This window comes from Carcharhinus amblyrhynchos, chromosome 14 (genome assembly GCF_965287045.1).
Source record: "Carcharhinus amblyrhynchos chromosome 14, sCarAmb.v2.hapA, whole genome shotgun sequence".
NCBI classification, from domain to species: domain Eukaryota; kingdom Metazoa; phylum Chordata; class Chondrichthyes; order Carcharhiniformes; family Carcharhinidae; genus Carcharhinus; species Carcharhinus amblyrhynchos.
The window spans coordinates 37,086,930-37,213,872 of NC_137337.1; the positions used below are offsets into that span (position 1 = coordinate 37,086,930).

General features: G+C 41.7%; 2 protein-coding genes across 5 annotated transcripts; one reads left to right on the forward strand and one right to left on the reverse strand.

Moving 5' to 3' along the window:
• The first annotated feature begins 236 nt into the window (after positions 1-236).
• Positions 237-28,161, forward strand: styx (serine/threonine/tyrosine interacting protein). 4 transcript variants are annotated; one of them, XM_080202703.1, is made up of 12 exons: positions 237-278; positions 4,742-4,774; positions 6,179-6,232; positions 9,023-9,120; positions 9,982-10,042; positions 13,153-13,189; positions 13,280-13,319; positions 13,408-13,458; positions 17,421-17,493; positions 19,887-19,968; positions 23,945-24,077; positions 27,561-28,161. In XM_080202703.1, exons 2-11 carry the CDS (start codon positions 4,748-4,750, stop codon positions 24,031-24,033), a joined length of 612 nt encoding a protein of 203 aa, XP_080058829.1. In that variant the 5' UTR covers positions 237-278; positions 4,742-4,747; the 3' UTR covers positions 24,034-24,077; positions 27,561-28,161. The 4 variants fall into 4 exon arrangements, with proteins under 4 accessions (XP_080058829.1, XP_080058827.1, XP_080058828.1 ...); XM_080202701.1 differs by lacking the exon at positions 237-278 and adding an exon at positions 343-433; XM_080202704.1 differs by lacking the exon at positions 237-278 and adding an exon at positions 959-1,008.
• Positions 28,162-32,078: 3,917 nt separating this feature from the next.
• Positions 32,079-52,843, reverse strand: gnpnat1 (glucosamine-phosphate N-acetyltransferase 1). Its single transcript, XM_080202705.1, has 6 exons — positions 52,744-52,843; positions 42,835-43,014; positions 40,918-40,980; positions 37,656-37,783; positions 36,221-36,282; positions 32,079-34,349 (listed from the first exon to the last, which is right to left on the reverse strand). Exons 2-6 carry the CDS (start codon positions 42,986-42,988, stop codon positions 34,202-34,204), a joined length of 555 nt encoding a protein of 184 aa, XP_080058831.1. The 5' UTR covers positions 42,989-43,014; positions 52,744-52,843; the 3' UTR covers positions 32,079-34,201.
• Between the last annotated feature and the right edge of the window lie 74,100 nt (positions 52,844-126,943).

Consider the following 126,943-nt stretch of genomic DNA (forward strand, 5'->3'; position numbering starts at 1 on the left):
GTTACATTCTGGGATCAAAGGAGGAGCCAGCAGTTTGGATATGGGGGCGGGGGGAATTTTAGGGAGTCAGTGGGTTTACATTCTGGTGTCAATGGGAGGGTTTTAAGGTATTACTTTCTGTGGGGACAGGGGGAGTGTTGGGGAGCCAGAGGGGTCAAAGGGGGAGCTCTCGGTATTTGGAGCTAGTTGTTTGGATGTGGGGCGCTGTGCGTGCAGCGTGATGACGTGCTGTTGATGTTGGTCCCCAGCAGCATGGCGGCGCGTGAGCTTCAGCACACGTAACAGAAAGAGCGAGAATTTCCTGAGGGGCTTTGGGGGGGGTGGGAGGGAGGGCCGGGGGGTTTAACGACCATTACCGTCCCGGAGAGGCCGCGACATGGATGGAGTGCACCTGGAATTCCCGGCCTTACCGTCTTCCAGAGAAGACGCGGGGGTGGGTACAACGGCGTGAAAGCGGCGCCGAATTCGGCCTAAAGTTGTGAACAAAGCCGGCGCAGGTTGTGCGGGGCGCGGGGTGGAGGAGCTGCCGCCTCAGCCCCGGGGAAGGGGGCTGACTGGATCGACCACCCGCCCCCCCCCCTCCGGTGTGCTGAATGTACCCTGGCGCAGCCCCAGGCCCGGGTGACTGGGATGTCACCGGGCATTTACCGCTGTGGTGTCAGGAATCACCGGCAAGTTTGGTGCAACCACGGGGCTATCAGGGCAATTTGTGGCATCTATTTAAATATAAATATATATTTCTACATATTTGTATCCCGGTTGCTGTTAGCAGGAAATTGAGAAGTCAGCAACACGTGGGACTGAGGCATGGTACAAAATCAATCCCAATAAAATTAGTTATTCGTCTTTTTTTTGGATAAAATCTCACATAGCCGAACTTGGGCCATTAAACAAAAAGAGAAGTTTGGTGATTGCGTAAGCTGTGATCATTCTTCCTGGTCCAGACATGGCCAAGGCCTTTGGCGGTTGGGGCTCGGCTGGAGACTGAGCGAGGGAAACGAGTTATAAGTATGTAAATACTCCTTAATACGCGTTTGGTTGTCTCTTTCTTTGTGTTAGATTGTTCCGAGAATACGGCCCAAACAAATACTGTCCTTGTACAGTACTGTACTGTGAGAATCCTAATTCGAAACTTTGACTCTAGTTCCTATTTGGACCTTTTAAATTGGCTTGGAGCAAAGAAAGGATGTATTGAATTGATTTAATATTGTCGCATGTACTGGTATACAGTGAAAAATATTGTTTCTTGCGCGCTATGCAGACAAAACGTACAGTTTCTCGAGTACGGAGGGAAAGGATAAAGTGCCGAATATAGTGTTGCAGTTACCGATTGGGTGAAGAGAAAGATCAGCTTAATGTGTGATAGGACCATTCAGAAGTCTGATGACAGCAGCAAAGCAGCTGTTCTTGAGTCAGTCGCTTCATGTTTTCAGACTTTTTTATCTCACTCCCTTTCACCTTCTTCCTTTGGGAAAATGTCTGGGGTGCGTGGAGTCCTTGATTATGCTTTTCCAAGGCAGTGGAAAGTGTAGATCAAGTCAGAGGATTGGAGGCTGGTTTGCATGATGTACTTGCAGTAATGAATTTTGACCAGTTCTTACCTGGAAGATTTGTGAGAAAAATAAGCTCATGGGATCCAAGGTAAAGTCACATTTTGGATCCAATGTTGGCTTCGCAGGTAGCAAAGGTTAAGTGCCAACGTACAGGTAGTTTTGTGACTGGAAGGCAGTTTTCAGCAGGGTTCCATAGGGATCAGTGCTTCTCAGGGCATATCTCAATCATTTAGCTTTAATTGTAAGAGGTGTTACAAGTTTGCAGATGGTAGAAAACTGGCTGTGTGGTTGATAGCGAGGTCTGAAGCTGTATACTGCTGGAAGATATCAATGGAATGAATAAGTGGGCAGAAACATGACAAATGCAGTTCAATCCAGGGAATGTAAGGTGATCCTTTTGAGGAACGCAAACCAAGCAAGGGAATAAATGGTTAAATGGCACTTAGAAGATTGGAGGAATCTTGAAGTGCATGTCAACAAATCCCTGAAGGTAGCAGGACAGATTGTTAAGGTGATTAAAAAGGCTTACGTGTTTTTTTTTTTAAACGTGTTCATGGGATGCAGTTGTTGCTGGTGAGACCAGCATTTGTTGTCCATTGCTAATTTCCCTGGAGAAGGTGGTGGTGAACCATCTTCTTGAACTGATACAGTCCATGTGCTTGCTGTTGGTACACCTGCAATGCTGTGAGAAAGGGAATTCCAGGAATTTGGCCCAGTGACAGTAAAGGAACAATAATGTAGTTCCAAGCCAGGTGATAATTTGGATTGGAGAACTTGCAGATAATGGTGCTCATAAGCAGCTATTGCCCTTGTCCTTCTAGGTGGTAGATGTTGGGGGTTTTGGAAGCGCTGTTGAAGGCAGCTTGATGATTTGCTGCACGCAATTGGAGATAGTTTGGATTTTTGCCACTAATCAAGCAGGCTGCTTTCTCCTGGATGGTTTTGGGCTTCTTAAATATTATTGGAGCTGCACACACCCAGACAAGTGGAGAGTGTTCCATCAACCAGATCACCAACGACCTTTTCTGGTCCCTCCATGCTGATGCTATAGTTAAAAAAGCTGACCAATGCCTCTACTTTCTCAGGAAGCTAAGGACATTTGGCATGTCTGCTACAACTCTTTCCAGCTTCTGCAGATGCACCATAGAGAGGCATCCTTTCTAGTTGTATCACAGCTATGACTCCTGCTCTGTTTGAGACAGCAAGAAGTATAAAGGGCGTAAACGAAGCGCAGTTCTTCATGCAAACCAGCCTCCCATCTTTTGACTCTGTGTCTATACTTCTCACTGCCTCAGAAAAGCAACCAGCATAATCAAGGAATCCAGACACCCGGATATACTCTATTCTACCTTTTCCGCCGGGAAAAAGATACAAAAGTCTGAGGTCACGTACCACCTGATTGAAGAACAGCTTCTTCCTGCTGCCATTGGAACCTTATATTAACTTTATCTTTCTCTACACCCTAGCTATTGCTGTAGCACTACATTCTGCGCCCTCTCCTTTCCTTCTGTATGTACGATATGCTGTGTCTGTATAGTGTGCAAGAAGCAATACATTTTACTGTATACATGTACATGTGACAGTAATATACATCTGACTCCAGACTTGGATCATGTGGATAGGCTTTGGGGAATTGGGAGGTTAGTTATCTGTCCACATAATTCCTAGCCTTTGACCTGCTTTCGTGGCCACAGTACTCATTTGTCGGTGCAGTTATATTTTTGGTCAGTGGTCATCCCCAGGAAGATAGTGGTGGATTCAGTGATGCTGTTGGATATTAGTGGTGATGGTTAGATTTTCTCATTGGTAATATTATTGCCTGGCATTTGTGCAGTGTGACTATTGCCATTTAAAAATCAACTTCTTACTGCATGTTGTCAGACATATTGAGTATTGTTGAAGCTGCACTTTGATGGGCCTTGATGGAATGGGCAAGAAAGACTTATTTTCCTTACAGCGAGCTTGGTAATCCAGAATATAGATTTTACATAATGGCTTGGAAGAGAGGGGAGTTGCAGAGAAACTTTATTGCCTGGAAGGATTAGGCCAGAAAGCTTTTCTTGCACACACACACATGGGCTAAATGGCCTACTGTGCTGTAAATGTTTTCAGTTTCTGTGTATAAAATAATAAATGACAAAGGATGAGGTGGACCCAGTATGTACAAACAAGGAGCAGGAGTAGGCCATTCAACCCCTTGAGCCTGCTCCGTTATTTAATAAGATCATGACTGATCTGATAGTAGAAACATAAATTTAAATTTAGAAATACTCAGGTCAGACAGCATTTGTGAAGAATGAATTGTTCTCAAACTCCTCAGTTCTATTTAATAATGCTTGCCATTTTCTGATTGCAATATTTAAGCAGTTGCAAATACTCCAATGACTCCTGTAAAAATGAGTTAGAATGGAAATAAAAGAATGCCATTGTATATGGACCAAGTGCTGGAAAATGAGATTAGAATCCCATTAGGTGCTGATGGCTGGCACTAACACAATGGACCAAAGGGTCTCTTTCTGTGCTGTAAAATTCTGACTTATGTACAGAGGAATAACTTGAAGTAGACATCTCCTCTTGTTGGCCAACTGATCTTCTTACATTAGAATCTTAAAAGTAATTGTTTTGGTTCATCTTGAGTGAAATTAATAATTAATTGTTCCATTCTAATTATTATGTTGATGCTGAAATAAACTGTTATGCAATTTACTTGAAATTTATTATTTACCATAAGTTTGGAATAGTAGACATACCTAGCTACATTGTCACTGCAGAATACACTTGAGAAACTTTGTTTAAAAATAAAAATATCAATTTTCCCCAACTATAACCATAACCACTTCAAAGTGAATCAGCTGTTTAACTTGGTATAATTGGGATCCTTGTAGCCTGTTTATCTAGAATTATTTTTCAAAGCTATGTGACCATAAAATCAGATTAATCATGGAAAATGTTTTAAATATTTTAACTGGCAAAAAATAATTAAGTTCACACTGAATATTTCTAGGTGAATTTCATAATTTGTTTTGTATAACCATTATTTCAAATTTGGATTTTGGAAATAAGTGTTAAAATTTGATCAGATGGTAAAGCATTTTAAGCTTGGTTTCAAGTTAGTCAGAGAAACGATTGCCATTTGTTAGCAATTGTTCATGCTGTAGTGTCTTAGACCGTTTTGTTTTATCTTTTAGGATTGGATGTATCCAATGAGGCGAGCAATGCAGGTAACCTTCAATGATATATTTGTCTATTTGAAAGTCAGGATCTGCTCTTTTATTTTTGAATCAATTTGATTCTTGCAAAAAGGGAAAGAAAACTGATGTATGTATAGGAAGTGTCAGAATCTGTTAACATATTGCTGCTTGGGACAGTATTCAGCACTTTTCCCTGTCTCAATGATTCATTTGTAATTGGAGCCTGACAAAATCACTTAAGTTATGGTTATCTTTCTCCTGCATGTGTTATGCATTTGCAGTAGATGATTAAGTTTAGTATATTATAAGACTAATTGTACTTGAACGTTTTTATTCCTCTCTCCTTTTATCTCTTTTCTGTGTATTTAGCAAATCTACCAATCTCTTTATGCGCCTCTCATTTTCCCCCATATGACATCTATCTAAATACTCTCCCAGCTTCCTCAACAGAGGTTTTGCTAAAGTAAAGTTATAAATTAGTTAATTGGAGATAGATTAGATCATGTGTGCATGCTGCTGTTCTTCAATTACTTCATTTTCTGCTCCTTTTCGCATTTTCCCCTTGTTTAATGCTTCTGTTTTAGCTCTGCTTCAACACTCTTTACCTCTCCCACTATTAATGCAACTATCATATTCTTGTTTGGAGAGCGACTGTAGTGCAGGCAGTGTCAGACCTACCAAAAAGAACCCTCCGAATTGGGGGATTCAGACCAGTAAAATATGAAGCAACCAGTTTGGGTTGGCCCCGTTCGGTTTATGTGGAACAGAAATGCTAACATAGATCAATTGGGCCGAATGACATTTTTCTATGCAGTGTGCTTTGTAACAGTACTTTTTCGAGAGTGCTCCTGGGAATTGTAGTCTTCGCTGTTGGGGTTAGAATGCAGATGACCAGACAGGCTTCTGCTGAAATTTGGAGTGGTAGGGAATAGGAAGTGAAGAATATTGTGTGTCAAATTTTATTTTTAAAGTTTTATAATTACAAGTCATGATGGCTCTATCTCTCTGAAGCTTTCTTGCTTGAATATGACAAGGTAGATAGATTATGTAGCAACCTTTTGGTATATTTTAATTGTACTGAAATGCAATTGAATGGTAAAGTTTTCGTGTAATTTGGATGAATAATGAAAGAGGATGATAAGCATTTAGAAAGGAGCAAAATGTTCCTTTAAACACATTGTCAATGAACAAGAAATATATCAACGTGGCATTTAACAGACTGGCGACAGGGGTAATGTTTTATTTTAAAATATTTCAATTGCAGATCAAAAGAAAATTCCTTAAAATGAAATTTAAGAGCTAGATTTTACATTACCTTTCAGAACTGTGGTAACATTTCAGTAACTTCATTCTGGAATCTATTTATCGATCTACTCCATCAATGAGTGCCGTATACTTTATTTAACTCCACTGCTAATTATCTTTCCTTCATAGGAGATACTACCTGGTTTATATTTGGGTCCCTATTCTGCCGCTATGAAAAGTAAGGTATGAACTTTATGAAACAAAATCTCAACATTGTCTTGCTGAAATGAAATAATACCCATTTTAGTTTTATAAAAAATGGTAATATTTTACTGTTGCCTTCCTGGAAGCATAAGAAATTTCCTCAACACCCCTGCATTGGTCAAGTTGAATGCCTGAGCTTGCATAGGTAGTTTAATGGTATCAACAGTTACCAACTTTATTTTTAAACCAGGGTGTCTTTACTCCTATTATAATGTACTGAGCTAGTCAAGAATTACAAGATTTTACAAAGTATAGTTCACTTTCTTTGGAAATCAGAACAATCCCAAGACACTGATTATTGAGCATATTTATAGAATGGAAGAATGAGCTGAAGTACAGTGAGGTTCAAATCAATTGTACAAACTGATAAATTGTTTGGAGTGATGGTGGGGTGGTTGTGAGAGGTGGGAGATGTCTTGTTGCCGTCTATGTCTTTAAATATACGCTATTAGGGATTGTTAGTTCTCTGCTGGTTTCTTGTGTATAGCTTAAATGTTTATTCCTGTTATAAATGAAATTTCCTCTGCTGAAGATACGATTAAGGAATGTGGCACCCTTTTGTACTGAGCTTTTTTTTAGAAAAACCTTAATTCTCTAAAGCTGGCCTGTGCAGGACTTCAGTGCTGTTCTTATAAAGCAAAGCTGATTTAGCACATATAACTACATCTTTAATAGAAAGCAATGATCATTTAATGATTAGTTTAATATTTACTTTTTACCTTTTTTGCACAGAGGTAGAAGCTGGTCAGTGATCATTCCATAACTGACTAAATAGTCAAAAGAAAACCCTGTTGCAGCCATGACAGTTCCCTATTGATCCAAGTCTTGGTCTCCCACTCCATAAAAACATACTTTACGATCCATGTAAAGAACAATAACTTTATATATATTTGAATTTTCGAGATCACTTCCCAAGTTTAAGACATAGTAGTAAACTAAAAGCGCTAAATACTATTGTTATAGGCAATCTGTACTCTAAACTGCAGAAAATAAATGCCCATTTAATTTTTTATGTGACCAATATTCTCCTGCTACATTTTATATTGCACTGCACGTTCTCCAGGAACAAAATTATTTTCTGTTCCTGGTGGCTAACTTTCTTTTCCTTTCCCAGCTGGTAACTTCTAGGAATGGAACTAATATTCACTGTGAAGGTTATATTGGAGATCCATTTCCTCTAGCCCCAAAGACACCCAATCTGTTTTCACTCCTCACAAACTTGGCTTTCTCAATCTGAGCATTCTGCTTGGTGAACAATAGAGTCATCGTTCTCTCTGCTTGTAGATGTAGGGCTGGCTGCCTCTCATGTTCTGCCTCTCAGGTGGCTGCTGTTTAAATGTGTTTGAGAGTGTCAGAGATATCTTGGAAAACCTGCAATCCTATATTACGGTAACTTTCTATTGATTTTGCCATTGAGATGAGCTTTGAGAACAGTAATGTGAGTCACTTGGGCATTGTATTGAGGAAGAAATGCAAATTAGTTGTCTTCTTGAGCCTCCCACTCCATTCTATTTTAAAGTTAAACAGTTTACATTATAAATGTAAATTAAGCCTGACATTCCTAACACTTCCCTGTCAGACTTGGAGATTAGCAGCTATCCACAGTCAGCACAAGTGCTCTTCCTGTAGTCTACTATTGTGTGAAAATCTTGCAGCTTCTTCTTGCTGAACAACCAGGCCATGCAGGCTTGTTGTCAGGCAGAATTCAAAGCAAGACACATTCCCCCATTTGATTTTAAATTAAAGGAAGTCCCAAAACATAACTAATGTATAAACTTTGTATGTATATGCCTGACAGTGTCTAACTATTTAAACCTTGGCCTTGTTCTTCAACTCAAGAAAAACATGCTACTTTAATCTCACTGGAATTCACTTAACAAGTCTCAGCATTGGCACTGTGGTAAAATTAGTGGTGTCCATATAAGCATCAGTATTATTTATTGAACTTATTTATCTTGACGGTTTGAAACAAATTGGTGTGTGACTTGAGGTTATCTAAAACTCTGCGTACAATTTTAACTTTCAAGATGTTGTGTTGCCCATTATCTGTGTGCTTGCTGACCTACATTGCTTCCTCATCTCAATTTTAAAATTCTCATCCTTGTTTTAAAATTCCTCCATTGCCTTGCACCTCTCTACATCTAATTTTCTTGTCAAATCTCGCTGCCTTTTCTTAAGATATTACTTAAAACTTACCTCTTAAGCTTTTAGTCACCTGTTCTGATATCTCCCTATGTGAATCAATGTCAAATTTTGTTTCATAATTCCTCTGTGAAGTGCCTTAAGATGTTCTGCTACATTAAAGGTAGCATATCAATGTAAATTGTTGTTGTGATTACTTAGTGTAATGCTTATGACAAGGTTTTCAAATCTTAATACCTGACATGCTGACTAAAATCTTCTTAGTCTTTAGGGGAATCTTGCCGTTTAGGTATGAGCTTTTGAAGCTAGCCACATCAGTGAAAGATGGTTAATTGGTTTGTTTGTATGGCCTTGCAAACACTACTAAATAGTGAATTTTGAAAAGATCATTGTTTTAAGACACCTGCATTTGATTGAAAATTGTTTTTAAAAACCTATCAAAAGTTTAAGTAAAAATGTGCTGCTGTGAATACTATTTCAGTACATGTAGCCATATGATCTTATTGGCAAAGCACAATCAAGATTATAATCTGCATTTTAAAAAAAAATCCTTCACAATGTTTGCAATTTGTTTTGTAAGGGGTTGCAGACCAAAAGATCTAAAAAGTAAACATTTTTCCTTGGTAGCTTCCTATTCTTGAAGAAAATGGGATAACTCACATAATATGTGTACGGCAAGATATCGAGGCAAACTTCATCAAGGCAAATTTCCAAGAGAAATTTAGGTAAATTTTATTTGAGTTATGCTTGTTGGAAAATAGTCACACACAAATCATGTTTTTCTATTATTTTTGATGTTTGGATTTTTTAATATCAAACCAAATTCTATTCCACCAATGACCATGAGAGACAACTTCAGCTGAAAGTATGAAGTGACCTCATAAAATCTCTACAGTGCAGAAGGAGGCAATTCAGCCCATCAAGCTTGCACCAATGACACCCCCACCAAAGCCCTATCCTCCTAAATCCATGTATTTATCCTGCTGGTCCCCCTGACACTAGGGGCAATTCAGCTTGGTCAATTAACCTAACCCGCACATCTTTGGAGCGTGGGAGAGAACTGGAGCACCCAGAGGAAAGCCACGCAGACACGGGGAGAATGTCTCTGTGGAAGTTGCACAATGACTGAGGCTGGAATCAAATCCAGGACACTGGAGGCTGCAGTGCTAACTACTCTGCCATCCATTGGTAATAACTTTTCCTACTTTTCATTCTTCTCTTCACATAAATAGGAATGCATGATGCTTATTCAGACAGTGAGTCAGGTCAGAAGCAAAAGCTGCTGTACTGATTCTAAGGGTGCTACAGTACAAATAGTTGTCCTCCAAAGGTAATTTTAACCTGTTTTTCAATGAGCATCTTTTTTTCTAATCTCAGTTGAATCATTTGTAAGAAGGAAGAAAAGTTGGTCATGTCACTTACATCACATTGGTAATTCTTGAAATGCAAGCTAAGAAAATGTCTAGACTAGTTTGTCCTCCGTTCCCAATTGAGAACAGTGTGCACTCCTAGATTTACAGTGGTGAACACTACACTAAAAAGGCCCAGATGTCCTGTAATTGAAGTTTTTGTTGTTCTGCTTACAGGTATTTAGTTTTGGATATTGCTGATAATCCAGTGGAGAATATAATACGATATTTCCCTGTGGTAGGTAATCTCTGTTCACAAATGTTGAAAGACCACATGTTTCTGATTTCCGTAATACATTACATTTTAAATTCCAAGTTTTTGGAATACATTTTCTCAGACATCAACCCTAACTTAAACTAACAGTAAATCTTTAAAAAAGTAGCAATGCAATTGTTATAAGTATTAAATACCTTTTGGTATAGTTTCATCATTGTTTTGTGACTGCTTCTTCTTTTGACACTTTAAGAAACTGACTATTTAGGCTTTAAACTAGCAATAACCAAATGAAATAATAGTTCCAGTTGTGCATTCCAGTAAAATAAGATTGAGTCAAAGTTACCATTTCTTGTATCATAGATCTAAAAATATCACCAAATATTAAAATGCTAAATCTATACAATATCCTAAAAGTGCTAGCTTGGTCTTATAGTTTGCTTAAGTGCACCCTGCTTCCCAATTGTTTGTCTCCTAATACTAAATGATACAGATCAGAAAATTCCAGGTACAATTTTTGGTTTGTGCTGAGTTAGCTAATCCTAGCTGCAATAGCTGAACAATTTCACCTCTCAGTGAATAAGGAAAAATTGGTTTGTATTTCCTTTCCTGATGATTGGCCAGAGATCTTCTGTTCCTTACCATGAGTATTGGCATTGGATGAGAGCATTTTTGATACCTTCCTACTGTTTTCAGACTGCTTTTCCTCGCTGCCTAGAGCTTGCACAGTAGACAGTGGGGTGAATAGCTAAAGCTGTCTAAAGTTGTCACTTCAGCAAGGGTCTTCCTAGTCTTCAAGGTGTCTGGGTGTCCAATCATGATTAATAGATAAATTACCATAGCAGGTAGAAGAGTCAGCAAACACCTTGTAGCAGATTAAAATCAGAGAATGGTTACAGCATTCAGTCTGCTAGCCCATGCCAGCCTTTTGCAAGGGCAATTTAACTGGTAACACCCCTTTACCTTTCCCCATAGCCTTGCAAGTATACCCCTTTGTGTGAAAGTTGTGATTGAATCTGTCTCCACCACCCTTTCAGGCAGTCTATTCCAGATCAAAACTGCTTGCTGAAGAAAAAACGGTTTTCCTCATTTCATCTTTGACTACTCTGCAAATCATTTGAAATCTGACACCTTTAGTTCTTTTTGCAGTCTCTCTCTCCTCTAGACTTGTGATTTTGAACATTTCTGTATGTCTGTCAAATCTCCCCTTAGCCTTCTTGAAGGGGAACAACACCAACCTCTCCAATCTGACCACATAACTGAAGTCCATCATCCTTGGAGCCTTTCTTATAATTTCTTATGCACTCCCTCTAAAGGTTTCACATCCTTCCTAAAGTGGTGTCTAGAATTTGATACAGTATCTCAGATGGGTGTATAACACTTTGCTTTCTGCTTTTGCCTCTATTTCTAAAGTTCAAGGTCCCACATGGCTTTATAATTGCTTTCTCTTCTCAACTGCCATGCTACCTTCAAGGATTCATGCACATGTACTCACAGGTGCCTCTGTTCCTGTACCCATTTAAAATTGTACGTTTTTAATATTGCCTTTCCTTGTCCCTTCTACCAAAATCTGTCACTTTGCACTTGAATAAATTTCATCTACCGTTTGTCCACCCATTCCACTAATGTCTCATGTTTTCTTAAAGTCTTATCACTATTTTCTTCTCAGTTCTTTGTATTTCCAGGTTTTGTCATTTGCAAATTTAAAACTTGTTCTTGATACACATTCATATTCAAAAGAAGCAGTGGCAGGATGTGAGCTTATGATTGCAGTTTTAGCAACTTGTGCATTTCTAATTGCTGATTATTGCATAGTATTTGCTCTGAAGGGAAGTATGTAAAATAGCAAAATAAGTTTGCCTATTAAAGTCCTATTTGCACATGATTTAATAAGTTGCTAAAGTGCATTAATTATCAGCAGGCTTTTTTTGCACATCTGATATCCGTTAAAAAAAGAAACAACATCAAGTAGTTTATAACAGTGTCCAAAAGAAAACTTAATTTGATCCTAAACTGGAATTGATCCAGTATTTATTTGCCAGATATATTCATTTGCACGTGCTTTGATTTATATTTATATTAACAGGTCTATAATTTCCTGTATTTTCTCTTTCATCTTTCATAAGGGTGGGTTGTTTCAGAGTTACTGGAGTTTTTGGAACTGCAGTGTAGCAAGAGGAGAGTGGGATTAGACAAGGTGCTGCATGTGTCAAAAAAAACTATTTGCAGTATTAATATTTTGTGAATTAGCACATTAAAACAAGGGGAGAAAATTAATTATCTTACATTTCGGACTAACAGGCCCTTTTAAAGAGGGACATACAGCCTTATCCCTCTGGTTCCCTTTTTAACAGGACTTTGCGGTTAGGTGACTTTAGGTGTCCAGTGGAATAATTGGGGCACCATTCCATCATCAGGACTCCCAAATGCATTTTAACTCTGACCTGGGCAGGGAAGCTGCCACAGCTTCCCCACCTGTTAAAGCGGATTGCTAGCTGTCGGGAGGATGGAGAGGCCTCCAAGATAAGTGGAAATTATTAATTCTATCTCTCCCAAGACACACTTACCACCACTTACCTACTTGCCGGCAAGCCTGCCTTTGTGCTGATTGGCCGAACTTCCACTTCTGTTCATCAGGCTTTGCACATATTTCAAGTGAGTAACTGAAGAGACTTGCCTATCCTGATATCCAGGGTATTAACATATTCTGGGCCTCAAACCAAGGCCTATAAGTGTGTTTTGCACTTTGCCTGCTCCCTGTTGGTCTGAAATCCAGTAGGTGTTAGAACCATAGTGTTTGCTATTTGAAATAGCTGAATGCAGAATTACTCTTCTGAGGAAGAGATTGAGTATTTGCAACACTTTTTCATTGCCAATTTTCTCCCCCTAGTTGACATGGACCAGGGGCTCAAATGTGAAACCTATTGGTCTGCATGGATCAGTGCCACACTGTGTGGTACATTATCTCTGCTTTTATTTTATGCTTTTACCTGTTTAGACACTAATATAAGCATGTTGTTAATTACAGAGCAGTGAAATTTTAATCTTCATTAGTGATTGCTAAAAAGTAACAGTAGTGGTGCAAGGATTATGTGAGAAAATAAATACAATAATTATTTTTGTAATTTCTTCAGACTAAAGAGTTCATCGATGGATGCTTGGAAAATGGAGGTAAAGATTCGATTTAGATTAGCTTTCTTTTCATAATGTTTTACAGAAACATAGCCATGGTGATGTATCCTGGCTGCTTTGCTTTTTCAGGAAAGGTTCTTTTGCACGGAAATGCAGGTATTTCTCGAAGGTAATTTTATGATTTACTTTGGAGTTATAATCTGTTTTCCTTTCCCTTTTCAGAGAAAATGTAATAACATTTTTTATTCCTTCTCCAGTGCAGCCTTGGTGATAGCGTATATTATGGAAACATTTGGTGTTAAGTATAGGTAAGTAATGAAAATAAATAGGAAAATTTAAGATATTGATTGGACTATATTAAGTCCAATTCAAGATTATGTTTAAGTTATATTAAAAATGTAGATGGTAAAAAATATTGAGAAGTTCAATGTAAAAAATACTTCAAATTAATTTGGAAGAATAGGACAAGTGGATTTTTTTCTTTCATGGAATTTGAACATCACTACCATGGCTAACATTTGGGATTGAGGACTTGGTGATGAGCTTCGTTCGTAACATGCTGCAGTTTATCTAGTGTAGGTACACTTACAGTGCCAGTAGGACGGGAGTTCCAGGAGTTTGACCCAGCTAGTTCAAACTAGTAAATGGCTATTTTTAAGGCTGAAATCAGTAAGTCTTCACTCGCCCAGTAGTCAATACATTGTTGTAATATGTGATTGAGAGATGGTTGTATTTCAGGACTTTCTTTTTTAGAGTAAAGTGGAAAGATGAAGGGGGTCATGCAATTTTTTTCTGAATTCTGCTGACAGCAAGTCTTGGTGACATGGTTGTCAAATATCAAAGAGGGCTCAGGTTGCTTTATTAGGAACACAGTGAAAAATGATCATACCCGTAAGCATTGATCATGGCAATTGATATCCAGTTGTAAATGGTTATATGTTAAACTATCTATTCATTTTCTAAGGTAGAGTTAGGGTCTAAGGGATGGCTAATCAGCATTTCGACTGGATAAGAGGCCCATGTGATTCAAGTTGCTGTGGAACTTTGAAAGCGGAAGAGTGCATAGGAAGCCATTGCAGGATCAGATTACAAGGTTCTCCTAAACATATTCCTAAATCTCAGAACGGTCTGCAAGAATCCAAGTGGAATCATGCAAGTGGAAATCATCCTCAGATTGGAGAGACTGAGTTTGTGTAGAATTTTTTAAAAACTGGAAGGTTTGACTAACTTTGGATAGAGAGAGGAATCTCCAGGATAACCCTCATTTCTAATCCACAAACTAGCTTTTATCAGGTTGGAAAAGGGAAGCAAACCTTGGGAGTTAAGAAACATTTTAGACTTATGTCCGTGAAAATAGTTTGTCTGCTTAAAGGGCAGAGTAAAGCATCACCAAGAAGGGGGATTTCCAATTGTTTAAATCTTCAATTGATCTTTTCTGTAGTTTAGTATGTTAGTTGACTGCTGAAATAGTGTTTAATCAAAATGTTGCTCTTGGTTTGTGTTGCAGTAAAAATCTTAAACTTAAATCTTGTCATGCAATTCCTTTAAATTGGTCACAGGGAATTCAAATTTACTCTTAAAAGTTATCGGTTTCAATGGGGTCATTATTTGGTTTGGAATTCTGGAAACAATAGTGGAGGTGGAAACCCTTTTTGGTAATTTTAAGAACACATTGCATTCAACAATGGGGGACTTTAGGGCCTTTCTGCTTGGTGAACTAATATGGGTCAAATGACGGAACTCACCCTTGAGATGTAACCGTTGTCACTTGGTTAGGGTATGAAGATTGTGGTTTCCTAATAAGTAAAATATTTTGATTAATTATATTTGATGACAGAAGCTACTCTGTTTGCTCGACTGGCTGGTCTCCTTCATGCTTGTTGCATTCACTGGGATAATATATAAGTAGTGTAAAAGAACCATAGATATTCACAGTACAGGAACAAGCTATCAACCATTGTATCTGCTAGCTTTTTTGTTTGAGCCGTTGAAGAACACTCTTTTTTTCCCCCCATTGTTTTGTATCTTCCACTCTTCAGAATGTGTGTGATGATTCTTTAAAAGGTATGATGGATTCTGCCTCAACCATTCCTTATGCTAAAGTGCTCCAATAATCCTATGAATCTTCTGTTTAAATAGATTTCTCCTAACTCAATTTCTTGCTGACAGTTTTAAACATCACAATGCCACAACAAAGTAGGATTGCCTATTTATCCTATAAAAGTACTTAGTTTAAAAACAAAGTTTTATTAAATCTCCTCTTAACCTCTCTGTCTCAGTATCTTGAGAGTTTCCTCACAGTTAAAGTTTGCCATGCCTGATATTATCTTGGTGGAATTGGCTTTAGTGCCTGAGTCTGTAGACTGACAAATGCTTTGTACGTATTTATCATTACATCTTTAATCTTGCATCCTATACTGTTATAAAGCACAAAATTCTGTAAGCTGTTTTTATGCCTTATTGACTCATGCCTGCACTTGCAGAGTATTATGAATCTAACTCCTAAATATAGCCCTTCATTCACAGCCTTATTTTTCTATTTCCTAGATTTTCTCTCAATGTATTATATTACCTTGTTGTCATATTAATTACATCTGTCATTTGTTTGCAAATTTTGAAGCTTTTTTTATAGTTCTTGCTGTCTGCCAACTGTCATGCCTGCTTTTATGCCATTGACGAATTTTAATGTTTTATTCCGTATAAATGAGACTAACTCATCTATATAAAGCAGGTAGAAAGGTAGATCCCCAGAACTCCCGTTGGAGTGAAGAATCATTTTTACCATTTTCATGGAGTCACAGAATGGTTACAGCACAGGAAGAGGTTATTCAGCCCATCATGCTGGGAGTTCACCTAATGCCACTTCCAGCCCCCTCCCCATGGCCCTTCAGATAAAGTTTATTTATTAGTCATTAGTAGGCATTAATTCACACTGCAATAGTAACTGCGAAAATCCCATAGTTTCCATACTCCGGCACCTTTTTGGGTACACTGAGGGAGAATTTAGCACGGCCAGTTTACGTAACCTGCATGTCTTTGGTCTGTGGGAGGAAACTGGAGCACCAAATGGAAAACCATGCAGACACGGAGAATGTGCAAACTCCACACAGACAGTGAGTTAAGCCGGGAATCAAACCTGGATCAGCAGTGCTAACCATTGTGCCACCCTCCATGTTCTTCCTTTTCAGAAATCCAGTTTCCCCTTGAATGTCTAACTTGAATCTGCCTCCACTATACTCTCAGCCAGTTCATTCAGGTCCCAACCACTCAGCATGAAAATGCTTGATAGGCAAAATGGCCTCTTTCTGCACTGTATGGATTCTTCTATGTCACCATTGCTTCTTTTAGCTATTACCTTAAATCTGTGCCCTCTTGTTTTCAATCATTTGACCAACAGGAACAGTTTTTCCCTACTTAATATGTCCAGACTCTCATGATTTTGAATACCTCTTTCATATCTCCTCTCAACTTATTCTTCAAGGAAAACAGTCCCAACCCCTCCAGTCTGTCCACATAACTGAAGTTCCTCAACTCTGAAACCACTCATGAAGCTTTTCTGTACCCTCACATCCTTCCTAATGTGTGGTACTTAGGACTGGACACAATACTCCAGCTGAGAGTGTTCTCTACAAATTCAATATAACTTCCTTGCTTTTGTACTCTATTTGTACTTTATATGTTCCTATCTCTGAGCCTGTCCTGTCAATTTCAAAGACTTATGCACATTTGCATCCAAGTCCATTTGCGCTTGTATTCCTTTCAGAATTGTTTGAGCAACTGACCTAACTCTCTCCAGTCAGCCAACTATCTATCTATCTCTGCTGCTAGGTTTCCTGTTATGTTGTATGTCTGAATTTTTCTAATAAGCCCGTGGTGACTCACGTATTTTAATGTTTTCTGATGATCCACGTGTGCCGTATCTGTTGGATTCTCATTTCTATTCATTGGGTCACTTCTTTAGAAATCTATTAACTTTATTAAATGCAACTTTGATTAGGAAGGGGATTTGAGTGAGCAAGTCCTCACCTTCTGAACTGTATACTAGTGGCAGTTGTCAGGCATTGTATTTCTCCTTGGTGAATCACATATCCACTTCCTAACAATCAGTTACAAAATCATCAGTACCAAAGAGCAGTTCACCTGGGTAATCTTTATCTGAGGAATGGTTTGAAAAGGAAGCAGGATAAAGGGGAAATAACATAATGGTGTTTTGATGAAATAAAATACATTTTGAAAGATGTTCATGGTTTACATTTTTCCTTTTTGTTAGGGATGCTTTTACATATGTTCAAGAAAGGAGATTTTGTATTAATCCAAATGCTGGATTTGTTCACCAGTTGCAGGTAATTTGCTCTTACCACAAAATTAGTAATTTATTTTAATGTAACATTTATATAGTACTTTAGTTACTTTGACAAATGTTTTGTAGTGGATGTGTTTAGATAGAATGGTGATCAATTATTTTAATGTAATTTGGGCTTTATTTCCTTTGAAAAGATATCCACCTTGCAAACTATAAAACATGACCTTAACTAAAAGAGAGCAGAGCTATTCCAGTGTAATAAATAACCAGAAGATGTAACTAAAGACTTTATTAGTCTCAGTTCAATATTTTGTTTGTGTTCCTTATCAGACTGTGAGAACTTGTTGCCACATGAAACATTCCCTTAAGAACGTAGAAATAGGAGCAGGGGCAAGAGGGAATGATACAGCATCTCGAGCCTGCTCCGACATTGAATCTTCTGCCTTAGTTCCACTTTCTTGCCACTCCCCATAATTTCTTGCATCTTTGAGTGATTTGGCTTTAAATATATTCAGTGATGGGGCATCCACAACCCTTTGGGCTAGAGAATTCCAACAATTCACAGCCCTTTCAGTGAAGAAATTTCTCCTAATCTTCAGTCCTAAATGATTAACCCCTTACCTTGAGACTGTACCTCTTCCCCGCCTGTGTCCTGGATTCCCCAGCAAGTAGAAACAGCTTCTTAATATCTATTGAACACCTTGTGTGTTTGAAATTACCTCTCATACTTCTGAACTTCAAAGAGTATAGGACCAGTTTACTCAGTTTATCATCATAGGACAGCCCGGTCATCCCAGGAACCAACCTATTATCCTTCACACTACCATCACTTAGGCAGGCATATCATTCCTTAGATATGGAGGTCAAAAGCACAGTTCTCTGGGTGAGAACTCTCCAATGCCCTGTACAAATATAGCAAGACTTATGTATTCTGCTCTAATTCCCTTTCAAAGTCCATTTTCATTCCTAATTGCTTGCTGTATCTGCATGCTAACTTTGTGTTTCTTGTCTCTCAAAATCAGCACTTACCAATTTCATGCCTTTTAAACAGTATTTTGTTTTACCATGCAACTACCAAAGTGAATAATTCCTCACTTCCTCACATTATAATCCACTCCTTTGCAGCCCCTTTGTCCACCTCGGGGATTACATTTCCATACAGCTTTGCATCGTCAGCAAACTTGGTCTTCGCCTAAACCAAGGACTGATCCTTGTGGCACTCCAGTAGTCACAGCCTGGCGACGAAGATGCCTCATTTATCTCTACTCTTTGCTTGTTTGTTAACCAATCCGCTATCTGTGCTAATGTCTTGCCCACAACCATGCTAATATCTTGCATATTAACATTTTGTGTCACAACTTATCAAATACCTCTTTGGAAATCTAAGTATGCTACATTTGCTGGTTCCCATTTGACTATCATCCTGGCTACATCAAAAAAAACTCTAAAGTTGTCAAACACAATTTCCCCTCTTAAATTAAGTTGGCTTTATCTAATCATACCTCTTTTTATGCTATTACCACTTAAATATTCAAGACTTCGAATTGTTGTTAATATAACCATAAAATGGCTCTCGCCTATTTTGGGGAAATTTCAAGAAACAGTGAGTGAGTTTTACTGGTCTCACTGAGGCAATCTTAAAAGTGGGAGCAAAACAAAAGTGGAAAAGAAGGGCGTTGGGTTGGTAGACAATGTTTCCTCCTCTGGCAAGATCAGCAAGAGGCAAGATGAAACTGGCGAGGGTTATCTGCCAGACGACAAAGGATAGCCAACCTGAACAATTGATTGCCTGTTTGTGAACGGACCCCCGACATTGCAACTGAAACCCAGCAAGTGGCTGGAGAAATAAACAGGGGAAGGACTAAGAAGGCAGGTAAACTAGAATGAGATGCTCCAGTGTTAAATAAAGATAAATTAGAAAAAGGAAAATTGGATCAAAAGAAAAGAGCGACAGAAAGGAAAAGAACAAATAGTAGAATTTTACGTTTAAAAAATCTCCCTACCATTCTTCCTAACCTGATGGAAGGAGATGCCATACTTCTGATTTTGTTCATTTTGATTAATAAAGGTTGATTGGCAGTCATTAATTACCACTTTGTTAAATAGTATTTGCACTGTTGTAAGAGTTAATTTTCTGTAACAAGTTTAATAGACAACGTACAGGTGCAGCAACTTCACAGGAGTCGAGGATGATAAGGGCAGAAAACTATTTTTGTGAAACTAATGGCAAAGCAACATGCGGTAATTGACAATTGATGGGGCGTCTCTTCTTTATCTGTTACTGGCTGATTTGCATATTAACATTTTGTATTGGTCACCCCCTTTATTTTTCTGCAATTTCTAGACGTATGTGAGTGAAGTTTTAAGTTGCTCTAGCTAAATGCTTTATTTGAAAATCTTTTTAAAAAATGACACATACTGTTCTACAAACAGGAGTATGAAGCCATTTATTTAGCAAAATTGACAATAAAGATGATGTCACCACTTCAGCTGGGCAGATCAGTTTCTACACAAGGTTAGTAATTGCTGAAAATAGTTATGTTCATTAAGATTTATTTTAAGCTAAGTTAATGCTACTGTTGGATATTAAGTTTGACTCTTAAAGCATTCTGGAATGTTTTTCAAACCTCATGATACAAAGCTTAAACCTTTTGAGGCAGTGTAGTTATTGATTAAGGAATGAAACTACGAGGAGTACAGGTGTTAAAGTGTAATTGGAGAAATAACATTATGTTCTGAAACTTGAGTAAATAAATATTCACATTTGATATAAAGAACCAGTATTACAGTATGGTAGTTTGAATCAGGGACAAGCCATGGCAGTATTTTCCACAATAGTTCTTCTTCAGTATTTTCCATGTACCACAGAGCAAAATGCAGGCTCAGAATGGTGAAATTGGAGAGAATTTAGTTGTCTTAATACGTTGTCAGAATATTGTTCATGGTCTTTCCTTCCTGTGTCTATTAAAGCATCAAAAACTTCCTCCAGCAATCAGCTCTCAACATGTTCCTGAGTGCTAAGGACAGGATGGTTTATTGTACTTGGGAACAAATGTTCCTCTGTATAAGCGCTGATTCCCAGAGTATTACAACATGTTAAAGCATGATTTTAAATGTGTCATTTTGGCAGTGAAATTATTAATTGTAAAGTATTCTCATGTTGAATAGTATGAATTCCATCTTGCTTTTCTTTGAGAAAGCTATGCTAACCCATTCTTCTTTGAAAGAAGAATTTTATCTAAATAATCTGTTTAAAGTTTGGTTTTCAGTACAGTTTTTCATTTTAATAGCCAAAGTCTCCTTTCTTTAGTGAATACTAAATTCAGGAATAAGGTAGGTGAACTTGGAGCGTGGATTGGTACTTGGGACTTTGTGGCCATTACGAAGACATGGTTAGAGCAGGGACAGGAATGGTTGTTGGCAGTTCCAGGGTGTAGATGTTTCAGTAAGAGTAGGGAAGGCGGTAAAAGAGGTGGAGGAGTAACATTGTTAATCAAGGATAGTTTAACGGCTGCTGAAAGGCATTTTGAGGCAATCTGCCTACTGAGGTAATGTGGGCTGAAGTTAGAAATAGGAAAGGATTGGTCACATTGTTAGGAGTTTTCTATAGGCCCCCAAATAGTAATAGAGATATGGAGGAGGAAATGGCAAAGCAGATTATGGATAGGTGTGGAGGTCACAAGATAGTTATCATGGATGACTTTAATTTCCCAAATATTGATTGGAAGCTTTATAGGTCAAATAGTTCAGATGGGACTTTTTTTTGTACAGTCTGTGCAGGAAGGTTTCCTGACACAATATATGGATAAGCCAACGAGGTGGGGCCACATTGGACTTGGTACTGGGTAATGAACCAGGCCAAGTGTTAGATTTGTTTGTGGGAGAGCACTTTGGAGATAGTGGCCACAATTCGGTGTCCTTCATTATTGCAGTGGAGAAGCAGGGCAAGGTATATAATTGGGGCAGGGTAATTATGATGCAATTAGGCAAGAATTAGGGAGCATAAGATGGGAACAGAAACTGTCAGGTATGGGCACAAATGAAAAGTGAAGCGCTTTCAAGGAACAAATACTACGTGTCCTTGACAGGTATGTCCTTGGCAGGCAGGGAGGAAATGGCCGAGTGAGGGAACCTTTGTTCACAATGGAGATTGAATGTCTTGTCAAGAGGAAAAAGGAAGCATATGTAAGGATGAAAAAATAAGATTCAGGTGGGTCGCTTGAGGGTTACATGATAGCTAGGAATGAGTTTAAAAAAAGGGCTTGGGAGAGCTAGGAGGGAGCATGAGAAGTCCTTCGCGGGTCAGATAAAGGAAAACCCCAAGGCTTTTTACTCTTATGTGAGAAATAAAAGAATGACCAGGGCGAGATTAGGGCCAGTCAAGGATATTGGTGGGAACTTGTGCATGGAGTGAGAAGAGATAGGTGAGGTGTTGAATGAATACTTCTCTTCAGTGTTCATTAAGGAGAGGGGCCATGTTTTTGAGGATGTGTGTGAGATACAGGCTGATAGGATGGAGGAGGTAGATGTTCTGAGGGAAGATGTATTAGCAATTTTGAAAAACCTGAGGGTCGATAAGTCCCCTGGGCCAGATGGGATGCATCCTAGGATACTTTGGGAGGCAAGGGATGAGATTGCGGAGCCTTTAGCTTTGACCTTTGGGTCGTCATTGTCCATGGGGATTGTGCCAGAAGACTGGAGAGTGGAGAATGTTGTTCCTCTCTTCAAGAAAGGAAATAGGAATGACCCTGGTAATTATAGGCCAGTTAGTCTTACTTCGGTGGTTGGTAAGTTAATGGAAAGGGTCCTGAGAGATAGAATTTATGACCGTTTGGAAATCTGCAGCTTAATCCAAGATAGTCAGTGGTAAGTCCTGCCTCACAAATTTGATTGAATCCTTTGAGGAGGTAACTAAGTGTGTTGATGAAGGTAGAGCAGTTGATGTCGTATACATGGATTTTAGTAAGGCGTTTGATAAGATTCCCCATGGTAAGCTCATGAAGAAAGTAAGGAGGTGTGGGATAGAAGGAAATTTGGCCAATTGGATAAGTAACTGGCTGTCTCATAGAATACAGAGGAGGATGGTGGTGGAGGGAAAATTTTCAGACTGGAGGCCAGTTACCAGTGGTGTACCACAGGGATCAGTGATGGGTCCTCTGCTATTTGTGATTTTTATCAATGACTTGGAAGAGGGGGCCGAAGGTTGGGTTAGTAAATTTGCTGATGACACCAAGATTGGAGTAGTGGATGAGGTGGAGGGCTCTTGTAGGCTGCAAAGAGACATTGATAGGATGCAGAGCTGGGCAAAAAAGTGGCAGGTGGAGTTTAACCCTGATAAGTGCGAGATGATTCATTTTGGTGGGACAAACTTGAATGCGGATTACAGGGTCAATGACAGGGTTCTGAGAAATGTGGAGGAACAAAGAGATCTTGGGGTTCATATCCACAGATCTCTGAAGGTTACCACTCAAATGGATAGAGCCATGAAAAGTGTGTTAGCGTTTATTAACCGGGGGCTTGAGTTTAAGAGCCATGGGGGTTATGCTGCAATTATACCGGACCTTGGTGAGACCACATTTGGAATATTGTGTGCAGTTCTGGTCACCTCACTATAAGAAGGATGTGGAAGCATTGGAGAGAGTGCAGAGCAAATTTACCAGGATGCTGTCTGGTTTGGAGAGTAGATCTTATGAGGAAAGGTTGAGGGAGCTGGGGCTTTTCTCTTTAGAGTGGAGGGGGTTGATAGAGTGGACGTTCATAGACTATTTCCTCAAGTGGATATAGCTGTTACTAGGGGGCATAACTATTAAAGTTCATGGTGGGAGATATAGGAGGGATGTCCGAGGTGGATTCTTTACTCAGGGTGGTTGGGGTGTGGAATGCACTGCCTGCTGTGATAGTGGAGTCAGACACTTTAGGAACTTTCGAGCAGTTATTGGATAGGTACGTGGAGGACACCAGAATGATAGGGAGTGGGATAGCTTAATCTTGGGTTTGGACATAGCTCGGCACAACATCGAGGGCCAAGGGGCCTGTACTGTGCTATTACGTTCTAATACTTTTATTTCCAGGAAACCTTCAGAGATTAAAACACATATAATGCAACATAGAAATTGTTAACTATTTGGAGTCCATCATGGAAACTGCATCTGCTAAGCTTGGTTTTCGAAATGAAGCAACAATATTGTTCATTTACAGCAACTGCAGTACTCCATGTTTCCTTTTGGTCTCTTGGTGAAAGTCTTGTTTAATTTCCTCCTGGAAATATGGCATTCCATATCTAACCTTTGAGCCAAATCTTCCATAAGATTGTATCATTGAAAACTACTTTCCTGATAGCTCTGACTCTGTTGGAAGTGTCCACGTATCTCAGTTGCTGTTAGCGGTGCGATCACTGAGCTGTTTTTAGAACTGTTCTCAGATTCTGTTTTATGGATAGTAATAGATATATAATCTGTGTGTAAATGCAACACAATCTTTTCCTTTTTTAGTTGTTCTCAGGATTTGGGCGACATTGGAAAGGCCTCATTTATCACCCATCCCTAGTTGCCCTGAGAAGGTGATGGGCCTTCTCCTTTAACTGCTGCAGCCCTTCTGGTGATGGTGTTCCCACAATGGTGTTAGGTAGGGAATTTCCTAGTTCTCAGTAGCTGTTTTTTGCAGACCACGCATATCTGACATGGATATCTCAGCATAAAAGATCAGTGAAATGTTTGTTTGAATGTGTTCTGGATTTACAAGGTTTGAGGGTAGCAAACATCAGTAGCTGTACTGACATTGCTTGTCTTAGTGTCATACTAGATAGTATCTGCAAGACTGTTACTGGCAGTAATCTGTCCTTAGATTCATGCAATAATGCTTGGTTGATCAGCCGAATATTTAGTTGGTGCTTCTAATGGCTGCAAGCATTTTGTTTAGCCTCAATTGCCTCGAATTTCTGTGGGGATTCTTCCTGTTGCCCACTATGAAACCAGTGGAAACTCTGGAGAAGTGGCTTAAATAATGGATAATTCCAAGAACTCTGTAGATGTTCTAGCTTAGTAATATTTTCCCCTTCTTTAAGATGCTGAGTCAGACATCTGTGGTACGTGGACGATGCTCTAACGAAGTAGATCTATTTACTTGTAGGATAGTCTTTCTTGGAATGCTTATATTCTTCATCCTGTCAAGATCCCATCCAATCAGCACCCCTGAAAATTTGATTCTCTGTGATTCTAAGTAATTGCTGTTTCCATGGTGGGCATGGGGAGGGGTTATGAGATAGGAAAAAGATCATATTTGCAAATCTGGAGATCTTTGACACAAAAACTTGGTTAAAACATTCTCTTCTTTGTCGCCAGTCTGGGCACTTTGTATATGATGACCCTATTAGCTGGAAAATGTTTTGATATTCTGTGTCCGTACAGTAAATTAATGTTCATGCAATAATGCTTGGTTGATGATCTTGTATAGTGTTTTCCAAGTGAGTACACTTTCTGTGAAGCAATTAGTAATCTGGTAAATGCCCGAGTTTTAAACAGTTCTCATGCTTTCATTCAATGTTGTTGATTTTGTCAAAACTAAAGCTTATGGGGATTTCAGTGGGGATTTTACTTTGGGATACAGCACTTCTTTTTGCCTTTAGTGCCTATCAGCATAATGTGTCAATGTGCAAAATATTCCTGAGTGTCTCTTGCATGACGTTGAACTTTTTGCAGAGGTGAGACACAGGCCAGATGCAATACGTACATGAACAAATTGCAGTGTTAGAAGTCAGTTAACACCAAAATGGATTTTGTTTTTAAGACATGCCATTTTGGCTCAGCTGTCCTGTCAGTGCATCAAATGATGATGGCCTCATTGTTGGCCAGCATGCAATACAAAAATTTATCCTTAAAATATGACACTAAAATGGGCAACCATCCTTGAAGGAAATCTTCATTTGTGTTCTGGGTAGTAATAACTCCTTTTTACTCATTGATGGATTGTGGACTTCTTTGGTAAGGACAATCCCTGATTTTCATTGAAGAGGTTCTGAAGAGCCAGCACCCTGAACTGCTGCAGTCTGTGTGGAGAAGCTACTGCCATAGTGCAGTTAGGTAGGGACTTCCAGTTTTTTGATGCCGTGATGATGCAGGAAGAGTGGTTTAATTCCATGTCACCTTGGTGTGTGACTCGGAAGGGACCTTGAAGATGGTGCTCTTTTTATTTGTGTGTTATCCTTGTTCTTCCAGAGGGTAGAAGTTGCTGGTTTGAGAGTTACTGTCAAAAGTCTTAACTTTGTACAGTGCATCTTGTAAATGTTGCACATGCAGCCTCGTTACACTAGCAGTAGAGCAAACCATAGAAGGGTTATGGCATAGAAAGAGGCTATTTAGTCCATCATTACTGGCTAAAAGAAAACACTAGCCAGCCATTCTGATCCTGCTTTGCAGGTTACAGCACTTCAAGTGTCGATCAAGGTACTTTTTAAAAATTATTTCAGGGAGTGAGTGAATGTTTAAGATGATGGAGGTGCCATCCAATTGATTGGTATTGGCCTGGATGGTATCTACCTTGTTGTTGGAGCTGGATTCCTCCAGATAAGTGAAGAGTATTCCATCATGCTTCTGGCTTGTCTTGTGAGTGGTGGATTTTCAAGACATTTATGTTGTTGTAAAGCTTGCCTACCTGGACTCTTACCTACGACGGTGCAGAGGGACCTCGGGGTCCTTGTGCATGAGTCGCAAAAACCCAGCTTGCAGGTGCAGCAGGTGGTCAGGAAGGCGAATGGGATGCTGGCCTTCATAGCGAAGGGGATTGAATATAAAAGTAGGGAGGTCTTGCTGCAGCTGTATAGGGCATTGGTGAGGCCGCAACTGGAGTACTGTGTGCATTTTTGGGCGCTGCACCTGTGCAAAGATATTTTGGCCTTGGAGGGAGTGCAGAGGAGGTTTACTAGGCTGATACCGGAGTTGAGGGGGTTGACCTATGAGGAGAGGCTGAATAAACTGGGCTTGTACTCGTTAGAGTTTAGAAGAATGAGAGGAGATCTCATTGAGACGTATAAGATGATGAATGGGATGGATAGGATAGAGGTGGAAAGACTCTTCCTGCTCAAAAAAGACAATAGGACTAGGGGGCACAGCCTCAAGATAAAAGGGGGGCGGTTTAGAACGGAGTTGAGGAGGAACTTCTTCACTCAAAGGGTGGTGAATCTCTGGAATTCTCTGCCCGTTGAAGTGGTGGAGGCTGCCTTGCTAAATATTTTTAAGACGCGGGTTGATGGGTTTTTGATAGGAGAGGGGATTAAGGGTTATGGGGAGAGGGCAGGAATGTGGAACTGAGCAGCGACAGATCAGCCATGATCTTATTGAATGGCGGGGCAGGCTCGAAGGGCTGGATGGCCTACTCCTGCTCCTATTTCTTATGTTCTTATGACTCTACGGATGTAAATAGCTGAGAATTTGATTGCTTCTATTGCCGTGTCAGATCATGGCGATCATACAAGCTGAGGACTTATCCGTAATGAATGGTGCTATTTGGGAGCTGAGAAAATATCACTTTTCCTGAACGGTGTTAACTGTGGTGAATTCCAAGAGGCAACCACTTGAACGTGTGGAGGATTTGCCTTTCACCTTCTGACCATCCTACCAGAATGTAGGGCAACCTCTTTGATTAGACCCCTCATCACAATGGAATGCCTTTAGAAAATGTACAGATGGGTTTGAAGAGTTTTCCCTTTCCTTGTTGAACCTCTTCAATGTAACCATTCCACAACACATGGACCCTATTGGTTGCAAATAGCTGGAAATGTTGGATGCCGTCTCCATATTCTGTGCAATGTTAAGGATTGTATATGGTTCACCTTGACATGATTTAAAAAAAATAGACAGAAATCTAAAATAAAAACTAAGTGCTGGAAATACTGAACAAGTCAGGTAACATCTGGTGAAGGAAGAAAATACCCAGAAGTCTGCCAAAATAATCTAGAAATGTTAATTCTGTTGCTTTCCAGGGATGCTGCCTAGTTGAGTATTTCCAGCATTTTCTGTTATATTGTATATTTAATGCAGAATTACTTCTTTTATGATCTGCATTTATTATTACCCTTCAAAAGTTTAGTAATCACATTTTGTTTCATTTTAGGAACCTTGAAAAGAATGCTGGAAGACGACGAGGATATTTCAAATATGCAGGTGGCTGCAGCCCATGATGGGTAACCTGTACCCCATTACTTATAATGGACTTGATTACTGTACTGTATTAAACAAAGTGAATAAAAGGATGAGAAGTTATTGGATATTTAAGATTATGAATACTAAAAACTTAGATGGCAAAGTTTACTTTCTTTCCATTTCTTAACTCTGTCTTGCTACTTCCAAGGAAGTGAACAGAGAACTTGCCCTTTCATATGAGAGCAACCTGGAGCACTAGAATCTCTCATGAAAATATTATACTGAATTAACTCTGACCAGGAACAGCACAACACATTTTTGACGGATTTTCAAGTCTTCATATGCTAATTATTTTACATTTTTACCAATTGCAGTTTTGACAGTTAATAAGTATGCATGTGCTAAGACATTGATGCACTTTTGATACTTGAATTTTGATTGTATGTGAGTTTGATAGGGGAAATAATGCACTGTGTGCTTGATGTCAGACCCATACATGCAATTTGTTACAAAGTGTTAATCTTTGAGTGTAATTTATTAAAACTTTCAATAAAAAAAGTTTTTCTGATTAATTGAGAACTCCTTGCTGTATATATAAAGTTTATTTATTAGTGTCACAAGGAGGCTTACATTAACAATGCAGTGAAGTTACTGTGAACATCCCCTAGACTTAGGTGCCTGTTCTGGTATGCTAAGGGAGAATTTAGCATAGCCAACACACCTAACCAGTGTGTCTTTTGGACTGTGGGAGGAAACCCATGCAGGTATGGGGAGAACATGCAGACTCTGCACCAACAGAGACCCAAGCCAGGAATCAAGCCTGGGTCCCTGGTGCTGTGAAGCAAAGGTGCTAACCACTGTGCCACCAGGCTGCCTATAGTACCTCATTTTATACATCTGTTAAATGCAGATTGTAGATCAGCAGGATGTGTTCAAATCACTTCACAACATATTCTTGGCTAATAACTTCAGTAATAAGAATTATGAAAATTTAATCACATTCCAAGGGCAAATATGCATTTTGCACGTATTTTCTTACCATTATGTAAAACATTCTTGGTTGGAGGCAAATCGTTGATTCCTCAATCTGATCTGGCTGCAGCTTCTGCCAGTGTCATCTTGGAATTAAATAATGTGCTGCAACTACTCTGATCAGTATATGAAATTCCTTATTCAACCATTAGGAAGTATACAAAAATGGGCATAATAAGTAATTTAATCTTGCCAAATATGTTAATTGCTAGAATCCAATATTAAGTAGGTTGCAGTAGAATACTTAAATCATTATTTAATCAGGCAGCATCAACAAGGATTGGGGAAATTGTATTTATTAGAATTGTTTAAGGAAGTAACTAACAAGCAGGATAAAGGGAGACCTGTAATTTTTATTTGGATTCCCAAAAGGCATTTGGGAAGATGCCACATCAAAAATTACCATAACAATAACAATATTACATGCTGCAGAGCAGGCAACAAAACATCCACAAAGCTCTGCTTTGCAACCCCCTGCACCAGTTTAAAACTAGTGTTAAAGAGGGGAGTTTCAATGGAAAATTCTGCATGTAGCTGCTCCTTCAATCACAGGTCATTTCTCTCCCAAGGCTGCCTAGTGAGGCTATTAACAGCAAATGAGAGACGAATAGTCCCTGATTGGAGGAGCAGCAAACACTGCCATTGGTAAGTGAGCTGAGTTGCTGGGCAGAGGGAGACAGCTGCATGACAGCATTGGAACCCAGGGAATGCAGTTTTGCTGGGCCCAGGAAGGAATGCTGTGGAGAGTTACATGGGAGTGAGATTCTGATATGTGAGGGATGGAGGATGTGTGTTTGGAGGTGATTGTAAGAGACCAAGTCGGTGAGTGTGAGTCTACACCCAGTCTCTGGTTTTTCACATTTTCTGCACCACATGTTAATACCCACCCACATACACTGGCCCTCTATTGGTCAGTAAGGTTAGATCATTGGGATCCAGGAAGAACTAGCCAATTGGTTACAAAATTGGCTTGCTGCTAATTGACAGAGGGTGGTAATATAGGCCTGTGACCAGCAATGTACCACAGGGCTCAGTGCTGGGTCCACTGTTGTTTGGCATTTATATAAACAATTTGGATGACATAGGAGGCATGGTTAGTTAGTTTATGGATGACTACCAAATTGATGGAACAGCGGACAGTGAAGGTTATTGGAGACTACAACAGGATCTTGATCAACTGGGCTGGCAGGTCAAGATATGGTAAATGGATTCTGAATTATAAGGAGGGGCTGGGACTTTTTTGCCTGGAGTGTAGGAGACTAAGCGGTAAAGTTTTATAAATACACAAGGGGTATAAATAAATAGCCAAGATCTCTTCCCCAGGGTAGCAGAGCCCAAAACTGGAGGGCATCAATTTAAGGTGAGAAGGGAAAGATTTGAAAAGGGACCTGAGGGGCAAATTTTTTACATATATAAAAAAAGCTGCCAGAGGTGGTGATAGTGGGTACCAATACACATTTAAAATACATTTGGACAGGTACATAGATGGGAAAAGTTTAGAGGAATATAGGCCAAATTCAACTTGTTCAGATTAGGAAACTTGGTCAGCGTGGACAAGTTGGGCCAAAGGGCCTGTTCCATGTTGTACATCTATTATTTACCTTTTAATTTAATTAATATTATAGCAGCTCTATCCTTAATTGTTTCTTTCCATAACCCCACATTTTAAAATAATTATTCTTGTGCCAAACCATCTCTTTCTTTAATTTGCTCACGAGACCCCTTCAGTAGGAAAAATATACAAATTTGGGCCCCCGAGCCTGCTGTGGGGGATAGCATATTAGCTATGATAAGGGAACTGTTTAGCTTACAGGAAGCAGTGAGTACACTTAAATGCTTTTTTGTGTTTGCAGGCTGTAACAAGTAAGGGCCTAGCATCGATCCCAGTGACATTAACTATTTCCAATCTGCAGCGAAAGGAAGTTGTTGAGATGAGGGATATGCAAAGAGCTATACCCAGGTTGAGTGGACACAAAAAAAAATGGCATATGGAGTAAAATGTTAAGTTGTCTACTTTGGTAGTAAGAACAGAAAAGCAGAATTAACATTTATTTTCCAATCCTCTTGCAATAGAAGCACAGAAATTCTACTGTAGCTGCATCATGCCTTGGTGAGACCACATTTGAGAGTGTGAATTTTGGTCTCTTTATTTGAAGAAAATTGCATTAGAAACAGCTTCATTGCTGGGATGAGGGGCTAATCAAATGAAGAAAGGTTGAACAGTTTGGTCCTACACCTATTGGAATTTGGAAGAATAAGGGGTGACATTTTTGAAAAAAAAATCTGGGTGAACTTAATAACAGATATGAAGGCGATGTTTCCACTTGTGGGAGACAAGAAATAGGGTACACAGTTTAAGAGGGCTATATTGTAAGCAGTGAGGAGAAATACCCTCTCAAAAGGGCCATTAGTCTGTGGGTCTGTACTTGTTGGGAGTTTAGAAGGATGAGGGGGATCTTATAGAGACGTACAAGCTAATGAAAGGGATGGATAGGGTAGAGAGATTCTTCCTGCTTAGAAAGGATAGCAGGACTAGAGGGCACAGCCTCAAGATCAGTGGGGGGGGGGGGAGGGGGCAGTTTAGAACAGAGTTGAGGAGGAACTCCTTCACTCAAAAGGGCGGTGAATCTCTGGAATTCTCTGCCCGTTGAAGTGGTGGAGGCTACCTCGCTAAATATATTTAAGTCACAGGTGGATAGGTTTTTGACAGACAAGGGAATTAAGGGTTATGGGGAGAAAGCGGGAAAATGGAACTGATCCACTTCAGATCAGCCATGATCTTATTGAATGGCGGGGCAGGCTCAAAAGGGCTAGATGGCCTACTCCTGCTCCTATTTCTTATGTTCTTAATTCTCTTCCCCAGAAAGCAATGGAAGCTGGGTCATTGAATTTATCCAAGGCTGAAATAAACAGATTACAGATTTTCGATTGACAAGAGAGTTGAGGGTTATGATGGGTTTGGGGGAAGGGTGGGATGCAGGCAACAAAGAGGAGTTAAGACCACAAAAGAACTGAAAGATCTAATCCTGCTCCTAAGTCCTACACAAGTGTAGAATTTTAGGAGAAAGATAACTATGGCTAGCCCATGGTATAATACATCTGTGGAGATATGCCAATTGAGTTGCTTTCAAGCCGACTGGCTGAAGGATTAATGAATACTTGCAAAAAGCTATAAGATTCAGTTAACTTTTGTTGTTCACTGAACAACAGTAGCCATTGGATTAGCCGTGTTAAAAATGTTGCCTTACAATTAATCTAAAATGCATTTATCTAGCACAATGTAATTAGCTATCAACGATTTAATTATTTTGCTGTCTTTTCCATCGAATTACAAATCAAGGCAAGTAAATATTAGAACTATTTGCTTATTTGGAGGGTAAAATGATGACATGGAATAGAATGGTCTTCAATATTGTCACTCATGAGCCATGTTGTAAATGTATTCAAAACTACACAATTTGAGATTGATATTTTATTTGCCCTTTGCACAAAAATGGTATCCTTATAAATAAATACATAAATGCATTAACTCTATTCTAAATAACATTAATGAAAAAATAATTTCCAGACCAAAAACTGTACGTAAAAGCAGCCATAATTCCAAAAAAGCATAACATGCTTTCTTGTATGGTTCACGTAGTTTCTTTTTAAAAAGCATATATTACAAATGTAATCGTTGGGCCCAAAGATGGATGATATGTGAAGTTTGAGAGAAAGTAGTCAGTACCGTAAACTGAAAGTGACATTTAATGTTGAACTTAAATGTAGACCTTTGCCATCTTGGTCCCATAAATAATAGTGCCCAAACTGATAAAATCAGTCGTTGCAATCCTTTACAGCATTTCTCAACACCCAAATAATAGATAAAACATGTCCACATCAATAGTAAACCCAAGTTTCTACAAATATTAGCTCTGATGCAGTAGTATAAAACTAAAGCTTAGTATCTTAGACAAAACTCTTAAAAATTAACATAGGGTGAAAATATACAATCTTTTGTAAAGCAAATCCCTTCAGATTATTAAATGTTACCATAGCTGCACCCTTTCGCACTAGAATTTACCTTTACCCATAGGAAATAGTGCTTTCTTTGACAAGTTAAAAACTATATACAATATATAGCCAAACCGCCTGTTCCAATTTTTACTTCAGTACTTTCATACAACTTTCATATATTTTGTCCTTGTAACAATAAGCAATGGTGATTACTGTTCACTTCCCCAAACCATTTTTAATTTGTACAATATACATATATATTAGAAAAAACTACTGACTAGTCAAATCCCAATGGGGATACTATATTTAAATTTATGAAGCCATCTCAAATAATAATTTTACCAAGTCACAGATTAATTGTAATATTTAGACAAAAAATTGTGGCAAACAAAACAGGTCCCATTGTGTATAGCAGAGAGGTGTGTTGTTACTCCCATAAATTGGCTAAAAAAGTAAATTCATATCATTGGGGAGAAATTTGTTTTTATGTTAATTATGTTAATTGTTTTAATGTTAATTATGTAGACTAAAATCTGTAGGGTAACAGGAATTAACACCTAGTTGCAAGCTTCTTTTGCATACAGAGCTAGCTAGCAGTTTAGTTTCATTTACACATATTTAAAGAAAAATAAGATATTCAGTAAATTAGATAAATGTGTACTTTGAAACAATCAAATTTAACTTGCAAGATGAATTAAACAATCTGATTATGTTGGCAAAGTCACATTTGGTCTAATTACACGTTAGCAAACTTACCTCAGACCAGCAGCAGAGAGCACCGGTGTTACCTTATGGGCTGTTTGAGGCTGTGAATAAGTATTCCTGTTCTTGCCAGAAAGGTCCATGAAGGCATGGTTTCACACAGGCACAAAACTTTGCAATAACTTTTTAAATAAAAAAAATGCAATTGGGAACACTCTCACAAAAGCATTTTAGTATTGCCACTTCAACTTGGAAAGTGCCCATAAGGTTCATGAACCATCAACCCAAGATTCTGATACTTGTACTTTGGACTGATCAGGTCTCTGGTAATTCCTGCAAAATTTATATTCATGTAAATGAAATTGCTTCCAAGTAATACAAAAGTGATAGTATAACTGCATCCTTATTTCATTGTGGCAGGCAGAGCATCATCACAGGCACGATTACCAGTTCAGTTCTTTCTTAAAATGTCAGAAATAAATGCATAGAAATGTTCTGCTCCAAGTTCGAGATAAACCTAGGACAAAGATTTTGGAGCCAGGCAAGCAAAAATCCTCCGCTAAAATTATCTTCATCTCCCGTTTCTAAATAAAACAATATTCCTTCGTAGATGTAGTGCTTTAAATTGCCCTCAAGCTAAAGTTTAATAAATTTCAAGTGAACTATGCTGTACTTTTCCCATCACCCACAAGATGGCTCAGTGAGAATAAAACACATTCTTAAATTTCAACTAGATCCCATTATCACTACAAAGGCAGGAGAAATTGCCATTCATACCAGAATATACTATATGCAATCTTACAGTAATAGGTCAGAATAGCAGTTTACAACCAAATCTCCAACATCGTTCCAGAAACAAATAAGCAACTAATTCACCAAATTTCAGTCAAAATATCTGCACTGCATGTACAGTTCTTCTGTAGTTTTAAATCCAAATTTTTGATAGAAGGCTTCATTCTTTGGTAGGCACTCTAATGTAATTTTGTAACAGTTGAGTTTCTTGCTGAGAAGTGTGAGAACTGAAACTAACCTGTCAATAGGACAAAACAGCGATAGTTTAGTAATATGGCTTATTTTCACTTGTGTATATACTGTAGTATTTTTTACACTGCGTCCCTTCGGACAACATGAAGGTAGATCAACGTGGAACAATCACAATATTACGCAAAATTCAATATAATACAAATTTAGGATTAACTAAACAATGAAAAGTTACTTTTGCTGTTAAAGCATAATAAAATCATATACAAAAGGGACAATGAGAGAGAAATATTAGTCTCTGGAGAAAAAGGTATCATAAGGTTGGACAAGTGAAGCACAATAGGACTGTGCTACTTAATGAAAGCAAGAAAATTGTGATCAGTCACCCTAACTATTCAAGACCCATTAACTGTTTGATGTTGAAGTGTAGCCATTCTCCCTCATGTTCTTTTTAGGATGCAGTTCCAGAAGCACAAACAATTCTCCAGTACCTCATAGAAGTGCCTTCTTGGCAAAAAGTAATCAAGAGGCTCTACAACCACAATTGGTAATTATCTTAGTTAAGTTCAAACTCATTCTCATCAGTTGGCAGGATAGCAATTAGGTGCAACCACTCTGGTGGATTCTTCCGCTAGCCTAAACAGTGTACGCACATCACCTCAACCAAGAGTAGAAAGGAGGAAGGAAATCTATTCACAAGTTGTGCATTTGGTTCACTAGGCCCCAGCTTTATACTAAACAAATGAAACCTTTTAAATAATGGCCATAGAATCTGATCAGCAGTCCAGCTAAACAGTTAATGTTTGATGCTCTTACAAAGGAGAGGGGCTGGGGAGGACAGATTTTATTCTCCTTGAACAGGCAGTTCCTACCTCCAGTTTAACCAGATTGCAGGAGGGTGAATGGGCTCTAGAGCAGTGGGGCAATAATTTGATTACATTATATGCATGTCAAACAACTAACAGCTGCACATCATGTTTCATTTTTCCAGAGCTCAGGAAACTTGGCAATTAGGGATTGGCAACAAATGCTGGCCTTGCCAACCATGTTCACATCCCACCAACGAATAAAAATGATGAATGGTGGTGATGAAAACCAAGATGAGCAGGTTGTTGCTTTACTACCACAGTTTGTGGGTCAGAAGGAGGAGCCTTCAACCTTCAACCCTCAACCCTCCCCACAACCTGGTTAAACTGGAGGTGAGAACTGCCTACCTCTATTTCCAAAGAGCAATCAGAAAAACTGACTCAAGGGTTTCCACAATTAGGGAGAATAAGGGTATATTTTTGGTTTTGGTTGCAACTGCATGGTTAAATTATGTGCTATCTTCTAGTGCGGCACCAAGGGACATAACAATGAGTAGAAATGCTTTGGGGAAAGGAAGAGCAGCAACTAGAAATCATGGCTCATTTAAGAACCAATGCCACAAGAAAGAGTATAACAGTGGCCTGTAAAGACCAGTTTCAGTCATTATATTCTAGATTGAAGACCAAAACTATGAGGTTGGTATCTCACTATTACTCATGGTGTTACATACCGGTCTGGCTCAGGAAGAAAGGATTACGCTCATCAATATGTGGCTTAGGCACAAAAAGTAGAAGGGAGGCTTTCACGTTCAGGGGCGAGGAATGCTGTAGAGGCATTCTCTTGAATTGGACTCAGGCCAAAGCCTTTGTGGAAAAAGGACAAGCACTGGGAAGGATGTAAACTAAAGTCAGCGGTGGTGCAAATGCAAAAGCAAAAGTAAAATGATGGATATAGAAAAGATACAGAAGCTTAAAAAAATTAGGGTACTGAAGGCTGTTTGTGAACAAAGTGTTAGAAGGAATCCTGAAAGTGGAGATAATTAACCCCAGATAGACTCATCCAAGATCACTTGCAATATCAAAATACATAAGATTTCAAAACACTCAAACTTACAGTTTTCCAAGTTGTTTTCCTCTGCATTCATCACTTACGACAACCTCTTCTATTCTCCCTCGCTAAATTTGAAAGAAATCTAGATCTTAATGTAATATTTTAATGGTTAAATGTAGACAAATAAGTTATTAGTCACAAGTAAGCTGACTGTAAAAATCCTCTAGTCACCACACTCCGGTGCCTGTTCAGGTACACCAAGGGAGAATTTATCATGGCCAATACACCTAACCAGCACATCTCTTGGACCGTGGAAGGAAACCGGAGCACCCAGAGGAAATCCACGTAGACACGGGAAAACGTGCAGACTCTGCATCCGCAGCGATCCAAGCTGGGAATGGAACCCAGGTCTCTGGTGCTGTGAGGCAGCAGTGCAAACCACTGTGCCACCATTAGACAATGGAATCATTCTGAACACTGATTAAAATTTTTCTCTAAGCACAAACGCGTTCCCATTACCAAATTTATAATAAGTAAACAGAACAGGTTAAATACAATTGCTTTATCAATAGCAACAATTCCACAACTGAATGGTGTCCTTTGTTGTTGAAAATATGATTTTTCAACCTTCAACTGACTGGGAATTTTTCAGTTTGAACTGAGACAGAGCAAATTGCCAGTCCACATTCCAAGGTGAAGGCAAGAACAAATAAATCACCCTTAGGCGGAGTGTGAAGAGAGACATTTTCTATAATACTGAAACCCATCAAAATGCATCACCATTTAAGGAAGAGGCATAAAAAAATGCAAAATACTGGATTTTGAAACAACAACATTGACAGACACGCCCACCCAAAACATCCTGGATAAAATATTTCAAAGGCAAGGCTAACCAGTCACTAGAGAGATTGCAAGTGACACAGGTGGTGTCAAGAAAGTCTTCAACAGAGGAAACAATCTGAAGACTGTACTCTCTTTCTCTTGGAATAAGCGTGTTGCTTGATTTGAGAAGCCAGCTCTATTAGAAACCTATTAGTGAACCGAGGTCTCAATTACTGCAACAACTTGTACGTCTGACCACATCTAGTAAACTAACTAATCTAAATTGGCTGCAGCATTTAGAACCCACACCTTAAGGACAATCAAAGGATAGTAACTGTATATTACTTTACCTTTTTTACTGGACTCTAACTCCCCTTATTTCTGATTACTATGCATGTATGTGTCTGTGTGGGCTCTAATAACTGAATGCTTGACATTGCATTTTTATTACTTTTCCTCCGGCTGCTCATTGCTCACAGCTCAAGTAGTTAAATACATTCTGATTTGAAAAACACCTATCCTCGTGAAAAAGAAACTTAAATCTTTGCTGTGATCAGCTGAGGAAGTTGAATAGAGGGGAGTCAGTCCACCTCTTCTCATCTGGTTACAACAATAGAAAATTCAGAATCCACAGAAAAACAACATTTTAATTTTACAGTATCAGTTGAAGACCCACCTTTGCACAAGCGTGTATAAATTTATGTTCAATTATTAATGTTGCTGTAGCAATGACCTGTCCAAGGTTAGTGTCTTCAACAACAATGACATAATAGTCTCCAGTTTTCTTCATGTGTTCAAACTTATCTGTGAAGTTTTAGAAAATGATCAGCAAAAAAATAAATTTTTCACAAGTAAACACATTATTCTGTTTTATCTTTTATCGAAATGTATTAATTCTAAAAGGATTTATGCAATTAGCTCTAGAGTATTAAAACATGTAAATCCACCAGAGAAATTCTGATTCTTTCCCCCTCTACTTATCAGTTATGGCTGCCAACATTGTCTGTATACCATCAGTGTGATGGAATACAGGCAATCTTCTTCAGGCAGACCACTGGTATGTCCCCAGATGCAATTACAAGGAGGTTACAGAGGAAAGATACTAAGAATTGGGGTGAATGGTTAACAGGAAAAGAGGGTAGGGAGAGAAAAATAACGCATGGAGAGGGTGATGCAGAAGGTGAGCGGTAAATTTTCAGTCCCATTCACTGCGTGAACTGTTGTGGGTGGGATGGAAAATTTGACAGACCTTTTAAAGGTCTGCCTATATTTATTTGCAGCTTGGGTCCTCCCCAGTTTACACTCCCACCCAACTTTCTATCGTCAGCAGACTTGAATATATTATTCTTGATTTCTCTATTCAAGTTACTAATAATGGATTGTAAACAGCTGAGGCCCAGCGCTAAACCTTGGGACCCTCCATCCATTACAGCCTAGTAACCTGACAATTCCCCATTTATGTCTACTCTTCAGGTGGGATTTTCCATTCTTGGGGCAGACATGACCTGAAAATCCTGCCCAAGAACGAGCAAGGTGGAGTGCACTGAGAGCATGGGTGAGGATGAACAGCATAGTAGCAGAAGTAGAGAAATGAGAGGAAATCAAGGGGAATATAAGAAATAGGAACAGGAATAGAACATATAGCCACTTGAGCTTGCTTTGCCATTCAATGTGACCATGACTGATCTTCAGCCTCAATTTCACTTTCCCACCAACTCACCATATCCTTTGGTTCCCTGAGAGACCAACAATCTATCTCAGCCTTGAATATGGAGCATTGATAATCCTCTAGGGTAAAGAATTCCAAAGATTCACAACCCTTAAAATGAAGGAATGTATCCTCATCTTGTATGCAAAAAAATGATACTTCTCATGCTGAGATTGTGCCACTGTATGCTAGATTCCATAGTCAGGGAAAACAACTTCACTGCTTATCCAGCCAAGTCCCTTTGAATCTTACACGTTTCAATAAGATTGCCTCTCATTCTTCTAAATTCCTGAGAGTACTGTCCAGATTTACTCAGACTCAAAAATCTTGAATAATTTTGTCAATCATAATTTCCTTTCCGTAAAACCACGTGTCTAATCATACAATTTTCTAAGTTCACTAAGGCTTTCTTACTAATAGATTCCAGCATTTTCCTTACGACTGATATCAGACAAACTAGCTTGTAATCCTTTGTTTTCTCTCTCTCGCCTTTCTTGAATAGCAATCTTACATTTGCTTACTTCAATCTGCTGGGACCATTATGCAATCTAGGAAGGTTTGGAAAATCATAACAAATCATCGGCTATCTCTACAACTACCTCCGAAAAGCCCCAAGGATGCAGGCCAGCAGATCCTAGGGATTTGTCAGCTTTTAATCCCATAAGTTTTTTTGAACATCATCTCTCTAACTACATTAATAACTTTAAGTTCCTCATGTTATGAATGGCTTGGTGACCCTCTATTTCTGATATGTGAATTGTCTTCTAATATGAAAACAGAAACAAAATATTCAACGTCTTTGCCATTTCAAAGAACAGTACAGCATAGCACAGGAACAGGCCCTTTGGCCCTCCATGCCATCCTCATTTTCCACAACAGATTTTGCCAGTCTCTGCCTTTAAAATACTTCAGGTATTTTCCTTTTTATATACTTATAAAAAGTCTTGCAATCTTTTTATACTGACAAACGTACTCTCACGTTGTATTTTTCTCCTTTTTAAAATTAACCTTCTGGTGGCCCTTTGCTGGTTTCTAAAACCATCCCATTCTTAAAGCTTATTGCAACTTTACAAGCCTTTGCCTTTAATTTAGTACTGTCCTCAACTTTCCTCGTTAACCATGGCTGCAACATTCTAACAGAGTTTTCTTTTCAAATGAAACATATTTTTGTTGAACATTTTTCATTCTACCTTTGTCAATTTAATTTGTGCAATTCATATATGAAGTTTAAAAAGTCTCCCACGATTATAGTATTGTTTTGTTACAAGTTCCAATTATTTATTTAATACTCTCTCTCACAATAAATATTATGGGATGGATGACCTAGAAACTTCAGCTGGTGTTTTCTGACTTGTTACTCTTACTCTCTTGCCTACTGACGCTATTTCCTAATCATCTGGGACAAGATCTTTGCTTACTACTATCCATACGTCACCCTTTACTATCATGGCTGCTCTTCCTCTGTTTTCATTATATCTTTTCAAAACCTTACCCACCTGCAATATTTATTTTCCAAAGGTCGTTAACTTTAACCACAGCCAGGATTTTCTGGCCACGCTGTGGTGGGTCCCGCCAGTGTTTGCAATCAAAAGTCCATTGACTTTGGTGGGAATGGAAGATCCCACCGACAGGTGAGGCTGGAAAATCCTGATGAACGCTTTATGCATTCAAATGAAGAGACTTCACTTTTTAAAACATTCTTTGCATGGACCTTATTTACTGATACACTATTACCATTAAACTCCTTGGCCCTCCCATAGAACCCAAATTGCTACACTGCTGTGTTGCCTCGACTCTGCTCTTTAGACTTCTAAATTTCCCTTTACCTGACTTCTTCTTTCCTCATTTTGTTTAAAGCCCTATCCACAGCCCAGTCACAATTCACTAGGACATTGCTCACAGGCGAGTTTAGGTGGAGCCCATCCCAAAGGAAAGGGAGGGTCTCCAGGAGGGGGAGCAGGATGGTAGTGGTGGAGAGCAGCAATGGAGGACAATGTGAATGAGAGGGGGAGCGGAGAATGCAATATATGATTCATTTGCCAAAGTTCCCCTCTCCACAATATTTGCTGCATTTCTTAATTCTGTATCATCTATAAAATTTAGAAGTTAAGTTCACAAATTAAACAGCTTGACGTTGTACTGAAATTCACTACAATAAGGCAGCCTGGAAAGCTCCTCAATGATATGTAACAAAATGTGTGATAATTTTAAAAGGTGCTAGTCCACTTACTTATGAATATTTCAGGTGCAACTTGATCCACTTTTGTTAACTGTGCAAGTACCTTAAAAAGACCTATTTACAAATCAGAATTAAATGAGTTACATCAGCAAAATCAAATGGTTTTTGTGCAGAGAGTTTTAGATATAAACTGCTGGATAGTGCAAGATAGATAATAGCGTTCTGGCAGGCAATTTCATTTCTCTCTCAACTTCCGTTTCCAACACAGTCAATAGAAATCAAAATTGGGGAGAGGGCTAGCACTCATCATCACTTGACTGTCACCATTATATAAAGGCAAGATCTACACCAATCTGACTTATATCAAGTCTGTTTATAATGCATTACTGGGTTTAATTTATTTACATGTTCCCACTCAAAATAATTAATTTTGCTCCAATAGGAAAGTACTTTATTGCTGCTTATTAGCAATTAAGCAGCATGTAGGTCATTCCTTCCATTAAATGGAGGTTGGATAGAAAGTTCGATGAATTGGGCAGATGCGGTAGAAGGGATTAGACAGCATGTACAAGATCTCTTGCTGCTGGTGCTTCTTAACCTCAAACAATAACTATCAGCAATATACATGTTTAACCTATCAGCACGGTCCCAGGTTGTCAAATAAAAAACAAAACCAAACAAAATGCTTTGGTCAGCTTCAAATAGACTTGCACCTGAGGGGCAGCCATTTTGGGCACAACAAGATCTCAGAAACAGCAAGAAGTTGATCAACCAGTTAATATGCAAGCAGATATAGATAATTTTAACTTAGGATTTGATATCAGTACTTTTACATGTTTTCTCAAGTCAATTTTCATATTGCCAGTTTTGAGTTAATGAACAAATTTTCACATCACAATTGTCTTTTATCTTAAACCTTTGAGTTCAAAGGCTGAAGGCTTGGAAGGTCTCCCTCTTTGTGAGAGTCATTAAGTGCCTATGGCAATATAAGCACAAAACTGCCCATAGTTTTGTATCAGATTGAAAGAGGTTATAAGGACTGTTAGAACGTAACCGGTGACAACTTTTTAATCAGATGTAATATGACCAACGGTAACAAGCTGTAAGGGTCAACTAACCCAATAAACCATAGAACCAATTACAGAACGATGTGATGATCAGCTTACACAGTGTAAATAAGAACCTGTTGGGAATTGTGGGGAGCTTGGAATAGCCCAGGGCGAGGCTCCAAGTTTGGAGTAATGAAGTTTCTTTAATAAACTCTTTCTTTGATTTATAAGTTGGAGTAAGTTTTGTTATATGTTTATTGTCTGCATTTGAAGAGTTCCTTCTGGAGAAACAAGAAACATCTGTTTGCAAAGTGGAAAATTTCACATGGGTGCTAAATTAAAAGAATAATGGTTGGTTGTGAATAGGTACAATAAAGATGGATGGATGAATGATAAAACTAACCATAATTCTGGAATTTTCTAAACTGATGAACAATCAATAAAAGTATAAAGTAATTAAAACTGAACTACAGATACAAAAACACTCCCAAAGCTGTTTCAGTCCCTTCCCTCCACGTTCCTAAACTATATACACTATCTTACTATTAACCACGTGGAATGGAAGTTCAAAATATCTGTCAGTTAGCCAAGACAAACTGCCTGTCAATTTATTTTGATTACTTCATAGGAGTTGTTTCACAATTCAAGTAGCTAAATGCAAAACATGAAAATATATACTCAGGCAAAGTAATGTGAGAATGAGAAAATAAACTGAACCTTTACAAGTTTAATAGAAAAAAAAACATACTTGCACAAATATATTCAACAAAAAAGCAAAAGTCTGCTAAAAATTAGACTGAAATTAAGTTTTAAATGTCAATTTCTTCCATTAATTCTAAAAAGTTAAACATTTTACATAAATTGAGTCAGTATTGACATAAATCTACTCATAACATGTAAATTAAATTTTAAACAGTACCTCTGTTGAAGTCAGCTGTACAGAGAGGCCTCATAACAAGTCCATCCCCAGGGTTCAAAGGGGAAATTTCAGGAGAGAATTTCACCATATTCTGGCTCCAGTCCAGGTCACTTAACATTATGGGATCAAACAAGGGTGTGTCATCAAGAATCATGGCAGGAGGAGCACACAGTCTGGACACTGTTGTAAGAAAAATGTGAAACACTTTAAAAGCCCTAATCAAAGATACATTTTTACTTATAGATTGTTACAACTCTTAAAAGCAGTTAAGAGAAATATAATTGTCGTTTCTTTTGCTGGTATTGCTCAATATTACAGCAAGTTAGAAATTGTGTGTTAATAAATTCTCAATGTAAACTTGTTTGAGGAGTTATGGTAACTGCACATGAGCACATTACTAGTCAATCATATTTTGCAGCACTGTGGCAACAAAATTAATAAAAAGAGATTAAAAAATATCAAAAGCAAAATTGCTCTATTAGGAGGGATACAAAGCACAGATTGATTGGCAAAGGCAGTTGCTGGGTATACCAAACACAGAGTAATGGAGAACATTCAGGGAAGAGATAGTTCAGGTGCAAACTAAGCACATTCTTTTTGAAGGGGAAAGGTAGAGTATCCAACTAGGATACCAAAAAAATAAACAATAAAAGGAAACAGGAAAAGCGGGCTCATGACAAATGATTCAGTTAATTACCAGGGAAGGTTGTGGCACAGACAGATGGGGAATGAAAAAGATAACACAGGAGGCAAAGAAACTTACCCTGGCGTCACTAAACTGAACTTTATAGCATAAAAAGGGCAAAAAATTAAATGCGTTAAGGACTCAAAGGGATAAAAGCAAATCACTGAGGATGCTGGAATCTGAAAGCCAAAAAGAAAATGCTGGAAAATCTCAGCTGACATTTGGCAGCATCTGTAAGAAGAGAAAAGAGCTGATGTTGCGAGTCCAAATGACTCTTCGCCAAAGCTAAAAGGCTACTTTCTATGCCTGAAATTTGGTATGTCACCTGGTTCAGATAAAGTGCACCCTACGTTGACAGAAGAAGAGCGGAGGCTTTTTATCACTTATCTATCCTCTACAGAACTCCCTATGACTACCGCATTTCTGCATTCAACCAAATCTCTCATTGTTCTTACTGCTCATGCTAAACGTACTGTGCCGAGAACCAACTAACAGTGGAATACTTGGAAAGGCTTTGGTGATCCAATTATTTGGCCTTTGCTGAATCATAACTTTATTCAAAAGCAGCGTTTTACAAATAAACATCAATGGTTCAGCTAACCCAGACCATCTGCATCTCATTTCACTATTTAAAATTTATACTTTATAAATTTCTGTTGCTGATTTAAACTTGGGAGTTGGATTTCATTCCAATCTTTCCAAAATTTCTAACATGGATTTCATTCTGGAGGAAGTCTGCACATAGTAAGACTAAAACAAATTGGAATTCTTCCAGAGTTTCTCTAAATCAATAGGTTATTCTAGTTAATGCTTAATTTAATTTTTACTCTCCGACTTTAGGGCCTCCTGCAATACCTTTCCCTAATTGAAAGAACAGACAAGCTAGTAAGCTCTGACACTGGCCAATATCAGTTACTTTAATCCAGCTAGTGGTGTGCAAAATAATCAACTCTTTCCCTTCTGCTGTCCTCCATTATCTTGCTACCCTTTTGTGGGGAAGATAAGAGGTCACATGACACCAGCATTAACCTGATGAAATAGCAGCGCTCTGAAAACTTGCAATTTCAAATAAACCTGCTGGACTATAAGCTGGTGCCATGTGACCTCTCATCTTGTCCATCCCAGTCCAACACTGGCATCTCCACATCATGCTCTGCAGGGACAAATTTAGCCACTTTACTGCCTTTGCCACCAAGCTCCCTTGTTCTGTGCAACACTAAGAGCACTAACACCATGGCCAATGTCTTGCTAGGGTTTACATTTTTAAACAAACAATACTAGAAACCGTTCAGGTAAAGGATCTTTCATGTAGAGTTTCACGATCACTTCACAGAAAAATGTGGATGCTTAAAAATGTAGATCAGACAGAACAAAAGCAAATTGGTTTCTCTTTCCATTGGTATTTCTTGAATATCACCATTTACTATTCCACTACTACATTGATATAAATGCTCAAGTGTGCAAATGGTTGAAATCTACAGCTGTGTATATATTAATAACTGGCATCTAAACAAGAACTACTACTCTAGGTGGTAATATTACAAAAGTGTCATTTTGCAGCTTGTACATGCGATGTTGGCGCTGCAACCCAGGTTCAGAGCAACAAAAAAGAGATTTTTGTTTTATATTTAACATGGTATTAGTTTGTTTAATTCTGCCAAGGTAACCATAAATTATGTCCATTTCATCCAATTAAATGAATAGTACTCTGTACCTGGAGTGAGAGAAAGGCCAAACTTCAAAAAATATCTTGCTATATTTATTCAAATATATATTTGATTGGGAAACTTCTACGAAATTCAACAGTCACTTAACCTGTTTTGTCCTCAGCCATTTTTTAAAGCTATTTATTGACCAGACATGTTCAAATCGGAAAGTTTAAAGTCAGGCTGGAAAGTTTACACAGATAGTCAGAAAAAGTCAGTGCACAGGAATATTAGTTTCAGCAAAATTTAGCACCGCAGCTTTAAAACTATTTATATACCATCCAAGGAGCCAAGCAGCCAGCATAATTAAGGGCCCCACGCACTCCTGGCATACTCTCTCCCACCTTCTTCCATCAGGAAGAAAATATAAAAGTCTGAGGACATGTACCAACCAACTCAAGAACAGCTTCTTCCCTGCTGCTATCAGACTTTGGGAGATTGGGCAAATTGGGGCTGTTCTCCTTAGAAAGACAGAGAATGAGGGGAGATCTAATAGAGGTGTATAAGATTATGAAGGGTACAGACACAGTGAACAGTGGTAAGGTTTTTCCTAGGTTGGATACAAAAATTACGAGGGGCCACGGGCTTAAGGTGAGGGGGGCAAGGTATATTTCGGATGTTAGAGGGAGGTTTTTCACACAGAGGGTTATGGGGGCCTGGAATGCACTGCTGAGTAGGGTGGTGGAGGCAGGCATGCTAGAGTTGTTTAAGGTTTACTTAGTTAGGCACATGAGTGGACTAGAGATGGAAGGATACAGGAGACTGTTTTAAATAAAGATCAAAGAGCCTTGGGACGTTCCTGGGAAGCAAATGATTCCTATGGACCTTCCAACATATTTTATGGCTCACGTATCTTACTTCTGACCTTCTGGGGATTCTGTGAACGTCTGTATAAGTTGTGCATGTTTATTGATATCTTTTCTTTCAATCCACAGGTGATTCGGTCTGTCTAGTTGGCCAACAAGGGGCATACACGCGGTGGATCGTACGAGGGCTGCTCTTGGATGTTGCTTCGAGAGTTGCCTAGTGCTTCACGTTGTTAGTGTACGCTTAAACTGGACCAGCTGACGGGCAACATGACAGCGCAGTGACTATCACTGTTTGCTGTGCAGATACAGGGATTTGGGCCAGTGTCTGTCGGAGTTTGCACATTCTCCCCATGCTTGCGTGGGTTTTCTCCGGGTGCTCCAGTTTCCTCCCACACCCCAAAAACGTGCTCTTAGGCTGATTGGTGTTAACAAATTGTCCCTAAGTTAGCCTTCCCTCAATCTAGTTATGGTTCCTTTATTGTGGAGTCCAATAGGCGTAGACAAAGGTCATAGGTAGAAGAGGGCACTCACAATGTTGAGATGGCGGCGTGGGCTCGTTGGGCCAAAGGGCCCGTTTCCCATGCTGTGTTGTTCTCTGTTCTTTGACTTTTGAAATGACTTACATTGCATTAAGTTGAGCACCCTAGCTACGAACGTAACACCACATTCTGCATTCTTTCCTTTCCTTCCCTACGTATGGTATGCTTTGACTACATTCTGCACAAGAAACAATACTTTTCACTGTATACTAATATATATGACAATAATAAATCAAAATTTAATAACTATTGTAATAAGTAATTTCATATTGTTCCTTTTTGCTTCTCCTTTTGAGGATTTAATATATTTGTTTGATTAGTGCAATGTCAACAATCTAACTTGCTCTGGGTTACTTACGAGATCAATTATGACGAGCTAATATCAGAAAGTAGAGATTTGAATACCAAGTGACACAGCAGCTGGTACATAAGGCTGATTTCACAATTCAAAACACAAAAGCCACGTAACCAAATTTCCTCCTTTCTCTTTCCCATGTTGCAGCGGGTCACCACAATGCTGGTTAATCTCCTTTATATCAGCTATTAGTTTGTTCTTGGATTTGCATGATGACACAGTGGTTAGCACTGCTACCTCACAGCAGCAGGGACCCGGATTCAATTCCCGCCTTGGGTCACTGTGTGTGCAGAGTCTGCACATTCTCCCCACACCTGCATGGGTTTCCTCTGGTTTCCTCCCACAGTCTGAAAGACATGCTGGTTAGGTACATTGGCTATGCTAAATTCCCCCTACTTGAACAGGCGCCGGAGTGCGGCAACTAGGGGATTTTCACAGCAGTGTTAATGTAAGCCGACTTGTGACAATGATAAATAAACTTAAACTTAGTATTACAGCGCAAGAAACAATACTTTTTCACTGTACATTAGTACGTGTCTTTCCTGCTACCAAGCCTCCCAATTTATCTGGGCTGGGATCTGGTACCGAAACCTGCTGGCTTGGATGCATCAGTACCACGTAAATGAATTCATTTCACATTTTTCTTCCAGTTTTAATCATGATGAACGTTTGCTGTACAGAGAAGGTTTATAACACAAATAAATCATTTTCAGGAGTATGGTATATTATTGCATGCTTTGGAATTGATTTGAGCTGCTTTGTTAATGCTTGGTGCTGACATCAAGTGCAAGGAGAAGGTGTTTAATTCTCCAACAAGAAAGTTACTTAAAATTTGGTTTTAGACATTTGATTCACATAAGTTTCTAAATGCCAGTTCTTGGCCCATCGTAAGGAGCAACTACAGTTATAAACACAATGGAGGTTGTTTTATAACCTTATATACTTGACACCATTTACAGGATATCTATTTCACATGGCAGAAAAATGGACTAATGCAAGGTGGAATTGAGAACACAGAATTCATCCTCACACATAAATGAACAAAAGCAACACAAAGCCATTAATGATTAATTTTCAACTTTTTTTGCCTCATGCAATTTTCTTCTCTCTCATTGAAGGCTTTGATTTCACAGGTGAAAGCAAGTTCAGTACTTTAGGCATCAATGAACTTGATCAGAAATGAGAACTTTGGCTTATTTCTTCTCTTTCCAAGCCCTGATATGTTTGTTACGATGTATGACCTGGATCACTTCCATTTTCTATCTTTAATAGCCTTCGCTGAATTAAAGAACAGGTGAAAAAGGAACAGAAGTAGGCCATCTGATCCCTCAAGACTGCCCTGCCATTCAGTAAGCTCATGCCCTCCACTCCACTTACCTCCCTCTCCCCCAACAACCCTGAACTTCTTTGAAGATCAAAAATCTATCTAATTCAGTATTGAATATATTCAAACATCCAGCCTCCATTGATTTTTTGAATTCATGACTCCAGAGAGCAATGACCCCTGGAAAAAATTCCTCTTCATCTCCTCCTTATTCTGAAACCACAACCCCCTCATTCTAGATTACCCCACGAGGGGGAGCATCCTCTGCATCTAACCTGTCAAGCCCCGTCAGAATCTTCAATGTTTGAATAAAACCACCTGTGTCTTCTAAACTTCTACAAGTATAGGTCTAATCTGCTCAACATTTCCTCATAAGTCAATCACTTTACCCCTAGAATTAACCTTATGAACTTCCACTGAACTGCCTCTAATACAAAGGTACCCTTTCTTAAATAAGGAGACCAAAGGCAAATTAGTGCAGTCTCACTAACACTCTGTACAGTTTAGTAAAATTTCCCTACTTTTATACTCCACACCACTCCATTTCTTAACCACTTGTTTTATCTGCATGCTACATTTTGTGATTCATTTATGAGGACACCCAGATCCTGATGTACTCTACATTTACATATTCCACAGTTCTCTTCTTCCCAAAGTAGATAGCCCCACGTTTTTCCACATTATATTCTATCTGCCAAATTTGTCCACTCACTTATCGTAATTGTATCCCTTTGTAGTCTCTTTGTGCCTTCCTCATAACTTGCTTTCCTACCTATCTTCGTACATCAGCAAATTTGGCTTAGTGCCTTTGTCTAGTGATATAGATTGTAAGTAGTTAAGGCCCTGGCACTGACGTATATCCTATGAGTTACAATTTGCCATCCTGAAAAATGATCCATTTATCCCAACCTGTTTCCTGTTAGTTAGCCTGTGCTAATATATATATATCATACCCAAAACCATGAGTCATCTTGTGTAGCAATCTTTTATATGGCACCTTATCAAAATCTAATCACTAAACAACTGATACGAACTGTTTTCTTTAAAAAAAAGGTGAGATTAAAAATATGCAAGCAAAAGTAAGTCACAACTTACTAAATCCCATTAGGCTCTCTCCCCCCACCCCCAATCAAACCTTCTGTAAATCCTATTAGTGTAGATGCCCAGGTAATTTTATCATATATAATATATTACAACAGAAAATAGTCTTGTTTTATTATGACAATTTACTTCAAAATTAAAAAATACCGAGCTCCTGTTTGTGGTAGATTTCTATTCCCGCGTACAATGCCCATTAAAATCAATAGCCTGTGAAGAAATCAAGTGACAAATGGTGTTACATATAAATATTAGAGGAATAGTGAGCCAGGATTTATAATGCAAAACTTACAATTCATCCAGTCAAAAAGTAATTCCTGCCACAACTACTTCAAAATAAACTGCAACTTTCAAGGTTCCAAAAAAAATCCCTGTATTGTGATACAATATATACTACTTTTCCCAATGTAGTAATCAAGCAATGATCTGGATTACAGCACAGTGGCTAGCACTGCTGCCTCACAGCACCAGGGACTCGGGTTCAATTCCCAGCTTAGGCTACTGACTGCACGTTCTCCCAGTGTCTGTGTGGGTTTCCTTCGGGTGCTGTGAAAGCTGTGCTGGTTAGGTGCATCGGCCGTGCTAAATTCTCCCTTGGTGCAGCCTAGCAGGCACCAGAGTGTGGCGACTAGGGGATTTTCACAGTAGCTTCATTGTAGTGCTAATGTAGGCTCACTTGTGATTAATAAATAAACTTTAATTACAAAAGCTATTAATTCTTCAGCGTGAACATAGCATGTTACTTCCCCAGTGGGTAATACAATCTCTATATCAATGGGTGTGCAAGGCACTTTGCAATTTATTATGAACCTTACCTTACCTCAGCCTTACATCAGTGGTAGGGAAATTATTGAAAATCATTCTTCGAGACAGGATTTATTCCCACTTGGAAATAAGTGGACGCATTAGTGAGTCGCAACATGGTTTTGTGAAGGGGAGGTCATATTTCACTGACTTGATCGAGTTTTTCAAGGAAGTGACGAAGATGATTGGTGAGGGTAGGGCAGTAGATATTGTCTACATGGCCTTCAGTAAGGCTTTGACAAGGTCCCCCATACCAGACTGGTGCAGAAGGCGAACTCTCATAAGATCAGAGGTGAGCTGGCAAGGCACGTACAGAACTGGCTCGGTCATAGAAGACAGAGAGTAGCAGTGGAAAGGTGCATTTCTGAATGGAGAGCAGCGAATACATATATACATACACACACATTTTTAATATATAACATAAGAACATAAGAAATAGGAGGAGTAGGCCATCTAGCCCTTCGAGCCTGCCCCGCTATTCAACAAGATCATGGCTGATCTGAAGTGGCTCAGTTCCACTTTCCCGCTTTCTCCCCATAAACCTTAATCCCCTTGCCTATCAAAAACCTATCTACCCACGTCTTAAATATATTTAGTGATATATAATATATAAATAATATATAATATATAGATTCTATATAATATATAGATAAATATATATATTAAATAAATTATTTGGAAGAAAACGTAACTGGTTTGATTAGTAAGTTTGCGGATGACACAAAGATTGGTGGATTTACGGATAGTGATGAGGACCATCAGAGGACGCAGCAGGATATAGATCGGTTGGAAGCTTGGGCAGAGAGATGGTAGATAGAGTTTCATCCGGACAAATGTGAAGTGATGCATTTTCGAAGGTCCAATACAGATAGGAAATATACAGAACCCTTAAGAATATTGATTAACAGAGGGATCTGTGTGTACAGGTGCACAGGGCGACGTGCTAGAAGTCTAGAAGATGAGGGGCATAGACAGAGTGGATAGTCAGAAGGTTTAAGGTGCGAGGGGCAGAGTTTAAAGGAGATGTATGAGGCAAGGGCTCCCCCCGCCCCCCCCAACACAGAAGGTGGTGAGTGCCCAGAATTCACTGCCGGGAGAGGTAGTGGAAGCAAACATGATTGTGAGTTTTAAGGGGAGTCTGGACAAATACACGAATAGGATGAAATAGAGGGATATGGTCCCCAGAAGGGACCAGCTTAGTTCAGTGGGTCAGCATGGTTGGTGCAGGCTTTGGAGGACTGAAGGGCCTGTTCCTGTGCTGTAATGTTCTTTGATGTTATACCAGGAGCCAAAACCAGAAAATACAGAACTTTACTAGTGACTAACTATTTCTTTAGCTGAGCAAAACAGCAATTAAATCATACCTACAATATTAACATTTCTTAGCACTTATAATGCAGGAGGCCATTCAGCCATCGAGTCTGCACTGGCGTCCTGAAAGAGCATTTTACCTAGTCCCATAGTTCACCGCCTTCCTGCACATTAATTTTAAGATAGCGATCCAATTTCCTACTGAATAACTTGATCAAACCTGCCTCCAAAACTCTCATGAAGCTTGCTCCAGACGCCAATCACGATCTGGGTGACAAAAGATTCCTCACATCACTGACTCCTTTTGCCAACTATTTTGAATCAGTGCCCCTCTGGTTTTTGGTTGCTTCTTGAGTGGGAACAGTTTCTTAATATTTAGCCTGTCCATACCCCTCAGGATCTTGAATAGTTCAATCAAGTCTCCTCTCAATCTTCTTTTCTTCAAGGAAAACTGGGCACTGCCTGCTCACACGCAGCCAGGCCAGGCACTGCCCACTCACACACAGCCAGGCCAGGCACTACCCGCTGGCCACTCACACACAGTAAGAAGTCTCATAACACCAGGTTAAAGTCCTACCAATTTATTTGATAGTAAACTCACAAGCTTTAGGGGTTTGCCCCTTCATCAGGTGAATGGAGAGTTCTGACCTCACCTGACAAAAGGGCAAACCTTGAAAGCTTGTGAGTTTACTATCAAATAAATTGGCAGGACTTTAACCTAGCGTTGTGAGACTTCTTACTGTGTTTACGCCAGTCCAATGCCAGCATCTCCACATCAGTCACACACAGCCAGACCAGGCACTACCCACTGGTCACTCTCACACAGCAAGAAAGGGCATTGACCACTGGTTACTCACACAGTGATACCAGGCACCGTCTGCTGGTCATTCGCACAGTGAGTGGACACTGTCACTGGTCACTCAGACAGTGAGGGGGGGCTTTTTCACCCTAGGCTATCAGTATCTGTGCCCACACTGACCAGGTAGCTCTCTGGTCACTCAATAAGTGGTCACTGAGGCAGTGAGGGGGTTATTTTTCCTGGGCTCTCAGTCTAACACTGGCCAGATTGGGCTCTCTGGTTACAGACAGTCCGAGGGTTATTCCCCCTGGGCTCAGTCCTGTCCACTCTGAGCGGCCGGTCGCTCTCTCGGGCGGGCCATTTCTCGGCGCTCCTGCTGCCACCCGGACCCTGTCTGCTCGCGCCTGGGACTCGGCCACCGGGAAGCGGCCATTGGCGCTGGAATAGAGAGCAAGGAACCGGCGCTGCGCCGTACTCACCACACAAGGTAAACACTCCCGTAATCTCTCCGCTCTCCCTTTCCGCCGGTTGAGTTTCCGGATTCTGTCGCGAGTTTAACCGTCCCTGTGACGTGGCAGCGGAGGCACGCAGCGGCGTGATGACATCACGGCGGGCCTGGCGGTGTGGGGCGGATGTGGATGTGCCGGCGTTGGACTGGGGTAAACACAGTAAAAAGTCTGACAACACAGTGTGGGGCGGGGCTGAACACAGGGGGCGGGGATTGGCAGCGTCGGGGCGGGGCCGAGCAGTGTAGAGGAAGGGACTAGGGCGTGGCCGAGCAGAGCGGTCGTGGCCTGGTAGAGCGGGCGCGGGGCACGGGGGACGAGATGGGGCCTGACGGAGCCGGAAGAGTTGGGCGGCCCCGACGGAGTGGGCGGGGCGCGGCGGAGCGGGCGGGGCCTGGTGGTGGGCGCGGCCGGGCGGAGGGGGTGGGGATTGGGAATGGGCGGGGCCTGATTGTGAGTGCCAACAATGGGTATTCCCGGGTGATGCGGAGATGCCGGTGTTGGATTGGTCTAAACACAGTAAGAAGTTTTGACAACACCAGGTTTAAGTCCAACCGATTTATTTGATAGTAAACTCACAAGCTTTTGAGGTTTCCCTCTTCATCAGGTGACTGGAGAGTTCTGGCCTCAGACAGAGTATGTAACAGCACCGACAGTTTACAGATTACTGATCAGAACGATTCAGAGAGCTTCTAGTATCATCAATACACTGGGTAAGAACTTAGCAGCAAGGTCACAGGGTCTTTCTGGTTGTATCACAGCTTGGTATGGCTCTTGCTCTATCCAAAACCACAAGAAAAGTTGTGAATGAAGCCCAACCCATCACTGAAACCAGTTCCCATCCATTGACTCTGTTTGCATTTCTTGCTGCCTTGCAAAACCAGCCAGCATAATCATGCACCCCAGACATATTCTCTTCCACCTTCTTCCATTGGGCAAAAGATACAAAAGTCTAAGGACATGTACCAACCAACTCAAAAACAGAGGGACGGCAAGTGACTAGCACTGCTGTCTCACAACGCCAGGGACCTGGTTCAATTGCAGGCTTGGGTCACTGTGTGGAGTTTGCACATTCTGTGTCTGCGTGGATTTCCTCTGGGTGCTCTGGTTTCCTCCCACAGTCCAAAAATGTGCAAGTCAGGTTGATTGACCACGCTAAATTGACCCTAAGGTAAATACATGGGATTACAGGAATAGGGCCTGGGTGGATTGTAGCAGGTGCAGACTCAATGGGCCAAATGGCTTCCTTCTACACTGTAGGGATTGTATGATTCAATGAACTTCAGACATTTGAATTGACCTATCTCGCATCTTTCTCTACACTCTAGCTTTGATTGTAACACTACATTCTTCGCAGTCTCTTTTCATTCTCTATGAACTGTGTAGTGTGCAATGTCTGTGTAGTGCGCAAGAAACAATACTTTTCACTGTATACTAATACATGTGACAATAATAAATCAAATCAAATCAAAATGCAGCATGGGAGGCAGTGGCATCAGTCGTGTGCCAATGCCCTCATTCAGTGCTGCAAGAGGATGAATGATCTCCTTCCTTCTATTAGGGTAAGTCACCCTACTCATTACTCTCAACTCACCCACTCACATCCACACAGATCTCACTCAGTTCCAGCTCAAAGGACACCATCATTCACTACCCTACATACACACCTTCATCTCCCTGGGTTGTGTCCTCATCCCAACTATGATCCTACTCAGCACCCACCCATGCCAGGCATCTTTATCATACATCCTGCTTACACTCTCTCCATCTGTCTTCATGCTGGATAAGCTGGCGCACAACAAGAGGGAGTGATCCCAGACAGGCGGTGGGATGCCCAAACTGTAGATCCTCACAGACTTCGAAGAGCGAGCACTTCAGCCAGCTATTAAAGACAGGGACCAAACCTGTGCTCATGCTGAATGCAGCAGCAATAGACCAATTGAGGATCCAGCACTGCATCAGACAAGCATGCTGTGAGTGTTTCTCAGGATATTGCCATGCACTGATGACCTCTATTTTCTTTTGTAGGCACATCTGGGAGCAGCCTCAGGAGTCCACCAGCCAAGTCATGAACACTAGGTCAGAGCATTCCTGACATTGATTTTTCTGTGCCCTCAGTGGGATATCCATCACAGTGCTCACCCATACCCACCACCAGTACAGATACACACAAGTCGGTGGGACCTAGTTTCGGAGCAGCTTCAGGTTCACTTAAAAGTGGACAAATACCCAGGTCTAGGTGAATTGTGCCCCCAGCTATTGTGGTAGGCAAGGGACGAAATTGCATGGGCTTTAACCAAATTTTTAATTCCTCCCTAGTCACCAGACTGGAGGACTGGAGAACAGCTAAAAGCCAGGAAACTACAGACCAGTGAGTCACGTCTGTGGTTGGGAAACTATTAGAGAAGATTCTGAAGGAGAGAATCTATCTCCATTTCGAGAGGCAAGATTTGATCAGGGATAGTCAGCACGGTTTTGTCAGAGGGAGGTCATGCCAAACAAATTTGATTGAATTTTTTAAGCATGTAACCAAGTGTGTGGATGAGGGTAATGTGGTTGATGTAGTTTACATGGATTTCAGCAAAGCTTTTGACAAAGTCCCAAATGGGAGACTTATCAAGAAGGCAAATGCCCATGGGATACAGGGTGATCTGATAAAGTGAATTCATAATTGGCTTAGCGGTAGGAGACTGAGAGTGATGACAGATGGCTGCTTTAGTGACTGGAGGCAGTGACCAGTGGCGTACCACAGAGATCTGTGCTGGACGCCCTATTGTTCATCATTCATATAAGTGACATAGATGACTATGTGTGGGAGTAGGATCAGTAATTTTGCCGATGATACAAAGATTGGCCGGGTAGTTAATAGTGAAGTTAAATGTCTTGGGTTATAGGAAGATATAGATGAGATGGTCAAATGGACGGATGGGGCAGATGGAATTTAACCCTGAAAAATGTGAGGTGATACACTTTGGAAGGAGTAATTTGACAAGGAAGTACACTGTAAAAGGTCTAACACTGGGAAATTCTGAAGAACAAAGGGACCTTGGCGTGTTTGTCCATAGATCTCTGAAGGCAGAAAGGCAGGTTAATAGGGTGCTGAAAAAGGCATATGACATACTCGTCTTTATCACTCACCTCCTTGACTACTTGGATTCACTACAGTTTGCCTACCATCGCAACAGGTCCACAGCAGACGCCATCTCCCTGACCCTGCACTCAACCCTGGAACACCTAGATAAAAGGTCAGACTCCTATTTATTGACTAAAGCTCAGCCTTCAACACTATCATGCCCACGAAGCTCATCGCCAAACTCCGTGGCCTGGGTGTCGGCATTACTCTTTGTGACTGAATCCTGAACTTCCTAACTCACAGATCACAATCAGCAATGATAGGCAACAACACTTCCTCCACAATCATTCTTAATACTGGTGCCCCACAAGGCTGTGTTCTCAGTCCCTAACTATATTTCTTATACACCTATGGCTGTGTGGCCAAATTCCCCTCCAATTCAATTTTCAAGTTTGCTGACAACACCATCGTAATGGGTCAATCTCAAACAATGATGAGACAGAGTACAGGAATGAGTTAGAGAATCTAGTGAACTGATGCAGCAACAATAATCTCTCCCTCAATGCCAGCAAAACAAAGGAAATTATCATCGTCTTCAGGAAGCGTAATGGAGAACATGCCCCTGTCTACATCATGTGAAGATGCCAGTTGGACTGGGGTAAAAACAGAATGAAGTCTCACAACACCAGCTTAAAGTCCAACAGGTTTAGTTGTAGCAAATGCCACAAGCTTTCAGAACACACTGTTCACCTGACAAAGGAACAGCGTGTTTCGAAAGCTTGTGGCATTTGCTACAAATAAACCTGTTGGACCTTAAGCTGGTGATGTGAGATTTCTTCCTGTCTACATCAACAAGGACAAAGTAGAAAGGGCTGAGATCTTCAAGTTTTTAGGTGTCCAGATCACCAACAACCTGTTCTGGTCCTCCCTTGTCGACAGTATAGTTAAGAAAGCCCACCAACGCCTCTCTCAGCAGACTAAGGAAATTCGGCATGTCAGCTATGACTCTCACCAACTTTTACAGATGCACCATAGAAAGCATTATTTCTGGTTGTTTCACAGCTAGTATGGCTCCTGCTCTGTCCAAGACCACAAGGAACTACAAAAGGTCATGAATGTAGCCCAATTCATCACGCAAACCAGCCTCCCATCCATTGACTCTGTCTATACTTCCCGTTGCCTCGGCAAAACAGCCAGCATAATTAAGGACCCCACACACCCTGGACATTCTCTCTTCTATCTTCTTCCATTGGGAAAAAGATACCAAATCTAAGCTCACATACCAACTGACTCAAGAACAGCTTCTTCCCTGCTGCTGTCAGACTTTTGAATGGACTTGCCTTGCATGAAGCCGATCTTTCTTTACACCCTAGCTATGACTGTAACACTACATTCTGCATTCTCTCATTTCCTTCTCTGTGAACAGTATGTTTTGTCTGTATAGCATGCAAGAAATGATACTTTCAATTGTATGTTAATACATGTGACAATAATAAATCAAAATCAAATCAATTGGGATCTAGATTACAAAAGCATGGAGGTCATGATGGAGTTGTATAGAACTTTGGCGAGGCCACAGCTGGAGTACTGAGTGCCATTCTGGTCTCCACATTGTTGGAAGGATGTGAATGCACTCGAAGGGGTGCAGAGGAGATTCACCAGGATGTTGCCTGGGATGGAACATTTAAGTTATAAAGAGAGGTTGGAAAGGCTTGGGTTGTTTTCTCTGAAGCAGAGAAAATTGAGGGGCAATCTGATTGAGATGTTCAAGATTATGAGGGGCATGGACAGGGTGGATAGGGAGCAGCTGTTCCCCTTAGCTGGAGTCAGTTATGAGTGGACGCAAGTTAAAAGTGAGGGGTGGGAAGTTAAAGGGGGAATTTGAAGAAATTTGTTTTTACCCAGAGAGTGGTGACAACCTGGAATACACTGCCTGGGAGGTTGTTGGAAGCAGGGTGCCTCACATCCTTTAAAAAGTACCTGGATGAGTACTTGGCACGCCATAGCATTCAAGGCCATGAGCCAAGTGCTGGCAAGTGAGCAGGTCAGGGCCTTTCATGTGTTGGTGCAGACTTGATGGGCCAAAGGGACTCTTCTGCACTGTAGTATTCTATGATTCTGTGATAACGTTCACAAACTGGTGAGCACATCACAATGTCCAATCCACAGCAGGGAACAACAAGGACATCCCAGGGAACTAGCACTCAGAGGGTTGCTGGAGGCCGGAATCTGCTGAGTCTGAGTCAGATGACAAACCTCTAGACTTCTGTCAATTTCTGGAGCTCTAGAAATATGCTTGGCAGAATCAGGAGGAGATGTCGGCTGTACTCCTCAAAATGCAAGGCTCTATGCGGGAGTCTGTTTCCCCCCCACCCCACCCCTTGATTCACCCCCTCGACTCACCCAGTTCTTCTCCAACTCACCCGTCTCTCTCTACACCCCACCCCCAGGCTTCCCCACCCAACGCAAATGGGAGGAATAAATCCTGGCTGCATCACATCTGTAACTTGGAGTGAAGCTTGAGTTAAGATGCCTGGCAAGTAAAATCATATATTTTACCATTAGCCCATGAGTCTTGTCCATAAACAGAATTTAACTGTAACCTAGATAAGTTTGCTTGAGCAGAATTTCATGCACAACACGTGCTCTCAGGCAGAGAAAAGGTCGTGATTCCCAGTCGTTGCTGAGATTGATTCAGTTAGCGGTTTATGCTAACTCGTTACCTAAGTGCCAGCCAGTGTAAACTGTGGCCACATTGTGTACAGCAGATTCCATGTCCAATGCAGCCTGACATGGACCCTAAAGGCAGCCTGCAGAGGCACCCCTGGCCAGCTCTGGTGGACACAGCAGCCAGCAAGAGGACAGCAATGTGCTGAGGTCTCCACACTGTGCTGATCCCAACACAGAAATCACTCCCTCAAAACCCCAAAACAACAACTCAGCTCACTCCCTGAAACTCCCAACTCCTCATGCATTCCTCTTTTATCCTGCCCTCAAATTTAACAAGTAAAGAAAAGGGCTGGTCCACCTGCTGTGTTTCCCGTGTGCCGAATTGCAAGGGACACATAAATTGGTCAATTGGGGATTTAATTGTATCAACATGGTGGCACAGTGGGTAGCACTGCTGCCTCACAGTGCCAGGGACCTGGGTTCAATTCTGGCCTCAGGTCCCTGTCTGTGTGGAATTTGCAAGTTCTCCCAGTGTCTGCATGAGTTTCCTCCACGTCCTCTCGTTTCCTCCCATAGTCCAAAGATGTACAGGTTAAGTGGATTGACTATGCTAAGTTCTCCCTCAGTGTCAGGGGATCTAGAATGGGGAGGGATTCTATGGTCACTCTATGGTTCTATGGTCAACTAGCATCATAATTGTTGATGGGTGCATTGCTGATCTGTGTCTCTGTCTGCCAACTGAAATATTGTGTGAGTATGTGATGACATCAGGATGTGTGCCAAACACCATCACGCATTGTTTAATGTGCTTCAGGGTCGGGCGTGCACCTAGCAGAGATAAAATTTTACGCCAAAGTTACTGAGTTTTTAAATTCACACAATTTATGGCACAACAGAATGAGAAAACTCGGAGAAAGGCTTTGACAAATCAGCAGTCTGTGGTGGCCTCTTTATTCCTTTAGCTGCAGCATCAAAGACTGGCAAAAAGATTTTCAAGATTTTAGGATATAATATGATGCTTAAAATGTTTAAAGGAGAGTTAAATTTTTGATAAATTGGGCACCTTGCGTGCACAGTAAGCACTTTTTTAAAACTCCAAACTAAGTTGGAGTACTGAGAAATAGGTGCATTTTGAAGCACTATTTTCTGGATACAAAGTGAAAGCCTTCTCCCCATACGGACACATCACAAAGGAGTTCAGAGTTGATTCAATCCAGTAGTAATTATGGCCCATTGTATTCCGTCTTTGTTGACTGACCAGCTGGTCCAACTCACCAGTGCAACTCTTACGAGAATAGGCCTGTCAGTGGGGGCGAAGAATCCATTCAGTTCCAGATAACCCTACAAGCAGTCAAAGTGATGACCAGTCTTAGCCACACAAATGATATGATAGCCCCCATGCTAATAGGGTGTCTGATTTTTGCTGGTTAATATAACAGCAGTATCTGTACACACAATTAAATGCTGATTTTAACCTTGTCCAGCTGGTGGAATTGGAGTGGGTTCAGGTTGGATGTCTGTTGTTCACACTGCCTGATTTATACTCCATTGTTTGCCATGTGGCTGGCAGCATTTTGGTACATGAAACTTGAAAGTTGGGAAAAGAAACAGGATTTGGTGTAAACACCAGGATATGGAGTGACGAATCCCATGCACCATAGAAAGCATCCTTTCCAGATGTATCACAGCTTGGTATGGCTCCTACTCTGCCCAAGGCCATAAGAAACTGCAAAGAGTTATGAATGAAGCCCAGTCCATCACACAAACCAGACTCTCATCCTCCCATCCATAGACTCTGTCTACACTTCCTGCTGCCTCGGAAAACCAGCCAGCATAATTAGGGACCCCATACACCCCAGACATACTCTCTTCCACCTTCTTCCATTGGGAAAAAGTCTGAGTCACGTACCAACCAACTCAAGAACAACTTCTTCCCTAATGCCATCAGACTTTTGAATGGATTTAATTTGCACTAAGTTGATCATTCTCTACACCTTAGCTGTGACTGTAACACTACATTCTGCACTCTCCTTTCCTTCTCTATTAACAGTATGCTTTGTATAGCATGCAAGGAACAATCCTTTTCACTGTATGCTAAAACATGTGACAATAATGAATGAAAAAGAAAATTAAATTCTTAAAGTTTATTTATTGGTCACAAGTAGGCTTAGATTAACATTGCACAGAAGTTACAGTAAAAATCCCCTAGTCACCACACTCTGGTGCCTGTTCAGGTACACTGAGGGAGAGTTTAGCATGGCCAATTCACCTAACCAGCACGTCTTTTGGACTGTGGGAGGAAACCAGAGCACTGGGGGAAACCCATGCAGACACGAGGAGAATGTGCAGACTGCACAGACAGTGACCCAAGCCAGAAAGCATGACGTTGTAACAAAGTGGCACACTGAAAGAGGGCATATGTAAAAGGTTAATGGAAATGTAGTATTTTCATGACTTAGGGCAGAAGTTTACGGTCCTGTCACAATGGAGGCAGGGCTGGAAAATATGTCGAGCCCTTCAAAGGTCCATTGGCTTCTTCTGGGCCATGAGGTGGCGGGCAGAACCAGAAACTTCCACCCTTCGTTTATTGTTTAATTCACAACACATACAAATTTCTCAATAACAACTTCACCAGAAGTTAACTTTGAAATTAAAAGATCTTTTTAATTTCTTCCTGCTTTGTAGTTGCCTCCTTATGTTGTTCGTCATTGTGAAGCTTCGTTCTTAAGACCGTGCTTCTCCAATGGAAAAAGAATAAGTGCCTTGAGCCCATCCTGGTTGCTAAGAGCTTTAAGACAAGGTATTATTCTGATGATCCTCCTATTGACCTGTTGCAGTGACCTCATTATGCTGCAGCATGTGAGAAGACCAAATCTGAAACACTACTCTAGATCAGTACTCCCAATTGGTGGCAAGGTAGCACACTGGTGACCCATGACGATTCCTCCCCTATCCCCACCCTGCCAGGTGTGCTGCAAAAAATGATTCAAGGTGATTAACAATTAATGTTATCAAACTAAAACTTAGTGGTGGTCAGCATCTCCAAGACCTGATAAACTTCAGGCCTCCCACGCACTTGCTGGCTGGGAATGAGCCACAAATACGTGGTTTAGATTTCTACGTTGGTCAGACCCATATGTGTGATCAATAGGACTTGGAGCTGAAGATAAAGTCCCCATGCACCCACACAAAAAGGGCACAAGAACCCTGGAAGAAGTGAGAGAGACTGACGTTAAAAAATAGCATATGCTGTTCTGAAAATCACAATATTGAAACCATGCCAAGAACTTGTATCTGCAATTATGTTTAGCTAATGCCTAGCAATGAGATTAACATTATGCTGAGACTTCTGTCCTACACATCAGCTTTCTCTGTCTTTTTTAATGATGTTGCCATTTTTATCTCATTTTTTATTTTTCTACCTGTGGTACAGTAGTCAAAATATTAATAGCAAAATGCTACAGATACTGGAGAACTGACATAAGAAGAAAAAAGGCTCGACAAACTCAGATAATTGGGCAACATCTGTGGAGAGAAACAGTCAACATTCATGTTGATGGCCATTTGAAAATATTAAATCTTGCGCAAACTGGATAAATGATTTGTGACACTGAAGGATTTTTAGAGAAATCAAGGTTCCCTTTATACAGTTTACGTTTATATTGTATTTACATTTTCCAAGTCAATGGCTCAGATTTTGTGATAGCTAGGATGGCGTTGTGGCACAGTGGTTAGCACTGCTGCCTCACGGCACCAGTAGACCCGGGTTGAATTCCAGGCTTGGGTGACTGTGTAGAGTTTACACATTCTCCCAGTGTCTGTGTGAGTTTCCTCTGGGTGCCCCTGTTTCCTCCCACAGCCTAAAGATGTGCGAGTTAGGTTGATTGGCCACGATCAATTGCCCTTTAGTGTCAGGGGTATTAACAGGGTAAATAGGTGGGGTTACAGGAAAAGGGCCCAAGTGGGATTGTTGTCAGTGCAAGCTCGATGAGCCAAATGGCCTCCTTCTGCACTGTAGGGATTTTATAATAGAACTGAAACAAACAGTGCTCAGCATTATTATGGTGGAAATCAGATTTGTGGCATCCACACATGCACAGTAAAATATGGAAGCCCATGTTTCCCAATTCTCTCCCGATTTTCTGCCCACGTCGCTGCTCTCTTTTACAGCAAACACAGGCTGAAAATTGGCCCAAAAATGTCTATTGCTAGAGGACAGTTCAGAGAAAATAGGAGATGTGTCTCAAAATTTTTACATAGTACAATAACATATAAAAGCTTGGGAACCAGTGCTCTCGATGTGGATATACCGAAGTTTTTCATAAAGTAAGCATTGTACATCTAGTTCAATATTGAACTGTCCCAGTTATCATATTTCGTCTGCATTTCTAACTCCCATGTCAGAACTAAACTTACTCAATGCCCTCACTTGTATCATTAATAAAAACAATGAAGAGTAAACATCCCAACACAGGTTCTCATGGGAGTTTATTAGTGACCCATTCAGACCTACTGCCATTGATTACTGCCCTCTGCTGACAAGAATGAAACAAATTCACTTTACAGTGTGAAAACTATCCGAGATTTCTATGGAATGAAACCACACTCAGCCATACATCTATCTGCAGATGAAATGTTTATGACTCAACACCTCGCTCCCCCCATCCCACTTTCTAATCATCATCATCCATCCATCAAAAAAACCGTTAATCTCTCTATTTTACAAATTACCATCCCATCTTCAACCTCCCTGAACATGCTGTTGCCTCCCAAAAGTCCATCTTTCCTATAGACCATGTTTAAATTCCTCTAATTAGGTTTCCATCTCTGCCACAGCACTGCATCTGCCCTTACCAAAGTCACGAATGATTGTGACTCTGGTGAACTATCCCTCCTCATCCTTTGCGTCTGTCTGCAGCAGCTGCTCACACCATCCTCCTCCAGCACCTCTTCTCTGTCAGCCGCTTGGATGGGCTGCCTTAGCCTGGCTCCATTCTTACCCATCTCATTGTAACCAGAGAATGACCTGCAATGGCTTTCCTTCCCACCACCACAACATTACATCTGGAGTTCCCCCCCCCAAACATCCCAAGGATCTAGCCTTGACCCCCCTCCTATTTCTAAGCTACACAATGCTCTCTGGTGGCATAATCTAAAATAAAATTCAAGCTCCACATATACACTGTTAATAAGAAGCTGTACCTCACCAGCACTTCTGTCTCTGACTTTTCACGCTGCTTGTCCAACATCTAATTCTACAAATTTCATCCAGCTAAACATTTAGAACTGAATCCATCATCAAAAACTCCATCCCACAGCCAGTGATTTCATTCTTCCACTGTCTATGGCTGAACCAAACAGTTCATAATATATATGTCCTATTTGACCCCGAAATGAACTTCCAATCACACTGCTGCTCCAACACCAAGATCGCCTGCTTCCACCTTTGTATCATGACCTGACTCTGCCCCGCTTCAGTTCCTCCATGTGTTTGGTCCCTCTGTACTTGATAAATCCAGTACTCTACTGGCTAGTCTCCCATCTCTCACCCTCCATAAACTTCAGCTCATTCAAAACTCTGCTGCCCTTGTTTAACTTGCACCAAGTCCTATTCACCCAACACCTTAAGTTGGTTCCTAGACCAGTAACTCTTAAATTTAAAACCACTCAGCCTTGTTTTCAAATCCTTCCCTGGCATTACCAATCTCAATTTCCATAACATCCTCCAGTCACAAACTCCTCTGAGATCCATGCTCCAGCCCCAGTTGTGCATCCCCCATTTTAATCGCTCTGCAATTGAAACTGCAAAGGCCTTGCACTTTGGAATTTCCTCCCCTATGTCTTACCACCTCTACCTCATTTTCCTCTTTTAAGATTCTTTTTAACATTCATCTCTTTGACAAAGCTTTTGATCATCTGTCCTAATATCTTTTTACATGACTCAATGTCAAATTTTGTTTGAGAATACTTCTGTGAAATGTTTTGAGCCATTTTACTGTGTTAACAATCCTGGATAAAAAAAATGTAGGTGGCAATGTCAAGGAGAAATGGTGTGAGTAGAGGTAAGAGAGATTATATGGGAGGGGAAAGTTTAACAAGAGCAGGAGGTCAATGAATTCAGATTCATTGAAAGGACAAGGGGAGCCAAGATAGAGAGGTTGAGAGAAGAAAAGAGACACAATGGAAAACTCTAGGATTGACAGGGTGGATGAATCAGTGACAATGAGGATTTTAAAGGAGATATGAAACAGATGAAACGAAGTTCTTGAAGGAGGTGAAGGTAGCAAAAAAATAGTGGGAAAGGCACTATTGGTGTAAGGGTCAGATCATTACAGTGAGAGTTTAGACAGGTCAGGTAGTGAGTGAAAAGTGTAGCCTATTATGGGGAGTCCAAGAGCAGCCAAGAGAAAAAAAGAGAAAGGATTTAAGGTTCAGGGCAACAAGCAAAATGTAAATGGGAGTGGACACAGATGGAATTCAAATCACATAGTCATGACAGATATAATAAGAAGTCTCATGGCTACTCACTCACCTGATGAAGGAGCAATGCTGTGAAAGCTCGTGATGTCAAATAAACCTATTGGATTTTAACCTGGTGTTGTGAGACTTCTTACTGTACCCACCTCAATACAACACCAGCAACTCCACATCATGGTAGATATAAGGAGAGACAATAAAAAATGGATATTTCATACTTGTGAAACATGGAATATACCGTGGTGTGCAATAATATCCTGCCAGGTAACTTGCAAAATAATATGCTCGTACAGTAGCTTTCAGCACCAGCAAGCAGGATCTGAAATACTCCTGTACCACAGTATTAGTGAACTTTCTGACAAACATAACCTTTCAAAAATTGTTAATATGAATCTGGACATATGCATCATATAAACAGAATATGGCAAAGGAAATTGTTGATTACGGTGTTCCATTCATGAAGACATCTGTATAATAATCCACTTGACTTTGTTATGAGTCATGCAGTCCCCTTTACTGATGGAATAAATATAATTTTAAACAACTTCCTTTGCAGCAGTTTCTTTGCACTGTACTCAGCCCTACAATTAGCTAAATCTTTAACAAAAAGAATTGAGTTAACACAGTTAGAGAAATGCTCTGTTGTCTTTCTAATGACAAATGGATGGCAAAAGACCATGAAGATTATCATGTTAACCAGTGTTAATCCGGAAATGCTGATCATGAACTGGAGTCATCGAGAGACAAGCATCTGCTGTTTGTTACCTCCATTTGAACTGAGCTAAAATCAAAATTTATTGTGTTGTTTGTTAATCTGACTGAATGACTTGCATTTATCTAGCACCTCGAACATAGGAAAGTGCTTCAGACATTGAGACATGTAATCAGCAACAAATAGACAACAAACCAAAGGTTACATTTGCAGGAATGACAACAGTACAAGCTTTCTCAGAATTTTAAGAGGGATAAGGGGGAAGGGATTGTTGAAGCAAAGAATTTCAGATTGTGGACCCTGGGACAGCTGAAACTACATCTGCCAAAAGGCATAGCATGTTCCCAAGTAATCATATGAAAACGTCTTTCTAAGTTGCCCCTTGTTCTAATAATCCAGTGACTATTCCCTTGCTGCAGATTTGACAAACAATGGAAACAAGCTTTCACTATTTAATTTTGCAACATCTTCCATCATTTTTATTCTCTGCTGGGTTACTTTTCTCCATTCCATTGAAGTCAAATCCTTGTTTTTAACATTGTTATGTGTCCCTGTTCCCATAATTTAGAAATGATCACACTTTAGACTTAAAATGCTGGATCTTTGTCAAGTGTATTTCTTACAGCTCTGCATGTAGTTAGGGTCACTAACTCTTCAGAATTGGCCTGGAGTCTCCAGAAATGAAGATCAATCTCCAGGACTTTATGCAACTCTGGAGAAAAATCATTCTTACATTAAAAATATATTTTTTGTCCCACTTTTTCCTTGAATATTTCTTACCAGAATCAAAAATAATTGAAAATGGGGGGAAAGGCAGTTTGGCTGACAGTCCAACACCATCCAATTGGATAATGAGTCTTATTGCTTTTCAGTTGGTTGACTCTCATATGCTCTCTGAAATGGCCTAACAAGCCACTCAGTTCAAGAGCAACTAGGGAAAAGCAATAAAAGCTGGCCAGATAGCGATACCCATATCCCATGAACGAATATTTTAAAAATTGGTGTAGGAAGGCAGTGACACGTCACAGGATGAAAGTGTTGGCTGACTGATGGCTGGAGCTTGGCGGCAACTTATGTGATGAAACCTCCAGGAATACATTTGATCATAGTTAGCAACCTTGCACGTGGCTGGTGGACTGACCCAGCTCATTACTGCCGTGCAGCAGTAAAATGTGGATATACATTCTCATAACAATTGATTAATTGATAACAATTGATATTCTCATAACAATTCTCATAACAATTGATTAACAAGGACCTCGGGGTCCTTGTGCATGAATCGCAAAAACCCAGCTTGCAGGTGCAGCAGGTGGTCAGGAAGGCGAATGGGATGCTGGCCTTCATAGCGAGGGGGATTGAATATAAAAGTAGGGAGGTCTTGCCGCAGCTGTATAGGGCATTGGTGAGGCCGCAGCTGGAGTACTGTGTGCAGTTTTGGGCGCCGCACCTGCGCAAGGATATTTTGGCCCTGGAGGGAGTGCAGAGGAGGTTTACTAGGCTGATACCGGAGTTGAGGGGATTGAGCTATGAGGAGAGGCTGAATAAACTAGGCTTGTACTCGTTAGAGTTTAGAAGAATGAGGGGAGATCTCATTGAGACGTATAAGATGATGAATGGGATGGATAGGATAGAGGTGGAGAGACTCTTCCCGCTCAAAAAAGACAGTAGGACTAGGGGGCACAGCCTCAAGATAAAGGGGAGGCGGTTTAGAACGGAGTTGAGGAGGAACTTCTTCACTCAAAGGGTGGTGAATCTCTGGAATTCTCTGCCCGTTGAAGTGGTGGAGGCTGCCTCGCTAAATATTTTTAAGAAGCGGGTTGATGGGTTTTTGATAAGAGAAGGGATTAAGGGTTATGGGGAGAGGGCGGGAAAGTGGAACTGAGCCACGACAGATCAGCCATGATCTTATTGAATGGCGGGGCAGGCTCGAAGGGCTAGATGGCCTACTCCTGCTCCTATTTCTTATGTTCTTATGATTCCTTTTTTAACAAATAACATAACAAACAATTTCTTTGTAATTTCACCTTTATTCTAATGAATCTTTGCTGTGTCTTTGCAGTGATGGAGTGCCCAATAGTGCCATCCACTGTGACCTAACCAACCTCTACAGACATTCAGCAACATAGTAAAACACAGAATCTTATCTTACCTTCTTGATAGCCTTTCCCAGCTGCACCTACAGCCTTGAAGATCTATATATCCCACAGTGTATCTTACATTTCTTCACATTAACTGCATCTATTTGCCAATCTGTTCACCAGTCCGTGTCCTTCTGCAACCACCTACATTGCAGACTTGATGGGCAGAATTGTCTCTTTCTGCACTGTAGGGATTCTGTGATTCTATGATACATTCTTCCTCACAGTTCACCATGTTTCTTCATTAGGTATAACAACAAGTTCTAATACAGTTTCTTTGGCTCTTCTGACAAAATAATTCATGTAACAAGGAAGGAAAAGAGGTGTTAGAATAAATCCCAGGTACACAGCACTAGCCAAATCTTACAAATCCAAAATCAACCATTTACACTATTTGCACAGGCTTCCTGACAGACGTATTTCTAAATATGCAGCCTTATTCCCTTTAATAACAACATTTCAATTTCTTATTGCACATTTTTTGAAGCACATTAGGTCGAAATTTGTGAAACCAAGTGTAGATCCTTTGGTACAGTCAGCAAAAACCATTGGGTGGCATGGTGGCTAGAACTGCTGCCTCACAGCACCATGGATCTGGGTTCAATTCCCAGTTTTGATCACTGCCTGTGTGGAGTTTGCATATTCTCCTGATATGTGCATGGGTTTCCTCTGGGTGCTCTAGTTTCCTTGCACACTGGAAAGATGTGTGGATTGGCCATGCTAAATTTGCCCGTAAGTGTCAGGGGGACTAGCTGGGGTAAATGCATGGGGTTATAGGGACAGGGCCTGGTTGGGATTGTGGTTGTTGCAGATTTAATGGGCTGAATGGCCTCCTTTTGCTCTATAGGGATTCTATGTCTCTATATCCTAACAGGAGAGCTGCCTGTAAATTTTCATCTGTTTGAAATCTCCTGAAGTGACTTCTCTTTCTGTCCTGCAGACTTAGCGTGGAGTCACCCAAGTGCCTATCTTTGGCCCCTTTCTATTTCTTGCCTGTTTGCTGTCCCTCACTGACAATCATCTGAAACCCAAAATGTCAGGATTTACTTGGAATGAAAAAGTCATTGCAGCACTGAGTGGGGTCATGCAGCCCATGAATCCATGCTGGATCTCCACTGACCCATCCAGTCAATCCCATTCTTAACTCTTACAGTCCTGCAAGTTTATTTCCCTTAAGTGTCCATCCAATTTCCTTTTGAAATCATTTTTTGTTTCCACTGCCACCAACCTTTTAAGCAGCCAGTTCCAGATCATTATTACTCACTGAGTTAAAAATTTCTTCCTCACATCCCACCTGCATCTCTTGTCAAACCTTAAATCTGTCCTGTATTCTAACGGCACTTAACTCTACCTCACCACATCCCTCCTCAACAAATCTTTCATTTGTCCTGTTGCTTGTCCAACATCCAATATTAGGTAGGGGGCATGATCTTATCAGCTGTTCATGCCCTACTGCCCTTCTGCCACCGCAAGCATGGATAGACAGTTTGGCATGAACAGCTGGAAAATTCTGCCCAAAGTTTCTTCCAATTAAATATTGGAAAGACCAAAGTCATTGTTTGTGGTTAATAGCACAAATTGCTTTCCCTAGCCATCGATTTAATCCCCTGAGCTTGAACCAGACTTGACAACTGTGATATCTTATTTCACCCTGAGTTGAGATTCCTACCTCAACATCATCACCCATCGTCAAGGCTGCTTACTTCCACCTCTGTAATATTGCCCATCTCTGCCGCTCCCTCAGGCCATCAGCTGCTAAAACCATCATCTGTGCTTTGGTTACTCCAGATGTCATCACTCTAATACTCTCTTGGTCAGATTTGCATATTCTGCCCTGCGTAAACTTGAAGTCATCCAATTCTCCACTGTGCTTGTTCTGTAATTCACACCAAGTTCCCATTCACCATTAACCCTGTGCTCACTGACTACATCTAGCAATGCCTCAAATTTAGGATTCCCAAATTTGGTTTCCAATTCCTTCATATCCATATTTTTCCTTCTGTTTTTAACTCCTCAAGCTCCACAATCCCCAAGATCTCTGGCCTTACAGTCTCTGTATTCTGTCATCCCACTATTGGTGAGCTCTCTGCCTCTCTACTTCCGTCACTTTATAAAAACTTTATCAAACCTACTTCCAAGACCAGCCACCTGTCCTAATGTGTGTGGCTTGTTGTCAGATTTAGTTTGATAATTCTCCAGCGATACAATTTTGGATGATTTATTACAGTAAGAGTGCTATCTAAATACAAGTTGTTATCGCTGTTACCCTCTCTGAAAGTTCACACATTCTATCTTTCTGTGGACTTCAGTCATGACTTTAGTCTTCAGCTGAGGAGTGTTTGAGGATGATGGATAATTTGTCCAGTTGTAATTAAGTTATCACTTTTAGCAATGTCATAAATTTTGGGAAGGCGGTGGCGTAGTGCTATTGTCACTGGACAACTTTTCCAGAAAGCCCAGGGTAATGCTCTGGGGACTTGAACATTTGAATCCCACCATGGCAACTGATGAAATTCAAAGTTAATAACATTTGGAATTAAATGTCTGATGATGACCATGATTGCAAAAACCCATCTGCTTCACTAATGTTAGAGAAGGAAATATGCTGTCCTTACCTGGTCTGGACTACATGTGACTCCAGACCCACAGCAGCAAAGTGTTTGACTCTTAATTGTCCTTAGGAATGGAGAATAAATGCTGCCACAGCAATATCCACATCTCATGAGCAAAAAAAAAGTCTTTTTTCCACATTTCTAATAGGATTTTTTTTGTATAAGTGGCTTCCTGATGACAGTGATGCATTGGCATCTCTACTGGCAGGAGGCTGTAATTACACAGTGGCATGTTTACATGGGCAGCAGCCATCTTGGATGTAGACACAGAAAGGCAGAAAGTACACAGAACTAAAGATTTTTAATATATTACAGATGTTAACTCCTCTGCATTCCCTTCACCCGTGTGCTCCAATTTCCTTTTTTGAATTAAATACATCGGTCACAGCCAAACCTTTACAAATCCATAAATAAATTAAGCAAAATACTGTAGATGCTGGAATCTGAAACAAACAGAGAATGCTGGAAACATTCAGCAGGTCTGCCAACAACCCTGAAGGGAGAGAAGTTTTCTCTTTCTCCCTACAGGTCCTGCCAGACTTGCTGAGTTTTTCCAGCATTCTCTGTTTTTTTCACAAATCCATTCTGATCAATCCATGCTTCATTCAATGTTCACCAATGTACTCCTATAGTACAGACTCAAAAAGCTCATCAGTAACTGGGTTACTACAACTGGTTTACAATGTTCTGGTGTTTATCCTGTTTGACATTGTTATGCACAATTTCTGTTTCCAAAAGTTTTGAAAATTATGATCAGTGCCTCTGGAAACTGTTCCTAACCTCCGGGAGCCATACCCTGTACAGCTGGTACCATTTCCACAATTGCTTGCGCAATGGGTAGGATGGATGGGGAGTGTTTCCCAATGTGGAGGCCAACTGGAAATCTCACGGTATCCTGTGGCCCCAATGTCATTATTTTTGCAGTTGGGGGTTTCCAGATTTGTCTGTGATTCCCTCCACGTACCTACAAATGACCCTTGCTGCCCCTTCACGTGATGCCTTCATCTGCATCCTGTTAGCAGGATGCAAATCAGTTTAATGCCAGCCTGTAACAGAAGTCGTGACCCGCCATAGCTAAAGTTTATTTATTAATGTCATAAGTAGTCTTACATTAACATTGCAATGAAGATTCTGTGAAAATCCCCTCGTCGCCACACTCCGGCACCTGTTCAGGTACACTAAGGGAGAATTTAGCATGACCAATGCACCTAACCAACATGTCTTTCGGACTGTGGGAGGAAACTGGAGCACCTGGATGAAACCCATGCAGACACTGGGAGGGTGTGCAAACTCCACATAGACAGTGACCCAAGCCACAGATTGAATCACTGTGATGCTGTGCCGCCCACAGTGTCAGAAGATCCCGCTGCCGTTTTTTTGCCGGTGTGAAACTGATCTTTGGATTTCGTGCCAAATCCTCTGCCCATGCGCCGTCATCCCACAGGGAATGGGAGTATGGAAATTCTGCCCCTATTTACAGGCACATAGCAGCCAATTACATTGTGTTCAGTACCAATATAAAATGTAGAGCATCGTAAGAATATCATGATAGGGGTGAGAGGATCATGACTTAATCATGATGTTATGTTGTGAACATTAATCTGGCAAAAGGTATGTATTGTACAGCATCTGAACTGATTTTGATTTGATTTATTATTGTCACACGTATCAGTATACAGTGAAAAGTATTGTTTCTTGTGCTATACAAACAAAACAGAATGTAGTGTTACAGTCATAGCTAGGGTGTAGAGAAACAGCAACTTAATGCAAGGCAAGTCCATTCAAAAGTCTGACAGCAGCAAGAAAGAAGCTGTTCTTGAGTCGGTTGGTAAGTGACCTCAGACCTTTGTATCTTTTTCCCGAAGGGAGAAGGTGGAAGAGAGTATGTCCGAGGTGTGTGGGGTCCTTAATTATGCTTTGCCAAGGCAGCGGGAAGAGTAGACAGAGTCAGTGGATGGGGTTTTGGTATGAAATGGTACCACATGAACATGACAATAAAATTTGCCCCTGCCTGCAGTTTACAAATTGAGTGAAAACCAGTCAATTTTAATTTGGGTTGATGTAGTCCGAGCATACATTTATTTGTGTGATAAATACAGTGGATGGCATGGTGGCACAGTGGTTAGCACTGTTGCCTCATGGCATCAGGAACCCAGGTTCAATTCTGGCCTTGGGTGATCGCTTGTGCAGAGTTTGCACGTTCTCCCCATATCTGTGTGGATGTCCTCTGGGTGATGCGGTTTTCACCCACACTCCAAAGATATGCAGGTTAGGTGGATTGGCCGTGCTAAATTGCTTCTCTGTAGGGATTCTCTGATTCTATGAGCAATTCTGGAACAGACCACAAGGAGGCAGCATGTATTAACAGTCCAGGAAGTGAAACAAAGTTCTTTGAAATGCTGGCTGTGTTCCAAGATTCATTTGTGTAATTGCATTGTCAGGACGGGAGCTAAATTTGGGTGAAGTGATTCAGTGCATTTCCACCAATTCCAGCAAAAATGCATGTAAGCATTTAAAGCTTCTTTTTCCCGAAATAATTTAAACAGTATACTTCGAAAAAATAACCCTGCTGAAACTATAGAGTATGGACACCACGTCAGCTATGTTATATGAGGAAGACACACTGGGAGGTTTGGATAATATTATCATGTCAGTGAAAAGACTTGCATTTGTATAGCACCATTCATATGTTCAAGACATCCCAAACTGCTTCACATTCGATTGAGTGTCATAGAATCCTACAGTGCAGAAGGAGGCCATTCAGCCCATTGAGGCTGCGCTGACAACAATCCCACCCAGGCCCTTATTACATAAGAACATAAGAACATAAGAAATAGGAGCAGGAGTAGGCCATCTAGCCCTTCGAGCCTGCCCCGCCATTCAATAAGATCATTGGCTGATCTGAAGTGGCTCAGTTCCACTTTCCCGATTTCTCCCCATAACTCTTAATTCCCTTGCCTACCAAAAACCTATCTACCCGCGTCTTAAATATATTTAGCAATGTAGCCTCCACCACTTCAACGGGCAGAGAATGCCAGAGATTCACCACCCTTTGAGTGAAGAAGTTCCTCCTCAACTCTGTTCTAAACTGCACCCCCCCTTATCTTGAGGCTGTGCCCTCTAGTCCTGCTGTCCTTTGAGCGGGAAGAATCTCTCTACTTCTATCCTATCCATCCCTTTCATTAACTTATACGTCTCTATAAGATCCCCCCCTCATCCTTCTAAACTCCGAGTACAGACCCAGTCTATTTAGTCTCTCTTCATAGTCCAACCCTCTCATCTCCGGTATCAGCCTAGTGAACCTCCTCTGCACTCCCTCCAAGGCCAAAATATCCTTGCACAAGTGTGGCGACCAAAACCGCACACAGTACTCCAACTGCGGCCTCACCAATGCCCTGTACAGTTGCAGCAAGACCTCCCTGCTTTTATATTCTATCCCCTTCGCTATAAAGGCCAACATCCCATTCATCTTCTTGATCACCTGCAGACTGGGTTTTTGCGACTCATGCACAAGGACCCCCAGGCCCCTCTGCACCGTAGCATGCTGCAGCTTTTTGCCCTTTAAATAGTAATCCCTCCTACTATTATTCCTGCCAAAGTGGATAACCTCACACGTGCTAACATTGTACTCCATCTGCCAGGTCCTCACCCACTCGCTCAGCCTATCTAGATCCCTCTGCAGACTTTCCACACCCTCCGCACAATTTGCTTTTCCACTTATCTTTGTGTCATCAGCAAATTTTGTCACCCTACACTTAGCCCCCTCCTCCAGATCATCTATATAAATGGTAAATAGCTGAGGCCCCAGCACCGATCCCTGAGGCACTCCATTAGTCACCAACCGCCAATCAGAATAGCACCCATTGATACCAACTCCCTGCCTCCTATTAGAGGACCAATCCTCTATCCACGCTAACACCTTATCCCCAACTCCATGCCCCCAACCTTCTGAAGCAACCTTTTGTGCAGCACCTTATCAAACGCTTTTTGAAAAATCGCAAAACACGACATCCACCGGTTCCCCTCTGTCTACCGCACTAGTCACATCCTCATAGAATTCCAATAAATTCGTCAAACACAACTTCCCCTTAACGAATCCATGCTGCGTCTGCTCTATCAAACAATTCTTCTCTAGGAGCCTCACTATTTCTTCTTTGATGACAGATTCAAGCATTTTTCCAACAACAGACGTTAAACTAACCGGTCTATAATTCCCTGCCTCTTGCCTGCTACCTTTTTTAAACAGTGGCGTAACATTAGCTGTTTTCCAATCTTCCAGCACTTCCCCGGAATCCAGCGAGGTTTGGTAAATAATCACTAAGGCATCTACAATCACCTCTGCCATTTCCTTCAGAACCCTGAGATGCATTCCATCCGGTCCTGGGGACTTGTCCACCATCAGTCCCTTCGGAGACAAATGCGATTGCTGGTGGGTGTGGTCTATATGCCCCCAAATAATAACTTTGGAGGTGGGGCGGGCTATAAACAAGCAAATAAATTATGCGTGCAGAAATGGAACGGCGATAATTATGGGGGATTTCAATCTACATATTGATTGGTTGACCAATGTCGGACACGGTGGGCTTGAGGAAGAGTTCTTGGAATGCTGCCGGGATATTTCCTTGAACAGTGTGTGACAGAACTGACGAGGGAGCGAGCTATCTTAGATCTGGTGTTATGTAACAAGGCAGGTAGAATTAGAGATCTTGTTGTGAGGGATCCTCTTGGGACGAGCGATCATTGTATGGTTGAGTTTTTGATGCAGATGGAGGATGAGAAAGTAGGGTCCCGAACCTGTGTCCACTGTTTGAACAGAGGGGAGTACGATTGGATGAGAGAGGAATTGGCAAATGTAGATTGGGGGCACAGATTGGTCGGTAGGACTGCTGAGGAACAGTGGAGGATCTTTAAGGAGATCTTTTTCGGTGCTCAGCAGAAATATATTCCAGTGGTAAAGTAGGAATGTAGAAGGGATAATCAGCTGTGGTTATCGAAGGAAATAAAGGAGAGTATTAAGTTAAAAGCTGATACTTTTAGAGTGGCTAAAAGTAGTGGGCGAGTAGAAGATTGGGAGAGGTTTAAAAATCAGCAAAGATTGACTAAGTTGATGAAGGAAGGATAGACTATGAAGCTAAACTAGCACTAAATATAAAAAAGGACAGTAAGAGTTTTTACAAATATATAAAGAGGAGGAGGCTAGCTAAAGTGAATGTTGGACCCTTAGAGGATGAGAGGGGGGATTTAGTGGTGGGAGATGAAGAAATGGCGGAGGCCTGAAATAAGTTTTTTGCCTCGGTCTTCACAGAGGAGGACGCAAATAGTTTGCCAGGTATTAAAGATAGAAGGATGGTAGGAGTTGAGGGCCTGAATGTGATTACTGTCACTAGAGAGGTAGTGCTTGTAACCCCACATATTTTACCCTGGTAATTCCCTGACACCAGGGTCAATTTAATATGGCCAGTTAATCTAACCAGCATATCTTTGGACTGTGGGAGGAAACCAGAGGAAACCCACACAGACATGGGGAGAACAGTGACCCAAGGCCAGATTTGAACCCAAGTCCCTGATGCTGTGAGACAGCAGTGCTAATGACTGTGCTACCGTGCCGCCATGAGTATTTTGGAGACACAGCAACCAGTATGCACAAAGCAAACCTCCACAAACAGTAATGTGATCATGCTGGATAATCTGTTTTGGATGATGTGGTTTTACTTGAGAAGAAGTAAGGGGCTGGATCCTCAGACCTCATTCGCTGTCAGAATTCCACCTTCTCACTGCAGTGAACAAAAATCTGGCTGAGTGCCAAATTCTCCATCCTCACCGGCATGTGGCAGAGTGCGAATGGTTGGAGAATTCCGACCAAGACGTCACTAAGGTGGCAGTAACAATGTTTATTATAACACATAAACAGTGCTTCCACTGACAGGAAATTGTAGCTCAGTGTGAAACTTGATCTGGGTTATTTTCATCATCAAGGAATTTATAAAGGTGAAAGCTGACAGAAAGTGGGTCAATAATAAGCCATTGAAAGGAAAATCTTCCTCTTCGCTATGCCCACCAAGTTTGGTACCAAACCATGAAGAAAATTTTGCTGCCAGATGAAAATGGCACCAGCCAATCCATGCCCGCCTTTTCCTGATCTCCCTTGATATGACTCCTGCTCTGTCCAAGACCGCAATAAACTACAAGGGTCATAAATGAAGCCCAGACCATCATTCAAACCAGCCTGCCACCCATTGACCCTGTCTACACTTCCTGCTGCCTCAGAAAAGCAGCCAGCATAATCAAGGATCCCATGCATCCCAGACATACTCTCTTCCACCTTCTTTCTTTGGGAAAAAGATACAAAACTCTGAGCTCATGTACCAATCGACTCAAGAATAGCTTCTTCCCTGCTGTCATCGGACTTTTGTATGGACCTACATTGCATTAAATTGATCTTTCTCTACATCTTAGCTATAACTGTAACACTACATTTTGCACTCTCTCCTTTCCTTTTCTGTGAACAGTATGCTTTGTCTGTATAGCGCACAAGAAATAATATTTTTCATTGTATACTAATACATGTGACAATAATAAATGAAATCAAAAATGAAATTTTGAACCCCTTGAGTCAGATTTCCAACTTTGCACTGTCCTCAAACAATCAAAGTCACAATTAGCATCCTGCATGACTGGGACAAAGGTCTCCGCATTATTACTAATCTTCTGTGTCATGGATGGCCACACCATCCTCTTCCAACACTATCCAGTGATACATGGAACATAGAAAACTACAGCACAAACAGGCCCTTCGGCCCACAAGTTGCATTGATCATATCCCTACCTATTAGGCCTACCTATAACCCTCAATCCCATTAAATCCCATGTACTCATCCAGAAGTCTCTTAAAAGACACCAACGAGTTCGCCTCCACCACCACCGACGGCAGCCAATTCCACTCATCCACCACCCTCTGAGTGAAAAACTTACCCCTGCCATCTCCTCTGTACCTACTCCCCAGCACCTTAAACCTGTGTCCTCTCGTAGCGACCATTTCAGCCCTGGGAAATAGCCTCTGAGAATCCACCCGATCTATACCTCTCAACCTCTATCAGGTCACCTCTCATCCTTCGTCTCTCCAGGGAGAAAAGACCAAGCTCCCTCAACCTATCCTCATCAGGCATGCCACCCAATCCGGGCAACATCCTTGTAAATCTCCTCTGCACCCTCTCAATAGCTTCCACATCTTTCTTATAGCGGAGAAACCCCAGCAATGGGTTCTCTTCCCATTCCTACAATGTTATCTTGCAGCTTATAATATTCTTATTATAAGAAGTATTCTTATTATTGGAAGCATTCTTCCAATGGTTAACACTGATTAGTGTTTTACCAGAGGAAGGTGATTAGTCTTGGCAAGATAGTTGCCAGCTTTGTTCTGTGACAATATTTTCTTTTTTGTTCAGTACTATATCACTATAATAACATGACACTTTAGAGGAATAATGTCCATACTTAGTGACAGCTTTGGAGTTGAGTCCAGGAACTACTTAATGGACAGAGTATTGGAGGTGACAATGTTGGAGGTGTTCCATGGGAATGGAGGTAGGGGATGTGCAGAATCAATTACAGGACAGCAAAACAGCGGGAAGTCATTATAAGATCAAGATAGCAGAGAAAAGAATTTAGGCCCAGGAGATTGAGATTCTGGCCAGAAAGCACTGCAGAAAAATTAAGCTCAACATACAGTCGGTCAGTCCTAGTTTCAAAGACCTCAGCTGCAATGGAAGTTGAGCTTGTTCTGGATAAAGTGACCTTATTATTTAAACAACTGAACTGGAGATCGGTCACAGCAGCTGAATCTTGGGCTGGAACTTTACCCCAGTGCCTTAATGACAGACTGGAGGTGAGAAGGATGGCAAAATGGTGCAGGAAGGTGCACCATGTCTGTTGTGCCATTTTGCCAGCAGTAGGAAATCTGACAGGTGTGCCACCCTCCGGCAGTCCAATTGAGTCGCTTGTGGTCAATTAAGGGCCTCGTCCCACCTCAGTGGGCACTGTGTTAGCAGTGGGGAGCCCTCTGCCACGTGGAGAGATTGTCCAGTGATGCTTTCCCAACCGGCTCCCTGGGGCCCTGCCACAGTCTTTGGCGTCAATGGCATGACAATGGTGCTGGTAGTATTCACCAGTATTTATCAAAACCATCCCCCGACCCCAGCCCAACCCGATCACCAGGGTCCGCCAGCCTGGTCCTGACACCTTCAGACCCCACTGGTATCAGCACAGTGGCACAGTGGTTAGCGCTGCTGCCTCACAGCGCTAGGGACCCAGATTCGATTCCTGGCTTGTGTCACTGTCTGTGTGGAGCCTGCATGTTCTCCCCGTGTCTGCATGGGTTTCCTTTGGGTGTCCAGTTTCCTCCCACAGTCCAGAAGACGTGCTGGTTAGGTGCATTGACCCGAACAGGTGCTGGAGTATGGCGACTGGGGGAATTTCACAGTAACTTACTTGTGACTAATAAATAAACTTCACTTTTACTTTACTTTTAATTTCCACAAGTGCCAAGCCTTGAAGACACCTTCACCCAGTGACTGCAGCTTCAGCACTGGCCACTGCTAGATGATTGGTCCAGTGGCACTTAGGAGTGGGACAATGTCCTTAATGGGACTCAGGACCTCCCCAGGTCCCTCTGCTGGCCAAAGCGGGTGGCCACCTTGCTCTAGGCTTCAGTGAAATGATCTCACTCACCGTGTCAGAGACTAGCCCCTGCGTCCCATAAATCAGAATAATTCAGAAGATAAGCCTTTAAAAACCCAAAGGTTTGCTATAAAAATCAAAAATTGCTATTCCTTTTCCAAAGTAAACCAACATAGCTTGACAGCTGATTTCTAAATCTCAGTAATGGCTTCTTCAAATTCTATTTACAAAAAAAAGCTATTGCATTTGAAAATGCTTTACAAAAAAAATTTTAAAATACCCTGTCTGTTATCAGTGGTGCGTTCTGCCTCAACAGACAGGGGGTTGGTTATGTTTACCAGCCTGATATCTCTGACTTGTGGAGTAGGTGAATGACTCAGGTTTCTAGAGATTATTCTACTTTGATTGACATTTTCATGGCCAAAAAAAAACTTCCCACAATGGGAATGACCACCTCCTGTTAATTTATACTGCATGGTAACTTGTGTGATTCTCACTTTCTCAAGCCCCTGTTAAATCTCATTACCCTTCAGCTTGCTATACACTGAACCAGCACAATAAGGTTAAAGGATCCCTTTACAAATGGATTAATAATCGCAGGCCCCTCACCTAAACTCTAATATTAATTGTGAATTTAAATCTGCTGGAACAGGATCTGGGAAATATTTTTTGAAAGGGCATCTAATGACCATTTTAAGCAGGAGAGGTGACTGTTTCGCAGTTAGGCCAACAAGATGGGAGTGCGAGCAGAAATATTAACGTGGGCTGAGATTTACTGAGATACGTAAACCTGGCACTGTCTAACCAGCAGTACGGATATGAAAGCAGCCGGCAGTGAGACCCCAGCAGTAAACCTTTTGTGGACAGCTCCCACAAATCTTTCCCTAGCCCTAGAGAGAAGTGGCAGGGATAGTGGAAGCCCCTTATGAACCAGCGTCATGTCCATGTGTGCCTCCTAGAATCTACGAAGGCTCTGAGCAGTGGGGGTAAGGGGATCCAAAGAGAAAATGCTGGAAAATCTCAACAAGTCTGGCAGCATCTGTAAGGAGAGAAAAGAGCTGACGTTTCGAGTCCGGATGACCCTTTCAAAGCTGAGCTTTAAATTCCAGCATTCTCAGTAATTTGCTTTTATTGTGGGTAAGGAGATTGTCGCTGATTTTGTTATCATTTGATGCAAACTAAACCCCTGTAAAAAATAAGCATCTCCAGAACTTTCTGGGTTTCTCCAGTTGTAGTTACCAACTCCTCCTGCTGCTCTCCGACTGCCATTTCCTTCACACCATCAGACACCACGCTCTGATCCTGCTCCTGAGACATCTGCACAGCCCAGCTCCCCCCTGCCACACCCCCCGGTCATTCAGAGATTTCTCTTCACTTACAAAAATAAAACCTCAAAGTTTGCAAGTCCAGTGCAAGATCCTCGAGCAAGGCCAAAGGTTTTGTCTCTTACTTTGCAAGAGATGACATCAGTCTGTAGTCCAGGGCAGCATGGCAGCACGGTGGTTAGCACTGCTGCCTCACAGCGCCAGGGACTGGGGTTCAATTTCAGCCTCTGTGTGGAGTTTGCACATTCTCCCCATGTCTGTGTGGGTTTCCTCTGGGTGCTCCAGTTTCCTCCCATGGATTAGCAGGGTAAATACATGGGGTTACGGGATAGGGTCTGAGTGTGATTGTGGTCGGTGCAGACTCGATGGGCCGAATGACCTCTTTCTGCATTGTAGGAATTCTACGATTCAGCGGAGCAGCCTAGTCTTGACTGCACTGAGCAGTCCAGTATTTGGAAGCCCGGTTTGAGCAAAGACCCAGTGCTCTCAGATAGAAACAAAGGGCAGAAGTGCTGAGTAACTCAACTCATAATTCTGACCAACATACATCTTCTAGAAATAGAAGGGGAACTTGAGAAGGGGAAGGGAGCAAAGTTGGTTACGGATTACATAGAATTGAGTTGCCCTGCATTGGTGCTCCCTAGGGAGCTGTTGCAGCTATCTCTAAAAACTCTGATCAGCAATGGGCAAGCTCTAACCATAGAACCATAGAATCCTGACAGTACAGAAGGAGGCCATTTGGCCCAAGCCTGCACCAACAACAATCCCACCTTTTTCCTGTAACCCCACATATTTAACTTGCTAATCCCCCCGAAAGTAGGGTCAATTTAGCAAGGCCTAACAACCTAACCTGCACATCTTTAGACTGTGACCTCTTATACTGAATCCCTGTGTTGGGAGAGGAAAGATCAACAGAACTTTCTGCTCCAGAATGCTTCGTGTCAGGATTAGATAAGACTTGCATCTTATCACCAATTTCTCCAGACACTGCAGCATAGTTGCCATTATAATGCAGGAAATGCAGCAGCCAGTTTGTGCACTGCAATCTCCCAGAAACAGCAACGTGATACAGTAATCTGTCTTTGTGATGTTGATTGAAGAATAACTTTATGTTGCGACACTCAAGTGTCATCAATAGGTTTCAGAGTTTGTTAGGAACAAAAAATATTTATTGATAAGAGAAACTTGGTAAAGGAGGATTTGTAAGTCTAGGCTGAGCAGAGCTCCAGTCTTTACAACATGGTTGCTAGACGTATTCTGTCTGAGGGAGGACCCCATCCTCTGGTGTGATCACTCACTCTCAGTCTCCATTGGTCCCACAGGTCAGGTGACTCATTCAGCTGTACTGTCTTAAAGAGACAGATACCACATACACAACAGATAAATATTAGCCAGCATGCTAGGGAAAACTCCCCTGCTCTTCTTCGAAATAGTGCCATGGGATCTATTCTTTCATGGAGTATGGGCTTCGCTGGCTAGACCAGCATTTATTGCCCACCCCTAATTGCCCTTGAGAAATTGGCAGTGAGCCGCCTTCTTGAGCTGTAGCAGTCCATGTGGTGTAGGTACACCCACAATGCAGTTAGGAAGGGAGTTCTAGGATTCTGACTCACCTAGTCAAACAGCAGATATGGGTTCTCATCTGAAAGACGGCCCCTCCAACAGTGCAACACTCCCTCAGCACTGCACTCGAGAATCAGCCTAGATTTTTGTGCCCAAGACTTGGAGTGGGATTTGAACTGGAGCCTTGTGACTCAGAGGTGAAAGTGTTATTGACTGAGCCACCCATGCAGTTGACACAGAGGGGAATTAGGCTTAGCTCTGTAAGGCTATCTCCCCTTCTCTGTCTACATTCACCCATGAAGAATGTTCATCTGGATGAAGTAGTGGAAACCTGAGGCCTCTCAGATCAGCCTTTGTAATACAATGCCTTCAGGAAACAAAGGAAACAATTGGTGGAAAAGTGACAACTCCCCCTCGCAACACATCGCCCCTTAACTCTCCACCCTCAAGTTATGTACGTAAAATCAAAATGCAGAATCTTTAAAAGGTAGACCAGCTTTTAGATACTTGTTCTCACAAATAAAACGCAATGGGATTGTTGCCCAAAATGGAGTTCCTTTTAAAAATGTACAACCCTTTATGATAACCAACACTGAACGCTGTTATGCTGAAGTGAGGTCTTTTCACATGTCATCTCCACATCTGAATTCAGAAGGCCATGTGAGAAGTGGCAACACTTTCTTCTAATTCTGTGAAAATTTGGATGTCAAGGAGAAGGGTTCTCATTGGGCTATTCTAAAGTTTGAAGTTTATTTATTTGTCACAAGTAGGCTTACACCAACTATTGCAATGAAGTTAGTGTGAAATTCCCCTAGTTGCTACACTCTGGCGCCTGTTCGGTTACACTGAGGGAGAATTTAGCATGGCCAATGCATCTAACTAGCATGCCTTTCAGACTGTGGGAGGAAACTGGAGAACCCAGAGGAAACCCACGCAGACACAGGGAGAATGTGCAAACTCCGCACAGTCAGTGACCCAAGCCAGGAATTGAACTGGCTATCCACTGTGCCACCACGCTGCCCCAACAAATTCAACAAATTCTTCAAAGCAGTGCAGCAGCAGTGAAGATTTTACCTTTCGTGAGCAATGTGATTGTATGAATGCTGTGGTATTTTTCTTATGTCCTGTTTTGTCACAATACTGATTCCTGTTTCATCTCGGAGCTTTTATCTATACCTCTGAACCTCAAATTTGGCTTAAGGCAAAAAGAAAACACGTTTGTAATTCTAAAAGGTTGATCATGACAGGTGGGGCTGTAGATAATAGATATAATTAGAAACCGCATGTCAAGAGTATTGTGCTGAGAGGGTATAAGTAATTGCGAACATTTCTTTTATTCATTTAAGGCATAAATCAGGAATGAGTCAAACATCTAGCATATTAGAGTTAAAAGGAAAGTCTATTGGTTTAAAATGCTTAATTTCAAGGGTTACTCATCAGCACAATCCGCTGCCAAATGTTCTGCACCACATGCTAATTCCTCCTCCTTCCCACTGTGTCTGTGGAAAAAAGAGCTCACTAGCACTCAGCTTTCCCAGTAGGTGGGACACTTTTAAAGTATTTGTCTGCAAACGTCAGTGGAACCAATGCGTATAGTGAAATATTTTGCCAATGTTTCACCATAAAAACGGATTATAACAGAAGCCAGCTGAGTGAGCAACTCTGAAGAGTCTGGCGAAACCTAAAGCTGTTAGCGTTATGTTAAAGGGCCAACTTCACTCGGATCATTAACTTGTGCACATTGACTCAAAAAAATTATTCAAAGATTCCAACCTTTGGAAATGGATAGGAGAACATTGTTCTGGGAACTGATTTTCAATCCAGAACAGACTGTTGGGATGAAAAACTAATCCCATTGATGGTTTTGTTTGGATGCTGTACAAGATGACTTTTGTGGCAGCCTCAATATAGTTCCTTTGTTGCATGAATCTATAGCACAAAACTATGACAAGAATTGGCTATGTTATTCACAAGTCAAAATGATGGTTATGCAGAAGACTGAAAGATTGGTGGATGCACTATGGAGCGCTTCTTGAAGGTCACGTTAAGATGTAAGATTGGGCCAAAGTGGAAGGAGTTACCTTTTGCTGTTGGTAGTGCCATGTCTGTTCTGAATCATAAAATCATAAGATATAGGAGCAGAATAAGCCGATTCAGCCCATCGAGTCTGCTTTGCCATTCAATCATGGCTGATATGTTTCTCAATCCTGTAACCTTTGATCCCTTATCAATCAAGAATCTATCTGTCTCTGTCTTAGTAAACTCAATGACTTGGCTTCCACAGCCTTCTGTAGCAATGAATTCCACAGATTCACCACCCTCTGGCCAAAGAAATTCCTCCTCATCTCAGTTCTAAATGGTTGTCCCTTTACTCTGATGGGCCCCCGGATTCTAGTCTCTCCTACTAATGGAAACATCTCCCCTAGTCCACTCTATTCAGGCCTTTCAGTATTCTGTAAATTTCAATGAGATTCCCCCCTCATCCTTCTAAACTTCATCGAGTACAGGTGAGTTTGATGCTGACATTAAATGCCTAAACTAAACATTCCATTCATCCTTTCTTTGAAGACCAGAACAGTTCTCTGCTCTCCAAAAATTCAAATCAAAGGTTACATGCCCCATTTTATTGAAGGTTCCAGGTTGGACTGGAGACCGAATCTGTCCTTTGCAAAAAGGATTACAATCTTCAGGTCAACATCTCAGTAAGCCTGTGCGCAAAGAGAAAGGGCTCAATTTCTGTTCAATCATTCCATGTTGGTTAAGAGATATTCTGAAGGATTTTCACACAAGATGAGAAATAATTGACAGTCGATGAAAAGGGAAATTGTGATCAGGTGGCTATCGGCCTGTGCGACTAGGCCCAGCATAAAAAGGACATTCTGAATTAAAACACAACTAAACAGCTGCTGCAAGCAAGGCCTGTTGGAATGTGAACAGGGTTACCATAGTTCAAAAGCCAACAGGGACCAGCCCAGAGCTGGCTTACACATTGAACAGAGATGCTTGGCCTTAACAATGGGAGAATTGTTACTATCCGAAACACATTGAAGGACACTCAGCCACAACAATAGAAAAAGACATTGGGCAGAATTCTCTCCAAAAATATTTCAATATCGTCACAGTAAGAATGATAGGGTGTTCCTAGCAGGTCTCTCATGCACACACTACACCGCAATCCTCCCACACATATTCGCTTTTTTTTGAGAATTGGGAGTTTCACGTCAGTATGGGGACGGATGTGACCTTAACATGTTGGTGAGCTCAGCTTCAGAGCACTCGGGTGATTTGCAAGACCCCCCCCCACTCAGGCCCCCCTCCCCTTGGCACTTCCCTGGCACACTGGCACAGCCCATCTGGTGCCATTGGCCTGTCTGGTGGTCACTGCCGCTGTGCCAGCTGTGTGCCACCAGTGTGCCAGCTGGGCAGCGCTAGGTGGGCACTGCTTGGCCATGTCCCCAGCCACCCAAGGGCTTTGGTAGACTCCAAGCCTCCCAGCATGGCCCATACTAGTGGAGACCAGTGATTCTCACTGTTCTTGTGCCACACCTAAAGGTCAGAAAATTCCATGCGTGGGACTTGAATGGGCTATGCATTTTTAAATGCTACTTTAAATATGCTAATCAGCCTCCTTCCCTTTCTGGACACAATCCAGTTTGCGTCATCACAAGAAGGCCGGAGAATTGCAAATTAATTTGCGCCGGGCACAAAACCAATTTTTAGGCTGGCACGCTATTTTCCGGGATCAGTGCAATTTGCTCCAGGCACGGCGTGGTCAGAGAATTGCTTCCCCCCCAGTATGTTATGTGTTCCTTATTTTCAGCCAGATTCCCAGGAATCCATATCTTTAAAGGGGATATGTGCATCCAGGTTACCTAAGAAATGGACACCTAGGATGACCTAATTGGATGCTGTGACCACCCCACCCTGTGACCCCTTTGGCTGAAAGGCAGAGAACATTCCAGAAGGCCTCATTGAGGGGAATAAAAATGGACATCTGGAGGTGATGCCCAGTGAAGACTTGACTGGTCTGCTGTGACCTATGACCCATGACAACAGAAGAGGGCTGCGAGATCTGCTTTCATACCAAGATGACCCTGAATTCATCTCATCGATGCGAGCTCCGTGAATTGAATCCAACAGCTCATTCCAGCTCACCAGAGTGGGTAGCATGTGTGTTTTTCAGGCAGTCAGCCTAGTTTGGAGAAAAGTTAACTTAATTTATTGTGTAAGAGTTTTCTCTTTAACTTGCAGGTGTTTTAATAAAACTAAGTTCGAACCACAGTCCTTTGTCAGTCCCATAAAGTAAGAGCACCAGTGTGGATGTGTTTTTGAATAATTAACTGGTCAAGGTGTCTGTTTGGAATATTTCACAGGCAATAGAAATAACATAACAACAACTTGTATTTACATAGCCCTTAAAAAAAATCCCAAAGCAATTCACAGGACTGGAATCTTTGAAAATTTAACATGGAGCCATTAAGTGGGATGGATGACCAAAAACCTGGCCAACAGCATTGGTTTTCAGGAGCCTTGGGAGAGAATTGGGAGGGCTGGTGAGACGACAATAATCTCTCCCTCAGTGTCAGTAAAAGATAGGAGATAGTAACTGACTTCAGGAAGCAGAGTGGAGGACATGCCCCTGTCCACATCAACAGGGATGAGGTGGAATTGGTTGAAAGCTTCACATTTCTAGATGTCCTGATCACCAAAAACCTGTCTTGGTCCCTCCATGCCAACACTATAGTTAAGAAAGTTCACCAATGCCTCTACTTTCTTAGGAGGAAAAGGAAATACGGCATGTCCACTATGACTCTCAGCAACTTTTACAAATGCACCATAGAAAGCATTCTTTCTGATTGTATCATAGCTTGGTATAACTCCTGCTCTGCCCAAGACCACTAGACACTACAAAGGGTTGTGCACGTAGCTGGTAGACAAACCAGCTGTCTACATTTCCCACTGCCTCGGTAAAGCTGCCAGCATAATCAAGGACCCCATGCACTTCGGATATTCTCTCTTCCACCTTCTTCAGTTGGGAAAAAGATACAAAAGTCTGAGGTCATATACCAACCGACTCAAAAACCAGATCTTCCCTGTTGCTGTCAGACTTTTGAGTGGACCTACCCTATATTAAGGTGATTTTTTTTCCACACACTAGTTATGACTGTACCCTCTCCTTTCCTTCTCCCCTATGTACTCTATGAATGGTATGCTTTGTATAACACACAAAGAACAATACTTTTCATTGTATCCCAATACGTGACAATAATTAATCAAATGAGGAGAGATTTTTTTAAAAAGTATTCCAGACTTTAGGAGCAAGATGGATGAAGGCAGAACCTGCCATGGTATGGTGGGCAGGAGAAGAGGTAAGGGCAGAAAGAAAGAGATGCAATCAAGGGTCCTATCAATCATTACATTGAAATCCTTTCAAGCCCCATATCTTCTGCAATGGAGTTTAGTCCAATGCTGAATGAGGCAAGTGAGAAAAAGATAAGGCTTTTGATACTTTTCCCATGTCAAGGAGGTAACTGCTCAAGAGGACACAGCTTTAACTAGTTGATTAACTTGCTTAAGTTGCTGGGCCTCAATAATGCGATTGTCAAGTCTCCTAACAACCAGAATTGGCTTTACACATATAATGAAAGCCTTTCCTAGTAAAGTATATAGCTGACGTCAGGTTATTGCAAGAGAATAGACAATACCCCAGCAGGTGCCACCACATTTCTCCTCACTAGATTTGTCTGCAGGCTCCATCTCAATAATTTGGAGTGTGAGTTGATGATTTTGAATGAGTCGATGCAGGTTTGCCATACACGTCATGTCTTTCTCGATGCTTGTGATTAACTTTCTGCTTTCGGAACAGTTTCTTTCAGCATTAGAGCATAACATGAGGTGGACTCCAATGACTGGTCTCCGTTCTAAATGGAGTGAACAAATGGCCCCAGTTAGTTTGTGGAGTTACAGGAACCTGCACGTTGTGTGAGGTGGAGAAAGCCTAAGCCGCTGGCTGACACCGAGCCATACTTTTACAGATTTGTGAGGATTGGGTCAAGCTGAGCTGCTGATGTGGCTTCATGTTGTGGGTTCAGTACTTGGTGCAGTCACTCACAGGAATAATTAGTTCATGTCAGTGTTTACCCTCCATACAAGCAAACAGTTCTAATCGTATTTACCTGCCCTCTTCCCATATCCCTTCATCCCCTTTCTTTCAGCAACATTCCCAATCTAATCTTGAATGTTGACATAGCTTCTGTCACTACTAAAGCTGGATGTTGAATTTTATAGATATTCAAATCTCTGTGTGAACGAACTCACCTCTCTGCTATTCTAAATCTCTTAATCTCACTAAACCTTGTAAGTATGGCCCCTCAGTCGAAGCCTTTTAACAACTGGAAACAGTCTCCTTCTATCCCATCCTTGCATCATTTTAAATTAATTTTTAAATACTTTTCATGGGACATGGGCATCGCTGGCTAGGCTAGAATTTATTGCCCATCCCTAATTGCCCTTGAGAAGGTGGTGTTGAGCAGCTTCTTGAACTGCTGTAGTTCAGGCCACCCATGTTGCTGTTAGAAAGGGAGCTCCAGTGACCAACCAACAGTGAAGGAATGGTGATACAGTTCCAATTCAGAATGGTGAATGACTTGGGGGAGGGGGACGTTGCTGGAGCTTGTAGGAAGTGGTATTCCATTTACCTGTTGCCCTTATCCTTCTCGGTGTTAGAGGACGTGGATCTGAAAGGTGCTGTCAAAGGAATTGATGAGTTGCCGCAGTGCATCTTTCAGATAGTGCACACTATTGGTGCTGGGGGGAGAGAATATTGAAGGTTGTTGGGGTGCCAATTAAGTGAGCTGCTTTATCCTGGATAGTATTGAGCTTCTTGAGTGTTGTTGGTGCTGAATCTATCCAAGCAAGTGGAGAGTATCCCATATCATTCCTGACTTATACCTTGTGGATAGTGGACAGGCTTTGAAGATTCAGGATGTGAGTTACTATCCCCAGGAATCCTTGCCATTGTAGCTACTGTTTTGATATGGCTGGACCAGTTCAGTTTCTTGTCATTGGTAACATGCGGGATTTTGATGATAGCGGTTTCAATAAAGGTAATGCCATTGAATATCAAGGGGAGATGGTTGGATCCTCTCTTGTTGGAGATGCTCATTACCTGTGTGATGATACTGTGCTACTGATATATTTTATTTAATGGAAACATTGTACGATTCAATTACTTTTACAGGCAGTCAGTCTGTCAGGGGAAAGTGCAATTCACATGCTGGGGAAAACAGGATAATTACTCGTTTTAGCCATGTGGTGCTTGGGTCACTGTGGCTGGAATTTTACCGGCACGCCTGCCTCTGGAATCAGGGCGGGAGAGGTAAGGAAAACGGCATTCTCCATTGGCCTAGGGTGGGACTGTATGAACTTCGGGAGGACTTATCAGTAATTTAATCTCTAAATTAAGAGATTCAGATTAGCAGAGAGGTGAGTTCGGTTCACACAGAGATTTGAATATCTGTAAAATTCAACACTCCCTGGTGTTTAGGGAGCTTTAGGGAGCTGTCCTAAAGCTCCCATTAGCTTTCAGAGAGAGCTAATGGACTCTTGTTTGCAAAAGAAAAGGTCCCCAAGGATTTTTTGATTAAACGAATGGAAGGTGGGTTTAGGGATACAGGGTCATGTGATAAAGTGGTTAATGGGAGGAGCTAGGTACATTGCAAAAAGAGAAACAATTTCCTGTTCAGTTTCTGGCTGGGATTGGTTAAACACAAAGGCCGGATTCGAACCACAGTTCATGTCAGTGGGATTTTCCCATTCCGCTGCAATGAATGGAAATTTGGCTGGCCACCAAATTCTCCAACTTCACTGCAGCAGGAGCGTGACGTGAACAGCAGGTAAGTTTGCGCTCAAAGTCTGCAAGCTGGTGTGAAAGCCAAAGTCTCTCTGAAAGCTTTAAGGTTGTTGACACAATTTATAGCAAGTATTCCCGGGTTTGCTAACTATATTTAAACTGGCAATTGAGTCTAAGAGGACTGTTGCTTATTTGGAACTGAAATAATGATAAGTTAGAAATTTGAGTTGTTTCCTTTTGTTTTTTTCACTACTGTTCAACTGTTAAAAGTTAAACTTTCATTTTATTAGAGTTACATTTAAACTGTGTTATGAATAAAACTTGTTTGATAAAAGATGTCTATTTTGTCAGTAGAGTTACTCATGGCAAGAAACCCCTGACTCTCTCATTTATGTCAAAATAGAAAAATTGTAAGGGTCCAGTTTACCTTCAGAATATACCTTGGGGTTCAAGTCCAGGACCTTAACACTTGGCATTTGTGCAGTAAATAATACCAGTTCTCAGCCCAAAGCCTGAATGTTGTCCAGGTTTTGCTGCAAATGGACATGGACTGCATCTGTCCCTGAGGAGTTATGAATAGTGCTGAACATTGTGCAGTCATCAGCAAACATCCCCACTCCTGTCCTTAATTTAAAAATATTTTCTGAAATTCTGACCTTGTGATGGAAGGAAAGTGATTAATGAAACAGCTGACCATGGTTGGGCCAATGACACTATCCTGAGGAACACCCACAGTGATGTCCAGGGACAGATGTCCCAGGTCTGGGGTGGCATGGTGGCACAGCGGTTAGCACTGCTGTTTCACAGCACCGGAGACCCAGGTTTGATTCCAGCTTGGGTCACTGTGGCTGGAATTTTACCGGCACGCCTGCCTCCGGAATCGGGGTGGGAGAGGTAAGGAAAACGGCATTCTCCATTGGCCTAGGGCGGGATTGTACGAACTTTGGGAGGACGTGTCAGTAAAATTCTAACCTGTCTGTGCAGATTCCGCACATTCTTCCTGTGTCTGTGGTGGGTTTCCTCCCGGTGCTCCAGTTTCCTCCCATGGTCTGAAAGACGTGCTGGTTAGGTGCATTGGTCATGTTAAATTCTCCCTCAATGTACCTGAACAGATGCTGGAGTGTGGCGACTAGGGAATTTTCACTGTAAGTTCATTGCGGTGTTAATGTAGGCCTACTTGTGACACTAATAAACTAAAACTAAATGTTTGACCTTCAACAATCATTTTCCCTCAGGCAAGTTATGTCCTTGTTACAGAACAACTGAACACTACACTGTTGTTAATGGCTCTCTCTCTTCAGACATTGTCCTTTTTGCCTTTAAACATGTTGTCATCACCTCTCTCCTGTAACCTGTGACCTCACTGTACTTGCAAACTATCAGCTGATTTCCAACCTCGCCTCCCTGAAGCTGTTGAACTAGTTGTCACCTCTCAGATTCAACATTCCCAAATCTTTATATTTGAATCCATCCAAGCAGGTTTCCACCTCTGTCACAGCACTGAAATGGCTCTTACTAAAATCACAGATTACATCTTATATAACCTGACAGAGGTAAACTTTCCCTCCTTGTTCTTCTCAACTTGCCTGTAACTTGTCACAGCAGGTTGTTGGCGGGTTAATGGCAGGTTAATGGTGGGTTAATAGCGGGTTAATGGTGGGTTAATGGTGGGTAATTGCAGGTTAATGGTGGGTTAATGGCGGGTTAATGACAGGTTAATGGTGGGTTAATGGTGGGTAATTGCAGGTTAATGGTGGGTTAATGGTAGGTTAATGGCAGGTTAATGGTGGGTTAATGGCAGGTTAATGATGGGTTAATGGCGGGTTAATGGTGGGTAATTGCAGGTTAATGGTGGGTTAATGGCGGGTTAATGACAGGTTAATGGTGGGTTAATGGCAGGTTAATGGTGGGTAATTGCAGGTTAATGGCGGGTTAATGACAGGTTAATGGTGGGTTAATGGCAGGTTAATGGTGGGTAATTGCAGGTTAATGACAGGTTAATGGTGGGTTAATGGCAGGTTAATGGTGGGTTAATGGCAGGTTAATGGCGGGTTAATGGTGGGTAATTGCAGGTTAATGGTGGGTTAATGGCGGGTTAATGACAGGTTAATGGTGGGTTAATGGCGGGTTAATGGCAGGTTAATGGTGGGTTAATGACAGGTTAATGGTGGGTTAATGGTGGGTAATTGCAGGTTAATGGTGGGTTAATGGCGGGTTAATGACAGGCTAATGGTGGGTTAATGGCAGGTTAATGGTGGGTTAATGGTGGGTAATTGCAGGTTAATGGTGGGTTAATGACAGGTTAATGGTGGGTTAATGGCAGGTTAATGGCAGGTTAATGGTGGGTTAATGGCGGGTTAATGGTGGGTTAATGGCAGGTTAATGGTGGGTTAGTGGTGCGTTAATGGTGGGTTAATGTGGATTAATGGCAGGTTAATGGTGGGTCGCTCTTCCTGCTGGCAGCTGACAGAAATAGGTTTGCCCTCATTTGCATCTCGTGAATGTTCATTAAAACAGCTGCCCACTGGTATCTCTTCAGGCCTTTCAATCTTCTGTCAGATCAATGGGAAATCACGTTTGTCTGAAACCTGATTGCCAAAGAGTGGTGTGCACAAGATGGTCCTCAGTTCACCAGAGACTTCAAGGTGAGTGCAACAACCTTTCTGCCGTAGTGCTGCGCTGTTCCTGATGCACTGTTCACCACTCTGCCAGGGCAGAGCAGTTCCTGCCTTCATCTTCATGCTGAGCTGATCTTCATGGTCAGCACCATGCTGGTGGATTCATAGATCCTCCTGTGTCATCGTCTGGGTTCAGTAGTGCCCCTAGGGTTGGGGAATACAGGGGTCTCCTTCTCCTTGGTGCCGTGTCTCTTGGGACAGCAGGATTTTGTGGGGCTCATGTGGTCACTGCAACAAAGGTCCAAAGTTCAACCAGGGGATGGAGTGCAAGGTGAGAGTGGGTGGGGCCTGATGAAGACAAGAGGGTCAATGTGAAAGGAAGGCTGTGCAAGGATGGGAGCTCATGATGGCATGCAAAGGGGTAAGGAAATGGATGCAGAACACAAATAACGGAAGACAGAGGGGAGGGAAGCTGAAACCTGACAAAGCTGTGTGAAAAGCTCACAAACAAGGGGCTCAGAGCAATACCATATTGTTTACTGGAAAGAGATGGATGAAGCCTCCAAATGCAGTGGGTGGAGGTTCAGGTGATGGACTTGGGGTGGGAGGGGGGGGAGGGCTGATGAATCAAGGAACAGATTTCTTCTTGAGGTTTCTAGCCTTTTCCCTCTGGGTTACTGACATGGTCTGGTGAAGACAGGTGGGCTGGAGAGAGTGATATGAGTGTGCTGGACTGGTATTTAAATATGGCACCTTGGTCTTCGAACCCATCAGCTGAAGGTGGGTGGAGCTGCCGGCCTGCCAGGTGATTTGGAACTTACCTGTGCAGACTTCGTACATTGAAGAGCTTCTGAGCGCAGAATCTGGCACGGGTCATAGCCCTTCTGGTCGGTCAGACAGACGCAACTAGAGCCACCCACCACCACTCAGTCTCAAACTTGGCCCCACAACCTTTGAAGATATTTATGCTCATTCCATTCTGCCCTGCTGAGCATCCTGAGTACAAATGGCTGTTTGGGAATATTTTTCCTGCACCATTCCACCAATTCTACCTCACTTTCCTCTTTGAAAACATTTGTAAAACCTACCTGTCGGTCATCTGGCCTGACACCTCCTTTAGTAACTTTGTGTATCATTTTTGTTTTGCAATGCTCCTGTCGAACACCGTGGGATGTTTTATATTAAAAGCACTGTATCAATAGAGGTGCTTGTAGTGCTCTTTATGTGAACTTGGGAAACAGAAACATATTTTAAATATTTAAATGAGATTACATGACCAAATATGGCAACATCTGCTTGCCCATGTGTGCAGATGAGCAAAGCAAATGCAACTGATTTGCCTCACAGACACAGAATGACGCCCATGTGCATAAACAATATTTATACTCACATTAAGTCCAACTTTTGCTGCTGAAACTATTACTTGGACCATTTTTACTGCTTAAATAAAACTGGGGGCTGATTTGCTACGAAATAGTGGCTGCACGTCAGTGATTTGCCTGTTTGAAACCGACTATATTAGACCATTTCAGACATTTGATTGTGGTAGTGATTCACTGTGGAATACATTAGGTATCGGGAGTGTTGGAAAAACACACCTCTTCACTGTGTCTGAGTTACCAAAGCATGCATAAACGGGAATGATCAGAGTTTATAGAACTGTGATTAGGAATGTCTGCAACATGATTACACATTAAATATTATGGTTAATAAGTCATCCTCTTGTGCTGTTAAGTTACCAAACATTCCCTGCTCCTATTAGAGATTTGCTGACAATTTTTGGCATTGCAGCTCCAGGTCGAATACTCTGCTGGGTCTGATGTGTTGCTGACCTGATGTGGATGTGCCGGCGTTGGACTGGTGTAAACACAGTGAAAAGTCTGACAACACCAGGTTTTAGTCCAACCGATTTATTTGATAATAGACTCACAAGCTTTCAGGGTTAGTCCCTTCGTCAGGTGAATGGAGAGTTCTGGCCTCAGACAGAGCATATAAAACACAGACAGTTTAAAGATTACTGATTCAGTAATAAAGATTCAGTAATCTTTAAACTGTCTGTGCTTTATATGCTCTGTCTGAGGCCAGAACTCTCCATTCACCTGACGAAGGGACTAACCCCGAAAGCTTGTGAGTATATTATCAAATAAATCGGTTGGACTAAAACCTGGTGTTGTCAGACTTTTTACTGTGTTGCTGACCCACAGACCCATTGCAGGGCGGAAATTGCAGGTTTTTTTTAAAATGTTTTCTTCCAACCGTGAAGTTACAGCGCCAATTCTCAGAGTGGACCAGGCGAACCCAAATCCATTCCCTGCTTGCTCAAAAAAAACAAATTCAAAATCTAATTGAATCCAATTCATGGTCCCCACAAGGGAGACAAACAAGATCCAAGCTGACAAGATAAGGCATTACACCCCATCTTCAAATATCGAGGTGTCCAGTTCATCAACAACCTGTCCTGGTCCCATCATATTAATGGTTAAGAAGCCCACCAATGCCTGTATTTTGTCAGGAAGTGAAGGAAATTCGGCAGATCTACTATGATTCTCACCAGTATTCACAGATGCACCATAGAAAGTATTCTTTCCAGATGTGTTACAGATTGGTACGACTCCTGCTCTGCCCAAGACTGCAAGAAACTGCAAAGAGTTGTGAACATAGTCCCATCCATTACAAACCAGCCTCCCGTCCATTGATTCTGTCTACACTTCCTGCTGCCCCGGAAAAGCAGCCAGCATAATCAAGCACCCCATGCACCCTGGACATATTCTTGTCCACCTTCTTCCGTTGGAAAAAAGATACAAAGTCTGAGATCACATACCAACTGACTCAAGAACAGTTTCTTCCCTGCTACCATCAGACTTTTTGAATGGACCTACTTTATATTAAGGTGATATTTCTCTACACCCTAATCATGACTGTAACACTACATTCTGCACCCTTTCCTTTTCTCCTCCTCTGTGTACTCTATGAACTGTATGCTTTTTCTGCATAGTGCACAAGAAACAATACTTATCAGTGTACCCCAATATGTGCGACAATAATAAATTAACAACTCAAATCAAAATTTTTGACTTGACCTGACGCTTAATCTTAGCCAAAATGCTGAAGAGCAGATTCTTTTTGTTGGCAGGTAAGGGTGCACTGGGTGGTGTGTGAGCACTGAAGTTCCTTAGTAGCAGCTAGTTGAACTCGGGCTTCAGTGATAGCCATTTTAGGTAAATATAGCTGTCATTTTTAATGATTAGTTGTTTTTCCTATTGGCTCCTCGCTTTCTTCCCCCTCAAGGAACAACAAGGAGCGACATAAAACCAAGCACAAAGATTCATAGTAGGGTGTTGAAGCTGGGCGATCGAAGTTTTGGGAAGAGAAGGATAGTTGTAGGCATCAGTGGATTGGATCCCAGTTTGAGTCAACAACTTCAGGAGATGGGAACTTAGTGGGGGAGAGGGGGAAACAATTGTCTTTTAAACAAAAACAGAAAATGCTGGAAAATCTCAGCTGGTGTAACATTGTCTGTGGGGAGAGAACAGAGCCAACATTTTGAGTCTGGATGACCCTTTGTCAAAGCATCCGCAGTATTTTGCTTTTATATTTGTCTTTTAAATCCTCTGATAACAAAATGCTAAAGTTTTGCAACAGGATCAGCAGCATCTGAAAAGGCGGAATGCAGCTCAGTGTTTAGGGTGGAAAGCAGGAAGTGAGAATTCCTATTATGGGAGAGACCAGTAGAAGGGAGGTGTAAACAATAAGTGAAGATTATGGAGCAGATAGTCAAACTACTGTCACAAGAGGTTAATATCACTTGAGCAGGTAGATTTTTTTTGAAATCTGAAAGATTAACTCCATCATAATAAGACTATAAGATATAGGAGCAAAAATAGGCCATTTGGCCCATCGAGTCTGTTCTGCCATTCAATCATGCTGATAAGTTTCTCAACCCCATTCTCCCATCTTTTTCCCCATAACCCTTGATCCCTTTACCAATTCCAGAACCTAACTATCTCTGCCTTAAATGCACTCAATGACCTGGTCTCCACAGCCTCTGAAGAAATTCCTCCTCATCTCAGTCCTAATGGTTCATCCCTTTACTCTGAGGCAGTGCCCTCAGATCCAAGTCCCTTCTAATGAATACATCTTCGCCACGTCCGGTCTATCCAGGCCTTTCAGTATTCTGTAAGTTTCAATGAGAGAGATCGTCCCTCATCCTTCTTAACTCCATCGAATACAGACCCAGAGTCCTCAGACGCTCCTCATATGCCAAGCCTTTGGTTCCCAAGATAGGGAAAGGCATTAGACAGAAAGTCAGTAAAACCATTGTAAAATAGATCGAGAAAAGATCATTTTGCAGAAGACAATGCGTCTATCATTTCAGGATAATTAGACTGAGGCAGTTAAGGTTTGAAGAAGTTAAAGCCACTCTTTTACAGAATCACAGGATACTACAGCGCAGAAGAGGCCCTTTGGCCCATTGAGTCTGCACCAATGCATGAAAGGCCCTGACCTGTCCACCTAACCCCAGTTGCCAGCACTTGACCCATAACCTTGAATGCTATGATGTGCCAAGTGCTCATCCAGGTACTTTTTAAAGGAAGTGAGGCATCCCGCCTCCACCACCCTCCCAGGCAGCACATTCCAGGTTATCTCCACCCTCCGTGGTGACCCGCTCTTTTCCCCTGCATCTTGTGTTTTGGTCAGTCCTACAAAAATTGTCTGTTAATTCTCACAAAGTGTCTGCAGAAAATGACCCTGTCAGCTCTTTCCCAGTGTTTCTGTGGTTACTGTGCGTCTGGATTTTTCTTTATCATCGCTGTTTTAAATCCATCACTCACTGTAACTGCATCCTGCAGCAAATGAGGAAGGTTCAACGATGGGTCAGAATGGAAGCTTTTTCCAGCTCATTATATCCCAGATGAAATATTAAATTCCATTAAGAACTCGGATCATTTCAGGAATACATTGAGAGGTAGCTTGAATAAAAGTTGCTTCTGGAGCTTGTCAGTGCTTAAGGTGTACTGTTACAAATGATTTATTTCACCATTTGCAGTATTTGCCGAGGGTGCCCAGAGAGGTTAAACTGTTGTTAGCGATTAGACCTTTGATAAATGAAAATGGTCATGGAAAGCAAACACATTGCTGATTGTATCATTATTTATGTAACTTTGTAAAGTACAACTGTGCAAATAGTACCTCTGGTTTAACAAGCAAGGCTGGTGTGAGCCCACGGGGAATCCATTTTCTGTGCCTCAATTCCCAGTACGTCACGCTGGCTGTTTTGTTCTTTTCCATGGAATCATAGTGTGGTATGTCACAGGAGGAGGCAATGATTGAACTCATTAAGTCTGCGCCGTTCCTTCAAAGAACAATCCAGTTAATCCTACTTTGCTGCCAATCCCAATATCACTGTAACCCAGTCTCATAGATTTATAGAGGTTTACAGCATGGAAACAGGCCCTTCAGCCCAACTTGTCCATGCCGCCCCTTTTATAACCCCTAAGCTAATCCCAATTGCCTGCATTTGGTCCATATCCCTCTACACCCAGCTTACTCATGTAACTATCTAAACGCTTTTTAAAAGACAAAATTGTACCCGCCTCCACCACAACCTCTGGCAGCTTGTTCCAGACACTCACCACCCTTTGTGTGAGAAAATTGTCCCTCTAGACTCTTTTGTATATCTCTCCCCCCTCACCTTAAACCTACGCCCTCTAGTTTTAGACTCCCCTACCTTTGGGAAAAGATATTGACTGTCTAGCTGATCTATGCCCCTCATTATTTTATCGACCTCTATAAGATCACCCCTAAGCTTCCTAACCTCCAGAGAAAAGAGTCCCAGTCTATTCAACCTCTCCTTATAACTCAAACCATCAAGTCCCTGTAGCATCCTAGTAAATCTTTTCAGCGCTCTTTCTAGTTTAATAATATCCTTTCTATAAAAGGGTGACCAGAACTGTACACAGTATTCCAAGTGTGGCCTTACTAAATAAAGTTCTGTCCAACTTCAACAAGACATCCCAACTCCTGTATTCAATGTTCTGACCGATGAAACCAAGCATGATGAAAGCCTTCTTCACCACTTTGACCACCTGTGACTCCACTTTCAAGGAGTTATGAATCTGTAACCCTAGATCTCTTTGTTGTGAAACTCTCCCCAGTGCTCTACCATTAACTGAGTAAGTCCTGCCCTGGTTCAATCTATCAAAATGCATCACCTCGCATTTATCTAAATTAAACTCCATCTGCCATTTGTCAGCCCACTGGCTCAATTGATCAAGGTCCCATTGCAATCCTAGATAACCTTCTTCACTGTCCACAATGCCACCAATCTTGGTGTCACCTGCAAACTCACTAACCATGCCTACTAAATTATCATCCAAATCAATGATATAAATGACAAATAACAGTGGACCCAGCACTGATCCCTGAGGCACACCGCTGGTCACAGGCCTCCACTTTGAAAAACAATCCTCTACAACCACCCTCTGTCTTCTGTCATCAAGCCAATTTTGTATCATTTGGCTACCTCACCCTGGATTCTGTAAGATTTAACCTTATACAACAATCTAACATGTGGTACCTTGTCAAAGGCTCTGCTAAAGTTCATGTAGACAACATCAACTGCACTGTCCTCATCTCCTTTCTGTTACCCCTTCATGTGGGGGGTGGGGGGGGGGGGGGTGGGGGGCGCAGTGCAGAGAATCCTGCACAGTGGTCAACTTTGCTGCCTCATAGCGCCAGGAACTACCCTGAGGAAGACTTGCAGTGATGTTCTAGGACTGCTTCGTACTGCTGCTTCACAGCAATAGGGACTGGGGTTTGATTACTGGCTTGGGTCACTGTGCAAACTCCACACGGACATTCTCCCCGTATCTGAATGGGTTTCCTCCGGGTGCCCCGGTTTCCTCCCACAGTCTGAAAGACATGCTGGTTAGGTGTATTGGCCATGCTAAATTCTCCCTCAGTGTACCCGAACAGGCGCCGGAATGTGGCAATTTGGGGATTTTCACAGTAACTTCATTGCAGTGTTAATGTAAGCCTACTTGTGTGGAACAAATAAACCTTTTTTTCATTGTGCAAAAAGATGTTGCCCCTGGTTCTTTTGCCAATCAGCTCACGTCTGACTCTTCAGGTTATTATTGCCCTTTAGCCAGTGGAAAAATGTCCCTATATTACTCTATCTGACCCTTCCTGATTTTAAACAGTCTTATCAAATCTCCTTACCCTTTTCTGCTGTAAGGAGAGGAATTCCAGCCTCTGCAATCTGTCCCTGTAGTTGCAATCCCACATTCCTGAAACTAATCTCAAGTTGCATTCCATTTACTGGCTGACTGACAAATACCAAGTGAGACAAAGAATTTGGGGGGATTCTCCCAGCCCGCTGTGCTGTGCATGTTGTGTCACGGGCTTCCTGCTTGGTACCATGGCCTCCCTGTGTCTCCAGGCTCTGGATTTTCAATGCCATTAGTTCTGGGCCAGAAATCGGCGTAGAGCTGTATAAAGTATACTAATGATCATTTAAATATAATTAGCGGAACTGGGACTGAAGTCACCCAAGGAGGCTGGGGGTAAGAGGGGTGCCCCATGGGCACTGTCCATGGGGCAAAGTGGCAATACCCAGGAGGATCTTTGGCACTGCCCACTGAGAAGTATGTAGTGCCAAGGGGGCCAGAGCAGGGTGAGGCTTCTGGGGCGGGAACAGCGGAGTTGGGGAGTCCCACTGCCACTCTGCGCTTGGTGATGACAGAAGGAGGGAGGCCAGTGATCGAGGTTGGTCATCAAGCTGGGGTCAGCCTACCAGGGCAAAAGTCGGTGTTGTTGGGAGGGATCAGGAGATGAGGACCACTGGGGATGTGGGGGGTGATCAGGGCTGTCCCGGACATGTCCACTGGGGACCGGGGAAGTTACACAGCCAGTGATACAGGGTTGTGGGGCTGGTCGGCGATCGAACTGGCCAGTGATCGGGGGGCCAGCAGTGCAGAGGCTACTGCCCATGTGCAGATTTTGGCACTGACAGATCAGTGCATGAGTTATGCTGCTGACCTCTCCAACAGGAATAGGTCCCACCTACAGCTTTTTAGCATGATTCACACTAGGGCTCTCTGTGATGCACAACATGTGGGAGATTCATTCTGAAAGTCCCGCTGAAAAAACTTACATAATTTCATCCAGTTTTTACATGAATTCAACATTTAGAAATTTTCTGGGAGAATCTCAGCCGTGTTTTTTCCTGTGATTGTCCCTTTGTATTTTTCCCTTTCTCTAATTCTTTCTATCTTCTCCTTTGAATGCTTTCCACTACTCTTTTCTAAGCTTCAAAGTTGTACTTGATTTATCACCAAATATTATTCCCACTCTTTCCTTTTTCTGTCTGCAAATCTTTTGACTTTGCATGTCCAATTTTTGTATGATTTCTACTATCACTCTCTTTTTGGTCTGCCTCCCACACTCCTCTTTTCCTGAGCGATCAGGAGCCAGGCCCTTTGATGTCTCATAAATGACCTCCTCACTCCCTGGGACATGAGGTAGCTAAGACCCCAACTCAGAACCCCATGTCCAAACTCCATGCCATGATTTCTGGCCAGGGAAGACTGGAATATGGAGGGGAGGGAGGGCAAAGGTTGGGAAGGATTGAGGAGGATGGTGAGGAAATAATTTTTCAGGAAGTTTGAGAGAATGAGAGTGGGAAGCCAAAAGAAGAGCAAGTTAGTGTGAGTAGCTCAGTTGGAATTTTATCTGTTAGTGTCAGTGGCTGTTGCCTCTGAGTCAGAAGATTTAAGGTTCCAAAGTGGAATACCCACCCCCATGGACTGCTGGTGGGATCCAGAATCTTTTCTCATGTCTAGACTCACCTGATGAAGGCCTGAGCTGGCCTCTGAAGTTTGGAAAGGAGGCCGCCAGGGACCCTTGACCCTGGAACACCACAGCAGTGGGTGGTGTGTCCATCAGATAGACCTTCCAGTTTCAGTGCCATCGAGTGTCGGAATGCTCCTGGAGGCCCATCTTCTTTCTTCAGCGGTAGGTCGGTGATGTTGGGCGCCTTTTCAATATATATCTGGATATGACAACGGGACGCCTACCATCAAGCCCCACACTCCTGCCCAGGCTCCCAGGATTCAATCTCGGATGGGACAATTCCATTCTTAATCTTGACACTTCAGTGTAGTACTGAGGGAGTGCAGCATTGTTGGGGGTGCTGTCTTTTAGCTAGGGCTCTTTCTGTTCCCTCAGGTAGACAAGAAGGATTCCGTGGCACCGTTTCAAAGCGGAGAGGTGGAGTTATCCTTGGTGTCCTGGTTAATATTTATTCCTGAAATAATATCACAAAAACAGAGGTCAAGATTTTCCAGCCTTTCCCAATATGCGGGATCTTCCAGTCCCGCCAAAAGCAACACCCTTTCAGCAGGTTCCCCAGCAGCACGGCCATTAAGTTCAGCAGGACTGGAAGATCACACCAGTGATCAATAGCAAGCCTCTTTTGGCTCCAGAAACAGGCCATGGGAGAAGGTATGAGATTGCGATGTTCCTACATCATAACAGTGACTGCACTTGCACAGAACACCATTGGCTATAAAACACTTTAAGGTATGCCAGAGATTTGAAAAACTTTCTTTTCTCTGAATGTAAATTGTTGCTAGATCCAGGCCCCTGTATGTTTTATCCAATTATTCTAAGCATAAGGATGCACATACAGGCAGCGTATGTGCTTTCAGCTGTAACAAAAAAATACTTGCACTTTGTGCACTTCTATTGAAGAGTCATTCAATGAATGACTGACTGCCTATCTCTGGAGTGAGGCTGGTATTCAGTAGCTCTATGAAGGTGAATCCCATGTGAAATCTTTCTGACTCATTAATATATTAACACTATTTGTTGCCCTGCTGACTGGGATAGGTCCCACTTTTGTTAACGGACAGTTTAGATTGACCAGATCTGAGGGCTGTTGATGTTTAAGGTGATAGGGACAGAATCTCAAAACCTAATTGCTTCTCAGTTGCAGCGATTTTAAGATTGCAACCACAGGGCAATTAGATGTAGATTTGGCCAACTCAGCTCAGAGAATGTCTTTGATGTTTGTTAAGTTGAGAATCTGAACAGTGGCATTTAAAAAATGTTCATTCTTGACATTGCACAGGCCCAATTAAGACGGTTAATGAATGAAACCCTAAGGAAATCAATGGAAATAGTGAGGTGGGGCTGTGTACTCCTTGAACACAATGGGATCAGTTGTCTGAGGATTAGCAAGTATTTTTAATTCCCAAAAGCACTCAGTTTCACCAACAATGCGGGAAGTTTGTATGTCAGGATAATGGTAATGTTCTTTAGCTAATCTAGTTTGATTGCAATCCACAATATTGAGCCATTTCCATATGGTCGCTGCTAATTTCTTTCTGATTTCACTCTGATCCCTTTTCAAGGTTTGTGCTGGGACACGGTACTATTTTAAAGCGACCATTTTTTATCTGAGAGTTTAAATGAGAATCAGCATGCTATTGACCAGGAAGCATATCACAGTCTTATTCAAAATCCAAACACAAGCATGGTATCACAGATATCACTGGATAGCAATTAAGAGCAGAATCAGGTTCATAGTATCATAGAATCCCTACAGTATAGAAATAGGCCATATGACCCACTGAGTCTGCACCTACCACAATCCCACCCAGGCCCTATTCCTGAACCCCACACACTTACCCTGCTAATCCCTTGACTTTAAGGGCAATTTAGCATGGCCAATCAATTCTTCCCCTTCTCCCTTGTTGGTCAGGAATTTACCGCCTCTGCCTTAAAAATATTTCTTGACCCTGCCTCCACCACACTCTGAGAGAGAGAGTTCCAAAGATTCACGATCTTCTGAGAGAAAACAGTTCTTCCCATCTCCATCTTAAATGAGAGTCTCTGTATTTTTATACAGCTAAAGGAAGATGTACAGTAAGCTCTCATTTCAATAGTCTAAAAAATGCATCTAAGGCACCATTGTTTAAGTTTATTTATGAGTGTCACAAGTAGGCTTACATTAACACTACAATGAAATTACTGTGAAAATCCTCTAGTCACCACACTTCGGCACCTGTTCAGGTGCACTGAGAGAGAATTTATCATGGCCAATGCACCCAACCAGCACATCTTTTGGAGTGTGGGAGAAAACCAGAGCACCCAGAAGAAACTCACGTAGGCAAGGGGAGAACATGCAGATTCCGCACAGATAAGTGACCCAAGCCTGGAATCGAACCCAGGTCCCTGATGCTGTGAGGCAGCAATGCTAACCACTGTGCCCCCCTGCTACCCTTTGTATTAACAGGTCAAATTCAGTTTAAATTTGGTGATTTTAAATAATTGGCATTATGCCAAAATTAACTCTGTTTCTTGGCAACAAGGTGGAAGTGAGGGTAGAGGATAGTTTAACCTTTCCCCCAAGAATGAGAATGGATGCGAGTATTTTTAGATTTCGAAAATGAAGAACAAATCTCGTGTGCCTATGCCTGGGTTTAATGGCAATGTATTTTGGATGGCAATTGGATTTTCTGATTAGCAGGTACTTATTGGTAAGTGTTAACGAGATATTTTTAAATGGTTTTAACTTGGCATCCTGACTAGTTTTCCTGTAGCTTGGGAAACAACCCCCCAGTGAAGTGGAGATGAGGTTGAGCAACAGTTCACATGGTGATTTAAACTATATTCATAGTTCCATCCGAATAAAAGCTCTGACTGCAGCTTATTTTTATTCATCCGTGAGATGTGGGAGTCACTGACTTGACCAACATTTATTGCCCATCCTAATTGCCCTTGAGAAGGTGGTGGTGAGCTGCCTTCTTGAGCTGCTGCAGTCCATGTGTTGTAGGTACACTTGCAGTGCTGTTAGGGAGGGAGTTCCAGATAGTGAAGGAAGAGTGATATATTGCCAAGTCAGACTGGTGAGTGACTTGGAGGGGAAGTTCCAGGTGGTGGTGGTGTCCCTCTGTGTCTTCTGCCCTTGTCTTTCTAGATTGTAGCAGTCATGGGTTTGGAAGCCTAAGGACTTTTGCTAGTTTCTGAATGCTTCTTATAGCTGGTACACACTGTTGCCACTGTGTGTCAATGGTGGAGGGAGTGAATGTTTGCAGATGGGGTGCCATTCAAGCAGGCTGATTTATCCTGGATGATGTCAAGCTTCTTGAGTGTTGGATGTGCACTCATCCAAGCAAGTGGAGAGTATTCCATTACACTCCTGACTTGTAGGGCGGCACGATGGCATATTGGTTAGCACTGCTGCCTCACAGCGCCAGGGACCCGTGTTCAATTCTGACATCGGTTCACTGTTTGTGTGGAGATTGCACGTTCTCCCTGTGTCTGTGTGGGTTTCCTCTGGGTTCTCCAGTTTCTTCCCACAGTCTGAAAGACTGCTGGTTAGCTGCGTTGGCCATGCTAAATTCTTTGTCGGTGTACCCGAACAGGTGCCGGAGTATGGTGACCAGGAGATTTTCACAGTAACTTCATTGCAGTGTTAATCCTGCTTGTGACACCAATAAATAAATAAATAAAGACGATGGACAGGTTTTGGGAACAAAAGATGAGTAATAGAGGGTGAGCTACTCACCACAGGATTACTCACTCACCTCTGATCCGGTTGAAACCATATTTATATGGCTAGTCTCATATAACTCCTAGTATGTTGATAGCAGGGGATTCAGTGATGGTAATGCCAAGCAGTGATGCTTAGATTCCCTCTTGCTGGAGATGGTCATTCCCTGGCACTGTTGTGACATTACTGTTATTGCCCAGGCCTGGATATGGTCCAAGTCTAGTAGCATTTGGACATGGGTTGCTTCACTATCTGAGAAGTCTTGAATGGTGCTAACATGCTGCAATCGTCGGCGAACATCCCCACTTCTGATCTTATGATGGAAGGACAGCCACTGATTGAAGCAGCTGAAGATGGTTGGGCTTAGGACACTTCCCTGAGGAAATCCTGCAGTGATGTCCTGGAAATGAGATGATTGACCTCCAATAACCACAACCATCTTCCTTTGTGCCAGGCATGACTCCAACCGACAGAGTTTTTTTCCTCCTAAATCCCATGGGCTCAAGTTTCGCTAGAGCTCCTTGATTCCACACTCAGTCAAAGGCTGCTCCAATGTCTAACACAGTCACTCTAACCTCACCCCTGAAGTTCAGCTCTTTCGTCCATGTTGAACCAAAGATATAATGAGGTCAGGAGTTGAGTGACACTGACGGAGCCCAGACTGTGTGTCAGTGAGCAGGCTATTACTAAGTGCCACTTGATAGCACTGTTGATGACCCTTTCCATCACTTTACTGATGATCAAGAGTAGACTGATGGAGCAGTATTTGGCCGGATTTGGTTTGTCCTGTTTCTTGTGTACAGGACAACCTGGGCAATTTCCCACATTGTTGGGTGGATGCCAATGTTGTAACTATAATGGAACAGCTTGTTTCATGGCCTTCTGGCAAATGTTTGACAGAAATTGCCTCTGTGGATCTAGCTTCTTTCAACTTTTGAGGACTTCAAACTGACAAGATGAGGAAAAGAGCTTCCAGCTGTGTTTAAGCACATCAGAAGTTGAAGACTTTTACATTCGCAACAATGGCATTGTCCTGCAGTAGGATCGGCCACACAGAAGAGAAGGCTGCAGAAGGAGAGAGGCTAATATTATATAGGTGACATTGTCCGCTTCATGGAATATGCAGACAGAGGCTCAACGTCCTTGGCCTTCCGGAAAAGCAGCACCTTCGCAGGCTGAGGTTGTTATATCCAGCGGTGGCAAACATCTGCGGCCTCCTGCAAAAACTTTCATTCCCTCGAGGGGGGCCCATTCTATTTACAGTCAGCCTTTCCAAGTGTGTGTCGATTTAAAAACAGAGAAAGGTATACCTGTAATAGTGTTTGTCCGTAAATCATTAGCGTAGCCAGAGACTGCATGTATAAGACAAAGGAAAATTGCCTGCAGCCCGGAAGCTTCCTGCAAAGCAGCTTTTGTGCATTGTCAAAAGTTGCTGGTGTACCGGATCTTAATGTGAACGCAACAATGTTGTATTCGCTGAATTGACTTTACTTCTTGCAGCTGCAAAGCCAAAGGATTATTTTTAAAGAAAATGAATTTGTAACTTCTTCGAAAATGTTGTTACCTCGAAGCAATCAACAGAAAAAAAGCAAATTAAATTTGGTCCTTGCCCATCTGCCTAGGAAGGAAAACGAGGGCCTGTACCTCTTACATATTATTGAATAATACAAAACGGGCACTGAGGAAACATATTCCAAAGAATGTAAACTTATCTAATCAGATTAAACTCATTCCCAGTAGAAGAAGGAGCATTTGCATCTGAAACTTAAAACTGCAGTACAGTTCACTGTGAGGAAAGTTTTACTAATATTCCAATATTTCACCCAGGCAAGTACAGTACAATAAAAGTTAAACAACAATGTACAGAGAAGTATTCAAAGTCTAACACACTGATTTCAGTACTTCAGGAAGCTTCATTTCACTAAATATTCTCTCTCAAAAGTTGAAGCAAAGAATTGACTCAACTCATTGCAGCCGAAACAAGATCTGCATTAATCCCCCATTTCAGCAGGGTTAGAAATTGCATATAAGGCACCACTGTATTAGCAGACAAAAAAGTGACTATTTCAAATAACTGGAATTGTGCCAAATGACCCTGTGAAATATATTGGAATCTATTTTTAATGGAGCAGAACTGTGACTTCAAACTGAATTGAGGTTTGTGCACATCTGGGGGAATATCCCTCCCCACCACCCCCCCCAACCTCTCCTTTCATTCCACCAGTATGTGTTCATAAGTGAATTCATTATTTTCAGTGTTGGAGTCCAGAGGAAATCAATGTGTTATTTGAAATTGTATATGTTCCAGCAAGTATATATATAAATATCACGGCCATGAACCCAAGTCAGTCCCCAAGCTATCTCATCAACAGCAAATTTGACTTGTCTGTCTAGGGCAGCATATTGGCAAGGCACAGTGCCTCACAGTGCCAGGGGGCCCAGGTGCGATTCCCAGCTCGGGTCACTGTCTGTGCGGAATCTGTACGTTTTTCATGTGTCTGCATGGGTTTCCTCCGGGTGCTCCAGTTTCCTCCCACAATCCGAAAGGCGTGCTGGTTAGGTGCATTGTCCACGCTAAATTCTCCCTCAGTGTACCCAGACAGGCGCTGGAGTGTGGCGGCTTAGTTTCACAGTAACTTCATGCAAGCCTACTTGTGACAATAGTAAATAAGCTTTAAGACTTGTCTTCAATAAACACAGATATTTTGATGCATAAGGACAATAATTAGATTCATGGAGGAAATTAACATATTTTTTCAGTCTTCTTACGTTCAGTATTTAAAAATAATTTTCTCCAACTATACCTCACAACTACAACTAAATCTCATGGTTAAATCTCCAGGGATCCAGGATGAGGTAGCCAAATGGATACAAGATTGGCTTGATGACAGAAGACAGAGGGTGGTTGTGGAGGGTTGTTTTTCAAAATGGAGGCCTGTGACCAGCAGTGTGCCTCAGGGATCAGTGCTGGGCCCACTGTTATTTGTCATTTATGTTAATGATTTGGATGAGAATTTAGTAGACATGGCTAGTACATTTGCAGATGACACCAAGATTGGTGGCATAATGGACAGCGAAGAAGTTAATCTGAGGTTGCAATGGGATCTTGATCAATTGGGCCAATGGGCTGAGGAATGATGGCAGATGGAGTTTAATTTAGATAAGTGCGAGGTAATGCATTTTGGTGGTCGAACTAGGGCAAGATTTATTCAGTTAATGGTAGGGCATTGGGGAAAGTTATAGAACAAAGAGATCTAGAGGTACAGGTTCATAGCTCCTTGAAAGTGGAGTCACAGGTGGACACAGTGGTGAAGAAGACATTTGACATGCTCGCTTTCATTGCTCAGAACATTGAATACAAGAGTTGGGATGTCCTGTTGAAGTTACACAAGATATTGGTAAGGCCACACTTGGAATATTGTGTACAGTTCTGGTCATCCTATTACAGAAAGGATATTATTAAACTAGAAAGAGTGCAGAAAAGATTTATTAAGATGCTGGTGGGGTTTGATGGTTTGAGTTACAAGGAGAGGCTGGATAGAGCGTAGGACGCTGATGGGTAATCTTACAAAAGTCTATAAAATAATGAGGGGCATAGATCAGCTAGACAGTCAATATCTTTTCCCAAAGGTAGGGGAGTCTAAAACTAGAGGGCATAGATTTAAGGTGAGAGAGGAGAGATACAAAAGTGCCCAGAGGGGCAATGTTTTCATACAGAGGGTGGTGAGTGCCTGGAACAAGATGCCAGAGGTAGTAGTAGAAGTGGGTACAATTTTGTCTTTTAAAAGCATTTAGACAGTTACATGGGTAAGATGGGTATAGACGGATATGTGCCAACACGGGCAATTAGGGCTAGCTTACAGGTTAAAAAAAGGGGCGTCTGGGCAAGTTGGGCTGAAGGGCCTGTTTCCATGCTATAAACCTCTGATTCTATGACTTTAACTAACCGAACTGTAAACTCAACCTTGTTTTTGGACAGTATGGGGTTGTATAGTGTTTTTAAAATAAGCCATTCATCCAATAATGTAACCAACCTTTCTGGATTTAACTTCAGCTGCAGTGTTGCAAATGTCTTTTGTTGCTTTTAATCATCTCTATTAATGGATTCTGAGATGTGAGTCTGTGGCCAGAATTCTCCGGCCATTCACGCCCAGCTGCCACTGCCAGCAAGAATGCAGAATTTGGCACTTAGCCAAATCTCTGTTTGCTGCAGCAGGACTGGAGAATCCCAGCAGCGGGTCAACTGAAGAATCTCGAGCAGTATATCAGTTATTAAAAAGAACAAGAGGAAGTTGATCTGCTGGATGTCAGCTTGTGATCATCAGTAGTGAAATTTAGAATGGATAGTCATGGCCCTATATCATAGCTTCTGTCCCTATTTATAAAGCCAGAATCCTGTATGCTTTAGTAATTGCCCTGCCACCTTTAATGATTTGTGCATTTTTTTTACACACAGAGAGTGATGGATGCCTGAAATTTGCTGCTGGAGAGGTAGTGGAAGCAGATACAATAGTGACTTTTAAGAGGCATCTGGACAAATACACAAATAGGATGGGAATAGAAGGATATGGTCCCTAGAAGGGTAGAGGGTTTTGGTTCACTCGGGCAGCATGGTTGGTGCAGGCTCGGAGGGCTGAAGGGCCTGTTCCTGCGCTGTAATTTTCTTTGTTCTATATACAGACTGCCCTTGAGCTCCAAACATTCCCTTTAGAATTATGCCTCTGAATGTATATTGTTTACGCCCGCTTTTCCTACCAAAATAAATCACCTCACACATCTCTGCGTTAAATATCATCGGCCATTCGTCCACCTATCTCGCTAACCTATTTATGTTCTTGTGAAGTTTATCACTATTCTCAAAGTTCACAATACTTCCACAATTTGTGCCATTTTCTCTAGTTTAATTGGACAAAGTTAAGTGCTCTTGAACCATCGTTTAAGTATAATTGAGAAAAATGGAAAGTTTTTTTGTACCCGACTAAAGTTCATTTTTCAATGCAGGGGGTTTCAGCTATATTAGAACCATAAGCTGTGGGTTTGTGTGTGTGCGCGTGCGTGTGGGGTAGACGGTACTACAGCTTATTGATTTACCTAATGCATTTTCTCCTCTCTCCATTTAGAAATCATGCTGTAAATCTTTGCTGCTTCTGTCAGTCTGTTCATTTAACAACAGCTGCATGACCAGCTTTATCCCGCCATGACAACACAATAAGAATGATATTGTAACAATTTAATTGCTGTATAAAGGGCATGTTCCCCCTCATTGGTGAATTTGTTGTTTTTGTATGAACGGAATTGCAACGAATCTTGTATTTAGAAGTAATTAAAATCAGTAATTGTGAAATGAGAGCTGAAAATTGCTGCAAGTTCTCAGCTTCTGTGAAAATAGAGACAGGGATTAATATTTCAGGCCAATGGGCTTTCATCAGGTTTATTAGATTTTTTGTGTGCATTCTCTCACTAGATGTCTTTGTCACTCAGAATTTCCTTTAGTGCTGGAAAAGACGGGCAAGGCTGAGCGGAGATGGAAACTGAAAGTGACGTTGAAAGGAAAAGACAAGCTGTGACGCTGGAAAATACAGTGAAAGCTGCGACTGCCAGCTGGGTCCTGTGGGACACAGTGAAAATGAACCATTTCCATCTGATTTACATACAGGTTACCATGTCAAGATGACACCTATATATATTTATATATACACACACAAGCAAAGGGCTTACCCACCCAACCTTCTGCTTTAATGAGTAATGAGGCTGAATCACTGCATATTTTTTTAACCAAGAATCTGCCAACAAATGCAATAAAACGTGGTGGCAGAAATAAGGATAACTATCATAATGAACCGAGAGGGGAAATCGTTTGATGGGAATAAAATTGTCAGCACACACCCTACATTTAAAATTTTCTGTTATCCTGCAGCGTATTGTGCGGCAGTGCAAAATCCTGCCAATCTGTCAAATGTTCCCCCAATGATAAAGACAACAGCTAGGGTAAGTTCTGAATGCTGAGTTCAATTCCTGCTCTCAGCTGAGTTTGTTGGCATCAGTAGGGGGCAGGGGATTGTGATTTCCTCTCTCTCCCACACCAAAACCACATGAATGTAGATACCAAAAGACAGCCTGGCCCTCCACCTTCAGGTGTTGTGCTTTCAGCAAATGCATTTTCTCCTCTGTCCATTCAGAAATCATGCCCAGCTTGACCACAACCCAACCACACTGCTATTCAAGATCACAAAAGGTAATATATTTGCAAGTCCTTTCTTTTCTTTGTTTAATCCCACTGTGAGGTGGGATTATTCACGATGTGGAGATGCCTGCGCTGGACTAGGGTGGGCACTGTATGAAGTCTCACACACCAGGTTAAAATTCCAACAGGTTTATTTAGTTTCGCGAGCTTTTGGAACACTGCTCCTTCATTAGGTGAGTTATGTGGGATTATTAGCTAGGGTTCTCACTTGAAATTAGGGATGGGAAGTTGAGTGTGCTGGTTTAAAATTATATACCAGCACAAGTACCCAGTGAGTGCAGCACAGCGGGTAGCAATACTGCCTCACAGCTCCAGGGACCTGGGTTCAATTCCAGCCTTGGGTCACTGTCTGTGTGGAATCTGCACACTCCCCCCCAGACTGCACTGCATCCCTTCTTCACTGCAGACCAGGGAAAAATATCACCCGCTATTTAAATACTTCCACCCATTTGGAATGAAGGCTCCTGCTCAGTAACAAAAAAATTATTTTACTGTTACCACATTCGACTGATAATCAATCATTATAAATACTATCACATATTTGGAGATTTGATTAATCCTAACCAGTCATGAATTTGTAGATTTAGCAGGTTTGGTTTCTTATATTTGAAAACGTAATATATGGACGTACGTATGAAGTTGCAACACAAAACAGGCCAAATCAGCTCAACCAGTGTTGGCATTTACCCCTCCAGACTTAATCCCATTGATCAGCCCTTCATCACCCCATTCAATCCAGTCGCGTTTGCTGATGGTTCCTGCTCAATAACCACTAACCTTGGTTAGTGAATTCCACAGCCCCACCACTTGGAAGAAGGTTTCTCCTGCTGTCTGTCCAAAGTCTCTTGCATTTGAACTTGCATCTGTGGTTCTTTGTTCGCGGAATCTCAACGACAGCAAATAGTCTGTTATGTCCATCCTTTCTCGTTCTCCTGCATTGCTTTTCTGTTAGAAGTCACAATTTCTCACCTTTTTTTGTAGCTTTCATTTCCTCATATTCTTATTTTGGTAAATCTGTGTTGTACACTCTAAGCCTCTAACATCTTTCCTGTAGGTGTGGAGGCCAATACTACACAGACTTCTAACTAAGGCTCATCATTACCTCTTGGCTTTTACACTGTATACCTCTTGTGATAAATCCTAGAATTCTATTAGCTTTTACAGTGACATTAATCTAAGGTGTTGTCTTCAATGCATCCTGTGAACCAACACTCACAAATCTATCTGCTCTATTTCCATTCAGTGCAAACGCTTCGCCTCACGTTGACATTGACTGCCGCCTACCACATTTTAGCCCATTCCTCCATCTTATCTTTTACTGTTAATGATCAATTGCATCAGTCTTGTCATTGATCAATTCTGAGTCAATTTATATCACTGAATGTACATTTCTAAACAAACATTTGAAGATTTACAAACCTTTTTCACAAAAACCGTGTCAATTTTCTTTACAAGTGAGACCCAAGAACCAATGGTACCAGTGGCCCATTAAAATGAATGGATTTCTATGAACAATCAGAGAATCTAGGATCAAATGTTCAGGAAAATGTGCAATCACAAATAGCTTTTCAAAATCTATTAGCCTACTCATTGGGATTTGCTGATATAAAAATGTTACCACAGGAGTTATAGTTGTGGCGAATAGTATGGATACATTTAAGGGGAATGACTTAAGTAAGCCATGTGGCATAGAAAGAGGCCCTTCTGCCCGTCATGTCTGTACTGGCCATCAAGCACCTATCCTAATCTCATTTTCCAGCATCTAGTTCACGGCCTTGTATGCTATGTTCTTCCCAACTCCCTAACCCAAAAGAGAAAGTGCTGGAAAATCTCAGCAGGTCTGGCAGCATCTGTAAGGAAAGAAAAGAACTGATGTTTCGAGTCCGGATGACCCTTTGTCAAAGCCTTTGACCCTTTCTTTTATGTTCTTTCAAGTGATCATTTAAATGCTTCTTAAATGTTGTGAGGGCTCCCACCTCTACCAACCTTTCAGGCAGTGAGTTCCAGGTCCCCACCACCCTCTGGATGAAAAAGTTTCTCCTTAAATCCCGTCTACTCTATGCCCCTCTGTTATTGATCACTCTACTAAGGGAAAAAGGTTCCTTCTTATTCCCTATCTATATCCCTGATCATTTTGTACATGAGAGGCAATGAGAGAGAAAGAAGTAGAGGGTTATGCTGATAAAGTTGGAAGAGGAAGAACACGCATGTTGGCATGGACTGGTGGGCCAAATGTCCTCTTTCTGTGTTGTGTATTTGACATCATTTGATGTAATTACTTTCTGCAGCTTCCTTCGTCTTCTGAAAATTTAACTATACCTCATCTACAAATGTTGCTATCATTCTCCTAGCTCTATAGCTAAATCATGGCGATATAAAGTGACTGGAAATGGTTCTAGAAATTAATCCAAGGGAACAGTGCAACTCATTTCCAAACACGGGGAGGCGATGGTGTAGTGGTATTCTCACTGGACTAGTGAGTCAGGGTAATGTTCTGAGGGCCTGGATTTGAATCTCATCGTGGCAGATGGAAAAGAATCTGGAACTAAAAGTCTAATGATGACCACAAAACCATTGTCGTAAAAACCCATCTGGAAATCTGCCATCCTTACCTGGTCTGACCTATACGTCTTAAATGGCCAACCAGTTCAAGGCCAATTGAACTAACACGAGCAATAAATGCTGACCTTGCTAACAATCCCTGCTTCCCACGAACGAATAAAAGAAAACTGCGTAAAACTGCATATAATAACTCTTTCTCACCCTTTAATCTAACACATTCTTAGTCCCATTTGTCAGCCTCCACCTTATTCTTTCTTGGTACATGACTGGAAACTTTGAGGAGTTAACACTATAATTCATTATAAATACAGTATCTTCTGTGGCGCAAATGAATTCCATTCAAATATCCAAAAAATGGAAAATAGCAGCAGGCAGAAAGAAACACCCATTCACCCTGATGAAAATGTCAAATGAGTCAGAAGCACCCACAAAACAACTTAACCACAAACAAGCAAATACTAACCCACAAAAGCACTCCAGAATAAGGCCAAACCCCACCTGCCCTTCTTCTATGACTAAATGCTTAATTATAGGAAGAGATCAGCTTCTGCTGAGAAAGTTATGCTTCTTTAAATTGCCTCAGTATCTGTAACTGATATTTAGCCTGCGCCACTCTTCTGGCCAAACGTAGCGATTTTTCCATGACAGGTACAAATAACTGCATTGGGAGGATTGCATAACGTTAAGCTTGATGACAACTATGCCTGGTTCAAGGTTTAGAAATAAAGCTAACAAGATTATTGCTCAATATCACAAAAACAGCGATAGATTTCCACAAGCGTTATCTCTTTATGTAGGCATAGCCTTGAGTTGGTTGGTTTTGAAAGAAACATTGACTACTGAAATCTAACCTGTTTATATTCTGGTGCTTCAGCAACCTTGGCTACATTGCACTGCATGCGATTTCTGCTTTTCGGACAAGCCTATCACCCACAGAAGAAGCGCAGCTAACCAGAAATGTGGACAACATTCCATTACACAGGTCTATACTTCATCAGCACATGGTAGCAAATTTGCTACCATTACTGATAAGGACCTCCCCACCTCCCCTTGCCCCCATCCCTGCCCTGCACCCTCCACCATCCCATCCCAAGTGTACTGGATGTTAAACAAGTCTTAAGCAAGTGTACTGATACACGTATCAAATGTGTCAAGTGTCACAGGAGAGTGTGTTCATCCCCATTTGTGAATCTCATAGGAAATGGGGCAATAAGAGCAGTTAGGGAACTGAGCAGTCTGACTCAGATTTGACATCACGCAAACTAGCCTCCCACCCATTGACTCTGTCTACACTTCCCAATGCCTTGGAAAAGCAGCCAGTATAATCAAGGACGCCATGCAATCCAGCCATTCTCTCTTTTACCTTCTTCCATTGGGAAAAGGATACAAAAGACTGAGGTCACGTACCATCCGAGAAGAAGGACAGCTTCTTCCCTGCTGCTATCAGACTTTTGAATGGACATACCTCGCATTAAGCTGATCTTTCTCTTCACCCTAGCTATGACTGTAACACTATATTCTGCACTCTTTCCTTTCCTTCTCTCACATACTCTATGAATGGTATGCTTTGTCTGTATAATGCACAAGAAACAATACTTTTCACTGTATCCCAATATATAAATCAAATTAAAATAAAGTGAAGCCAAAATCTGACACAAGAGCTCTTTGTAAATATGACCAGTGATGGCAAGGGAAGTGAGGAACTTTTATGCGCAGAATTGAAAGGAATGATCTGTGTTGCACTTTATGTAATCATATTTGAACTGTTAAGTAATGTACTTTCATGAATTTAATGATTATATTTTTGCAAAAAGAAGCTTTCAGGATATTTTCCTTAATATTTTCGACAGCTGAGGGGAAACCAGTGCAGGTTTAATAAATAATACAATGAACAAAGCAGGATAGGAGCAGGAGGGCAGTGTGGGTACCCCCCCATCCCCACCCCCAACGTCCCCTCGATACCAAATGACTGCCTAGGAAGGACTAATATTCATCAGAGTTTTACTTCTTTTGAAACAAAAATTCCCCCCAAACTTGCATGTCCTGGAAATCAGAAACAAAGAACAGGAAATGCTGAAAACACACAGTGAGTCAGGCACGTTATCTGTGGAGGAAACAGAACAGTTAATGGCTTTAGGATATCCCAAAGCACTTTACAGCCAATTTGGAGTACAGTCACTGTTGTAATAAAGGAAACCCTGTAGTCAATTTGCATACAGCAAGCTCCGAGAAACAGCAATGCGATAACGACCAAATGATCTATTTTTAGTCACATTGACGGAGGGATGAACATTGGCTAGGATGCTATGAAGAATTTCTCTGCTGGCCTTCGAAGCTGTGCCACGGGATCTTTTGAGTCAGGGACTGAGGCTAAGGTTCTATCCAAAGTATAGCATCACTAACAGTGCAGCACTACCTCAATATTGTACTCGATTATGGTTTGTGTTTTGATGCTCAAGTGGGACTCGAACCAACAACTTCCCCACTCAGAGTCAAGAATGCTAGCATAGAACTACAGCTGACACCTTACAACCATCTGCTCTTTTCACAGTCCCTAGATAGCTTAGGGTTACTTGTGCCCATAGCTAGTTTAAGTAAACTATTTAAGTTGAAAAACATGAGTCACTTTTTTTAAATAAATGCATATCTCCACCATGCAGCATGTTGAATGTGAGCTTGGGGCAGGAGTATGAGAGAGGTTTGTGTAGGACCTGGTGTTGAGAGACTTTTTACTAGGACATAAAAGACAGACAGGAAGTGGCCAGCTGCTCCCCCAAGTCTGTCCCATCCAGCTGCCTTGCAATAAACTGCAAACTTCCCCATCCACCAAGAGCCACGGAATCTCCTGGGAGAGGCAAGACAAAACAAATCAAAAACCTCAAGGCCAATTCAAAGAAGAAACAACTATGGAAAATCCCGCTCAGACCACTGAAGATGATCAGAAACCGTGTTGACTTTTGTTGAAGGGGCAATCGCTTGACATTTCTGATTACAATTCAGTCAGGCCTTTGCTGCTTTTCTCAGTAATGTTGATAGCATTAGAGGATTTTGATTACATTGGAACAGTGGAGTTTTTTAATGAGCTGAATTTGCTCATTTCCAATCGTAGTGGGCAGAATTTTCCACTGGCGGGAATCCCAACGTCCCACTGAATAGGGCGTTGGGGCTAAAAGCGGATTCCGAACAGGCATCAAACCAGCCACTTCCAGCCCAGACCAGGCAGGAACCCTTTAATTATGCAAAACTGCTCTTTGTAAGATCACTAGTTGGCTGGAAGGCCATTGCAGTGACCTCTCACAATGCACCCAGCTCCTCAGCGGGATAAGAACTGGGCGGACTTTGATGGTAGTGGCCTCTTCCTGCTCCTACCTTCTATGTTTCTATAAGATTAGGCTATTTAGTTGAATGATCAGTCATGATCGTAATAAATGGCGGAGAAGGCTCGAAGGGCCAAATGGCCTCCTCCTGCACCTATCTGCTATGTTTCTATGATTCTGACTTGATTTAATTTGATTTATTATTGTCATGTGTATTGGAATACAATGAAAAGTAATGTTTCTTGCGCGCTTTAAAGACAAAATATATCATTCAGAGTACATAGGGGAGAAGGAAAGGAGAGGGTGCAGGATATTTCTGGACTTAGCACAGTGGACCCTGAGGCGGTGGGGGGGATCATGTTGATTAATGCAGTGCTCATGGGTCTAAAGTGCTAGATTAGGGTCTCATTTTGAGGGTCTCAGTGCCGGGGAAAGTGCAAGATGGCACTGCCAAGAGACAGCACCTGGAGTGGAGGAGCCTGGGGCGGTGTGCTGGGGAGAGTGTTTTGTGGTGATTCTATATTGGAGTTTTTGTTTGGTGGGGGGAGGTCAGGTAACCCTCATGCCTGCAAAGTGTTGGTTGGGTGGGGGGGGGGTAAGGGGCAGTAATCCATTCTTTCAGTGGTGGACACCCCCCCCACCCCGCCCGTGTTGAGGCCTTGAGAATGCTCCTGTGCTTCTCTGGAATGGGTGCCTTTTCCATTGTGGGGGGGCAAGGAGGCCTATGTTGGAATGCTAAGATCGGGCCACCCCTAAAAACAGTGCCCCAACCCCTGAAAAGTAAGGCTGGCATCGTGTTTCCTGCGATGCATAAATCTGCATCGCTCAGGTGGGTGAATGCCACCTGACAGGCACTGCAAATGCCAGTGGGAAACACTCCAGTTTTCCCGTTGCCGTGGGCACGTAGAGCCAATTTGGGTGAATTGCAGACAAAGGGCCCTATTTTACCAATCTGATACTAAGTGCTGGGCTGACTTGAAACTGGGAGTGTTTCAGGTCCGACTTTTAGGCCCATTCTGAGGCGCCCCCATACACACACTGCCCGCAAAAAAAAAATCAGAGTCCAAATCATGTTGCACAAGCCTGTGGGCGGAACTTAACACACGTGAAAACCCTGCAGCTCCGATCGGCACCTCCAACTGTGCCAGCGCAGAGAAACAATGATAGAATGTGGCTACCCTGCCACACCACTCCTAGGCTGGATAATGCCTGCCCCTGAACCCCGCCGACATTGCCCTACCCCCACAACATTACATACCCCCTTACCCCTCCCCCACCGCTAGCCAGGCCGATCGCAGGCCCCTCCCTCCTTCCCCCTCATTGATCACTGGCAGAATGGCAGCGGTCCCCCCTTAACCCCCCGCCCAAACGATCTCAATGCTGGACACTCGGCGCTTACCTCCTCACTCACTGGAGGGCCCGAATCAGATTTATATGTCGCTCATCTGTTTTGCGCTGATTCCAGATGAGCGAATGTGGTGGTAAAGGGGGAAGTGCCAGTGAGGTTGGCCACGCAGGCCAGTAAGTCAATTTAAATGCGTGCAAATGCATTCAAATGGCTGTCACACCCGTTTCTGGCATGGTCCCGATCACCACCATTTTTGAGCCTCGGTAATGGGGGAATCATCGTGGAGGCAGGCACAGATCACGTTACTCGCCTCACGCCTGACTTTACCAAGTTTCTGCACCCATTTTGATAAAAATCAGATTCAAGGTGTCCCTTTCTCACTGAAAACCGGCATGTTTCACTCCAGGGAAAAGGCAGGTTTTCTCTTCAGATCTTCCAACAGTCTGTCAAAGAAAAGCGGGGGTGGGGGGGGAGAGACATGTATTTTGCACCTTTATTGCTGAAGGCAAGGCCAGTTCCACAGGATTTGGGGCACCCAGGTCTTAAATTGAAATTAAAAACCCTCCCCCAGCACCAGAAACCCCTCCCTCTGCCGCAATGCAAGCATCACCACTCCTCCCGCAATGCAAACACCAGATCCCCCTCCCCCTTAGTGGGCACGAACCTGACAATGTCGCCAATGGGGGCAGGGCGTCAGGGAAGATCTCGGAATGAGATCTCCCCAGTGCAAATCCCGTTCTGGCTCGCTCACGGCCGCACAGGACTCGCTCACGTGTCGGACAGGCTCGGAAAATCCCTGCCAGTGCCTGATTGGGACTTCCAGGCAGACTTTCCCATCTGAAGAAAGCTGCCTTCTGACCTCAGGCAGGGTGATGAACTCACTCTATTATCAGCTTTTTAGATGCAATCCAGATGTTTAACACAAACTCATTCTTCCAGGCGCAAGTCAGCCTTAATTTTTATACAATTCATTTTCTAGTTTCACATTGGAGAAATGTTCAAAAGCAAAAAGAACACCACAGCATGGCAAGGAATATGCAACACAAAACAGGGTCATTGTCCCAACCATTCCAAACCTGTGCTGATTCTTCAATTAAATTTCATCCCAGCCTTTATCATTCATCTCTACCAAGAAATCAGTCAGGATGGTTGGAGTAGCAGCATTCTGCGGTGGCACAGCGATTAGCACTGCTGCCTCTCACTGCCAGAGACCTGGGTTCAATTCCTGGATTGGGTCACTGTCTATGTGGAGTTTGCACATTCTAACTGTGTCTGCATGGGTTTCCTCCCACAGTCCAAAAGATGTGCTGGTTAGGTGCATTGGCCATGCTAAATTCTCCCTCAGTGTTAACCGAACAGACATTACCAGAGTGTGGCAACTAGGGGATTTCCACAATCAGTCTATTTATTAGTAATAAGCAAGTCTATTTACTACTAATAAATAAACCTTAAAATTTTTAACTAATTAGGTGGAAAGAAAGACATTTATCTATTTGTTACATGTGTTTAAAATCCCACAATAAATGTCGGATTTCTCATGGTTATACAGAGAAAGGTGATTCTCACAACAAACCGCATCGCAGGGGTGAGAAGCTAATGAACCGAGATTGCATGAACTTATCAGTCACTGCTTTCCTTGAGTTACGTGCTAAAAATGATTTATGCAGCAAAAGGCCTAACATGAATAACTTGTTCATGAAACTAATACTACTTCGGTGGATCCATGTATTTATGTACAGTGTGTTCTGCTGACTCTCTCGCACCATTTTAGGTAGTTACGCTTTTCCTGCTTCTTTCTGTAGATATGCAAGGCTCCTGTTACAACTCCTGTTCCAAGCATCAACTGGTTTTCATATTTGCACTGTTTACAGTTGAACTGATGTAATGCTGTTATTATAATTGTGATCGCACTGTCTTTATTTGTGTTCCCTATAGAATCATTTCATAAACCGACTGCTCAGGGAAGCAATGGGAACTCATATACAGACTGAGGTCATGCAAAGGACATTCTATTAAAAACTAAATATAGGTTTGTTCTGGTAATTTGACTCAATCGCATTTAATTGAATGAAGTCTCTCTGTCTTGGCTAAATGTTGGCTTTTGCTACCAAATAAACCTGTTCTGCTTGAACCTTGTGCTGTGAGACTTCTTACTTGGCTAAAAAAAGAACTGAGGAGAAAAATATTGCACATACCACGGCTCCAATATTTACAGGAAAGTGGGAAGGAAGAGCAGGAGTGGCAGATCCTTACCAAATTTAATAGTGAGACTCAAGTTAACCTTTTGTACTCAGTTTCCTGGCTTGCAGCCAGTTAGATTGAAAGGTTAGGTGGCTAACGGACAGGAAGGCCCGTGGCACCATGCAGGCAGCAACTGGGGAAGCAGAGAATCGAGGTGGGAGCGAGGGAGAGACCATGAGCTTAGGGGACATGGGCCAATTGGGGGGAACATAAGAGATCTTTCATGGGTCAGTTAGATCAGAGTGGCAGATGTGTATGTGGACAGATTGCAGGGGTTTGATGGTGGGGTCATCCAGTCACGGAGTGGAAAGCAAATTTGTTTCTGCTTCTCTTTACTGACAAGCCGGGCTGGAAAGGCAATAATAGGTGCATCTGGTCATTCTCACATCCTTTCAGCTTCCTGAGGTCATCCATTTTGGTAGGAATAACAGCAAAATGGACTATTATTTAAACGGTAAATAAATTGCAGCATGCTGCTGTGCAGAGGGACCTGGGTGTCCTCGCGCGCGAATCACAAAAAGCTGGTTTGCAGGTGCAGCACGTAATTAAGGTGGCAAATGGAATTTTGTCCTTTATTGCGAGATGGATGGAGTTTAAAATTGTGTTGCAGCTGTATAAGGTGCTGGTGAGGCCATATCTGGGGTACTGTGTACGGTTGTTGTTTCCTTATTTGAGAAAGTATATTCTGGAACTGGAAGGGGTGCAGAGGAGATTCACTAGGTTGATTCTGGAGTTTAGAGGGTTGGCTTATGAAGAGGTACTTAGTAGACTGGGGCTATACTCATTGGAATTTAGAAGGGAGAATCTTATAGAAACATATAAAATTATGAAGGGAATGGATTAGTTTACTCTGGTGGGTGAAGCTACAGCTAGGGGGCTTGGCCTCAAAATAAGGGGGAGCAGATTTAGGACTGAGTCGAGGAGGAACTTCTTCACTCAAAGGGGTGTGAATCTGTGGAATTCCTTGTCCAGTGAAGTTGAGGCAACCTCATTTAATGTTTTTAAGGCAAGGATAGATACATTTTTGAACAGTAAAGGAATTAAGAATTATGGTGAGCAGGCTGGTTAATGGAGCTGAGCCCATAAGATCAGCCATGATCTTATTGAATGGTGGAGCAGGCATGAGGGGTCAGATGGCCTACTCCCGCTCCTACTTGTTATGTTCCTCGTTTCCTGAGGCCTGGGATATCCTGGGAATGCCTGTAGACTTCATTTAAAACACAGCTAAAAATTGAGGTAAGTTGCCTATTAAAATAGTAAATTAGGGACCTGAGAAAAATCCTTTTTACACTGAATGGTTTGGGTCTGGAATGTAAGTGCGGTGGAGGCAGGTTCAATCAAAGCATTCAAGAGGACATTAGATTATTACTTGGGGGAAGGCATCGGTGACCATGGGTCCATTGGATAGGCCCGTGATTAAGTTTGGCAAAATATTGTAGTGGTTTGCCATTGCCTTCTGCAGTATGACTAACCAGGAAGCTCTCCTGCTCCTGCCACCTGCCATCAGGCATATTGGAAAGGTTTATATGCTGATAATCAGCCTGTTTGGTCAGATTATGAGTGCACCTTCTGTGGCCATCAGGACCTAAATTGGGATTCAAATCCAGGATTTCTGGCCCAGAGGTAAGGACAATACCATTGCACCACAAGACCTTCTTCACACAAATTACTCATTTGAATCCAAGAACCTGGAACTATATATTTGTTGAAGTCATCAGCCACAGCACTATATAGGAGCTAATATATGTTACACCCAGCTTTTACAATCCATCATACCAGCTGTTATGGCATGGCAGATGGTAAATGTTGAGTAATCCAAATCCTGAAGGAAAGTTTGAATCAGCTGCCAAAACAGTTTTTGAAATTTGTACATTATGAGGAGAGGTTCTGAACTCAGGAAATTATATCCCTGGCTACTTGAAATGATTCTGTAGTAAAATAAATGATTTTTAATAAAGAAAAAGCTAAAATTACAAAACAGCGTTACACAGAAAACAATACTTAAAACAGTTCCAAGAGATCTTAACCTCAGAGCTAACCTTTCCCTTTCCTATTCAGCAACTACCCTTATAGATTTCAGCAACAGATGAACTGAGATGGGACAGGATCAGGTTACAAAGGCGGAGATAGATATTCTTGATGGTGGTGTAGATAAGTGGTCTCATCTTTGGGTCAAATGTAACACTAAGAGTGCAAATAGTCAATTGTAGAGAGCTTCCAGCGAGAGGGATGTAATCAAGTATTGGGGACAGAAGCAATGGCTTCAGTCTTTCCATGCTGAATAAGATGTTTATATACATTGTGGTTATGAAAATGGGAGGCAGTTCAGGCAAATTCAACCATGAATAAACAAAGCTTGAGCATGTGGAGTAAAGAACATAAAGCTGTCAATCAAAGGCTCATTCAGGATACTGGACTTTGACATTGAATGAAAACAAAAGTTTTCTAAAGATTTCCATGGGATTTCAAAGGTTTAAAGCTTTCTAGGAAGGCTGTATGAGAAGAGGATGCTTATTGATAGGTAAGTGGACTCTGATTGGAAGAGGAATTGCCATGGAGAGTATACCAGTTGATGGTGATTGACAGTTAACTGTCAAGCATTGATTGAAATTTAAACCAGCCAGGTTGGCCCTGATAGGTCAAGGCATTGACATAAATAAGAGCCATTTGCTGGTTCATTCTATCTTGTTCAGATGAAATATGAACAAAATAATTTGTTCATAACAGAATATGTGTACATATTATTTCAGTCTGCAGAGAACAGGATACTGTGTATTAATCAACATAAATAGTAAATGGTTGAGTTAGTGGTACCTACAGAGTCAAACTCATTCAGATCATTTTCCCATCGGTCATTTCTTAATTTCCAACTTCTTAAATGTACTCACTGTCTCATTCTATCACAATTCACAGCCAGTGATCTTTCCAAGGGATTGTGTACATTCCACTACGATCAGCATCACTTGCCTTTCCCATTTTTTCTGGAGCTTCCTAGCCTACATACTGCAGCAGCCATCTGCAATCCTTCACAACTTCTCACTCCCTCCGTTAGTGTAAACAGAGAAAATATATGAGCATATTTAACCAGCACCACTTCTTTATTTGGACAACCAAATGGGATGCATGTGCTGTGACCAGACGGTATTGGTGGAAGAAAAGACAGAGTAACTGGATATCTAAAATGTAAGGCTATTCAAGAAAGGATTTGATATGGTAGGCATAGAAAATATATTTCCACTTGCAGGGAAGATCAGAAATAAAGAACATAGATATAGGATAGCCACTAATAAACTCCTATACGCAGAAACATGGAACTCACTACTTCATAGAGTATTTGAGGTGACTATCATAGATGCATTTAAGAGGAAACTATTTAAACACATGAGAAAGGGAAAAAAAGAGGGATATGTAGATGGGATTAGAGGAAGATATGGAGGAACCATATGAAGCTGTTGGGTCAAATGGCATATTTCTAGGCTGCAAATATTATACAATAAGATGCATCGTATACTTGAGCAACAAGGTGGTGGCACAGTGATTAGCATTGCTGCCCCACAATGCCAGGGACCCAGGTTCAATTCCAGCCTTGGGTGACTGTCTGGAGTTTGCACGTTCTTCCCTTGTCTGTGTGGGTTACCTCCAGGTGCTCTGATTTCTTCCTACACTCCAAAGATGTGTGGGATAGGTTGATTGGCCATGTTAAATTGCCCCTTAGTGTCAGGGAGACTAGCAGGGTAAATACGTGGGATTATGGGGATACTGCCTGGGTGGAGTTATTGTCAGTGCAGGCTTGATGGGCTGAATGGTCACCTTCTGCACTGTAGGGATCTATGATACATTTTAACTTTGATTTATGTATCATTTACATGTACATACATGCTTACATATTTATATTGTACTTACATTGAATAAAATAAGTTGGTGACATTTAATTAAATTGGGATCCATTTTTAAAATGTTAATAGGGCAAGATAGCTTCCGATTAGTTCTATACCATAGAATACAGCTGGATATTGCTATGAGATAATTCTCCTTTACACACTGTGCCTCATTTCCGTCTCACACATATTCTGTCACCATCCCTGCCATTTTCTTATTATAAATCTCTGATATGGGTTTGACTCCTGCAGCGACTGCAAATAAATCACTTTACTAACTGTGTCAATTTTGGCAGTAGCCAGTTTTGGAAACACTAATACAAGGGGAGTTCTCAGTTGTTCCTTTTTTTAAAACAGCTATAAAATGTGAATGATAAATAAAAAAAAAACAAAAGTTATACTTAAGAGCTGAAAAAAATTGTCAATGCATGTTATGAATAGCTCATAAGGTGCAATCTGTAAAATATATTCTCCAAACATGAAAAATATTAAGAATATATTAAATATTATTTTTATATTTAATATTAAGAATAGTAACTAAAAATGGAATACTTAAATAGAGCTATTAGATCATTACATTTTAAGTGACTTGAGATTCAATGATGAGTCAGTGATTGGATGCATCTTCTGATATGAGTCATATAGAGTATGGTTCCAGAAATAATCCTAAGAAATAGATTTGAACCATTGGTTGATTGGTGAAGTTCAGGCTGCGTTACCATGGCAGCAATAGGCTGCAGGTGCCAGACAGGCATCACATTAGTCAGATCACTCTTCAATATCTTTATGTCAGTGCACAACTGGGCAACGAGGAGACCAACCCGACCAACAGGAAGGTGGATCTTGGGGAGCTGAGGAAGGAAATTGTAGGGGTTGGAAGTCTGGAGTAATAGTCGCCCATCCTGAGCTTGTAGAGAATTATAGAATTCCTACAGTGCAAAAGGCGGCCATTTGGCCCATCAAATCTGCACTGACCACATTCCCACCCAGGTCCTATCCCCATAATCTCACATATTTACCCAGCTAATCTCCCTGATACTAGGGTCAATTTAGCATAGCCAATGCACCTAACCCGCACATCTTTGGACTGTGGGAGGAAACTGGAGCATCTGGAGGAAACTCGTGCAGACACGGGGAGAATTTGCAAACTCCATACACAATCCAAGGAATTCTTCCTCCCCTGACCCACAAAAATCATTTTAAGAGTACCTTTTTTGGTGCCTCTTCTGCAATACCACCTGGAAAACTGGAAGTGTCCATGATACATCCTTTGCTGTGTTGTCCCTCAAAATTACAATCAATGCCCTTTGTATATCATAGCACCCAGATGTGCATATTCTGAGACTTATAGCTAAAACAGTTAAGCACTCAAATGCTCTGGTTAAGGACCCTTTGAGGATGATGTCTGCAATAGTGTACCAATAATAATTTTCAAACCACTATCACCCCATTCAAGCCAGGCAGTCCACATTAAAATCCACCCCTTGATCTGTGCTGGACTAGCTGTTCCCAACCAAGGAACTAGTGGGATTGAATTTGTGGGTACACGTGGAGGGAAATTGGTTTCAGTGTCCCTTAATTACTGCAGGAGGGAATAAAATCAGTCCATGCCTCTACCCTAATTGCTAACCAGTTATTGTAGATTTAGGTTGCTATTACCTGCCATGTCTGAAATTGGATGTCTCACACCAGGTTAAAGGACAGGTTAACCTGGTGCTGTGAGACTTCATATTGTGTTTACCCCCGTCCAACACCGGCATCTCCACATCATGACATTGGATGACCATATATCTGGAGTTTAGGGAGCAAGTGTCTGTCATAAGAAAAAATGTGGCATTTTACTTCTTCTTTTGCAATCAGGAATTTATTGAAATCCCTAAAAAGTTATAAAAATTCCATGCTGGAGTCATTTTTCTGATTTAATACTTTGATTTAGATTTGCAATATATTTGCTTATTTAGGTATGAGAAAGCACTTTTAAAATTGAATTCTCAACCAAAATTTCAACCGAGGTAATTTAAAAATTATTTTCCCCTTTAATGAGTTAATTTGACAACAATTTCATTAAAATCCTAGTAGACTTTCTCCTAATTGAATCTAGGACAACGTGGCTGGAAAATGTTCAACCTCTGCACATCACTGATTGCTCCTCGTGACAAGATGTGAACAGTAGAAACTCCTAACAGCTAATATGTAGCAGGGTACTTTAAGACAATTGATCACTTGACACTTCCTGACCTTGATAGTCCAAGAACTGGAATGTGTCGACAGAAGGCTGGGGAAATCCATGCCAGAAAACTAAAGGCAA

What these genes read in the sequence shown, in the direction of transcription:
- styx (XM_080202701.1), top strand. Translation starts at nt 377, where the DNA reads ATGGATGGAGTGCACCTGGAATTCCCGGCCTTACCGTCTTCCAGAGAA. An exon ending in AATGCAGGTATTTCTCGAAG is followed by an intron (nt 13,320 to 13,407) that starts GTAATTTTATGA and finishes TTCCTTCTCCAG; the next exon opens with TGCAGCCTTGGTGATAGCGT. An exon ending in GATTTGTTCACCAGTTGCAG is followed by an intron (nt 17,494 to 19,886) that starts GTAATTTGCTCT and finishes TTCTACAAACAG; the next exon opens with GAGTATGAAGCCATTTATTT.
- gnpnat1 (XM_080202705.1), bottom strand. Translation starts at nt 42,988, where the DNA reads ATGATTCTTGATGACACACCCTTGTTTGATCCCATAATGTTAAGTGAC. An exon ending in TACAGCTGACTTCAACAGAG is followed by an intron (nt 40,981 to 42,834) that starts GTACTGTTTAAA and finishes ATTTGTAAATAG; the next exon opens with GTCTTTTTAAGGTACTTGCA. An exon ending in TGCACCTGAAATATTCATAA is followed by an intron (nt 37,784 to 40,917) that starts GTAAGTGGACTA and finishes AAAACTTCACAG; the next exon opens with ATAAGTTTGAACACATGAAG.